Raw genomic sequence first — 144,179 nt, 5'->3', positions numbered from 1 at the left:
ATAGTCGACGTGGCACTTTGTTGACTGGTTAAATTGTCACCTGGTTTCTGGGTCCCACCTATCAGTTGGTAGAGCAAAGAAATCAGTTAAACAAAACTTTACACAGGCGCGACACGAGTCCAACCCTTGCGCGCGAACCGCCCTGGCTGTGTATGTGAGTGCATGCACGTGTCCTCCCTCGGTCTTCCAACAAAGAGTGTACATCGGCTATAAAACAAAGAGTGTAGTACATGATGTACATCTACACTTCCAATGCATTTAGCCTTTAATCTAAATCGATATTGATTGACTAATGCACCAACTTGTGTTGTAGGTATAGGCTACATGTCTATCCTTAATTACAGCATGCAACGGCCTTCATTTAATCTTCTTATCTCAATGGTCGCATGCACACATAAGTCTGCTACTTTTGGGCGTTAATTATGCCCTGGTCAATGTGTAAATCTCTAAATGTACAGTCTTTCACGGACGTAGGGAGTAGGTTGAGCACTTGAGCATGAGCGTGTGTGTTGCGTCGTGTGCTGTGTGCCGCATGGGTGCATGAGTGTTGTGTGCGTCCATGTGTGCGTGTGAGTTATGCATGTTGCATGCATGCATGGGGCTTACTCCCTCCCATTGACATGTTCATATTTGAAGCTTCCTCTGTTCCCTCCATATGGTGATACTCCCTCTGTTCCCAAATAGTACGGAGTACAAGCCTCCCTCTGTTCCCGAATACGGAGTATTTGTCTTTCTACAGATTTCAACAAGTGACTAGGTACGGAGCAAAATGAGTGAAGTGAGCGTAGAGGCATAGGGATACTGTAGAAAGGAAGTCCTCGCGATCCATTATTCCCCATCTCGGTGAGAGAGAACTATTCAACTAGTCTTCGCAGTGAAGTGACAATACACGCTACAGCAGATGGGACACGTAATTAATAAGTTGAACCAGCGTGTTGGTGTTACTAAATCAGCCTTACCCAGTACTGCCATCTCTTCTTCTTCATCCTCTCTTCTTCTTCCTCCTCTCTTCCCCATCGTCGGCCGCACACCATTTACTCCCACTCACTGCTTGCCCGCCCGCGCCATCTTCCTTGGTAGCTGCTCGCGTATCATATCCCCCCGCTCAATGCTCGGCCACACGAGGAGAAGCTTCTTCGCTCGCTTGCCCTAATCCAGTTCCCCGCTGGCTCGCAGACACCAAAAACCCCAATGGCAGAACCGACTGACACGCAGAGCCGCGGTTGGAATTCCCTCCCCGATGTTCTCTTGGAGCAGATCTGTAGTCGTATGGACCTACTTAGCACCGTCCGTCTGGCCGCATGCTCGGTGTCTTTGTACCATCTACTCGTCTGCAACCGGCTGGCTCTTTTCAAGACACCCTGCTTGCTGATGCCCGATCCTCGCAGGTGGCCCAGACACCGACTTGACGATCCTACGGAGGTTGTCGTGGTGCCCCTCGACGTGCTACCACTACCCGCCCACCTGTCCTTCATGCGCGGCCACTACTGGGCGGGCATGAGGGCCAACTAGATCGTCCTCATCCACCACACCGGTAGTCCGTGGCGTCTCGTGGATATCTACACCCATCGAGAGATCACCCTTCCATCATTGGATACCGCCGCCATTGAGCCCCGCGGCCCGCCGGACACTCCTGCCTACTACGCACGAGACGCGTCAAGCTTTTGGCTCGACCTCTGTTTGCAGAAAGTTGTAATCTGCGAATTGCCCACACCATCAGAAGACTACATGGATTACAAGCTCATTGCCTTGTTCAACATGGGATTAGTCTATCTGGAATCCGGTCGCCATACATGGTTATGGCTCACCATCAATCCTGTTGAGGCAACATTTCTGTCTGATGCTATAGTGCATGATGGCATCATTTACGCGGTCGACGCACGGATTGGCTACCTATACTGGTGGAATCTATCATCGTGTAATTGTTCTATCTCATCTCATCTTTACCTTATGAATACGACTGCCTGTTCATTTGTTACAAATTTAGAATGCATAGCATGTCTATAACCACATCATTGCTATATGTTCCTCTCATTTCCTAGATTTTTATGACCACACACGTTATTGTTAGAGTTGATATGAAAACAATTGGCATCTAATGATTGTTAGAATACATATTATGAGCATAACATCATGATTGCTATATGTTACTCTCGTTTACAAGATTTTTATAACAACGCACGTTATTGCTTAGAGTTGATATGAGAACAGTAGTAGTAAGCGCTATGGTAGAATATGAGTAGGCGCTGTCATAGTTGTTTTCCTCTCATTGTTACATGATGTTTAAACCATGACATATTGCTAGAATATGAAAGCCATTGGCTTGTTTTTTTAACTTGGGGTATGATTATGACCACGGCATTGCAATTCTCTGTCTATGATATGTGTCACTGTTATAATAATCTTAATTCCACACATACTCTGAACATGATTGTTTATTTTTGTCCTTTTGGTCTCCAATTTGAATTGTTGCAGCAGGCGCAAATGCGCTGGCCTTCATGATTCTAGGACCTGGAATCATACCAGCCGATGGCTGGTGGTTTATCGCTCGTTCAGCTGACGGCGGTCATTTGATGCTCATTTGCACGTACCAAATTGACCAAACCATTACATCAAACCACATGCAGTACAATGCGTGGGGCGTTCGTGACATTGATGGCTATGGCTGCTTCGTATTCGAGAAAGATCCCAGCTCCGTTGGGCCAGGCGTATTCAACTGGAGGCGGGTTTACAGCCTCGGCAACCACTCCTTGTTCCTCGGGCTCAATTATCCGATCATCCAACCAATCATCGATCATATCACCGGCGATGATTACTGTGCTATGCAACTTCCAATCGCGAGGGGGGCTGTGTTTACACATCATACCATGGGTTTCATGAATCACCATATCCAGAGATTCGTCGACACAGCTTGTTGCCAGATAATCTTCAGTGTGTGAAAGGCATCAAGCTTCCATGCGATGGATGGCTTTTGCAAACCCGACATGCGGCGATGTGGTTCATGCCAACAGCAAATATGCACAACTTGATTCGTGCTGATATCTAGACTGAGCCATGTATTCTGCTGCTGTAGCACGACCCTCTTTTGTTGGATATTATGTACTGTTGTTAGTTTGAAGCACTCCTCTGGTTTGAAGGATAGATACCTTCCTGGGATCAAGTGCATCCTAACTCACCTGCGTATGATGTACTGATAATGATGATAGAGATGCTGTGCAGAAGCCATATATATCAGTTAGGCTTCAAGTGCATACTTGTTAGTTAAACCTATGTATAAATTGTGACACTAAATACGACTAGTAAGTACTCCAGTATAGTAGCAGTACTAGTATACGTCGGTCAAATTATTCATCATGTACACACATTAAATTAACATGACAACACGCTACGCGTGAGGTGACACAAGAATCCCGGCGGCGTGTTCGGGTATTCTGGACTTCAGATTTGGAGTACCACTTATCTGTCGAAATCTTTCATCATTCACTTAAAACAGTCGATTGATCATACATTGAGTACCATATAACTAGAATTACTGATGCAAGTCGAAGAAGGATTTGCCAGTGCTGCCGGCTGGCGTCAAATTTGATCCCATGGATCAGGAGCTGATCGAGCACCTTGAGGCCAAAGTGAGTGCTGACAGCGCGAGATTTCAGTCTCTCATTGATTTGTTCATACCAACCATCGACAGCGAGCATGGCATATGCTACACCCAACCTGAGAAACTTCCAGGTAAGACACCGATCAGCCGTCTACTTGCACAAACATATTCCTTTGTTTATAGCTCTATTTTTCTTTTTAGACGCAGACCTGGTGAAGCAATTACAATTTGACAGTTAATAAAAAGTGAAACAAGTGACTGCAACATGCCAAAGATGTTATGAAAATGCCAACTAGGTACACTAAAACCTGTATTCCACAATACTGCAGGTATCACACTGAGTGGCCTAAGTAAGCATTTCTTCCAGCGCAATTTCAGGGCGTTCAAAAGGGGCACGTGGACGCGTCGCAAGATACAGTCGGAGTGCGGCATGCACGCGATGTGGTACAAGACCGACAATACCTTGCCGGTGATGGTCAACGGCCGGCAGACGGGCAGCAAAAAGGTTCTGATGCTGCACACCAACAAGAACTTCGACTAGCAGAGGACCAACTGGGTGATGCACCAGTACCACCTCGGGGACCTGGAGCAAGAGAAGGAGCGGGAGCTAGTCCTCTGCAAGATTTTCTACCAGACGAACACTAGGGCCAGGAGTAAAAAGATTATAAGTTAGTTTGGTATTGGTAGTTGTACTACCTTGTCATCCGCAAGTTGGTATTGTTGTTAACGATCTTTTGGTATGAACTTGCATTTGCTTCCAACCATCATGCCGAGGGTCGACGTGGATATAAAGCTGAATCATTTGTTTCGAAACGAATTTTCAGGCACCTGATTTTTATTTGATGGGTAGCATAAGCATCCGCCGTTCGAATTCCTAGTTCTCCAATTTTTTGAAACAAGTGCATGCACTTATTATCACGATAAAAAAACAATATCCGTGCTGCATCCCAGTTATCAATTTGTACTTGCAGAATTCTCTCATTTATTGAGCACGTATATTGTTTTTTCAGGTCGAGCAAGTTTCAACTGGGCTATAGACTGCCCAGGGTTGGTTTTGTTTTTAACAGGCCCAGCCCATGACGACAACGGGGCACAAAGATCCAGCAGGTATCTACTGGCCTCTGGCCCGCCAGTGTTAGTTATATTTTGCCTTACAACATCCGCAGGCAGTTTTTTTTACTAAATCAAACACATAGCCCAGTTCTATTATCCTCTTGAACCGCATGTCCTACATCCGTTCTCTAATCTCTACCTATAGTTTTACTAGTTCATATACATGTATCATTATATTGAAAACACATAAAATTCCCTTTTCATATTTACATCCTTATTTTTGTTGTTTTTTCCCACCCAGCGCTAAGTTTTTTACCACTGGTTTTCCCTTAAACCAACTCAATTGTGCCACGTCTTATTTGCTTACAAAAACAAAACGATTTTTTTGGCAAATCAATAAGTTCTTAAAAAATGTTTATCATTTCGGGATTACAACAGTTCGGACTCCACTGAAATATGCAAAATAAGATTGAAATTTTTGACTGTGGTCCTGGGCAGAAAATGGGTTGTAATAAATTACTTAAGAATTAGCAAATGGGCTGCAAATTATGAAAAATAGCAAATGGGCTTTATGTTGTCTGCCACAGATTTGGAGGCTGACTTGTGGGCCTACTAAGTTCATGCGTACACAAGGTTTCTCAAAAGAGAAACTTAGTCAACAATCGACTCTACCAGCGTCAGACTGTTAGATGTCAATCTAACGGCAATCGTGCTTCTTCAGTCTTTGATCTTCCTGCCCTAGCCGCCCAAACCAGCGCCGTCGGAACCGCCTGCTCCGGCCTCCCGTGGCCGGCAGTGCTACCGGGCAGGCCTCACGGCCCCATCATACTCGCATCCCTGGCCTGTCTATCCCTCTACTTACCCACACCTCCTGTTATTTTCCGGCGACAGCAGCCGAACCAGTCAACCCTCGTACTCTCCACCGCGTGGGCAGCCACTGCTGTGTCTTCCCCGGCTCCGTGTAGTTCCCTTCGTAGGCCTCGCCATCGTCCACCGCCCTGGTGCTCTCAGCGCGGCGTGGTCAACAATGTCCATCCAACGGCCGTAGTGCTTCTTCTGTTGGAAATATGCCCTAGAGGCAATAATAAAATGGTTATTATTATATTTCTTTGTTCATGATAATTGTCTATTGTTCATGCTATAATTGTGTTATCCGGAAATCGTAATACATGTGTGAATACATAGACCACAACACGTCCCTAGTGAGCCTCTAGTTGACTAGCTCGTTGATCAAAAGATAGTCATGGTTTCCTGACTATGGACATTGGATGTCATTGATACCGGGATCACATCATTAGGAGAGTGATGTGATGGACAAGACCCAATCCTAAGCATACCTCAAAGATCGTGTAGTTCGTTTGTTGTAGCTTTTCTGAATGTCAAGTATCATTTCCTTAGACCATGAGATTGTGCAACTCCCGGATACCGTAGGAGTGCTTTGGGTGTGCCAAACGTCACAACGTAACTGGGTGACTATAAAGGTACACTACAGGTATCTCCGAAAGTGTCTGTTGGGTTGGCACGAATCGAGACTGGGATTTGTCACTCCGTATGACGGAGAGGTATCTCTGGGCCCACTCGGTAATGCATCATCATAATGAGCTCAATGTGACCAAGTGGTTGATCACGGGATCATGCATTACGGTATGAGTAAAGTGACTTGCCGGTAACGAGATTGAACGAGGTATTGGGATACCGACGATCGAGTCTCGGGCAAGTAACGTACCGATTGACAAAGGGAATTGTATACGGATTGATTGAATCCTTGACATCGTGGTTCATCCGATGAGATCATTGAGGAGCATGTGGGAGCCAACATGGGTATCCAGATCCCACTGTTGGTTATTGACTAGAGAGTCGTCTCGGTCATGTCTGCGTGTCTCCCGAACCCGTAGGGTCTACACACTTAAGGTTCGGTGACGCTAGGGTTTTTGAGATATTAGTATACGGTAACCCAAAAGTTGTTCGGAGTCCCGAATGAGATCCTGGACGTCACGAGGAGTTCTGGAATGGTCCGGAGGTGAAGATTTATATATAGGAAGTCAAGTTTCGTCCATCGGGAAGTTTTTCGGGGTAATCGGTAATACCGGGACCACCGGAAGGGTCCCGGGGGTCCACCGGGTGGGGCCACCTATCCCGGAGGGCCCCATGGGCTGAAGTGGGAGGGGAACCAGCCCCTAGTGGGCTGGTGCACCCCCCCATGGGCCTCCCCCTGCGCCTAGGGTTGGAAACCCTAGGGGTGGGGGCGCCCCACTTGCCTTGGGGGGCAAGCCAACCCCTTGCCCCCCCCTTGGAGATGGCATCTCCTAGGGCCGGCGCCCCCCTAGGGGTCCTATAAATAGTGGGGGGAGGGAGGGCAGCCGCACCCTAGCCCCTGGCCTCTCCCTCTCCCTCCCGTGACACTCCTCCATCTCCCTGTGCTTGGCGAAGCCCTGCCGAGATCACCGTTGCTTCCACCACCACGCCGTCGTGCTGCTGGATCTTCATCAACCTCTCCTTTCCCTTGCTGGATCAAGTTGGAGGATACGTCTTCCCAACTGTACGTGTGTTGAACGCGGAGGTCCCGTCCGTTCGGTGCTAGGTCATCGGTGATTTGGATCACGACGAGTACGACTCCATCAACCCCGTTCTCTTGAACGCTTCCGCGCGCGATCTACAAGGGTATGTAGATGCACTCCTTTCTCCCTCGTTGCTAGATGAATCCATAGATTGATCTTGGTGATGCGTAGAAAATTTTAAAATTCTGCTACGTTCCCCAACAGTGGCATCATGAGCTAGGTCTATGCGTAGTTTCTATGCACGAGTATAACACAAAGCAGTTGTGGGCGTGGATATTGTCAATTTGCTTGCCGTTACTAGTCTTATCTTGATTCGGCGGCATCGTGGGATGAAGCGGCCCGGACCGACCTTACACGTACGCTTACGTGAGACTGGTTCCACCGATTGACATGCACTAGTTGCATAAGGTGGCTGGAGGGTGTCTGTCTCTCCCACTTTAGTCGGATCGGATTCGATGAAAAGGGTCCTTAGGAAGGGTAAATAGAAATTGGCATATCACGTTGTGGTTTTGGCGTAGGTAAGAAACGTTCTTGCTAGAAACCTATAGCAGCCACGTAAAAACTTGCAACAACAATTAGAGGACGTCTAACTTGTTTTTGCAACATGTGCCGTGTGATGTGATATGGCCAAGAGGATGTGATGAATGATATATGTGATGTATGAGATTGATCATGTTCTTGTAATAGGAATCACGACTTGCATGTCGATGAGTATGACAACCGGCAGGAGCCATAGGAGTTGTCTTTATTTATTTATGACCTGCGTGTCAACATAAACGTCATGTAATTACTTTACTTTATTGCTAAAGTGTTAGCCATAGTAGTAGAAGTAATAGATGACGAGACAACTTCAAGAAGACACGATGATGGAGATCATGATGATGGAGATCATGGTGTCATGCCGGTGACAACGATGATCATGAAGCCCCGAAGATGGGGATCAAAAGGAGCAAATGATATTGGCCGTATCATGTCACTATTTGATTGCATGTGCTATTTATCATGTTTTATATCTTATTTGCTTAGAATGATGGTAGCTCAAATAAGATGATCCCTCGTAATAATTTCAAGAAAGTGTTCCCCCTAACTGTGCACCATTGCGAAGGTTCGTTGTTTTGAAGCACCACGTGATGATCGGGTGTGATAGATTCTAACGTTCGAATACAACGGGTGTAAGCCAGATTTACACACGCAATACACTAGGTTGACTTGACAAGCCTAGCATGTAGAGACATGGCCTCGGAACACGGAAGACCGAAAGGTCGAGCATGAGTCGTATAGAAGATACGATCAACATGAAGATGTTCACTGATGTTGGCTAGTCCGCCTCACGTGATGATTGGACACGGCCTAGTTAACTCGGATCATGTTTCACTTAGATAACTAGAGGGATGTCTATCTGAGTGGGAGTTCATTGAATAATTTGATTAGATGAACTTAATTATCATGAAATTAGTCTAAAAATCTTTACACTATGTCTTATAGATCAAATGGCCCACATTGTCCTCAACTTCAACACGTTCCTAGAGAAAACCAAGCTGAAAGACGATGGCAGCAACTATATGGACTGGGTCCGGAACCTGAGGATCATCCTCATAGCTGCCAAGAAAGATTATGTCCTAGAAGCACCGCTAGGTGACGCACCCATCCCAGAGAACCAAGATGTTATGAACGCTTGGCAGTCACGTGCTGATGATTACTCCCTCGTTCAGTGCGGCATGCTTTACAGCTTAGAACTGGGGCTCGAAAAGCGTTTTGAAAGACACGGAGCATATGAGATGTTCGAAGAGCTGAAAATGGTTTTCCAAGCTCATGCCCGGGTCGAGAGATATGAAGTCTCCGACAAGTTCTTCAGCTGTAAGATGGAGGAAAATAGTTCTGTCAGTGAGCACATACTCAAAATGTCTGGGTTGCATAACCGCTTGACTCAGCTGGGAGTTAATCTCCTGGATGACGCAGTCATTGACAGAATCCTTCAGTCACTTCCACCGAGCTACAAGAGCTTTGTGATGAACTTCAATATGCAGGGGATGGAAGAGACCATTCCTGAGGTATATTCAATGCTAAAATCAGCAGAGGTGGAAATCAAAAAGGAACATCAAGTGTTGATGGTGAATAAAACCACTAAGTTCAAGAAAGGCAAGGGTAAGAAGAACTTCAAGAAGGATAGCAAGGGAGTTGCCGTGCCCGGTAAGCAAGCTGTCGGGAAGAAGACAAAGAATGGACCCAAGCCCGAGACTGGGTGTTTTTATTGCAAGGGAAGTGGTCACTGGAAGCGGAACTGCCCCAAATACTTAGCGGACAAGAAGGCCGGCAACACTAAAGGTATATGTGATATACATGTAATTGATGTGTACCTTACCAGTACTCGTAGTAGCTCCTGGGTATTTGATACCGGTGCGGTTTCTCACATTTGTAACTCAAAGCAGGAGCTGCGGAATAAGCGAATACTGGCGAAGGACGAGGTGACGATGCACGTCGGGAATGGTTCCAAGGTCGATGTGATCGCCGTCAGCACGCTGCTCTACATTTACCTACGGGGTTAGTTTTAAACCTCAATAATTGTTATTTAGTGCCAGCTTTGAGCATGAACATTGTATCAGGATCTCGTTTAATTCGAGATGGCTACTCATTTAAATCCGAGAATAATGGTTGTTCTATTTATATGAGAGATATGTTTTATGGTCATGCTCCGTTGGTGAATGGTTTATTCTTAATGAATCTCGAGCGTAATGTAACACATATTCATAGTGTGAATACCAAAAGATGTAAGGTTGATAATGATAGTCCCACATACTTGTGGCACTGCCGCCTTGGTCACATAGGTGTCAAACGCATGAAGAAGCTCCATGCAGATGGACTTTTGGAGTCTCTTGATTACGAATCATTTGACACGTGCGAACCATGCCTCATGGGTAAAATGACCAAGACTCCGTTCTTAGGAACAATGGAGCGAGCAACCAACTTATTGGAAATCATACATACTGATGTGTGCGGTCCAATGAGTGTTGAGGCTCACGGTGGCTATCATTATGTTCTCACCCTCACTGATGACTTGAGTAGATATGGGTATGTCTACTTAATGAAACACAAGTCTGAGACCTTTGAAAAGTTCAAGGAATTTCAGAGCGAGGTTGAGAATCAACGTGACACGAAAATCAAGTTCCTGCGATCAGATCGTGGGGGAGAATACTTGAGTCACGAATTTGGCACACACTTAAGAAAATGTGGAATAGTTTCACAACTCACGCCGCCTGGAACACCTCAGCGTAATGGTGTGTCCGAACGTCGTAATCGCACTCTATTGGATATGGTGTGATCTATGATGTCTCTTACCGATCTACCGCTGTCATTTTGGGGCTATGCTTTAGAGACTGCCGCATTCACTTTAAATAGGGCTCCGTCGAAATCCGTTGAGACGACACCGTATGAATTATGGTTTGGGAAGAAACCTAAGCTGTCGTTTCCAAAAGTTTGGGGATGCGATGCTTATGTCAAGAAACTTCAACCTGAAAAGCTCGAACCCAAATCGGAAAAATGCGTCTTCATAGGATACCCTAAAGAAACTATTGGGTATACCTTCTACCTCAGATCCGAAGGCAAGATCTTTGTTGCCAAGAATGGGTCCTTTCTAGAGAAAGAGTTTCTCTCGAAAGAAATAAGTGGGAGGAAAGTAGAACTTGATGAAGTATTACCTCTTGAACCGGTAAGTGGTGCAGCTCAAGAAAATGTTCCTGAGGTGCCTGCACGGACTAGAGAGGAAGTTAATGATGATGATCATGAAACTTCAGATCAAGTTGCTACTGAACTTCGTAGGTCCACGAGGACACGTTCCGCACCAGAGTGGTACGGCAACCCTGTCTTGGAAATCATGTTGTTAGACAACGGTGAACCTTCAAACTATGAAGAAGCGATGGCGGGCCCGGATTCCGACAAATGGTTGGAAGCCATGAAATCCGAGATAGGGTCCATGTATGAAAACGAAGTATGGACTTTGACTGACTTGCTTGATGATCGGCGAGCCATAGAAAATAAATGGATCTTTAAGAAGAAGACAGACGCGGATGGTAACGTAACCATCTATAAAGCTTGGCTTGTCGCTAAGGGTTATCGACAAGTTCAAGGGGTTGACTACGATGAGACTTTCTCACCCGTAGCGAAGCTGAAGTCCGTCTGAATCATGTTAGCAATTGCCACATTCTATGATTATGAGATATGGCAAATGGAAGTCAAAACGGCATTCCTTAATGGTTTCCTTAAGGAAGAATTGTATATGATGCAGCCAGAAGGTTTTGTCGATCCTAAGAATGCTAACAAGGTGTGCAAGCTCCAACGCTCGATTTATGGGCTGGTGCAAGCATCTCGGAGTTGGAACATTCGTTTTGATGAGATGATCAAAGCGTTTGGGTTTACGCAGACTTATGGAGAAGCCTGCATTTACAAGAAAGTGAGTGGGAGCTCTGTAGCATTTCTCATATTGTATGTGGATGACATACTGTTGATGGGAAATGATATAGAATTCTTGGAAAGCATAAAGGCCTACTTGAACAAGTGTTTTTCAATGAAGGATCTTGGAGAAGCTGCTTATATATTAGGCATCAAGATCTATAGAGATAGATCGAGACGCCTCATTGGTCTTTCACAGAGTACGTACCTTGACAAGATATTGAAGAAGTTCAAAATGGATCAGTCAAAGAAGGGGTTCTTGCCTGTATTGCAAGGTACGAGATTGAGCATGGCTCAATGCTCGACCACGGCAGAAGATAGAGAAAAGATGAGTGTCGTCCCCTATGCCTCGGCCATAGGGTCTATCATGTATGCTATGCTGTGTACCAGACCTAATGTAAACCTTGCCGTAAGTTTGGTAGGAAGGTACCAAAGTAATCCCGGCATGGAACACTGGACAGCGGTCAAGAATATCCTGAAGTACCTGAAGAGGACTAAGGATATGTTTCTCGTTTATGGAGGTGACGAAGAGCTCGTCGTAAAGGGTTACGTCGATGCTAGCTTCGACACAGATCTGGATGACTCCAAGTCACAAACCGGATACGTGTATATTTTTAATGGTGAGGCAGTAAGCTGGTGCAGTTGCAAGCAAAGCGTTGTGGCAGGATCTACATGTGAAGCGGAGTACATGGCAGCCTCGAAGGCAGCACAAGAGGCGGTCTGGGTGAAGGAGTTCATTACCGACCTAGGAGTCATACCCAATGCGTCGGGCCCGATGACTCTCTTCTGTCACAACACTGGAGCTATTGCCCTTGCCAAGGAGCCCAGGTTTCACAGGAAGACCAGGCATATCAAGCGTCGCTTCAACTCCATTCGTGAAAGTGTTCAAAATGGAGACATAGAGATTTGTAAAGTACATACGAACCTGAATGTGGCAGATCCGTTGACTAAACCTCTGAAAGTGCGTTATATCGACTAGAGGGGGGTGAATAGGCGATTTTTATGAAATTCTTCACTGAGGAAATTTCCGGTGAGGAAATTCCTTAGCGAAGAACTACTAGCAGCGGAATAAGTACTCAAAAGTAAACACAACAGAATACAAGCCTAGTCATCATGATGAAATGAAGACAGGCACAGAGTACAGGAAGTGTAATCACAGGATAACACAGGACGAAGACAAACAGACTGAAGAAATTGAACTGAGGACGAAGAACACGATGAACTGGAGTGAGGAGATGTGAAGTTCGTCTGTGCAGATCTTCCATTCCCTAACTTGGCGGAGGAAGACGGCTACGGCGGCAGCGGAGTGAAGATGTCCGCGGTCGGCGCGAGTACGTCGGCGACGAGGTCGAGGCAGTGAAGCTCTTCCTCACCGGCGGTGATGAAGTAGCGGCGGCTCTAGGGTTTGAGAAGCTCGAGCTGGAGAGAGAGGTCAAGCGGAGTAAAAGAAGTGAGGAAGGGAAGGAGGGGTATTTATAGCCACGGTGAAAAACTGCTCGCCCGAAGAAATTGTACGAACGTGCCCCTGACCCTTCTCATTCGCATGACATGTGTCACCCACGCAGTGAGAGGTGGAGATCGTGTTAGATCGTGGGTGAGTGGATAAGTGTATCGTGGGATGCGGAACGGTTTGAGCGGCAAAGCCGAAAATTTAGATAAGATAGATTTTAAAGTTCTGTTCGCAATTTTTCAGCTGACAAGGACACAGTGAAGATTTTGAACGAGTTTCAAATAGAACGCACATGAAGAATTTGTGAACAGATTGGGTTGAGTATAGCATAGAGGGGAAGGGTCCGATCACATTCACTTAGCAGGAAACCAACTTGAAGAAATAGCAATAAGTGAATGCTGTAGAGGACATAAACTCATATATATATAGCCAAAGAAGAAAAACGACGGAACTAGTGAAGACTATGCAAAGTTGAAGAATATGAATAATTTGAGGAATTTCAACTTTTGGTGGTGGCGTGACCCACCGTATAAGAATGATGATTTCAGACACCGCGTACAATTATCGTAGGGTTCTGAGAATCAAATTCTTCATTAATTTCTTCACACTAAGAGTGTTCTTCTTCATTGATTGAAGTAAAATGTTTCTTCATGTGTTGCACATCTAAGTCATCAATTTTGCAGAAGTGTTAGGATGAGTGTCCTTTTCAAAGAACATTCGAAGACTCTAAGATATTTAGCTCACACCGCAACTTGCTAAATCTCTTCTCATCCAAGGGCTTTGTGAAGATATCGGCTAGCTGTTCTTCAGTCTTCACATGCTCAATAGAAATGTCGCCCTTCAACACATGATCACGAAGAAAATGATGACGAATCTGAATGTGCTTTGTCTTCGAGTGCTGAACTGGGTTGTCAGCAATCTTGATGGCACTCTCATTGTCACAGAAGAGAGGCACATTCTTCATGTTGACGCTGTAGTCCTTGAGAGTTTGCTTCATCCATAGCAATTGGGCACAGCAAGAACCAGCGGCAATGTACTCAGCTTCAACAGTAGATAGTGATACGCAGTTCTGTTTCTTCGAGGACCAACAGACCAAAGATCGTCCGAGGAAATGACATGTACCAGATGTTGACTTGTGATCCACACGATCACCAGCATAGTCAGAGTCAGAATATCCAACAAGATCAAAAGCCGAGCCCTTGGGATACCATAATCCAAGTGTTGGTGTGTGAGCTAGATATCGAAGAATATGCTTCACAACCTTATGGTGTGATTCCTTCGGTGCAGCTTGAAATCGGGCACACATGCAAACACTAAGCATTATATCTGGCCTAGATGCACATAAGTATAATAAGGAACCTATCATGGAGCGGTATACCTTATGATCGAAGTCAATACCATTTTCATCAGTGCACAGATGGCCATTTGGGGGCATAGGAATTTTGACGCCTTTGCAATCTTGCATGCCAAATTTCCTCAGTACATCCTTGAGGTATTTCTCGTGAGATATGAATATGCCATTGTGTTGTTGACGAATTTGAAGACCTAAGAAGAATTTCAACTCTCCCATACTAGACATTTGATATTCTTCACTCATCATATAGGCAAATTCATCACTATAACGTTGGTCAGTACAGCCAAAGATAATATCATCAACATATACTTGGCACACAAATAATTCACCATCATAAGATTTAGCGAAAAGAGTAGGGTCGAGTGAACCGGGTTTGAAGCCTTTCTTCATGAAGAGTTCCTTCAAAGTATCATACCAAGCCCATGGAGCCTGCTTGAGGCCATAGAGGGCCTTGTTGAGTCTGAAGACTTTGTTAGGATTCTTTGGATCTTCAAAACCTGGGGGTTGAGCAACATATACTTCTTCCTAAAGCTTACCATTGAGGAATGCACTTTTCACATCCATTTGATATAGAGTGATATCATGATGGTTAGCATAAGCAAGTAATATGCGAATAGCCTCAATCTAGCAACAGGTGCAAAAGTTTCATCGAAATCAATTCCTTCAACCTGTGTGTAGCCTTGAGCTACAAGCCGTGCCTTATTCCTCACCACAAGGCCATTTTCATCCTGCTTGTTGCGGTAGATCCACTTTGTGCCGATGATATTGTGCTTGCGAGGATCTGGACGTTTGACCAGTTCCCAGACATTGTTGAGCTCGAACTGATGTAATTCTTCTTGCATGGCCTGAATCCACTCAGGCTCCAGAAATGCTTCATCTACCTTAGTGGGCTCTGTAATAGAGACAAAAGCATACTGCCCACAAAAGATAGACAAATGTGAAGCCTTTGAGCATGTGAGAGGACTTGGCGCTTTGATGTCATTGATGATCTTTTCAACTTGCACTTCTTTTGCAATGCGAGGATGAGTTGGTTGTCGTTGAAGAGTTTGATCAGTGTTTTCTTCAGCACCATTTTCTTCAGCATTTTCTTCATGTGCATTAGCTCGACGTTCTTCATGTTCTGGAATGAATTCTTCATCAGATTCTTCAGTAGGAATGACATCCTCAGTAGCCTTGAACTTGATAGTTTCCTCAGGTGCTGGTTCATCTATCACAGTAGGTAGGTGCTCTCTTTGCGAGCCATTAGTTTCATCGAACCGCACATCTACAGTTTCAACAACTTTGTGAAGATCGTTGTTGAAGACTCTGTAGGTGTGCGAGTCCTTTCCGTAACCAAGCATAAAACCATCATGTGCTTTCGGTGCAAATTTTGAGTTGTGATGAGGATCTCTAATCCAACATTTAGCACCGAAGACTTTGAAATAACTTACATTGGGTTTCTTATCAGTGAGGAGTTCATAGGCAGTCTTTTTGAAGAATTTGTGAAGATATACTCTGTTGATGATGTGGCATGCAGTATCAATTGCCTCAGGCCAGAAACGACGAGGCGTTTTGTATTCGTCAAGCATAGTGCGAGCCATCTCAACAAGGGTCCTGTTCTTGCGCTCCACGACGCCATTCTGCTGAGGAGTGTAAGGAGCAGATAACTCATGAGTAATACCAAGTTCATCAAGATAGTCATCGAGACCAGAATTCTTGAACTCAGTGCCATTGTCACTTCTGATGTGCTTGATCTTCACACCAAAGTTGGTTGAAGCCCTCGAGGAAAATCGTTTGAAGACTTCCTGCACTTCATGTTTGTAAGTAACAAGGTGTACCCATGTGTAACGAGAATAATCATCAACAATAATGAAGCCATATTGAGATGCTTCGTTTGAGATAGCAGAACAATGATTAGGACCAAAGAGATCCATGTGAAGCAATTCAAACGGGTGAGTGGTGGTCATGATAGTCTTTGCTGGATGCTTGGCCTTCCTCATCTTCCCAGCTTCACAGGCTCCGCATAGGTTATCCTTGAGGAATTTGACATTCTCGATGCCAATGACATGCTTCTTCTTCGTAAGCGTGTGCAAATTCCTCATGCCTGCATGACCAAGTCGTCGATGCCAGAGCCAGCCTTCTGAAGCTTTTGCAAGTAAGCACACGGCTGGTTGTGGTCCTGTAGAGAAATCAACAATATATAGGTCTCCTCTCCTAAAGCCTTCGAAGACTTTGGAATTGTCAGCTTCCATAACCACAACACAATGGTACTTGCCAAAGACAACAACCATATCAAGATCACAAAGCATTGAGACAGACATAAGGTTGTATCCTAAGGACTCAACAAGCATGACTTTGTCCATGTGTCGATCCTTTGTAATCGCAACCTTACCTAGATCCAATACCTGACTTTTGCCTTTGTCAGCAAAGATGATATGCTTCAGATGCGACGGAGATAATGGAGCATCCATCAATAGATTTTTGTCACCAGTCATGTGGTTTGTACATCCACTATCGAGAACCCACTCAGTGGCTTTGGGTTGATCATCCTGCAGATGAATTAGTGTAGCTTACAAACTCATATACTTCATCAGTGAAGAATATGACATCAATTCATCAGATCAATTTCATCAAGTAAAAGAACTAATAATGCAATATGAGGACGTGAGAAATGAAAGTTCATTTCTTCATGATTAGCCTGCGTCCTATCAGGCATGCTCAGGTCTCCAGCAAATTCTTCAGACGATTACGTGCGTCTGGAGACCTGACCCTGCAGAAGAGATTAGTTCTTTTTCTTCACCACCCACATCTGAAGGGGTGGCAAAGAGTTCATCATTCTGCGAGCTCCATACGAGAAGGATGGCATAGAAGCCAGTCCATTTCGTTTCACATAAGATGGGTTAGAGTAAGCATATGAGTAAGCAGAGAAATTCTTCGAGGACTTATGGACATAATGATTTGAAGAATAATGCACATATCCATAATCCTTAGATCTTCCCTGCGAAACAGACGGGTTAGCATGATGATGTTCATATGAGGACTTTGATCCATATCAGGAATTTGATCTGGGGTTCCTATTCTTCACAGGTGGTGTCATGATGACATTCACCTGAAGATTTTCAAGACATCTTTTGGGAACCCAGATTTTCTTCATCGGGGAGCCGTTCCTGCAGTTAGTGCCAACATATCTAGCAATTACTTCACCATTCTGATTTTTGAATAGCTTATAGTTGGAGTCAATTGACTCATCATCAGAATGAGGAGATTCACATGCAAATCCAGATAAGTTAGATGGATCAACTGGAGGTCCCTTTGCAGCAACCCATGTAGTTTTGGGGTACTGCTCAGGCTTCCAATATGTACCATCAGCATTGAGTTTCCTCTCAAAGGCGATACCCTCTTTCCTAGGGTTCCTGTTGAGGATCTGCTTTTTAAGCACATCACAAAGAGCCCGATGCCCTTTGAGGCTTTTGTACATGCCTGCCGTGTACAATTCCTTCAGCCCTGCATCGTCAGTGATACTAGCAATGTCCTCAGATGAGGAATTAGTGATAACGGAGGCATGTGAAGAATTTGAAACATTAGCAGCATTTGAACATTCAAGTGAAGAATTAGCAGATTCACGTTCAATGCACTTCAAGCATGGAGGAACAAATTCTTCCTGAGATGCGCTGATTTGTTGAGCAAGTAATGAATTGCGCTCCTTCTGAAGATCTTCATAACTCACTCTTAACTTCTCAAGGTCTTGCTTTCTTCGAAGAAATTCATAAGAAAGCTTCTCATGATCCGATAAGAGAGTGTTATGATGACTTTGAAGTTTGTCAAGCTTGGACTGAAGTCTATGAAGATTTTTAGTCAAAGTTTCAGTGCGATCCATTTCTTCACCCAACATATCATCACTTTTATTTAGCATGTTTTGAACCTTTTCTAAAGCCCTTTGTTGTTTTATAGCAATCTTAGCAAGTTTAGAATAGTTGGGCTTAAGGTTTTCATCAGATTCATTCTCACTTGATTCAGAGGAGGTATATTTCAGTACCTTGGCACCCTTTGCCATGAAGCAATAGGTGGGAGCGTAGTCATCATCGCCTTCATCAGCCTTGTTGGTGAGGTCATTTTCTTCAGTGTTGAAGATAGACTTGCTGACGAATGCAGTAGTGAGAGCTAGGCTCGCCACTCCGGATTTGGACTCCTCAGATGACTCATCTTCCTCATTTTCTTCAGATTCAGCCTCAGAGTCCATTTCCTTGCCAATGAATGCCCTAGCCTTCTTGGAGCTGCTCTTCTTGTGATATGAAGACTTTGAGGATTTTGATGATGAAGATTTTGTGGATTTCTTCTTTTTCTTCGCATCATCAGAACTTTAATCCTTGTATTTCTTCTTCTTTGATTCCTTTTCCCACTGAGGACAATCTTGAATGAAATGTCCAGGTTTCCTGCACTTGTGACAGAGCCTCTTCTTGTAGTCACTGGATGAGGAATCATTCCTCCTTGAGGATCTTCCAAGGCGACCACATCTTGAGAACTTTTGGAACTTCTTCACGAGCAGAGCCAGATCATGGCTCAGTTCTTCAGGATCACCAAGGCTGCTACCAGAGTCTTCATCTTCGGACTCAGATACTGCCTTGGCCTTCAGTGCACGTGTTCTGCCATAGCTTGAACCATAGAGATCTCTCTTTTCAGCAAGTTGGAACTCATGAGTATTTAGCCTCTCGAGAATACCAGCGGGATCAAGTGACTTGTAGTCAGCACGTTCTTGTATCATCAATGCCAGAGTGTCAAATGAGGAATCAAGCGATCTCAGCAATTTCTTCACCACCACATGGTCGGTGATGTCAGTGGCACCAAGTGCTTGAAGCTCATTTGAGATGTCAGTGAGGCGATCGAAGGTTTGTTGAAAATTTTCATTATCGAGTCTTTTGAAGCGGTTGAAGAGATTGTGAAGAACATCAACTCGAGAGTCATGCTGAGTTGAGACTCCTTCATTCACTTTGGACAACCTGTCCCAGATAAGCTTCGCTGTTTCCAAAGCACTCACTCTGCCATACTGTCCTTTGCTCAGATGGCCACATATGATATTCTTTGCTTGAGAGTCGGGTTGCTTGAATCTCTTCACATCGGTAGCATTCAGAGAAGGTGTGACTGAGGGAACACCATTTTCCACAACATACCAGAGATCGTTATCAATTGCTTCAAGATGCATTCGCATTTTATTCGTCCAATAGGGGTAGTCCGTCCCATCGAAGGTAGGACACCCAGCAGAGACCTTGATCATACCTACGGTCGACATAACTAAAACTCCAGGCGGTTAAACCAAAATCACACAGAACAAGGGAGTACCTTGCTCTGATACCAATTGAAAGTGCGTTATATCGACTAGAGGGGGGTGAATAGGCGATTTTTATGAAATTCTTCACTGCGGTGCGTTATATCGACTAGAGGGGGGTGGAGGAATTCCTTAGCGAAGAACTACTAGCAGCGGAATAAGTACTCAAAAGTAAACACAACAGAATACAAGCCTAGTCATCATGATGAAATGAAGACAGGCACAGAGTACAGGAAGCGTAATCACAGGATAACACAGGACGAAGACAAACAGACTGAAGAAATTGAACTGAGGAAATTGAGAAAGTCTTCAGTCAAAGTCTTCGAACACAGATATGAACAAACATACAGCACAGTTATGAGGAAATGAAAGAGTTGATGAAATAGAACCAGTAAGCTCGGTGAAGACAATGATTTGGTAGACCAGTTCCAACTATTGTCTCAGTTGTACGTCTGGTTGGAGCGGCTGAGTATTTAAACTCGAGGACACACAGTCCCGGACACCCAGTCAAGGACACTTAGTCCAAGACACCCAGTCCTCACCATATTCTCCTTGAACTAAGGTCACACAGACCTCGTCCAATCACTCATGGTAAGTCTTCAGGCGACTTCCAAACGTTCACAAACTTGGTCACCCGGCGATCCACAATTCCTCTTGGATGCTCTAGACCATGACGCCTAACCGTTTGGAAGAAGCACAGTCTTCAAAGGTAACAAGCGTCGGATCCACTCAGGATCAATCTCTTCAGTGATGCTCAATCACTTGGGGTTTGTAGGTGTTTGGGTTTTGGGTTTTTGATTTTTCCTCACTTGATGATTTTCGCTCAAAGTCCTCGGAGGATGGGTTGCTCTCAAATGACAAGTGTCAGTTTCTCTCGGAGCAGCCAACCAGCTAGTGTTTGTAGGGGGCGGCTATTTATAGCCTAGGGAGCATCCCGACATGATAAGACATAAATGCCCTTCAATGATATGACCGTTAGGTGGATAGATATTTTGGAACAGCTGGCGCATAGCACAGCAATGGTCGGAATTTTGAGTAGCAAAATTCTCAGGGCTGTCATGTTCCTCACTGTGTAGGCAATCCGCACTGGCAAATTCCTAACTCCTCAGTCAGGACAAATTTCTCAGAGACCAGAAGAACTTCGTCTCTGTCACTGAACAAATTGACTAAACTGTATGAGATTTCCAATGGCTTCACTCGAAGGGATTGGTAGGTGTAGGATTTTGAGTTGAGCATCACATGGAAATTTTTCCTTAGTATTTCCTCGACCCCCTTTAACAGTACGGTGTTTCCTATGACTCAAGAAAGAGAAAAACAAAACTATGAAAACGAAAGTCTTCAAGCTTCATATTCCTCGCATGAATATCAAGTCTTCACGGACACACCAATTTCTTCACTTTCAAAGTCTTCATGAAAGTCTTCAGAAATACCAAATCTTCAGTCAAAGATATTCATTTTTAGGGGTCGACTTTTCCTGTAAATATCAAACTCCTCATAGACTTATAGACCTGTGTACACTCACACACGCATTAGTACCTTAACCTATAAGTCTTCAATACACAAAAATCACTAAGGGGCACTAGATGCACTTACAATCTTCCCCTTTTTGGTGATTGATGACAATATAGGTTAAGTTTTCAACGGGGATAAACATATGCAGTGTAAATACCGATATTGAGGAATTTGATTGTAAGATATAGAAGAACTCCCCCTGAAGATGTGCATAGTGAGGAATTTGCTTTTGAAGCAATGCACACTTGAAGAGTTGAATCATGGAGATCTCCCCCTATATCTTGTAATTCATACACGCATTTAACATATAATATGAAGAATTTGAAATGCAAGATGAAATATGGTGCCTGATGAAATTCAGCATGCGCGCAATAAAATTAACAAGGAATAAGCATGCAGAATAGAGTATCAGAGCATAGTGCATCAAAAGTATCAGAGAACCATCGGGTTTAAGATTACAACTCGATCCAATAAAGTTTCAGAAGAATGAGAGTTGTAACTTAGCAAAGAAAAATGCCCATATAGTAGACCCGCTTGAAGACTAACTCATATTTCTCCCCCTTTGTCATCAAATGACCAAAAGGATCGAAAATGAGGACTAACGCCCCTGAAGGTAATCATGTTGATGAAGGAGCGCCAGCGTTGTTGGGGTCGTTGGTTGATGTAGGGCCTACCACAGTGTCGTCCAAATCTTCATGTTCATCAGTGTCTCGCGATGAAGAATAGGAGCTGGCCACCAAAGAAGGAACCTTGACCTTCTTGAATTTCTTCGGTGGAGGTGCAGACTAGTCACAATCTTCTTTGAAACCCATGTTCTTCAGATCTTCTTCACCATACATATGTGACAGGATTGCCCAGGTGCGACCGAAGACTTGATGGAGGTAGTAGTGGTTTTTCTTCACCGCATTGTGTGTGGCAGTCATGTTGTGAAGAAGTGAACCAAACTGATGCTTAACCCATTTGTGATTTCAATCCACCTTCTGGTGAAGACTAAGCAGAAGTTCACGGTCAGTCATCACGCGCGGAGCAGTGGCTTGAGGAGTGGACTTGGGAGCATTGGCAGAGTCATGTGTGGCAGAGTCATCATTGGTGGAATAAGATGCAGCTTTGCGAAACTGACCATCCAATGGACGAATGCCTTCATCAATTACAGCTGGTGCCTTGCCCTTTCCATCAAGTGAGGAATATGTCTGCTTGAGGACTTCAATTGGGGGCAAGTAGCTGAGATGATTCTGGAAATCAGCTTTGTAGTTGAGTGAAGACCTTGTCCCGAGGAATCTCATGATCCAAGGTGCATAAGGCTTCAGCTCATACGGAGACAGTGCAACATTGGCCATAGTCCTCATGAAGAAATCGTGATAATTGACAGGAATGCCATGAACGATGTTGAATACCAGATTCTTCATGATGCCAACAATTTCCTCATCAGATGAGTCGTGGCCTTTGATGGGACTGATTGTCCTCGTAAGAATACGATAGACAATTCTGGGCACGTAGAGCAATTCCTTCACGAGGAATTTGGTTCGTGGTGCCTGACCTGGTTTCAAAGGCTTCATCAGCACCTGCATGTAATGATGTGTGAGCTCAGGTTCACTGTAGATGCAGCGAGCTTCTTCAAGGGGAGGACTGAGTGGTAGAGCACGAAGCAATTCAGAGGCTGGGGCAGTGTAGTGAGTGTTTTCAGACATCCAGTCCAGCACCCATGAATTCACATCTTCAGCATCTCCGGTGATGTGCAGCGTTGCATAAAATTGAAGAATCGGTTCTTCATTCCAATCGCAGATGTCAGAGCAAAAGTTGAGAAGCCCAGCATCGTGAAGAACACTGAGGACTGGTGCGAAGCACGGCAGAAATTCCATATCCACGTGAGGAATATGCTCATGGTAGAAAATCTTCTCCTTGTTGAACAGCACTGAGGAATAGAAATTGGCTTGACTAGCAGTCCAGAAACACCTCTTCCTAATGCGAGCAGAGTCATACGGGGTGTAATCTTTGAAGAATACGTGCTCACCGAAGAAATCATCAGCCTTGAACTTTTGCTTGCATGAGAATGGATCCTTTGGCTTTGGCAGAGGAGTGTCAGTGAGTTGCATCACGACCTCAGGAATCTCAATCGCAGGTTCTTCAGGCTGAGGAATTTTTGGTTCCTCCTCAGTGGCAGTCTGTGTCGTTGGTTGTTCAGCAGCAGTTTCTTCAGCGCTAGTGGCTGGAATTTCCTCATGGACAGATGCAGTGGGATGAGTTTCTTCAGAGCCCATGTGAACAGTTTGTGTGGGGGACTGAGGAATTTGCTGTAGAGGGGTGAACATTGGAGAGTTTGGATGCTGACTGTCCCAGAATTCATCACTGATTACGGGTGTGGAGCAGCCAATGTCCACATCTTCATCTTCCATTTCTTCAATACCAGCCTCTTCAGCTCTGAACTGAGGTATAGGCGAGGAGATGATAGGTGTTGAAGGGATCGCATCCACTTCAATTTCTTCATCCAACGGTTTAGACGAAGCAGAAGAAGGAGTTTCTTCATCAGATCCGCTGGGGATCACATATTCTTCATCAAAAGAAACAAGGTCCTTTGATGGCCTGGTTGAGATGGGAACAACATCAATCGGATGTGCAAATGAGCTTGTCATAGGCTTCATTTTCTTTGGAGCTGAAGAATCTGAAGCAGTTGATGCTTTCCTTTTCTTTCCTACAGCACGCTCTGCGGCCTTGGTCTTCTTCACATCTAATGCAGATGGAAGGATTGAAGTTGTAGTTGGTGCAGGAGCAGCTGAGGAATCTGGTTGATTTTCTTTAGGCACAACTGATGCAATTGCCCTGATTTCTTCAGTTTCTTCAGGCGCACCACTAGTGGATGCCCTGGCAATTTCTTCAGCGGCTGGAATGCAGTCATCAGCCCTGGAACTCACATTTTCTTCAGAAGCCTGATTGTCATCAGCGGTGCTGGCATTTTCTTCAGTCGGCTGAGCAGATGCTTCAGCCTGAGGAATTTCTTGTTGTGTTGGGGCAGCAACATTTGAAGTGAACTGTTCAGTTATCTTTACAAATCTAACTTTGGCTCCTTGCCAATCAGCATAGTAGGCTTGGAAGTCATCGCTGAGGGTTTTGATTTCAGATTGGATTTTTACAAGTTCATCAGTTGTCATAGTGACAACGTTGTTCTTCAGATATTTCTCCTTCCTGTACTGCGCTTTCTTGATCTGCCTGGCCTTCTCAAATTTCCACTTTTCTTCTTGAATGAAGTGGGTCAGCATGTGACTTTGGCCAGGAGTCAGCTTGAAGTCAGGAAATGGAGTGTTGGGGTCCTTGTGCCAATCATCAATGTAGTTGAGGATCAACTTGGGATCCAAAAGCAATGGCACCTCAGATCCTTTGGCTCTAGCGGCCCTGACTTGCGTGTCTCTGATGATTTCTGCAAGTTCATCATCATCAGCTTCGTCTTCTTCAGACGGCACTTGGAAAGCGACTTGCTTCTTTTGAGGACTTGGGCGTGGACCTCATCCAGCAGTGGCCTTTGTCTTCAGCAGTGAGGGGGCAGCTAAGGAACTTGGTGCAGCTGAGGAACTAGCTAAGACACCTGAGGCAATGGAGATGCCGGTAGTCCTTTGGCACGAAGCGAGATGCACAGGTGCTGAGGATTTGGTCGGAACAGCTGAAGGCTTAGGCGGAGGAGCTGAGGACTTTGGAGGAATAGGAGCAGCATGAGGAATTGGCCGTGAGGGCTTTGAGGATTCTGGCCGTGAGGGCATTGCTGAGGAAGCACTTGGCTTGTGCGCAGGCTTCTTTGACATAGCCTTCTTTGGCTTGAAAGCAAGGACCTCAGTAGAGGCAGCAGCAGCAGAGTCTTCATTAAATTTCCTCACTGCTTCTCTGGCTTGCTTAGCCAACTTGCCTTGGCGCTTGGCCCGTTCATCAGGATAGTCCTCACCGCGCTTGAGGCTGGTGGGATCTGCTATTTGGCCAGGTGCCAGTGGTGCTCTTGGGCATGGAGGATTCAGTGCGAATTTCTTCATGTACTTAGGAGTGACATATCTGTACTCCCTCCATTCTCTTGCCCATCTCCTCTCTATCTTCTGAATGCGCACTTTGCTCTCATTCTTGGTTTCCTCAGGAGGTGTGCAGTACCCAGCATATATGTCATCAGGGATTTCAAACGTTTTATTTACCTCAGGCCTCTTTCCTCCCTTCTGTGGCCTTTTACCATCAGCCATTTTCTTCAGTTGAGGAATTTGAACAATCGAATTCTCTGAAGAAGTATGCAACTTTTCTTCGAGGAACGCTGCAAATGAGTTAAGTTGATGAGAACCTAGTGATTCAGCAGCAGACATGTGTACCTGTGAACAGAGTATAGTTGCGAGGAATTTGGAGAGGTCATATGCGTTCTCAGAAGGTTTTTCAAAAAGAACAAGTTTGAGGAATTTGACCAGATGAGTCTTGAAGATTTTCACTAAGCGTTCTTTATCTTAGGTTCCAGAGTTGTATAGATAAAAGATCCTCACAACTGAGGAATCTTGAAGAAAAATGATGCTTAGAGAAACGAATCAAGAACAGATGACTTTGTGAGGTGTTCAATGTGTGAAGATATGAAGAAAAACACTTTTGAAGATTTTGTAGATAATCATTCGAATCAGCGAGGGCAGTAAAAGTAACTTTTATTTACCCTGGACGAAGAACACGATGAACTGGAGTGAGGAGATGTGAAGTTCGTCTGTGCAGATCTTCCATTCCCTAACTTGGCGGAGGAAGACGGCTACGGCGGCAGCGGAGTGAAGATGTCCGCGGTCGGCGCGAGTACGTCGGCGACGAGGTCGAGGCAGTGAAGCTCTTCCTCACCGGCGGTGATGAAGTAGCGGCGGCTCTAGGGTTTGAGAAGCTCGAGCTGGAGAGAGAGGTCAAGCGGAGTAAAAGAAGTGAGGAAGGGAAGGAGGGGTATTTATAGCCACGGTGAAAAACTGCTCGCCCGAAGAAATTGTACGAACGTGCCCCTGACCCTTCTCATTCGCATGACATGTGTCACCCACGCAGTGAGAGGTGGAGATCGTGTTAGATCGTGGGTGAGTGGATAAGTGTATCGTGGGATGCGGAACGGTTTGAGCGGCAAAGCCGAAAATTTAGATAAGATAGATTTTAAAGTTCTGTTCGCAATTTTTCAGCTGACAAGGACACAGTGAAGATTTTGAACGAGTTTCAAATAGAACGCACATGAAGAATTTGTGAACAGATTGGGTTGAGTATAGCATAGAGGGGAAGGGTCCGATCACATTCACTTAGCAGGAAACCAACTTGAAGAAATAGCAATAAGTGAATGCTGTAGAGGACATAAACTCATATATATATAGCCAAAGAAGAAAAACGACGGAACTAGTGAAGACTATGCAAAGTTGAAGAATATGAATAATTTGAGGAATTTCAACTTTTGGTGGTGGCGTGACCCACCGTATAAGAATGATGATTTCAGACACCGCGTACAATTATCGTAGGGTTCTGAGAATCAAATTCTTCATTAATTTCTTCACACTAAGAGTGTTCTTCTTCATTGATTGAAGTAAAATGTTTCTTCATGTGTTGCACATCTAAGTCATCAATTTTGCAGAAGTGTTAGGATGAGTGTCCTTTTCAAAGAACATTCGAAGACTCTAAGATATTTAGCTCACACCGCAACTTGCTAAATCTCTTCTCATCCAAGGGCTTTGTGAAGATATCGGCTAGCTGTTCTTCAGTCTTCACATGCTCAATAGAAATGTCGCCCTTCAACACATGATCACGAAGAAAATGATGACGAATCTGAATGTGCTTTGTCTTCGAGTGCTGAACTGGGTTGTCAGCAATCTTGATGGCACTCTCATTGTCACAGAAGAGAGGCACATTCTTCATGTTGACGCTGTAGTCCTTGAGAGTTTGCTTCATCCATAGCAATTGGGCACAGCAAGAACCAGCGGCAATGTACTCAGCTTCAACAGTAGATAGTGATACGCAGTTCTGTTTCTTCGAGGACCAACAGACCAAAGATCGTCCGAGGAAATGACATGTACCAGATGTTGACTTGTGATCCACACGATCACCAGCATAGTCAGAGTCAGAATATCCAACAAGATCAAAAGCCGAGCCCTTGGGATACCACAATCCAAGTGTTGGTGTGTGAGCTAGATATCGAAGAATATGCTTCACAACCTTATGGTGTGATTCCTTCGGTGCAGCTTGAAATCGGGCACACATGCAAACACTAAGCATTATATCTGGCCTAGATGCACATAAGTATAATAAGGAACCTATCATGGAGCGGTATACCTTATGATCGAAGTCAATACCATTTTCATCAGTGCACAGATGGCCATTTGGGGGCATAGGAATTTTGACGCCTTTGCAATCTTGCATGCCAAATTTCCTCAGTACATCCTTGAGGTATTTCTCGTGAGATATGAATATGCCATTGTGTTGTTGACGAATTTGAAGACCTAAGAAGAATTTCAACTCTCCCATACTAGACATTTGATATTCTTCACTCATCATATAGGCAAATTCATCACTATAACGTTGGTCAGTACAGCCAAAGATAATATCATCAACATATACTTGGCACACAAATAATTCACCATCATAAGATTTAGCGAAAAGAGTAGGGTCGAGTGAACCGGGTTTGAAGCCTTTCTTCATGAAGAGTTCCTTCAAAGTATCATACCAAGCCCATGGAGCCTGCTTGAGGCCATAGAGGGCCTTGTTGAGTCTGAAGACTTTGTTAGGATTCTTTGGATCTTCAAAACCTGGGGGTTGAGCAACATATACTTCTTCCTAAAGCTTACCATTGAGGAATGCACTTTTCACATCCATTTGATATAGAGTGATATCATGATGGTTAGCATAAGCAAGTAATATGCGAATAGCCTCAATCTAGCAACAGGTGCAAAAGTTTCATCGAAATCAATTCCTTCAACCTGTGTGTAGCCTTGAGCTACAAGCCGTGCCTTATTCCTCACCACAAGGCCATTTTCATCCTGCTTGTTGCGGTAGATCCACTTTGTGCCGATGATATTGTGCTTGCGAGGATCTGGACGTTTGACCAGTTCCCAGACATTGTTGAGCTCGAACTGATGTAATTCTTCTTGCATGGCCTGAATCCACTCAGGCTCCAGAAATGCTTCATCTACCTTAGTGGGCTCTGTAATAGAGACAAAAGCATACTGCCCACAAAAGATAGACAAATGTGAAGCCTTTGAGCATGTGAGAGGACTTGGCGCTTTGATGTCATTGATGATCTTTTCAACTTGCACTTCTTTTGCAATGCGAGGATGAGTTGGTTGTCGTTGAAGAGTTTGATCAGTGTTTTCTTCAGCACCATTTTCTTCAGCATTTTCTTCATGTGCATTAGCTCGACGTTCTTCATGTTCTGGAATGAATTCTTCATCAGATTCTTCAGTAGGAATGACATCCTCAGTAGCCTTGAACTTGATAGTTTCCTCAGGTGCTGGTTCATCTATCACAGTAGGTAGGTGCTCTCTTTGCGAGCCATTAGTTTCATCGAACCGCACATCTACAGTTTCAACAACTTTGTGAAGATCGTTGTTGAAGACTCTGTAGGTGTGCGAGTCCTTTCCGTAACCAAGCATAAAACCATCATGTGCTTTCGGTGCAAATTTTGAGTTGTGATGAGGATCTCTAATCCAACATTTAGCACCGAAGACTTTGAAATAACTTACATTGGGTTTCTTATCAGTGAGGAGTTCATAGGCAGTCTTTTTGAAGAATTTGTGAAGATATACTCTGTTGATGATGTGGCATGCAGTATCAATTGCCTCAGGCCAGAAACGACGAGGCGTTTTGTATTCGTCAAGCATAGTGCGAGCCATCTCAACAAGGGTCCTGTTCTTGCGCTCCACGACGCCATTCTGCTGAGGAGTGTAAGGAGCAGATAACTCATGAGTAATACCAAGTTCATCAAGATAGTCATCGAGACCAGAATTCTTGAACTCAGTGCCATTGTCACTTCTGATGTGCTTGATCTTCACACCAAAGTTGGTTGAAGCCCTCGAGGAAAATCGTTTGAAGACTTCCTGCACTTCATGTTTGTAAGTAACAAGGTGTACCCATGTGTAACGAGAATAATCATCAACAATAATGAAGCCATATTGAGATGCTTCGTTTGAGATAGCAGAACAATGATTAGGACCAAAGAGATCCATGTGAAGCAATTCAAACGGGTGAGTGGTGGTCATGATAGTCTTTGCTGGATGCTTGGCCTTCCTCATCTTCCCAGCTTCACAGGCTCCGCATAGGTTATCCTTGAGGAATTTGACATTCTCGATGCCAATGACATGCTTCTTCTTCGTAAGCGTGTGCAAATTCCTCATGCCTGCATGACCAAGTCGTCGATGCCAGAGCCAGCCTTCTGAAGCTTTTGCAAGTAAGCACACGGCTGGTTGTGGTCCTGTAGAGAAATCAACAATATATAGGTCTCCTCTCCTAAAGCCTTCGAAGACTTTGGAATTGTCAGCTTCCATAACCACAACACAATGGTACTTGCCAAAGACAACAACCATATCAAGATCACAAAGCATTGAGACAGACATAAGGTTGTATCCTAAGGACTCAACAAGCATGACTTTGTCCATGTGTCGATCCTTTGTAATCGCAACCTTACCTAGATCCAATACCTGACTTTTGCCTTTGTCAGCAAAGATGATATGCTTCAGATGCGACGGAGATAATGGAGCATCCATCAATAGATTTTTGTCACCAGTCATGTGGTTTGTACATCCACTATCGAGAACCCACTCAGTGGCTTTGGGTTGATCATCCTGCAGATGAATTAGTGTAGCTTACAAACTCATATACTTCATCAGTGAAGAATATGACATCAATTCATCAGATCAATTTCATCAAGTAAAAGAACTAATAATGCAATATGAGGACGTGAGAAATGAAAGTTCATTTCTTCATGATTAGCCTGCGTCCTATCAGGCATGCTCAGGTCTCCAGCAAATTCTTCAGACGATTACGTGCGTCTGGAGACCTGACCCTGCAGAAGAGATTAGTTCTTTTTCTTCACCACCCACATCTGAAGGGGTGGCAAAGAGTTCATCATTCTGCGAGCTCCATACGAGAAGGATGGCATAGAAGCCAGTCCATTTCGTTTCACATAAGATGGGTTAGAGTAAGCATATGAGTAAGCAGAGAAATTCTTCGAGGACTTATGGACATAATGATTTGAAGAATAATGCACATATCCATAATCCTTAGATCTTCCCTGCGAAACAGACGGGTTAGCATGATGATGTTCATATGAGGACTTTGATCCATATCAGGAATTTGATCTGGGGTTCCTATTCTTCACAGGTGGTGTCATGATGACATTCACCTGAAGATTTTCAAGACATCTTTTGGGAACCCAGATTTTCTTCATCGGGGAGCCGTTCCTGCAGTTAGTGCCAACATATCTAGCAATTACTTCACCATTCTGATTTTTGAATAGCTTATAGTTGGAGTCAATTGACTCATCATCAGAATGAGGAGATTCACATGCAAATCCAGATAAGTTAGATGGATCAACTGGAGGTCCCTTTGCAGCAACCCATGTAGTTTTGGGGTACTGCTCAGGCTTCCAATATGTACCATCAGCATTGAGTTTCCTCTCAAAGGCGATACCCTCTTTCCTAGGGTTCCTGTTGAGGATCTGCTTTTTAAGCACATCACAAAGAGCCCGATGCCCTTTGAGGCTTTTGTACATGCCTGCCGTGTACAATTCCTTCAGCCCTGCATCGTCAGTGATACTAGCAATGTCCTCAGATGAGGAATTAGTGATAACGGAGGCATGTGAAGAATTTGAAACATTAGCAGCATTTGAACATTCAAGTGAAGAATTAGCAGATTCACGTTCAATGCACTTCAAGCATGGAGGAACAAATTCTTCCTGAGATGCGCTGATTTGTTGAGCAAGTAATGAATTGCGCTCCTTCTGAAGATCTTCATAACTCACTCTTAACTTCTCAAGGTCTTGCTTTCTTCGAAGAAATTCATAAGAAAGCTTCTCATGATCCGATAAGAGAGTGTTATGATGACTTTGAAGTTTGTCAAGCTTGGACTGAAGTCTATGAAGATTTTTAGTCAAAGTTTCAGTGCGATCCATTTCTTCACCCAACATATCATCACTTTTATTTAGCATGTTTTGAACCTTTTCTAAAGCCCTTTGTTGTTTTATAGCAATCTTAGCAAGTTTAGAATAGTTGGGCTTAAGGTTTTCATCAGATTCATTCTCACTTGATTCAGAGGAGGTATATTTCAGTACCTTGGCACCCTTTGCCATGAAGCAATAGGTGGGAGCGTAGTCATCATCGCCTTCATCAGCCTTGTTGGTGAGGTCATTTTCTTCAGTGTTGAAGATAGACATGCTGACGAATGCAGTAGTGAGAGCTAGGCTCGCCACTCCGGATTTGGACTCCTCAGATGACTCATCTTCCTCATTTTCTTCAGATTCAGCCTCAGAGTCCATTTCCTTGCCAATGAATGCCCTAGCCTTCTTGGAGCTGCTCTTCTTGTGATATGAAGACTTTGAGGATTTTGATGATGAAGATTTTGTGGATTTCTTCTTTTTCTTCGCATCATCAGAACTTTAATCCTTGTATTTCTTCTTCTTTGATTCCTTTTCCCACTGAGGACAATCTTGAATGAAATGTCCAGGTTTCTTGCACTTGTGACAGAGCCTCTTCTTGTAGTCACTGGATGAGGAATCATTCCTCCTTGAGGATCTTCCAAGGCGACCACATCTTGAGAACTTTTGGAACTTCTTCACGAGCAGAGCCAGATCATGGCTCAGTTCTTCAGGATCACCAAGGCTGCTACCAGAGTCTTCATCTTCGGACTCAGATACTGCCTTGGCCTTCAGTGCACGTGTTCTGCCATAGCTTGAACCATAGAGATCTCTCTTTTCAGCAAGTTGGAACTCATGAGTATTTAGCCTCTCGAGAATACCAGCGGGATCAAGTGACTTGTAGTCAGCACGTTCTTGTATCATCAATGCCAGAGTGTCAAATGAGGAATCAAGCGATCTCAGCAATTTCTTCACCACCACATGGTCGGTGATGTCAGTGGCACCAAGTGCTTGAAGCTCATTTGAGATGTCAGTGAGGCGATCGAAGGTTTGTTGAAAATTTTCATTATCGAGTCTTTTGAAGCGGTTGAAGAGATTGTGAAGAACATCAACTCGAGAGTCATGCTGAGTTGAGACTCCTTCATTCACTTTGGACAACCTGTCCCAGATAAGCTTCGCTGTTTCCAAAGCACTCACTCTGCCATACTGTCCTTTGCTCAGATGGCCACATATGATATTCTTTGCTTGAGAGTCGGGTTGCTTGAATCTCTTCACATCGGTAGCATTCAGAGAAGGTGTGACTGAGGGAACACCATTTTCCACAACATACCAGAGATCGTTATCAATTGCTTCAAGATGCATTCGCATTTTATTCGTCCAATAGGGGTAGTCCGTCCCATCGAAGGTAGGACACCCAGCAGAGACCTTGATCATACCTACGGTCGACATAACTAAAACTCCAGGCGGTTAAACCAAAATCACACAGAACAAGGGAGTACCTTGCTCTGATACCAATTGAAAGTGCGTTATATCGACTAGAGGGGGGTGAATAGGCGATTTTTATGAAATTCTTCACTGCGGTGCGTTATATCGACTAGAGGGGGGTGGAGGAATTCCTTAGCGAAGAACTACTAGCAGCGGAATAAGTACTCAAAAGTAAACACAACAGAATACAAGCCTAGTCATCATGATGAAATGAAGACAGGCACAGAGTACAGGAAGCGTAATCACAGGATAACACAGGACGAAGACAAACAGACTGAAGAAATTGAACTGAGGAAATTGAGAAAGTCTTCAGTCAAAGTCTTCGAACACAGATATGAACAAACATACAGCACAGTTATGAGGAAATGAAAGAGTTGATGAAATAGAACCAGTAAGCTCGGTGAAGACAATGATTTGGTAGACCAGTTCCAACTATTGTCTCAGTTGTACGTCTGGTTGGAGCGGCTGAGTATTTAAACTCGAGGACACACAGTCCCGGACACCCAGTCAAGGACACTTAGTCCAAGACACCCAGTCCTCACCATATTCTCCTTGAACTAAGGTCACACAGACCTCGTCCAATCACTCATGGTAAGTCTTCAGGCGACTTCCAAACGTTCACAAACTTGGTCACCCGGCGATCCACAATTCCTCTTGGATGCTCTAGACCATGACGCCTAACCGTTTGGAAGAAGCACAGTCTTCAAAGGTAACAAGCGTCGGATCCACTCAGGATCAATCTCTTCAGTGATGCTCAATCACTTGGGGTTTGTAGGTGTTTGGGTTTTGGGTTTTTGATTTTTCCTCACTTGATGATTTTCGCTCAAAGTCCTCGGAGGATGGGTTGCTCTCAAATGACAAGTGTCAGTTTCTCTCGGAGCAGCCAACCAGCTAGTGGTTGTAGGGGGCGGCTATTTATAGCCTAGGGAGCAGCCCGACATGATAAGACATAAATGCCCTTCAATGATATGACCGTTAGGTGGATAGATATTTTGGAACAGCTGGCGCATAGCACAGCAACGGTCGGAATTTTGAGTAGCAAAATTCTCAGGGCTATCATGTTCCTCACTGTGTAGGCAATCCGCACTGGCGAATTCCTAACTCCACAGTCAGGAAAAATTCCTCAGAGACCAGAAGAACTTCGTCTCTGTCATTGAAGAAATTGACTGAACTGTATGAGATTTCCAATGGCTTCACTCGAAGGGATTGGTAGGTGTAGGATTTTGAGTTGAGCATCACATGGAAATTTTTCCTTAGTATTTCCTCGACCCCCTTTAACAGTATGGTGTTTCCTATGACTCAAGAAAGAGAAAAACAAAACTATGAAAACGAAAGTCTTCAAGCTTCATATTCCTCGCATGAATATCAAGTCTTCACGGACACACCAATTTCTTCACTTTCAAAGTTTCATGAAAGTCTTCAGAAATACCAAAATCTTCAGTCGAAGATATTCATTTTTAGGGGTCGACTTTTCCTGTAAATATCAAACTACTCATAGACTTATAGACCTGTGTACACTCACACACGCATTAGTCCCTTAACCTATAAGTCTTCAATACACCAAAATCACTAAGGGGCACTAGATGCACTTACAACCTCTCCCTAGAGCAAAACATGATCAACACCAGAACTGCATGGGTGTTCGATTCATCACAATGTAACTACACTATTGACTCTAGTGCAAGTGGGAGACTGTTGGAAATATGCCCTAGAGGCAATAATAAAATGGTTATTATTATATTTCTTTGTTCATGATAATTGTCTATTGTTCATGCTATAATTGTGTTATCCGGAAATCATAATACATGTGTGAATACATAGACCACAACACGTCCCTAGTGAGCCTCTAGTTGACTAGCTCGTTGATCAAAAGATAGTCATGGTTTCCTGACTATGGACATTGGATGTCATTGATAACGGGATCACATCATTAGGAGAATGATGTGATGGACAAGACCCAATCCTAAGCATAGCTCAAAGATCGTGTAGTTCGTTTGTTGTAGCTTTTCCGAATGTCAAGTATCATTTCCTTAGACCATGAGATTGTGCAACTCCCAGATACCGTAGGAGTGCTTTCTGTGTGCCAAACGTCACAACGTAACTGGGTGACTATAAAGGTACACTACAGGTATCTCCAAAAGTGTCTGTTGGGTTGGCACGAATCGAGACTGGGATTTGTCACTCTGTATGACGGAGGTATCTCTGGGCCCACTCGGTAATGCATCATCATAATGAGCTCAATGTGACCAAGTGGTTGATCACGGGATCATGCATTACGGTACGAGTAAAGTGACTTGCCGGTAACGAGATTGAACGAGGTATTGGGATACCGATGATCGAGTCTCGGGCAAGTAACGTACCGATTGACAAAGGGAATTGAATACGGATTGATTGAATCCTCGACATCGTGGTTCATCCGATGAGATCATCGTGGAGCATGTGGGAGCCAACATGGATATCCAGATCCCGCTGTTGGTTATTGACCGGAGGGGCGTCTCGGTCATGTCTGCATGTCTCCCGAACCCGTAGGGTCTACACACTTAAGGTTCGGTGACGCTAGGGTTGTAGAGATATTAGTATGCAGTAACCCGAAAGTTGTTCGGAGTCCTGGATGAGATCCCGGACGTCACGAGGAGTTCCGGAATGGTCCGGAGGTAAATATTTATATATAGGAAGTCCAGTTTCGGCCATCAGGAAGGTTTCGGGGGTCGCCGGTATTGTACCGGGACCACCGGAACGGTCCCGGGGGCCACCGGGTGGGGCCACCCATCCCGGAGGGCCCCATGGGCTGAAGTGGGAGGGGAACCAGCCCCTGGTGGGCTGGTGTGCCCCCCCTTGGGCCTCCCCTGCGCCTAGGGCTCCTGTTCATCCAACCTCCACCGCGCGCTACTCCACCGGCTACTGTTCAACCACCCCTCCACGGGTACCCCTCCACCGTCTACTGTTCATCCGGCCCTCCACCACACCACGGGGTCCTGTTCATCCAGAGGCAACGCCACCGCTCACTGTTCATCCAAACCCTCCCCCCGCAACGCTCACTATTCATCCCAGAGGCAGCATCGATCGGTTTCAGTTAGCAGCAGTAGCGAAGGAATCGCTCGATCGGGTTCAGTAACATCCATCGATCGATCGCTCGGGTTCAGTAACGTGTAGCCTGTAGTGCAATCACTCGGGTTCAGTTAGAGCCCAACGCCTCGCTCGGGTTCAGTTAGAGCCAACGCCTCGCACACACGCGCATACGTGTATGAGAGAAACGCGCATTGCTCGGCCCCCGACCTCCCACCATAACCAGGAACTCCCTGAAATTTTCCTCCCCCTCGCTTCTACCACGGTTTTTTCCGTCATGTACGGCCCAAAGAATGTCATGCAGCTGCGTCTCCGGCCCGCCCAGGACGAAAAGCCCATTTTCTGTCATGATTTTTTGTCATAGAAGTAGGAGCCCACCACATCTATGATGATACCGGGTTTTGTCACAATTATCGTCATAGAAGTGTCATATGTATGACAGGAAAAAAAATTCGTTCGGCCCAAAATGTCACGGATGTGTCTTTTTTTTGTAGTGTTGGGCGAGGTCTGTGTGATCTTAGCTCAAGGGGAATACGGTGAGGACTAAGTGTCCTGAGCTGCGTGTTCAGGACTGGGTGTCCGGGGCTGTGTGTCCTCAGGTTTAAATACCTAGCCGCCCTAACCAGACGTACAACTGTCACAGCAGTTGGAACTGATCTACCAAATCATTATCTTCACCGAGCTAACTGGTTCCATTTCCTCAACCCTTCCATTTCCTCATTTCTGTGTTGTGTGCTTGTTCATATCTGTTTGAAGACTTTCTCTATTTCCTCAGCTCAATTTCTTCAGTCTGTTTGTCTTCATTCTGTTTATCCTGTGTTTACGCTTTCTGTACTCTGTGCTTGTTTTCATTTCATCATGAAGACCATGCTCATGTTCTGTTATGTTTACTTCTGAGTACTTATTCCGTTGCAAGTAGTTCTTCTCTTAGGAATTTCCTCACCCTGAAATTCCCGAGTGAAGAATTCATAAAAATCGCCTATTCACCCCCCTCTAGTCGACTTAAAGCACTTTCATAAAGGTAAATTCTCTCTATAGATTTGATTAATGTGAAATCCCGTCTACTAAAATTGCTAGCCAATGCTTGGATGAGTTTGATGACTTTGTGGTTAAACAAGAAGACTTCAATGCTTATGTTGGTAGACAATTGAAACGAAATGCTTATATGATTGAACACTTGAGTGATTATATGTCTAGAGTTAAAGGTGAACTTAAACTTATTAGTAAACATGTTTCTATGGTTATCACTCAAGTAGAACAAGTACTTAAAGCTCAGAATGATTTGCTCAATGAATTAAATAATAAGAAAAATGATAATGATGTTAGAGTTGTGACTAGAGGGGGTAAAATGACTCAGGAACCTTTGTATCCTGAGGGCCACCCTAAGAGAATTGAACAAGGTTCTTACAGAACTAATGTTGATGCACCTAGTTCTTCTAAGAAGAAGAAAAATGAAAATGATAGGACGTTGCATGCTTCTAGTGAACCTATTGTTGACACGCCTGAGAATCCCAATGATATTTCTATTTCCGATGCTGAAACACAATCTGGTAATGAACATGAACCTAATGATAATATTAATGATGATGTTCATGTTGATGCTCAACCTAGTAATAACAATGATGTAGAGATTGAACCTGCTATTGATCTTGATAACCCACAATCAAAGAATCACCGTTATGATAAGAGAGACTTTGTTGCTAGGAAGCACGGTAAAGAAAGAGAACCATGGGTTCAGAAACCCATACCTTTTCCTCCAAAACCATCCAAGAAAAAGGATGATGAGGATTTTGAGCGCTTTGCTGAAATGATTAGACCTATCTTTTTGCGTGTGCGTTTGACTGATATGCTTAAAATGAATCCTGATGCTAAGTACATGAAAGATATCGTTACAAATAAAAGAAAGATACCGGAAGCTAAAATTTCCACCATGCTTGCTAATTATACTTGTCGGTGTTCTGGGAACGGGGGTCCCCAAACTTGCCTGCCTGCGGCCTGCGGCGCGGCTCAAAGGGGGGGCCCAGCACGGCCCATCTTCACCAACACAAACCCAAGACCCTCGCGAGGGGCCAAGCCTCGTGGGGCGGACGACACGGAGCTTCCTCGGGCACGGCCTCATCAGGCTGGCTCACGAGGAGGCGGAGAGATCAAGGCAGGGTACCTCACGAGGTGCCCGTGACGCAAGCCATGACGACTCAGGGCGCCAGGCGGGTGCCAGCTAGCGCAGCGTCCTCCTTTCCTCTTTGGTGCAAAGGGGGCAAGCGCGGCCGCAGAGTACCGAGGCATCAGGCAAAGGTTGCCATTTTGGTGCAACGAGACCAAGACCAGGAGGACTACGAGATGGAGGTCATCATGGAGCCCAAGACGGCGTCATCACCAGAGCTTTGCGCAGACGAAGACTACTTTTGTCAGGATAGCTGATACTTGCTGTCCCCCTTCAAATTAGCCCGCCATTGTTGGCTCCCTTCCCGCTTGATATTTGGGAAGAGGACCAGGGCCTCTATAAATAGGACCAGCCACCCACATAGCAAGGGGGTCTCTTGGATCGGTTGGAAGCAGAGAGAGAGAGAGAGAGAGAGAGAAAGGTGACTGAACTCCTCCCAGCAGTTCATCGCCTCAGCCAAGAACAGACCCTCGCGAGGCTGTTCTTCCTTGTATTTTTCATCATCATCAGCCCAAGAGGCAATCCACCAAACCACACACTGGAGTAGGGTATTACACCACAACGGTGGCCCGAACCAGTATAAACCCTGTGTCTCTTGTGTTGTTCTTTCTGTAGTTTAGAACCTAGCATGGCGGAGGGGTGCAGGTAGGTAGGAGGCCAAATCTCCACGCGCACCCCAGTGTTCGAACCTGAAGGGTCTGCCGGAACCCAAAATCCGACATTTGGCGCGCCAGGTAGGGGTGCGCTGGAATTCGTCTTCCACCTCCCCGTTCTCCGCCGACCATCACGCCCATATCTGACGCTCGTCGGGCCCGCGCGGAGCGCTGGGCCGTCCTCGCTTCCCGCGTCACCCAGACGGCCCCTGTCGGCGGGCATCCTCGCCGTTCCCCATCACCTGCCATCAACGCCGCCACCGTCCCGGCGGGGGACGAGCAGCAAGCATCGTCCTAGCATCCGTCCGTGCGGCAAGACGGCCGCACCGCAACTCCCTCGCTCGCCCCAGCTGGATCTTCGTCCCGGGCGCTCCGCGCGCCCATGGAGGCTCGGGCTGCACTCATCGCGGCAAACGAGCTCCTGCGCTACCGTCTCGTCGACGACGTCTATGAAGAATGGCTCGACCGCGTCGCCGAGCTCGTCCGCGCCGCAGGGGGCTCTCCTGCGCCGTCCGTTCCGCTGCACCGCACCCCGCCCCGCGTGGGCGACGAGGCTCCGGCGGTGCCCCGGCCGCCTCCTCCTCAAGAAGACGCCATGGCTCCAAGGCGCGTGGCCCCTGGGCGGAACCCGCTCCGTCAGGTGCCAGCACGGCAAGAACAAAGCTGCCAAGAAGTCCCTCGCCCGCAAGAAGCCACCCGGGCGCTCCCTGCTCCAGCACGTCGCGACCATGCTCCTGCTCCCGCGCGTCAAGACCCCGCGCTGCTCTCAGCTGCAGCGCGTGGGGACATGCAAGACCATACTCTCCGTCACCCAAGGCCTCCCGTGGCCACAGCAGGCTGCCGCGCCTTCACCATCGAACTACGCAGCGTCGCGTGGCCCGACAAGTTCAAGCCAGACCTGCCTCCTCGCTACGACGGCACGGCCGACCCTGCGGAGTTCCTCCAGCTCTACGAGCTGGGCATCGAAGCTGCCAACGGAGACGAGAAGGTCATGGCGAACTGGTTTCCCATGGCGCTCAAGGACGGGGCCCGCACCTGGCTCCTGAACCTGGCTTCAGGCACAATCTCCTCCTGGGAAGAGATGCGCACCCGCTTCATCGCCAACTTCCAAGGTACTCGCGACCGGCCACCCGCCATGAGCGACATGCGCCGCATCAAGCAACATCCCGGGGAGACCCTGCAGAAGTACATCCAGCGCTTCAACAACGCACGCCTCAAGATTCCCAAGGTGACTGAGGAGGCCATCATCTCAGCCTTCTCCGACGGCATGCGCGACGTCAAGATGAAGGAGGAGCTGGCGATGCATGAAGACCTGTGCACTTCCTTGGAGCTGTTCAACTTGGCAAACAAGTGCGCCGGGGCTGAGGAAGGGCGTCTCTCCCTCCTCGAGCTGCCTGCCGCAGACCCAGAAGAGAAGAAGCCCAAGGCCAAGGACGTGAAGCGCAAGGGGGTTGTCGTGCTCGCGGCAGAACCAGACACCAAGCGGGGCAGAGATCAGCCCGAACCTCCCAAGGGCAGCCGGTACTGTGTGTACCACGACCTCCACACCCACAACACCAACGAATGTCAAGAACTCCAAGCTGTGCGTGAAGGAAGGATCGGCCGTCGCCCTGACCGCGGTGACCGGGGCTACGGCCGAGGAGGAGGAAGGAACGCAGGACGCTGGGAAGATCGTGGCCCGCGCCAGGGGTGGCACGATCAACCTCGCGAGGATCGCTGGCAAGATCCGCCTAGCGATGGAGGCTGGAGGGATCAGCCTCGCGAGGACCGCCCGCAAGGCAACACGGGCCTCCCACCGCTACCGCCGCAGCCAAGGAGAAACGAGGACCGCCACCAGGACGAGGAGGCTGGGGGCTTCCAGGAGCCGCGCGCGATCGCCTGCATCCTGGGCGGAGCACAAGCCCCAGCCTCTCAACGCATCTTCAAGCAGTTCGCCCGCGAAGTGAACGCAGTCCTCCCCAGGCTCGAAGCCACGCGCCCTCTCAGGTGGTCGGCGTGCGCCATCACGTTCAGCTCAGCAAATCAGCTCAAGTGTGCGGCTACAGCCGGAGTCCTCCCGATGCTTTGTTCCCCAATTATCAGCAACGTGGTGGTCACCAAGACCCTCATCGATGGCGGGGCAGGGCTCAACATCCTGTCCGTGGAGACATTCAATAACCTCCAAGTGCCCTACAGCCAGCTTCAGCCAACCAAGCCTTTCTCTGGTATCACCGACGGCTCCACGGTCCCGATTGGGCAAGTCTGCCTCCCTGTCACCTTCGGGGAACGCGACAACTACCGCACCGAGCTCATCGACTTCGACATCACTCACATTCTCCTGCCGTACAAGGCCATCCTTGGGTACCCAGCGCTGGCCAAGTTCATGTCCGTAACTCACCACGGCTACAACGTCCTCAAGATGCCAGGAAGCGGTGGAGTCATCACAGTGCCCTGTGAAGAGAAGGACGCGGTGTGTTCCCTGGAATGAGCCTTTCAGGCCGCATCACTGGAAGACCCGGATCGCGGAAGCAGGAGGCTTCCCGAGACCGCCCCCAAAAAGAAGAAGACATAGTCCGGCCCGGCCCCTCAGGAGGCAGGCCCCTCTGGGCCCGTGCCTGCCCAGGGGGAACCTCCTTCCATCGCATAGGAAAGCGCGCCCGGCGCCCTCCTCGGGCAGGGCTCGGGGGCTCTCCCCTGGAGGGCCACCGACCTAGCTAGGGTCACGAGGGAGGCGCTTGGGCACCACATGGAGGCGTGTTTCGAAGCACGTTTCCCTCAAGAAGGAGCAAGGCAAGGAGATCCAGACCCTCAGGAGTTCGTCAGCAAGGCCATTCAGGAGCTACAGGAGTCAAGAGTCATGAAAGGCGGCCGCTGCCTACCAGCAGTGGCTCCCCATCCAGGCGAGGATGGTGGGCTACGCGTTTGCATCGACGTACCAGGGCTCAACCGAGTCGCCTCCCTGGAGCGCCTCTTGCCCTCGCGAGTGGGGCGCTGCGGAGGTCCACCCCACAGCTATGTTCGCATGCCTTACGGCTTGCCGAGCGCGGCTGACACGTACCAGCGCCTCATGAGGGGCACCACGGAGGCACAAGAGGCCAGGCGCCCCGCAGCCCTGGCGGAGATGGAGATGGTCCGCGAGGAGCCGCCAGTGCCTCCGGAGCCTCCCGAGGCCCCAGGGCCTGGGGGCTCATGAGGATCGGCTTCCGCAGCCCACCGAGTCTGCTACACCAAGACCCCTTCGTCCTCAACGTCATCAGGTGACATCTTTCAAGTTTCACTTCCGGCTGGGAGCGCCCCCAGGGCTGCATTATTCCCAGGCCGCGTGGGTCCGTCCCTGCGGCGTGTATCCCTTTTTATTCCATGTTGTTAGCTTACCTTGTTGGGGGCGCCCCTCGGGCTGCATGATCCCCAAGTCGCTTGGGCCTGACCCAGTGATGTCCGCATTCCCAGCATCTATTTGAACGAATCCACTCCTTCGCGGCTAATGTGTTTTACCTAGTTGCCTGCTCAGCTGACGCCAACTAACGGAGCTGCTCCCAAATGGCATGACGCTTGCGAATGGGTCCATCCCTGCAACGCCGACAAACCTGGATGGCTGAGCTCTGGCCGCGGCAGCCCCGCATAGCGTCACCTCGTCAAGCCTTCAGTGCCTCACTACCCCTCGGAAGCAACCAACGGCTGACTGTCAATCATCATGGCAACCCCTTGTTTTTTCTATGCTGGACCTGCAGGACCTCCTGAAGGAGCTGCGTCAGGCGAGGCTCTTGTGGTGTCTCCTTCACTCTCGTCCGCGCGAACCGCTTGCACGTTAAAGGGGGGGTGCCTGAGCATCACGACTCAGGGCTCCTACTGGCTCTCCAGCCCTCACCCTCTAGCCTTGACCACGGCATCGCGACCTGGCATACCAGCGACGGCTGAGACCCGCTCGAGGGCCGGGACCCGAGGACGTAGAGCAGAAAGGGGAGCAAAGGCGAGGGGGAGAGACACACGAGGACCTCGCCGAGCAACCTCGCGCCTGCCGATGCACGGACCCGGCGGCACACCAGAGAGCGGCCCCTGATCCTCGAGATAAGTCATCGCCCGGAAGCACCAGCTACCGTGGCACCATCCCCGCACCTAATGCTATCCCTTGTTAGCGACGCCGCTCCTCTTTCTCACCAAACGACGACTGCTTGGGCGCCAAAGGGGACCTCCTGAGCATCGCGACTCAGGGGCTCTTACCGGACTCCGGGTCGCTCACCTCCTGGCCTTGACCACGGCATCGCGACCTGGCATACCAGCGACGGCTGAAGCCGCCTTGGGTCTGGGACCTGTCGGCGCAGAGCACCAAGCCCTCGTGGGGTTCGAAAGGGAGGACTGAGCTAAGACGGAATGAGCAACTCGCGCAATTCTACGACAAGGGTCATATTAACAAAACAAGATCACAGGCATCTTACAAGCCCCCACGGGGCGCGTCTTTGATTCCTCGCAGGGAACAGGTCCTAAAAGGACGCAAACTACGCGCATCCCTACAAAGGACGCCATCATCAACAGTGGGCCGTCAAGCATCGACGCCAACCCCATCCAGATCAGAGTCGGCGGCGGCCTGACGAGCCCGCCCTGCTCCAGGAGAGGCGCCGGCTCGGGGGCTCGTAGCTATTGTTGCTCGCCTCCGGAGTCGCGAAGGGCTCGCCGGAGTCGCTGGAACCTCCGACGTCTCCACCGCCTGAGGAGCATCCGAGGGAGCGGTTGGCGAGCCCAGTCCTCGTCGCAGCAGGGCCCTGGCCACCTTCCCCGGGGCAGCACTCCAGCCGGCGCCCGCTCACATCGAAGACCTTGAAGAGCATCACCAAAGCACCATCGTAGTCCAAGTGGATCGCGAAGACGCCCCTTGTCCTGCAAACCCGGGCGATCTCTCTCCAGCCTCGAGTCATGTAGACCTCGCCCGGGGCGACGACCGCGACCTCTGCCTCGGTCGCGAGGGTGCTGCAGCCGGCGTGCTGCAGCCAGAGCTCCAAGGGCTCCCCCTGCGGGATGATGGAGGCGAAGAAGGGAGGCAGGCGGATCCAAGACTGAAGAGGAATGGCGACGTGGAGCACGAACTCTTGGGAGGAGCCCTCGGTGTGGACCCCAGGGGGGACGACCCACACCTTCGTGACCCGACGGCGGCGCCGCCCGTGGCGGTCAGCATCAGCTCCTTCGGGGCCCTCGACGTGGGCGTACAATGGAAGCGGGAACCCCGGCGGCGCCCGCTCGCCCCAAGGCCTCGACACCACCTGGAGGGCCCCCTCATCCGGGCCATGGAGGATGAGCCGTTTCTTCGGCGGGAGTGGGTCTGGTCCCTCTCGGGGAGCCTTTCCCTTCTCTGTCGTCGAGAACCGGCGGATCGGAGCCATCGCGGCAAGATGGAGCAAGAATCGGGAAGAAGGAGGAGCAAGGAGGGATGGACTGGAAGGGCGCGCGCCGTTCCGTACTTATAGCCGGCGAAGGCCAACCGCCGACCTCCACGATCACAGGTAATCATGACCCGTTTTGCATGCAGGGACTTGTCCAATCCGTGCAGTTGCCGAGGCTCCATGGGGAAGTGGAGACGCCCACGTCCAATCAACTGACACGCGGCGTATAAGGCCGCAGGCTGTTAGGGCCCGCGGCGCTTCGCTCTTGCCCTTCTGCCTCCCTGCACGGCCAAGTCTGGGCGCGCCTTGGGCCCGGGGGCTACTGTCGGCGTTCTGGGAAAGGGGGTCCCCGGACTTGCCTGCCTGCGGCCTGCGGCGTGGCTCAAAGGGGGGCCCAGCATGGCCCATCTTCACCAACACAAACCCAAGACCCTCGCGAGGGGCCAAGCTTCGCGGGGCGGACGACGCGGAGCTTCCTCAGGCACGGCCTCATCAGGCTGGCTCACGAGAAGGCGGAGAGATCAAGGCGGGGTACCTCACGAGGTGCCCGTGACGCAAGCCATGACGACTCAGGGTGCCAGGCGGGTGCCAGCCAGCGCAGCGTCCTCCTTTCCTCTTTGGTGCAAAGGGGGCAAGCGCAGCCGCGGAGTACCGAGGCATCAGGCAAAGGTTGCCATTTCGGTGCAACGAGACCAAGACCAGGAGGACTACGAGATGGAGGTCATCGTGGAGCCCAAGATGGCGTCATCACCAGAGCTTTGCACAGACGAAGACTACTTTTGTCAGGATAGCTGATACTTGCTGTCCCCCTTCAAATTAGCCCGCCATTGTTGGCTCCCTTCTCGCTTGATATTTGGGAAGAAGACCAGGGCCTTTATAAATAGGACCAGCCACCCACATAGCAAGGGGGTCTCTTGGATCGGTTGGAAGCAGAGAGAGAGAGAGAGAGAGAGAAAGGTGACTGAACTCCCCCCAGCAGTTCATCGCCTCAGCCAAGAACAGACCCTCGCGAGGATGTTCTTCCTTGTATTGTTCATCATCATCAGCCCAAGAGGCAATCCACCACACCACACACTGGAGTAGGGTATTACACCACAACGGTGGCCCAAACCAGTATAAACCCTGTGTCTCTTGTGTTGTTCTTTCCGTAGTTTAGAACTTAGCATGGCGGAGGGGTGCAGGTAGGTAGGAGGCAAAATCTCCGCGCGCACCCCAGTGTTCGAACCTCAAGGGTCTGCCGGAACCCGAAATCCAACAATACTTTTAAAGGTGGAATACCAAAGAAACTAGGAGATCCCGGAGTACCAACTATACCATGCTCCATTAAAAGAAACTATGTTAAAACTGCTTTATGTGATCTTGGAGCCGGTGTTAGTGTTATGCCTCTCTCTTTATATCGTAGACCTTATTTGAATAAGTTGACACCTACTGAAATATCTTTGCAAATGGCTAATAAATCAACTGCTATACCTGTCGGTATTTGTGAGGATATGCCTGTTGTGGTTGCAAACGTTACTATTTTAACGGACTTTGTTATTCTTGATATTCCCGAGGACGATAGTATGTCTATTATTCTTGGTAGACCCTTTTTGAATACTGGAGGGGCAATTATTGATTGCAACAAAGGCAATGTCACTTTTCATGTTAATGGTAATGAGCATACGGTACACTTTCCGAGGAAACAACCTCAAGTCCACAGTATTAATTCTATTGGAAAAACTTCAACAATTACTATTGGAGGTTTTGAATTTTCTCTTCCTACTGTCAAGAAGAAATATGATATTCTTATTGTTGGGGATGTGCATATCCCCGTTGAGGTAACCTAGTGTTATTTGAAAATTCTCCGGTTTCATGTTACTTGAAATGAGTTTGTTAACAAGACTTGATCAACCTTGTTAGTGGATTCCTTTTGACGAGCATGAGATGGATGAAGTTAGAAAGGATAACTTTCTGTACCCTCCTTTTACTTTCTATTATTTAGTTTAAATAAAGTAAAAATAGTATTTTTTGTCTGTTTTCTGAATTATCCTTGCTATAAAAAATACCCCGAAAATAAAAGTTCTCCAAATGTCCTGAAAATTTAATATGATTTTTTCTGGAATATTTAAGAATTATTGGCGTTGAGAACACACCAGGGGGCCTCACCATGTGCCCACGAGGGTGGAGGGCGTGGCCTACCCCCTGGGTGTGTCCCCCTGCCTCGTGGACCCCACGTGGGCCCCCTCCACTTATTCTTGCACCCACACACTTCATCTTCCTCCAGAAAAAATTATCCACCAGCTCAAACCCGAGTTCTAGCTCATCTTGCTGCCATTTTCGATCTCCTTGCTCAAAGCTCCATTCACAAAACTGCTTTGGGGGATTGTTCTTTGGTATGTGACTCCTCCAATGGTCCAATTAGTTTTTGTTCTAGTGCTTTATTTATTGCAAATTGTTGCTGCTTAGGTGACCCTGTTCTTGAGCCTGCATGACAAATTTATGTGGTCAAAAGTAGTTTTAATTCATGATATAGCCTCTAGGCACTTGTAGGAGTAGTTGCTATCAATTTTGTTGAGTTTGGTTCACTTTTATTTTGAGTCACTAAAAATTTCAGAAATTTTTCAGAGAAAGAAATATTTTTAGGAAAATGTACCAAGGTGGTTCCTCAAGGAAGCAAGGCCCAAGGCCCGCGATATGTGAACCGGACAATGAACTACCAAGAGAAGCTCAAGTGCGGCCTTGTGAATGGCCGTCAGAAGATTTTATGGTCCAAGCAGGAATTAAGGAGGAATTAGACGCATATGTGCGTAATGCTGAACTTGAGGGCTTCGTGTCAGATAAGTGCCCCCAATACCGCTACCTAACTGATTCATTTGTGAGAAGGTTTAAATTTACATCATCATGCAATTCTCACATTGTCCTATTTGATCTCTATGATAAATTTTATACCATGGACTCAGAAGATTTCAATACTGCTTGTAAACTCCCGCAGTGGGGTAGTGTTGGTGAACCTCGCAAATCTAAATTTAAAGAATTTCTTGCTAGTATCACTATGGGGGAATCTAGAGAAATAACACAAGCTACCATAGGGAGCATTCATTTTCCTGCCATACATTATTTTGCTCTCTTTATAGGTAGAAGCATTAATGGTAAGGATGAGGCATGTCACATGTGCGTTCCAGATCTTAGTGTCCTCAAGAGTGCGGTATTGGGTGATAAACAATACAACTTGGGGGCTATTGTTGGACGTAGGTTGCATCTTAATAGTTTAACTGGAGACTTGTTTGGTGGAATTTATGCAACTACTGTAGCTAATTTTCTTGAGATGCTCATACATGAGAAAAGATATTGAATTGCCTCCTGCTTATCTAGATTATAATGCTATGGTTCGTCATCAGTTTGTTGAGAGGAACGATCAGTTCCTCCAGTACCGACTAATCTTTGACAGACGGCACACTGTCCTGTTGCTCTCCCTGCTCCTGCTTTCTTTGACTTTCAGACAAAAGGGAGATATGTTATAACCAGGGAGGAGGCGAACGAGTACGAGAGGAGGACGGTGGCAGCTCGCCTCCAAGCTGCAGCTCTTGTGTAGCTGCTACATCTCAGTACGACCCCAGCTTCAACTTCGGATATCCACCAGGCCAGCTATGGCCATAGGCCAACTTAGGACAAAAGCTTAAGCTTGGGGAGTACGTATTTCTCACCGACATTACATTCATGTTCACACAATCAGGCCAGTTGTCGGTGCTCATACTTTTTCATTGTAATATCCATGCTAGTTTATTTGCTTTTTAAGCTTTATTCTTGTGTGTTTGGAAAACCTTAAGAAAAACAAAAAAAAATAGTTGTAGCTTTTAGCTAATTTACTTTCCATGCCTGTAGTAGTAGTAATTAAAAATAAAACCCCAAAATATTTCTCGTTCTTATTTTGTTTGTTGGGAGCTTTCCCGTGTAAATAGTTTTGTTTCTTTTATTTTCTTTGGGGGTCGAGAGGAGAAGACCATGGTGAAAATGTTGAGTGGCTCCCTTATGCATTATTGTTGATTTAACAAAGAGCCCATATTATCTTGTCTTCTCCCTTGAATTGAATGCTTGCAGATTCCAGCTTAATCCAATGCACATGCACTATTATTATTATCCACACTATTCAGTTGTGCAAGTGAAAGGCAATAATGACGATATATGATGGACTGATTGAGATGAGAAAAGGCTGGTATGAACTCGACCTCTCTTGTTTTTGTAAATATGATTAGTTCATCGTTCCTGACTCAACCTATTATGAATGAAACATGTTTGCAATGACAATTAGAGATTATAGTTGCTCATGTCATGCTTAAGTAGCTAGGAGTTTATAATGGTTTACCTTTCGTGCCAACATGCTATTAAAATGGTTGTGATGTGGTATGATAGGGTGGTATCCTCCTTTGAACGAATCGAGTGACTTGACTTGGCACATGTTCACGCATGTAGTTGAAACAAAATCAACATAACCTCCACGATATTTATGTTCATGGTGAATTATATCCTACTCATGCTTGCATTCAGTGTTGATTAATTTTAATGCATGTTCACGACTGTTGTCACTTTCTAGCTGGTCGCTTCCCAGTCTCTTTCTAGCCTTCACTTGTACTAAGCAGGAATACTGCTTGTGCACCCAACTCCATAAACCCCAAAAGTTATTCCATATGAGTCCACCATACCTTCCTATATGCGGTATCTACCTACCGTTCCAAGTAAATTTGTATGTGCCAAACTCTAAACCTTCAAATGAATTTCTCTTTTGTATGCTCGAATAGCTCATGTATCAACTAGGGATGTCTGTATCTTTCATGCTAGGCGGGTTATTCTCAAGAGGAGTGGACTCCGCTCCTCACTCACGAGAAAATGGCTGGTCACCGGAATGCCCAGTCCCATACTCAAATCAAATCAAAAGAATTGCAAACAAAACTCCCCCAGGATTGTTGTTAGTTGGAGGCACCCGTTGTTTCGGGCAAGCCATGGATTAATGCTTGTTGGTGGTGGGGGAGTATAAACTTTTGTTGGAAATATGCCCTAGAGGCAATAATAAATTGGTTATTATTATATTTCCTTGTTCATGATAATCGTTTATTATCCATGCTAGAATTGTATTGATAGGAAACTCAGATACATGTGTGGATACATAGACAACACCATGTCCCTAGTAAGCCTCTAGTTGACTAGCTTGTTGATCAATAGATGGTTAAGGTTTCTTGACCATGGACATTGGATGTCGTTGATAACGGGATCACATCATTAGGAGAATGATGTGATGGACAAGACCCAATCCTAAGCCTAGCACAAGATCGTGTAGTTCGTATGCTAAAGCTTTTCTAATGTCAAGTATCATTTCCTTAGACCATGAGATTGTGCAACTCCCGGATACCGTAGGAGTGCTTTGGGTGTGCCAAACGTCACAACGTAACTGGGTGGCTATAAAGGTACACTACAGGTATCTCCGAAAGTGTCTGTTGGGTTGGCACGAATCGAGACTGGGATTTGTCACTCCGTGTAAACGGAGAGGTATCTCTGGGCCCACTCGGTAGGACATCATCATAATGTGCACAATGTGATCAAGGAGTTGATCACGGGATGATGTGTTATGGAACGAGTAAAAGAGACTTGCCGGTAACGAGATTGAACCAGGTATCGGGATACCGACGATCGAATCTCGGGCAAGTATCGTACCGCTAGACGAAGGGAATTGTATACGGGATTGATTAAGTCCTTGACATCGTGGTTCATCCGATGAGATCATCGTGGAGCATGTGGGAGCCAACATGGGTATCCAGATCCCGCTGTTGGTTATTGACCGGAGAGTTGTCTCGGCCATGTCTGCATGACTCCCGAACCCGTAGAGTCTACACACTTAAGGTTCGATGACGCTAGGGTTATAGGGAAAGTATGTACGCGGTTACCGAATGTTGTTCGGAGTCCCGGATGATATCCCTGACGTCACGAGGAGTTCCGGAATGGTCCGGAGGTAAAGATTGATATATAGGAAGTATGGTTTTGGCCACCGGAAGTGTTCCGGGCATCACCGGTAGTGTACCGGGACCACCGGAGTGGTCCGGGGGTCCACCGGGAGGGGCCACCAGCCCCAGAGGCTTGCGTGGGCCATAAGTGGGAAGGGACCAGCCCCTATGTGGGCTGGGGCGCCTCCCACCAAGGCCCAAGGCGTCCTCAAGAGGAGAGGGGCAAACCCTAGGCGCAGATGGGCCCTAAGGCCCACCCTAGGTGCGCCCCCCTCTCTCTCCCCCTTGGCCGCCTCCCAGATGGGATCTGGGGGCTGCCGCCACCCCTAGGGAGGGAACCCTAGGTGGGGGCGCAGCCCCTCCCTCCCCCTATATATACTTGAGGTTTGGGGCTGCCCAACACATGTGATTTGCTCTCCCTGTTGGCGCAGCCCTACCCCTCTCCCTCCTCGTCTCTCGTAGTGCTTGGCGAAGCCCTGCTGGAGTCCCGCGCTCCTCCACCACCACCACGCCGTCGTGCTGCTGCTGGATGGAGTCTTCCCCAACCTCTCCTTCTCCCCTTGCTGGATCAAGGCGTAGGAGAAGTCACCGGGCTGTATGTGTGTTGAACACGGAGGTGCCGTCCGTTCGGCACTAGGATCATCGGTGATTTGGATCACGACGAGTATGACTCCATCAACCCCATTCACTTGAACGCTTCCACTTAGCGATCTACAAGGGTATGTAGATGCACTCTCCTTCCCCTCGTTGCTAGATTACTCCATAGATTGATCTTGGTGATGCGTAGAAAATTTTGAATTTCTGCTACGTTCCCCAACAACTTTACCATTCTGCTTGGGAACCGCCTATCATGTGTGTAGCATGGAAGATATCGAGATCTCTTGGTTGTTATGTTGACAATGAAAGTATACCGCTCAAAATATTATTCATCTCTATTTCAAAACCGAGCTCTGGTACCTCTACAAAATCTCTGCTTCCCTCTACGAAGGGCCTATCTATTTATTTTTATGTTGAGTCATCATCCTCTTATTAAAAAGCACCAGTTGGAGAGCACCGATGTGACGCCCCCGATTTAATTGTACACTAATCATACACGCAAATGTGTACGATTAAGATCAGGGACTCACGGGAAGATATCACAACACAACTATACAAATAAAATAAGTTATACAAGCATCATATTACATGCCAGGGGCCTCGAGGGCTCGAATACAAGAGCTCGATCATAGACGAGTCAGCGGAAGCAACAATATCTGAGTACAGACATAGGTTAAACAAGTTTGCCTTAAGAAGGCTAGCACAAACCGGGATACAGATCGAAAGAGGCGCAGGCCTCCTGCCTGGGATCCTCCTAAACTACTCCTGGTCGTCGTCAGCGGCCTGCACGTAGTAGTAGGCACCTCCGGTGTAGTAGGAGTCGTCGTCGACGGTGGCGTCTGGCTCCTGGACTCCAGCATCTGGTTGCGACAACCAAAAAGAAAGGAAAAGGGGGAAAAGGGGGAGAAAGCAACCGTGAGTACTCATCCAAAGTACTCACAAGCAAGGAGCTACACTACATATGCATGGGTATCAAATGGAATAAGGGTATCATATGTGGACTGAACTGCAGAATGCCAGAATAAGAGGTGGATAACTAATCCTGTCGAAGACTACGCTTCTGGCAGCCTCCATCTTGCAGCATGTAGAAGAGAGTAGACTGAAGTCCTCCAAGTAGCATCGTGTAGCATAATCCTAACCGATGATCCTCCCCTCGTCGCCCTGTGAGAGAGCGATCACCGGTTGTATCTGGCACTTGGAAGGGTGTGTTTTATTAAGTATCCGGTTCTAGTTGTCATAAGGTCAAGGTACAACTCCAAGTCGTCCTGTTACCGAAGATCACGGCTATTCGAATAGATTAACTTCCCTGTAGGGGTGCACCACATAACCCAACACCCTCGATCCCATTTGGCCAGACACACTTTCCTGGGTCATGCCCGGCCTCAGAAATCAACACGTCGCAGCCCTACCTAGGCACAACAGAGAGGTCAGCACGCCGGTCTAAATCCTATGGCGCAGGGGTCTGGGCCCATCGCCCATTGCACACCTGCACGTTGCGTACGCGGCCGGAAGCAGAACTAGCCCCCTTAATACAAAAGCAGGCTTACGGTCCAATCCGGCACACACCACTCAGTCGCTGACGTAACGAAGGCTTCGGCTGATACCACGACGTCGAGTGCCCATAACTGTCCCCGCGTAGATGGTTAGTGCGTATAGGCCAGTAGCCAGACTCAGATCAAATACCAAGATCTCTTTAAACGTGTTAAGTATCCGCGAACACCGACCAGGGCCAGGCCCACCTCTCTCCTAGGTGGTCTTAACCTGCCCTGTCGCTCCGCCTCAAAGTAACAGTCGGGGGCCGTCGGGAACTCAGGCCCATCACTACCTAGATGGAGCCACCTGCCCCTTCAGCCCCCATCTTCGAACAGTATCATAAGTAATGTAACAGTATAAGTATATATCATATGCCCGTGATCACCTCCCGAAGTGATCACAGCCCAGTAGTATAGCATGGCAGACGGACAAGAGTGTAGGGACACTGATGGAACACTAGCATCCTATACTAAGCATTTAGGATTGCAGGTAAAGGTAACAACAGTAGTAGCAAGGACAGGCTATGCATCAGGATAGGATAACAAAAAGAAGTAACATGCTACACTACTCTAATGCAAGCAGTAGAGATAAGAATAGGTGATATCTGGTGATCAAAGGGGGGGCTTGCCTGGTTGCTCTGGCAAGAGAGAGTGGTCGTCAACACCGTAGTCGAACTGGGTAGCAGCGGCGTCGGTCTCGGTGTCTAGCGAGAGAAGAGGGGGAAGAAACAATAAATATAATGCAAACAAATGCAAGATGATGCATGACATGACAAAGCGTGATGCTAGGTGTACCCTAACGCGGTACGAGGTGGTACCGGTGAAGGGGGAAACATCCGGGAAAGTATTCCCGGTGTTTCGCGTTTTTGGACAGATGGGTCGAAGGGGGAAAGTTGCGTGTTCTCTATGCTAGGGATGCGTCGCGGACGAACGGGTTGCGTATCCGGATTCGTCTCGCCGTTCTGAGCAACTTTCATGTACAAAGTTTTTCCATCCGAGCAACGGTTTATTTTATATTAATTTTAAAAGATTTAAATCAATTTTAGGATTTATTTAATTATTTAAATCAACATTATCCAGAACAGTGTTTGCTGACGTCATCATGATGTCAGCATGACGTCAGCAGTTGACCTGGTCAACCTGACATGTGGGTCCCGTTCGTCATTGACTCTTTAGTCTAATTAGGGTTTAACTAATCTAATTACTGTTTAATTAAACTAACTAGTTAATTAGATTAGTTAATTAGGATTAATTAATTTTTTATTAGCTAATTTTTTATCTTTTTTTTAAAATTCGTTCTGGGGTCGTGGGCCCCATGTGTCATACAGCAAGGGGCCCTAGCGGGCGTGGGGTTTATGGGCACGGGTGCGGGCGTCACCCGAGCGGGCGCACGCCCAGGGGCGTGCGGGGCGGCGGACCCAGCAGGGCACCGGAGCAGGGGAAGGCCGGTGGTCTGGGGCCGGCGGTGAGGGGCGAAGCGGCGGCGGGGGGGTGGCGCAACCATTGCGGGGTCGGGACAGCAGCAGGGAAGCGGTAGCGAGCAGCGATGGGATGGCAAAGCGGCGCGGCAGCAGGGACGCGGCCAGAAAGCAACCGCGGCGAGCGCGGCGGCCAAGGCAAGCCGCGCGGCGTCGGACGGTGATGACTGGCGGCGTAGGCGGACAGGGGAGGCCGAAGGAGGTCACGGCGGGCGTGGGCCTCGGTGGCCAGAGCGGGGAAGCCGCGCGGGGCGCCGTGGTGCATGCCGGCGCACGCGATGCAGCGGCCGCGTGGGGCGAGCGAGGCATGGCCAGCGCGAGGGAGCGCGCAGGCGAGGGGCGATGTCGCGTGAGCGGGAGCATCGAGCAGGGCATGTGCGTGGTGCGCGGGGAAGGGCAGAGGAAGGTGGGGCCTCACCGCAGGGCGTAGGGCACGGGGCAATGGTGCTCGAGGTGCGGGACGGGGACGGGGGTGTCGGAGACGAGGAGGCAGTCCGGTGGAGAGGCGTGGTCGAGGCGGCAGGGTGACTTCTGGGCGAGGCGGCGCCGGCGATCCGGCGACGATGACGACGCACAGCGGCGGGGAGGCGACGGTGGGCAACGGCAAGCGGCGTCGGGCAGCACCGGGTGGCGGGGCGCGGCCGTCGAGGCGGCGCCGGGGGCAGCGGTCTCGGGCGCTGGGGGGAGGTTCGATCCCCCTCCTGATCGGATCGAGAGAAGAGGAGAGGAGCGACCAGGAGAGGGAATCGTGGGGAGCGAGTGGGGTGGATAGGGGTTAGGGTTCGATCGTAGTGGGTGGTTAAGGGAGTGGGGCTGGGCCGGTTGGTTGGGTGTTCGCCCACTTGGGCTGGCCAGCTGGGCCATGGTTGGCCCAGTGGGGGAGGTTGCTTTATTTTTTTATTTTGTTAGTTTTGTTTTTTTGTATTTTCTTTCATTTATCTATTTTCTTTTCTATTTTCTTTTAACTTCCAATTTATTTTAACTCTATTAAGATAAATAATTAGTGCCTAGATTAGTGATGTAAATTAAGCCTCTGCCATAAAAGCTTGACTTCCAAATAAATTAGTTTAGGATTTTATAAAATACAAAAGTCATTTATTTAATTGTTTTAGCCACTGGGTTAATTACTTTTGAGCATTTAAACATGTTTTAAAGGTTTGGTTTCTCCACCATTATTTATTATGAACTACCTGCTACATTTAGAACATTTTAGTTTTGACTTTTGTAAACTCTTCTAGTTTGACTTTATTTCAAATTTGAATTTGAATGAGTTTTGAATCATCGCGAGATTATCAACAATAATCGTGGTGACGTGGCAACATTAGTAGAGGGTTACTGTAGCTTAATTATCCGGGCGTCACAATTCTCCTCCACTACAAGAAATCTCGTCCCGAGATTTAGGAGGGGAGCATTTGGGGAGGGATTGGGTTACAAAAAAAATCTAACGGATCTTGTCGGTCTTGGTTGCTCTTCTCGAAGAGGTCGACCCATTATGTTGATGTCTTCATTTCTCTGCTTCAGGTCATCATTATGAAGTCTTCATCCTTTCTTCGGGGGTTCCATCGTCCTTACAAATAGGTAACGGGGCAGATCGGCAATGACAGAATGCTATAAGGGTAATAATCTGGGATTAACCCATGACTGAGCATACAAGTACCTATCAAGTTGAACAAATAAAACACATCGAGGGTAAAGTTCGAAGGTACCATAAGAAGTTTCAATCAGCCAGACAATCGTTCAATGCCTAGACAAAAGATGAAAGGGTTTCAGGGCAACGCGAATAAGTATTGCGTCTGATACTAGAATGGGTCATCTCTAGGAAGGTGACATGTGGATGCATACGGAGTCAAGCGCGAGGAATAACCTTGGAAACCGGGGTTACAGGAGAGTCAGGTTTCGATCCTGTGGAACTATGGGTTATGGGCCCACCATGTGGTTCAAAAGTAGGAAGGGCGCCGACATATTGCACGGTCATGGTAGCCAGGCATGGCAGAGGATAGCCTGTCAGTTATGTTGGCAGCAATGTCGATACCAAGTGCGAGGGACGAAGAGAACCATCTTCCTGCTCGTTGAACGAGGCGGACCAATAGGCAAAGTTCTCGTCCATCGGTGGTTACCGGAATGTCAACAACAATAGTAAAAGGGTCTTGCTAACAGAATTGTACACCGAGGTGTTTACACAAGCGGGAGAATATTACTGCTTAGATCATATGGATCACAAGAAACTTTAAACCAACCAATGGAAAGGAAAATATGGTTATCAGATTAAACAGAACAATGGAAAGGAAAATGTGTTTAAACACTTATTTCAAGGGTATAACCTTCCCAAGGGCAAGCAGAGCATGATATCCATGATAGGACAGCAAGTTTAAAAGCATTTAGATAAAGGGACGAGGGGAGAATCATGATAATAGCCATACAACGGAGTTTGGATAATTGATCAAGAATCATGTAGCATTGCGCTTCCACTATTCGCAATGATATTCAGAATACCCTAGTCATGCTCCGAGGTAGTGATAACATGGTGTTTTAAGTAATGGTTGGATCGAAAGATCACAAGAGATACAAAGGAACACTTCCAAGATTGTCTCGGAACGTAAGGATTAACCAAACACAACTAGGTCTGTGTTGGCAGAAAGCCAAGGATGTCATCGATGATATCACAAATCATCGAGGGGCAGGGATGGTTACTTGTCATCATCCATTTGGTTGATATTCTGGAAGGAATCAAAATGTTGTTTGACGACCACGACAAATTTTGTCGAGAGGCTCCACGAAGATGTAATCGATCGGCGATGACATCAAGTCAAAGGAATGATGAAGCGAAAGGTTATTGGAACCATGGGTATGACACAAACTCGAAATCAAGTTTGCTGTTCAGGGAGAAATGATATGCGAGGAAGACCGGCGTAAGATTAGCTCATTGTCGAAAATTGTGCGGTGACAAGGACCAGGTAGCACAATTAAAATTTATCACAATGATGATATAGCCGATCAGGCTAGGAATGACTTAAGTGATTATTAACTCATAAGCAACAACAATTATTTAAGAGTTATTGAACCAGAGTGCGGAATCGATTCACTTATTGGTGTCCTCGGTTGACGACAACCCAGATCCCGGGAAAATTGGAATCGGTGAGAAATGATAGTTGATGAAGAACCCATAAGAAGTTATGCAGTTCTATGATATTCTTGAGATACCAGAGTGTAATACACGATGATAGATCAAAGTAAAGGTTGGACGGGTGCAATGATCTGTAGAAGACAATTACTTCAACTTGTCCAAGAAATGGTATTTAAAGGAGAACATGGTCGGAAACACTATTGCAAAAGGCCAGATCCCGGATATAAGATGAACTTATACCAAAGGAATAATTTAATTTAAGAGAAGCTTTAATGATAAGATCTACATCGTTTCCATGGGCATGAACACAAGTTCAAGGTCGACTCCCACTTCTTCAATGTATAACCTTCCATTCACCTCTCGTATTTCGAAAATGACATTAGTTTTTGAGAGTTTTACCTGGTGCAATACCAGATAAGTATGAGTCGTGAAATCTTTCGGGTTCACATAGATTAGGGAAGGCGTTGGTTCAACCCATCGGGGCATCTTAGGAACATATACCACAAAACTACTTAGTAAACATGACCAACTCGAGAGCAGAGCATGGTTGGCCAAAACAGAGGATACAATTTACCAAAGGCATTACGTATCAGGGAAGAAACTTCTCGAGGTTTTTGTATACGAAGGACACTTTCGGATGATATTGCAACAAAGGATCCGACAGTCCATAGCGGAGTTGATGTGAGCATCGGCACACAATCAGTTGAAGAAAGGATGCAAGGGCATCAGATTATAGAACACCTGAATGATTCGATGCTTAGTTAGCAAAGGAATTATGATTTCCAAATAGAAGGATCAGAAGCAGATGCTCTGATCAAGGGTGGATAAGTTCAATAGACCTAAGGGTACAATTGACGGCAAACAGATTGGTCGAGAACAAGCTCATGTTCAAAAATGACGTCTGAGCCAGAAAGACAATTTGAAGGATCAACTGATGATTGCGTGCATTCGCACTCATGTTGAATCAATAGGATCAAAATGACGGTTTCTAAGGATACTGACGAATATTGTCAGACATATGGAAAGCATCCATAATGCAAGCAGACAAGTATTGCAGAGCAATAAGCTACTAAGGATTTTTGGAGGATCGAATAGTATTTCGAAGACCATTGTGAAACACATGAACAACTGGGGAATGAGCGGATACTCGATAAGTGCGAGAATTACCCATAGGGGTATTCAGGTGACAAAGAACAGCAAGGCAGTAAGCTTAAAGGATTATCGAAACAACGACGAGTATTTCGGGGTATCTTGTAATAACAAGACCAACTGGGGATGGATGTAAGAATAACAACTGCAAGTAGTTATCCATAAGGGTTGACGGTGGAAGGGGAAATGCAAACGCGATGAACACAAGTTCTCGGGTTAACAGCGGAGAGTATCTTCAGGGTCTTCACGTGCAGCAGACGATCATCAGTAATAAGGGGTTCTCCGGGTGAAAGTGAAATCGAGATCCTAATGTTAGATTTAGCAAAATTCATTTAAGCCGAATAGAAGAGAGTTCAGAGTCCCAGAGTAAGGATCGAGGAGTAAAAGATCCTAATACCACCCAGATGGTGACGTGGGCCCGTAAGCCGCACAACCATGTTAGTAAAAGTTTTTCAATGACTAGACTCGACTTCGGCCAAGGAGTTGGAAAGGGGGATTCCTACAGGCAGTCGGCTCTGATACCAACTTGTGACGCCCTCGATTTAATCGTACACTAATCATACACGCAAACGTGTACGATTAAGATTAGGGACTCATGGGAAGATATCACAACACAACTCTACAAATAAAATAAGTTATACAAGCATCATATTACAAGCCAGGGGCCTCGAGGGCTCGAATACAAGAGCTCGATCATAGACGAGTCAGCGGAAGCAACAATATCTGAGTACAGACATAGGTTAAACAAGTTTGCCTTAAGAAGGCTAGCACAAACCAGGATACAGATCGAAAGAGGCGCAGGCCTCCTGCCTGGGATCCTCCTAAACTACTCCTGGTCGTCGTCAGCGGCCTGCACGTAGTAGTAGGCACCTCCGGTGTAGTAGGAGTCATCGTCGACGGTGGCGTCTGGCTCCTGGACTCCAGCATTTGGTTGCGACAACCAGAAAGAAAGGAAAAGGGGGAAAAGGGGGAGAAAGCAACCGTGAGTACTCATCCAAAGTACTCGCAAGCAAGGAGCTACACTACATATGCATGGGTATCAAATGGAATAAGGGTATCATATGTGGACTGAACTGCAGAATGCCAGAATAAGAGGGGGATAACTAATCCTGTCGAAGACTACGCTTCTGGCAGCCTCCATCTTGCAGCATGTAGAAGAGAGTAGACTGAAGTCCTCCAAGTAGCATCGTGTAGCATAATCCTAACCGATGATCCTCCCCTCGTCGCCCTGTGAGAGAGCGATCACCGGTTGTATCTGGCACTTGGAAGGGTGTGTTTTATTAAGTATCCGGTTCTAGTTGTCATAAGGTCAAGGTACAACTCCAAGTCGTCCTGTTACCGAAGATCACGGCTATTCGAATAGATTAACTTCCCTGTAGGGGTGCACCACATAACCCAACACGCTCGATCCCATTTGGCCAGACACACTTTCCTGGGTCATGCCCGGCCTCAGAAATCAACACGTCGCAGCCCTACCTAGGCACAACAGAGAGGTCAGCACGCCGGTCTAAATCCTATGGCGCAGGGGTCTGGGCCCATCGCCCATTGCACACCTGCACGTTGTGTATGCGGCCGGAAGCAGAACCAACCCCCTTAATACAAAAGCAGGCTTACGGTCCAATCCGGCGTGCACCACTCAGTCGCTGACGTCACGAAGGCTTCGGCTGATACCACGACGTCGAGTGCCCATAACTGTCCCCGCGTAGATGGTTAGTGCGTATAGGCCAGTAGCCAGACTCAGATCAAATACCAAGATCTCTTTAAACGTGTTAAGTATCCGCGAACACCGACCAGGGCCAGGCCCACCTCTCTCCTAGGTGGTCTCAACCTGCCCTGTCGCTCCGCCTCAAAGTAACAGTCGGGGGTCGTCGGGAACTCAGGCCCATCACTACCTGGATGGAGCCACCTGCCCCTTCAGCCCCCATCTCCGAACAGTATCATAAGTAATGTAACAGTATAAGTATATATCATATGCCCGTGATCACCTCCCGAAGTGATCACGGCCCAGTAGTATAGCATGGCAGACAGACAAGAGTGTAGGGCCACTGATGGAACACTAGCATCCTAAACTAAGCATTTAGGATTGCAGGTAAAGGTAACAACAGTAGTAGCAAGGACAGGCTATGCATCAGGATAGGATAACGAAAAGAAGTAACATGCTACACTACTCTAATGCAAGCAGTAGAGATAAGAATAGGCGATATCTGGTGATCAAAGGGGGGGCTTGCCTGGTTGCTCTGGCAAGAGAGAGTGGTCGTCAACACCGTAGTCGAACTGGGTAGCAGCGGCGTCGGTCTCGGTGTCTAGCGAGAGAAGAGGGGGAAGAAACAATAAATATAATGCAAACAAATGCAAGATGATGCATGACATGACAAAGCGTGATGCTAGGTGTACCCTAACGCGGTACGAGGTGGTACCGGTGAAGGGGGAAACATCCGGGAAAGTTCCCGGTGTTTCGCGTTTTTGGACAGATGGGTCGGAGGGGGAAAGTTGCGTGTTCGCTATGCTAGAGATGCGTGGCGGACGAACGGGTTGCGTATCCGGATTCGTCTCGCCGTTCTGAGCAACTTTCATGTACAAAGTTTTTCCATCCGAGCTACGGTTTATTTTATATTAATTTTAAAAGATTTAAATCAATTTTAGGATTTATTTAATTATTTAAATCAACATTATCCAGAACAGTGTTTGCTGACGTCAGCATGACGTCAGCAGTTGACCTGGTCAACCTGACATGTGGGTCCCGTTCGTCATTGACTCTTTAGTCTAATTAGGGTTTAACTAATCTAATTATTATTTAATTAAACTAACTAGTTAATTAGATTAGTTAATTAGGATTAATTAATTAATTAATTAATTTTTTATTTTTTTATTAGCTAATTTTTTATCTTTTTTTAAAATTCGTTCTAGGGTCGTGGGCCCCATGGGTCATAGAGCAAGGGGCCCTAGCGGGCGTGGGGTTTACGGGCACGGGTGCGGGCGTCACCCGAGCGGGCGCACGACGAGGGGCGTGCGGGGCGGCGGACCCGGCAGGGCACCGGAGCAGGGGAAGGCCGGTGGTCTGGGGCCGGCGGTGAGGGGCGAAGCGGCGACGGGGGGGTGGCGCAACCATTGCGGGGTCGGGACAGCAGCAGGGAAGCGGCAGCGAGTAGCGATGGGATGGCAAAGCGGCGCGGCAGCAGGGAGGCGGCCAGAAAGCAACCGCGGCGAGCGCGGCGGCCAAGGCAAGCCGCGCAGCGTGGGACGGTGATGACTGGCGGCGTAGGCGGACAGGGGAGGCCGAAGGAGGTCACGGCGGGCGCGGGCCTCGGTGGCCAGAGCGGGGAAGCCGCGCGGGGCGCCGTGGTGCATGCCGGCGCACGCGATGCAGCGGTCGCGTGGGGCGAGCGAGGCACGGGCAGCGCGAGGGAGCGGCAGGCGAGGGGCGATGTCGCGTGAGCGGGAGCAGCGAGCGGGGCATGTGCGTGGTGCGCGGGGAAGGGCAGAGGAAGGTGGGGCCTCACCGCAGGGCGTAGGGCATGGGGCAATGGTGCTCGAGGTGGGGGACGGGGACGGGGGCGTCGTAGACGAGGAGGCAGTCCGGTGGAGAGGCGTGGTCGAGGCGGCGGGGTGACTTCGGGGCAAGGCGGCGCCGGCGATCCGGCGACGATGACGGCGCACAGCGGCGGGGAGGCGACAGCGGGCAACGGCAAGTGGCGTCGGGCAGCACCGGGTGGCGGGGCGCGGCCGTCAAGGCGGCGCCGGGGGCAGCGATCTCGGGCGCTGGGGGAAGGTTCGATCCCCCTCCCGATCGGATCGAGAGAAGAGAAGAGGAGCGACCAGGAGAGGGAATCGTGGGGAGCGAGTGGGGTGGATAGGGGTTAGGGTTCGGTCGTAGTGGGTGGTTAAAGGAGTGGGGCTGGGCCGGTTGGTTGGGTCTTCGCCCACTTGGGCTGGCTAGCTGGGCCACGGTTGGCCCAGTGGGGGGGAGGTTGCTTTTTTTTTATTTTGTTAGTTTTGTTTTTTGTATTTTCTTTCATTTATCTATTTTTTTTCTTTTCTATTTTCTTTTAACTTCCAATTTATTTTAACTCTATTAAGATAAATAATTAGTGCCTAGATTAGTGATATAAATTAAGCCTCTGCCATAAAAGCTTGACTTCCAAATAAATTAGTTTAGGATTTTATAAAATACAAAAGTCATTTATTTAATTGTTTTAGCCACTGGGTTAATTACTTTTGAGCATTTAAACATGTTTTAAAGGTTTGGTTTCTCCACCATTATTTTTTATGAACTACCTGCTACATTTAGAACATTTTAGTTTTGACTTTTGTAAACTCTTCTAGTTTGACTTTATTTCAAATTTGAATTTGAACGAGTTTTGAATCATCGCGAGATTATCAACAATAAGCATGGTGACGTGGCAACATTAGTAGAGGGTTACTGTAGCTTAATTATCCGGGCGTCACAACCAATGTCATTTATATGCATTACTGTTAGTTTACATTGAGTATGACTGTGACGGGACCTCTTTTACCATGAATTACAATTTCTAGTCAGCCCTTTATCTTCACGGGTGCTCTGCATTTATGTTTTGCGGTCTCGGAAAGGGCTAGCGAGATACCATCTTATTATATCATATTATAATTGTTTTGAGAAAGTGTTGTCATCCGAGATTTATTATTATTGCTCGCTAGTTGATTATGCCATTGATATGAGTAAACATGAGACCTAAATGTTATTGTGAATATGGTTAGTTCATAATCTTTGCTGGAAACTTAAATGCTTGCTTTACATATTTACAACAACAAGAGCAAACAGAGTTTGTAAAAGTTTTTCTTTATCACTTTCAGTTTATCAACTGAATTGCTTAAGGACAAGGAAATGTTTAAGCTTGGGGGAGTTGATACGTATCCATCATATCTACTTTTTCAAACACTTTTGCCCTTGTTTTGGATTCTAACTTGCATGATTTGAATGGAGCTAACCCGGACTGACGTTGTTTTCAGCAGAATTGCCATGGTGTTATTTTCGTGCAGAAATAAAAGTTTTCGGAATGACCTGAAAATCAACGAAGAATATTTTTGAAATATATAAAAAATACCGGTGAAAGAATCAAGGCCAAGGGGCCCACACCCTGTCCATGAGGGTGGGGGCGCGCCCCCTGCCTCGTGGGCCCCCTGGCGCTCCACCGACCTCAACTCCAACTCTATATATTCACGTTCAAGAAGAAAAAAAGTCAGAGAGAAGGATTCATCGCGTTTTACGATACAGAGCCGCCGCCAAGCCCTAATATCTCTCGGGAGGGCTGATCTGGAGTCCGTTCGGGGCTCCGGAGAGGGGAATCCGTCGTCATCGTCATCATCAACCTTCCTCCACCACCAATTTCATGATGCTCACCGCCGTGCGTGAGTAATTCCATCGTATGCTTGCTGGACGGTGATGGGTTGGATGAGATTTATCATGTAATCTAGTTAGTTTTGTTAAGGTTTGATCCCTAGTATCTATTATGTTCTGAGATTGATGTTGCTATGACTTTGGTATGCTTAATGCTTGTCATTAGGGCCCGAGTGCCATGATTTCAGATCTGAACCTATTATGTTTTCATGAATATATGTGAGTTCTTGATCCTATCTTGCAAGTCTATAGTCACCTATTATGTGTTGTGATCCGTTAACCCCGAAGTGATAATAATCGGGATATTTGTCGGTGATGACCGTAGTTTAAGGAGTTCATGTATTCACTAAGTGCTAATGCTTTGGTCCGGTACTCCATTAAAAAGAGGCCTTAATATACCTTAGTTTCCAATAGGACCCCGCTGCCACGGGAGGGTAGGACAAAAGATGTCATGCAAGTTCTTTTCCATAAGCACGTATGACTATATTCGGAATACATGCCTACATTATATTGATGAACTGGAGCTAGTTCTGTGTCACCCTATGTTATAACTATTGCATGAGGAATCGCATCCGACATAATTATCCATCATTGATCCATTGCCTACGAGTTTTTCATATATTGATCTTTGCTTATTTACTTTTTCCGTTGCTACTGTTACAATCACTATAAAACCAAAACTATTACTTTTGCTACCATTACCGCTACTATCATACTACTTTTCTACTAAATACTTTGCTGCAGATATTAAGTCTTTCAGTTGCGGTTGAATTGACAACTCAACTGTTAATACTTGAGAATATTCTTTGGCTCCCCTTATGTCGAATCAATAAATTTGGGTTGAATACTCTATCCTTGAAAATTGTTGCGACCCCCTATACTTGTGGGTTATCACATGACAGCGGAGGAGGAGGCCCGGCTCATCCAACATATCATGGAGGACTCCATGAACACGCACGATGAGCGCAAAATGGCCAGGCCTCGAGGAGACGATGGCCCTCTCTACGGCCGGCAACGTCGCCATCCCCGAACTGGAGATGGTGAGGGTGGAGGAGGTGATGGAGGAGCCGGTGGCCGCGTTCCATCTGGGTCTGGTGGGCCAGCAGTGGAGCTGGTCGTGCACGGCTCCGGAGATGGCCGACACCGTGGGGGCGTGAATTGGTGCCCCACGCCGCCGCGGTCAGCGGAGCGGGAGGCGTCGTCACGGGAGGTGGTGGTGCAGGCACCTCCCGCCTTCTAGTCCGCCCCATGTACCATGGACCGCCGTCCCACCTCTAGACGCCGCCGGACTACGTCGACCTCGTCAGCGACGACGACGACATCGGTGGCCACTGAAACGGCGACGACCACGGGATTGACGGGCACAGCAGGAGCACGCGGGTGGCTTTTTTATGTTAATTTTGGCAATGTGAATCGTGGAACTGGGCCGTTTTGTGGCCGTGATTGTTAATTTATGTTTTATGTTTTTATATTTGCGTTTATTTACTTTTTTCGGCATTTTATTTTATTTTTTCTGTTTTTTTATCACGTCCACCGGACATAATTTGGGATACGGTCACACGTTAGGCGCACCCAGGCTTAACGGACAGAAGCGGACATGGGCAAATCCATTGCCGTTCCAAAGAGGCGAAATCCGGCTAAACTGGACATCCGTTTGAGGTCGTGCAATGGAATTGGCCTTAACACTAGACATGGACATGAATGATACTAGTGCAACACCCAACCCGAGCATAGTACCAGACCGGACCGGACCCCCACCCACTGACCCAACCGAACCAAACCAAACCTTGCGGCGGGGAGCAAAAGCGGCTCCCCTCCGCGCGGGCCGGGCGGGGGCGTGTTTGTTACCATGACGCCGGGCTCATGACTCGGAGGCTCTAGCCAGGCTAGCTACTCCCCGGCCGGACCCGCACAGGCGCACCCCATGCATCATGCATGCGAGCTGAGGTTGTGCGCGTTGCATCATGCCAACCGTGCCGGCCGGCCAAAAGCACGGCACCACCACCACCACCACAACCACGCTGCGCCACCACTCCATGCAGGCAGATGCAGATGCAGGCATGCATCCTCTGCTATGCTAGTGCTAGCTAGCTCAACCCCATCGATTAATAACTTCTTCCATTGTTTTCTCTTGAATGAATGAATAGGTAAGAGAACGCTACGGCTTCAGCTGCATCATTCCTTTTCCGTACCTCACGCTTGCTTCTCGCCTCACATTGGAGAGTTGTTGGAGCTTGTACAGGTAGGTGCACACTTGCCGGAACAGTTTTCCGGAAGGACGGGTGCTTTGAGGAAAAAATAATGAAAGGGTGGCAGTGGCAGGCACTGACTTCGGATTTTGGACTGTTGGTGAAGAAACAAGAGGCATGTAAAGACGCCCGTCTTTCTAGTCTAGTAGTCCCAAGTGCCCAAGAGGCAACGGACGGCGCAAGTTCATTTGCTGTACGCGCGCGAGTGGTGTGCTAATTAAGAAGGATCGTGATGCGCCATGGATAGACCTACAGAAGGATTTGATTATATTGTATGTATAGAAGCTTTCGGACGTGTGCGATTTAACTATTTTTCTCAGAAGGACAAGCTATGTGACGATAAGGTAGTAGTATGTGTAATGGAAGGTTAGGTACACACCCCTCTCCTCAAATACTAGCATACTGGCTGACATGACAGTGTGATGAAATGGTCCTATACTGTCCATGTCACAATACTGCCCTACCATATGGTATTCAAACGGTCTTTAACATGACAAACTTTGATTTGGTCAAGAAAACACGCCGCAAATAATAAATATCAGCTCAATGATGTCAGTGAAGGGACTACTTGTTCTTGTTTCCTATGACCGATCTCTAGTTTAGATGGATTTGTCTGGATTCGATCGGTGTTCATGGTATTTAAAGTATCTACATGCTCTTTTCGATGTCTTCTTCTAAGGGGCAGCGATTTTCTACAAAGATCGCGGCTGCCGCTGTCTTTTGGTCTACATCAACGACTTTCCAACCGCTTCTTTTACAAACTCGGGACATGATTTGGGGCACGCGTGTCCTTGGTGTCCACTTTTTATTTTGACTTCTGATTTTCAAAGTTTTATATTTTTAAATGAAAATTTTAAATTAAGTTATGTTTTCATATTTGTGTTTCTTGTGACCATCGCTTTCAAATAAGTCCCATTTTGAATATATTGACTTTAAAAAAATGTTAAGTTTCAATGTTGAAACTTAGTACGAGCCACCGATAAAAATCAACTATTTTGTGTCTACGATCGACAGAAAAAAATGCTTCAAGTTATATCTCTGAAATTGGTTGAAGCCTGACAGTTTTAGATACAAAAACAGTAAGTTTCATAATTGAAACTTTAGATTTTTAAGGAATTTTCCTTTTTTTACTGTGCCCTCGTGCGAGATTGAACTAATGTGCGAATCGCAAGGCAAAACAAGCCGGTGGCAGGACTTGAGGGTGAGTGCCCCACAATTATACTTTGCTCACCTCACGCCGCAAGTGGATGTGGGAGGAAGAAGATTTTGGCACTCCTAAGGAATTGATGTAATTTTCTTTGTTGCAATGGTGTATTTGCAAAACATGTAATACTTAATATATGGCCTTAGGCCTTTTCACAAAAAATATGTGAGAAGAGAGCATAATGTAACTGCTCACTTGTTTTTCCGAAAAAAACTTACTCATTTGTTACCTCAGATGAACATTTACGGTTACTGGATCATGGTGCACATACCTGAATTGAAAAATAAAATAAAAAACAGCAAGAAAGTCAAACATTTTAGAAACTTTTTTGTGACAAATACTCTCTCTGTTTTCATTCCCTTTGCATATTAGCTTTGACTAAGTCAAACTTTATAAAACTTGACCAAGTTTATAGGAAATAATATAAACTTTCACAATAACAAATATATACAGGGATCCCATATATATAATGCAAAAATATATTCAATATTGATTCGAATGGTATTTTTTACATTGTGGATGTTAATATTTTTTATATAAGCTTGATCAAACTTTACAAAGTTTGACTTGAGACAAAGCTAATATGCTGAATAAATAAAAAACAAAAGCTGTATAGTGTTCTACTCATGTGAAAAGTTTCACGAACGAATGACTTCCATGGTATTTTGAACGAAACAGCCAAATTGAGACAAACTATAGAAAATTTTAATATTCACTTTTTTTTCTAGTTGTAATTTTATTTTGGGACATTTACATTTGTGCCCCTAACTTGAACCCGCTACTAGGATTTATTCCTAATTTCAAAGCATACTCAAATTTGCCCCTCTGCCGTGAATTCCCTTTATAGAAATGCCCTTCCATGTTATTTCCGCCCGATCAAAGGGTTTTGACATTTTCTGGGCATTTGCTGGACATTTTTGCCCCTGAAAAAAATATTAAACAGAAATTAAAAGAGAAGAGAGAGAGAGCACGCTTACCTTTTGGCCCAAGTGCAGTGTGCACTTCGGCCCAAGTGCACAGGTGTCAGGCTCAGCCCACCCTCGCTGGTGGTCGTCTTCCTCTACGCACGCGCCGGTGCACACCTTCGACAGCCGATGTTCAACAGCCGCGCCACAATCGGTGGCGGAGCCAGAAACTAAATATAAAGGGGGCCAAAACATGTTATATAATGTTAGAGGAGGTCAAATCATCTAAACCTAGCTAATTTTGTCTGATAAATAAAAGATTAAGAGTATATATAGATGTATTTGTGAGAGCATAGGAGGGCCTTGGCCCAGAATAGCTCGAGGAAAGGTACTTAATGACGCCCGCAGCCCCCTGGACAACCCTAGATTGCTTTCCCTCTTTTCCCTCGCTCGACCAGGAGCACCACAACGCAACCAGATCGACCGTCTTCCTTGTCTACGACCACCAGAGCGCCATCGTCCATTCATCGCCTCTGCACTGCTAAGCCACAGAAAATACCTCAGTCGTGCTCATGGTCCCCCTACAATGTCGTCCAGTCCCGTAAACCACTGGATTTTGCGCCCGCCTGCTCGAATCCACCGAGCACCGCCGTCGGCCGCCTCCCAGCTCGTCTCTGTAGGAGATCCTTCCTTCCTTCCTTCCTAGGCGCAGCCGGCCGTATCTTTCACTCAGCCGGTCTCGGCAGACCCATCTTTCTCTTCGGGTCCAATTAACGACGGCGGTGGCAACGCAGCGGAGCAGAGCGGCTTTATGGCGCCACATGCGATGCACGGGCATGGCTGCTGCACCCGCACGCCTCGATCCGAACATGGCGTACCACCTTGCTACGTACGTACGGCTCCAACGGCCGGCACATCAAACGACGTGTACCGGTATACGTACGTACATGTGTCTGTCGGTGCCGGCCGACCGGCGATGCATGCAGATGCACTTCCTTCAAAACTGGAGTACAACCAAACATGACCCATCCCATCCGTAGGATAGCCAAACCACGCACACATTCCTCCTCCTTTCGGGGAGGGAGTTCGGTTGGGCACCACGCAGCAGAGCAGAGCAGATGCAGAGCACGAAGCAGAAACAGGGGAGACCGGCACCGGCACCACCGGCACGGACGCACACAACACGGGGGCGGCTCCACACGGACGTAACTTGAGCAGCACAGCATCTCATGTGACCTCCCACGTTTAACGTTGCACTGCCCACGCTTGCTTCTCTCTTAAAAACAAACGAGCAAGGGGATCCAAGGCGTACCACCTCACGTGACCCACGTCTCTTCCCGGCCAGCCACTCGAAGCAGGGGACCTTCTCTTTTGTTAAACAAACAACGTTGTCAGACAGTGTGAGATCTTTCCCTGGAGAAGAAGAATTCTCACTCACACGGTCACACCGTATCGGCCGACTGTGCGGGCGGACAGTCGAATGATTGGGCTGCCTCCCTCTCTCCCCTTTGCATGCACACGCTATGGGGACTTTGGAGCAGAGCAGAGCACAAAACCAGGCCCAGGGGCACATGGACGGCTGATTCATCTGCGTCCCTTTGTGTGACTATTTGGCCTTTGGTTTGCGCTTGTGCTAGGCTAGTTGCTGGTCAAACCTCAGAGGCTCAAATGGTGCACTTCACATGGCAGGGTGCCACCGGGTGTGATGAATGATGATCTCCATCTCTTGTCCCTTTTCCAAGGGAAGGGTGGACTTTTCTTGGCGTTATAAAAAACAATTAAACATGAAAAGGCCAACAAGGTGTGTATCTGCCTTGCATTGGTGTCACACGGCCATGGCCTCGCATTTCAACATCCAGGATCTCTTGGCTCCTATTGGTCAGCCGGGGTTAACAATATTTTTGTGCCTGACATTTGGGCGGGCGTTGCCAATATTGTATCTTTCATCTAAACTTTCTTTTCTTGCACCTAAAGAAGGTTCGGTGTGACTAACAGTATTGCTTATCATGCGTGTCTCTTTTGTATAGTGTATATCTTTGGTTCAAAAAAGGTGAAAAGAAAGAAAGAATAACAAGGGTTAGTTGCACCTGCACATCTCATATTATACCTTCCCTCTCCCAAAGGATTTGTAAAAGCTATACCGACTTCTTCTAGAACTGGTTACGGGCACTCAAGCCAATGTGCGTTTCCCAAGTTAATACTAGTAATAAACAACGTTATCTCACTATATAAATATTGCCTTGATCAAATCTGATTGTGACTGCATTTTTTGGCTTTTGTTTTCGCTGGGCCGTAATATATGCCTTTCTTAGTTTTTCTTATCAAGTTAAGATTTGTCCACTCATAATTCTATTCCTGATGGTCACCTTGTACACCATATTAATATCTAAAACTACTCGAATTGAGGGAGCAATACTTTGTTTTACGATTGCCGTATCATGTGACCAAGCAAATTAGATAAATAAAACACACAGTTGTGCTATTAACATAGGTTCTACGGCAACCAAAATTAGGTTTCTATCCAGATTAGTTAATTGGAGTGAATTTACCAGCATCATGACAAATATTTGAGAAGGGTGAAAATCGAAAGAAGTTTATAGGTAATTGCTTCGTGAAGGGCAAGAACTTTGCCATTTCAAATTGGGCAAAAAGAGTTATGTACATGAGCCTTCGTAAGATAGAATAAGCAAAGAACCAAGCGGCTTCTCCAAAGGTGAAATTACACCTACCCATTGACGATCTTCCTACGATACATTCAATTGGTTTGATTGGCATGACAATAATAGGCGGATGAATCATGTATTTTCTATCAATGTCATTTTTTATCCATTGTTATTTCTTATTTTTTTAATAGATAAAAACACTACTACTTTCTAAATAAAAATGAATATGTGCATCACTTGATGGTTTGTTTTCCTTTAAATAAAAAGTCTTCCGCCAATGAACGTCCCTACGCACTTTGTTCACAAGAATGCGTCTAGAGTTTTTTCTTTGACTTTCTGAAAGACATAAATAGCAGTTTCTTCCCTATCCGAAAGATAAAAGATTGCGCACTAGCCACTAGATAAAGAAATCATCACTGTCTGGAAGCATTCCAGCCTCTGATTTTTTTTTTCAAGGAGACGAACCGTACCACAAAGTCTAGGGTGAATTGGTGCCGACTGGTGGAAACTGAGGTGTGCCGGCTGGCTGGTGAGGTCTTGGATATCAACTTAAGTTTTGCTCACTCATAATTCTGTTTACCATCTTAACTGATATTATTAGATTTGCCATTAAACAAAATTTCATGATGCCACCCGGTACACCATATCAATATGTAAAACTACCCTAACTCGGAGGGAGCAATAGGTTGCTTTACCTAACATGGTCATCCTCACTAACTTATTTATCTCAAATGGAAACATGTCACCTCATCATACAATTATGAATAGGATAAGGATCACCTCAACATGCAATCATGCATGGGAAAAACCCAACCACAACATTCAACCATGCATGGTAAAATATTTTCCATCCAATATTCTACTTACATTCAATAAATATTTTAGATTTATATATAATCAAATATAATAAGTCATTTGTAATTTTAACTTTTGGCTTTCATGTTATTAACTTGTCGTGGCTTTTTCTCTAACAACGAGTATAGGGGCGTATTTCAATGCTAGATATATTCATTTGAGCGACAAGTAATTCCAGACGAATGGGGTATCTTTTTAAATAAAAATGAATATGTGCATTGTAGATGACGGGGTTATTTTCCTTTGAGAAAAAGGTCTTCCTATAATGAACGTCCCTACGCACTACGTACAAAAGAATGCGTCAAGGGTTTTCTTGTTTGACTTTCTGAAAGACATAGATAGCAGTTTCTTTCCAATTCGAAAGACAAAAGATTGCGCACTAGCTACTAGATAAAGAAATCATCACTGTCTAGAAGCATTTCAGCCTCCGATTTTTCTTTCAAAGAGACGAACCGTACCACAAAGTCCAGGATGACCTGTAATTGGCGCCGGGCGGTGAAAACTGAGGTGTGGCGGCCGGCCGGTGAGGTCGTGGATATCCCTTCCTCAACGAGTGAAAAGGGTATCGGGATGGGTCACGTTCTCTCCATGGACCCCGGAACCAGCAACAACCAGCATGGGCACGCAAAGGTCGGTACGAGTATTGCCGAATTGGAAGGTTTGGAACCGAAGAAGGTGCATCGGATCGGGCTGCCAACATACATACTTACATACACGTCCGAGAAGATCCGATGACGACTCTGTGCTGTGATGTCTCCAGGGGCGGCGCCACAACAACGTACGGGCTTGGAGTGCAGAGGCAGCAACATGTCAACCGTGTGTGTCTCTCTCACTTGATACCCATAACGATCAAGCGTATCAAGTTAATCATGTTTCGTAGTGAGGCGGACACCAGAATTTGGATGCTGCATGCGTCGCCAGAGAATCTGTCAGCCTATCGTCGTGAGGAAATGTGCTACTCCACTATTACTACTAGTAGTATCTTGAGCGTGGAGTCAGGTTCACGTTGGGTCCAGGGCACGGTTGCTTTTGTACATGGACAGAGGTGATCCATGTCCATGCTGTATGTTGTTCCGATGCTGACTTTCGCACAGTCCGAGGTACTCTCTTCATCCGGAAATACTTGTCATTAAAATAAGTGAAAATAGATATATTTAGAACTAAAATACGTCTAAATACATCCATTTCAATGACAAGTATTTTCGAACAGAGGGAGTAGTACAGTAGTTCACATCATGGATCAGCCGGCCCCTCAAATTCCCTTCCGTCCGCCCGTCCGTGTGTACGTCGTGTCGGTGTGTGTTAACACTTGACATGGACGTGAATGATACTAGTGCAACACCCAACCCGAGCATACTACCGGACCCCCTTCCCTCAAAAAAAAAGAGCATAGTACCGGACCCCCACCCACTGACCCAACCGAACCAAACCAAACCAAACCCTGAGGCGGCGAGCAAAAGCGCCCCCCCTCCGCGCGGGCGGGTTTGTTACCGTCACGGTGGGCTCATGACTCATGAGGATGCTCTAGCCAGGCTAGCTACTCCCCGGCCGGACCCGCACAGGCGCACCCCATGCATGCGAGATGAGGTTGTGCGCGTTGCATCATGCCAACCGTGCCGGCCGGCCAAAGGCACGGCACCACCACCACCACCACAACCACGCTGCGCCACCACTCCATGCAGATCAGCAGATGCAGGCATGCATCCGCTGCTAGTGCTAGTGCTAGCTAGCTCAACTCGATTAGTAACTTCTTCCACTGCTCTCTTCTCTTGTCTTCCATAAATAAACTCAGGGCCTCTTTGATTCGCAGGATTGTCAAAATGAAAGAATAAAAAAAAATACAAGAATAGGATGACATGTCCAATAGTATTTTACAAGATTTGAAAGAATGTTTGATAGCGCAGGAAAAACAAAGGAATTCTACAAAGAGATTTGAGTGGATGGAAATTTTCCTCCTTCAAAGTGTAGTACAAATGGATCTTACGAAAAAATTCCTAAAGATGCCAATTCTACGAATTAAACGAGCATCACAGAAAAAATTCCTAAGGGTTTAAATTCTCCAAAAATTCTATGCAATTTCTTTGAATCAAAGGAGCCCTTTAATGGCTCCATCGCATCCATCCCCACACCGGTTTCAGCTGCATCATTCCTTTTCCGTACCTTACGCTTGCTTCTTGCCTCACATTACAGAGTTGTTGGAGCTTGTACAGGTAGGCGCACACTTGCCGGAATAGTTTTCCGGAAGGACGAGTGCTTTGAGGGAAAATATAATGAACGGGTGGCAGTGTCAGGCACTGACTTTGGATTTTGGATTGTTGGCGAAGAAACAAGAGGCACGTAAAGACGCCCGTCTTTCTTTCCAGTCCCAAGCGGCCAAGAGGCAAACGGTCGGCGCAAGTGCACGTACGATACAACAACACATGTACGCGCGCCGGTGGTGTGCTAGTTAACAAAGGATCAATGGATCATGATGCGCCATGGATAGATAGACCTACAAAAGGATTTGATTATTTTTGTTTATAGATGCTTTCGGACGTACGTGTGCAATCTAACTACTTTTGTCAAAAGGACAAGCTATGTGACGATAAGGTAGTAGTATGTGTAATGGAAGGTTAGGTACACAGCCTTCTCCTCAAATACTAGCATAGTGCACCCGCAAAAAAAAATAATTAAAAAAATGCTGGCTGATATGAGAGTGTAATGAAATGGTCCTATACTGTCGATGTCACAGGAGCGATGCTACACACGGAGTTTTACGGGCTGATTACGGGGCTGGTGCTGACATGGCAAATGGTTATTGGTTTAAGGGGGATACGCGGCCCCACCCACCTGAAATCAGGGGGGGGGGGGATGAAAAGTATTAAAGAGAAGGCCCGTAATCAGCCCGTAATGGGTCCGTGCGTTTAGCATTGTCCTATATGGTATTCAAACGGTCTTCAACATAACAAACTTCGATTTGACCAAGAAAATACGTCGCAAATAATAAATATCAGCTCCATGATGTCAATGAAGGGACTACCTCCCCGCAAAAAATAGAATAAAATGAAGGGACTACCTGTTCTTGTTTCGGATGACCGGTCTCTAGTTTAGGAATAATGTCCCCGTCATATCCTTGTTCCGTCGATGCGCTTAGCATCTGTGGAGTGATTGTGAAGGTGTATCTTCGATGAATCTTCATTTTTTTTTAGCCGAGACCGTAGAACAATCGTTCTATGGTACAAGGTACAACATAGCCCAAGAGCATCAACCTACACCAGTTTTGGGAAACATGGAAGAAACTAAAGGTGCTGAACTATCCAACTGATAATCCCCTCGGCTTTCTTCTGTTTTGCTCTAAGGCTAGAAGCTTCAAGTCCTTCTCTGTGATTATGCTTCCAAGTTTCATAGTGAATCGGTGCTTGTCTGAAAATTTTGTCATTCCTGGTCATCCAGATGCTTCAACACCCCATAATCACCACTTCCATAGCAATATCCTTTGGAATCTCACGAAGAATGAACATGACCTCATCATAGGTGGATCTTCGTGGATCCGTCGATTCTGGTCTTTGATGGATCTGTCTAGATTCGGTCGGCGTTCATGGTATTTGGAGTATCTACATGCTCTTTTTGATGTCTTCTTATAAGGGGCAACGATTTTCTACAAAGATCACGGCCGCCGCCATCTACTAGTCTACATTGACGGCTTCCCAATGGCTACTTTTACAAACTCGAGACATGATTTGGGGCACGCATGTCCCTGGTGCCCACTTTTTATTTTGACTTCCGATTTTCAAAGTTTTATATCTTTTAAATGAAAATTCCAAATTGAGTTATATTTTCATATTTGTGTTTCTTGTGACCATTGCTTTCAAATAAGACCCATTTTGAATATATTTTGATGACTTAAAAAAAATAAGTATCAATATTGAAACTTAGTACGAGCGACCGATAAAAATCAATTGTTTTGTGTCTACGATAGACAAAAAAATTGCTTGAAATTATATCTCTGAAACTGGTTGAAATTTAGCAGTTTTAGATAAAAAATGGTAAATTTCATAATTGAAACTTTAAACGTTTTGAGGGATTTTCCTTTTTACTGTGTCCTCGTGCGGGATTGAACTACTATATGCGAATCGTGAGGCAAAACAATCCGGCGACAGGACTTGGTAGGTGAGTGCCCCCCACACTTACGTGCCCCTGCGCATTTCCGTTACAAATTTCTGGGTTTAAAAAAGTTTGCTTCGTCAACGCGGAGGCCTAGAGGCGACATCGAACTGTGCTCACATAGCACATCACGCCGCAAGTGGACGTGGGAGGAAGAAGATTTTGGCACACCTAAGGAATTGATGTAATTTTCTTTGTTGCGATGGTGTATTTACAAAAACATGTAATACTTAATATATGGCCTTAGGCCTTTTCACAAAAAATGTGAGAAGAGAGTGTAATGCAACTGCTCATTTGTTTTTTCGATAAAAAGTTACTGATTTGTTACCTCAGATGAACATTTACAGAAATATTACTAGATCATGGTGCACATGTACCTGAATTGAAAAATAACATAAAAATAGCAAGAAAGTCAAACATTTAGAAACTTTTTTTTGTGGCAAATACTCCCTCTGTTTTTTATTCCCTTTGCATATTAGCTTTGACTAATACAGACTTTATAAAACTTGACCAAATTTATAGGAAATAATATAAATTTTCACAATAATGAATATATATAATGCAAAAATATACTCAATATTGGTTCTAATGGTATTTATTTGATATTCTGTATGTTAATATTTTTTATATAAGCTTGATCAAACTTTTCAAAGTTGACTTGAGACAAAGCTAACATGCTGAATAAATAAAAACGGAAGTTGTATAGTGTTCTACTCATGTGAAAAGTTTCACGAAGGAATGACTTCCGCGGTATTTTGAACGAAAAAACCAAATTGAGACAGACTATAGAAAAGTTAAATATTCAATTTTTTCTAGTTGTAATTTTGTTTTGGGACATTTACATTTGTGCCCCTAACTCGAACCCACTACACGGATTTATCCCTAATTTCAAAGTATGCTCAAATTTGCCCCTCTGCCGTCAATACCCTTTATAGAAATGTCCTTTCATGTCATTTCCGCCCGCTCAAAGGGCTTTGACCGTTTTATGGGCATTTGTTGGACATTTTTGCCCCTGGAAAAAATAAAACAAAAATTAAAAAAGAAGAGAGAGAGCACACTTACCTTTTGCCCAAGTGCCATGTGCTCTTCAGTCGAAGCGCACAGTGTCAGGCTCAGCCCACCATCGCCGTTCGTCGCCGTCCTCTCCGCACGCGCCGGTGCGCGCCTTTGACAGCCGACGTTTGATAGTCGCGTGAAAGAACATGCGGTGCCCCCATGTTTGGTTTTGGTAATTGATGACAATCTCTATGGACTAATGGTTGCCTTGAGTTATATTTGAAGGTTTTGTCCATAGGCTTTTTTTGGAGTACATGTGTTGGTTTCAAGGAGAGTTTGTGTTGACCAAGGTGCTATTCAAGGAATTATCCAAAGATTGGTCATTTGAGAGTTGAGCTTATTGCAAGCATGTCTTGAAGAAGAAGATTGTGTGATCATTCATGTTTACCTTCAAGACATCATCCAAACGAAGAGAGTTGGAAAGATTCAAGGTTGATCAAGACTAAGTCAAGAGTGAATCAAGTTGATCAACTCACAAAGCGTAGAAGATATACCGAGAGGGATCAAGTGATCCCATGGTGTGGTAAGCATTGTCCATTGTGCTTTGTGTACTAACCCATGGTCTATGTGAGAGTTCTACGTGGGTTAGGTACGTGTTTATGGGCTTGTGTCAAGATAAAGATATCACTCAACCCATGGAGAGGATGACATCAAGTGGTGATCGTCATCAAGATTGCCGTGTGCAAGTTCAAGTGGATCATCGCGAAGAGATCAAGTGCTTGAAGCTTGCCGGCCATTGTGGTGACAATGGACTTGTGAAGATGTGCCGAAGAGTGGCTCACCCATAGTGGACTATGGGGGAGCAATCATCTAGTCTTCATCGTGCCAACGCAATCAAGTAAGGTGGTCCAACTTGAGGGAGTCAAGATCGCCATCATCTAGCTCAAGTGGACCATGTGCAAGGCAAAGGTTTGCTCTTGATAGGTTTTCTATTTTACCGGTCTCATGGTGGTAGTTTGGAGACCGGGTTATAGGATCGTTTGTCGTACTATCAAGGGGGCTCTCAAGTTGGTAGCTTGATCGTATCGTTAGTAGAGAGCTCAAACCATTGCATCTTTGCATCATCTTTCTTGGTTCTTGTTTGGTTCTCTTTGTGGGTCTTAGAGCTTATGGTCATCTTGTTGACAAGCTTGAGTTCATCGAAAACGGAGTTCGCTTGCATCTTTTATGATGTTTTCGATGTTGGAGGTTTTGCCGGTTCTTCTCGGTTGGAGGTTTCACTCCTCTTTTTGTTAGGCATACCTCCCCTGCCTCTTCTTACTATAACCAGTCGCTGTTTTGATGCTACTCGTCGTCTTGTTTCCAACAAGCTTGAGTTTGCTCAATTCGAAGCTCATATGCAGAAGTTATGGCAGTTCTGGTTTTCTTGAGTGTGGTTTTTGTCACGGTCCCAGCGGTAGTACCGTGGTACCCAGCGGTAGTACCGCTGAGGAGTCACAAGCGGCAGTACCGCTCCGCAGCGGTAGTACCGGCGATGACTCCGCAGCAGTACTACCGCTGGCTTACCATGTCCCTACCGCGTCGATTTGAGGAGTCTTTTTTGTGTCGGATTGTGCAGTACCTCGCTGCGGCAGTAGTGCGGCAGTACCGCTCCTTAGCGGCAGTATCGCTCCTTAGCGGCAGTACCGCCCTTCCTCCGCGGTAGTACCGCCCGGTTCCCTCTTTCCCTTTCCCCTTCGTTTTGCGCGGCAGTACCGCCGAAGGGAGCGGTAGTACCGCTTAACCCAACGGTAGTACCGCTGTCTCCTGCGGTACTACCGCCCCAAGGTTCATGTTTTGTTGCTCCTTTTCCCTGTTTCTTCTGCCTGAGCGGTAGTACCGCTCGTATGCGGGCTGAGCACATAACGGTTGGATTTTCCCCCTCCTATAAAAGGGGGTCTTATTTCCTAATGAATCTTATCCTTTGAGCTCGTGTTCTTCCCCCATTGTTGACCTTCTTCGAGCTTGCTAACTCTCAATCCCTCCATGGATTCTTACTAGTTTTTGAGGGAAAAGAGAGAGGAGATCTAGATCCACATTTCCACCAATCACTTTCTCCTCTATGTGAGGGGAACCCCTTGGATCTAGATCTTGGAGTTCTTGGTGTTCTCTTTCTTGTTCTTCCTCTCATTTTCCTCCCTAGCATTAGTTGCTTCAGTGGGATTTGAGAGAGAAGGACTTGGGCACTCCGTGTGCCCTTGCCATTGCATTTGGTGCATCGGTTTGAGTTCTCCACGTGATACGTGGAAGTTACAAGTTGAGAAGCTTATTACTCTTGGGTGCTTGGTACCCTTGAGCTTGTTCCTCTTGGGTGTTTGGGCGCCCTAGACGGTTGTTGGTGTTCGGAGCTCAATCATTGTGGTGCAAAGCTCCGGGCAAGCGTCGGGGTCTCCAATTAGGTTATGGAGATCGCCCCGAGCAATTTGACGGGTACCGGTGACCGCCCCCAAGGGTTGCCAAAGTGTACGGGTTTGGTGACCGCCCCCAAGGGTTGCCAAAGTGTACGGGTTCGGTGACCGCCCCCAAGGGTTGCCATTTGTACGGGTTCGGTGACCGCCCCCAAGGGTTGCCATTTGTACGGGTTCGGTGACCGCCCTCAAGGGTCCCTTAGTGGAATCACGGCATCTTGCATTGTGCGAGAGCGTGAGGAGATTACGGTGGCCCTAGTGGCTTTTTGGGGAGCATTGTGCCTCCACACCGCTCCAAACGGAGATTAGCATCCGCAAGGGTGTGAACTTCGGGATACATCGTCGTCTCCTCGTGCCTCGGTTATCTCTTACCCGAGCCCTTTACTTATGCACTTTACTTGGTGATAGCCATATTGTTTCTTGTCATATATCTTGCTATCTCATAGTTGCTTATCTTTCTTAGCATAAGTTGTTGGTGCACATAGGTGAGCCTAGTTGTTTTAGGTTTTGTGCTTGGCAAATTAACCGCTAGGTTTATTCCGCATTTGTTCAAGCCTAAACCGTAATTATTTTAAAATGCCTATTCACCCCCCTCTAGGCGACATCCACGATCTTTCATCGCGCCACAGTAGCTCGAGGAAGGATACCTAGTGATGCCCGCAACCCGTTGGATAACCCTAGATTGTTTTCCCTCTCTTTCCCCGCCCGCTCTCCTCCCCACAGCCGCACCCGAGAGCTGCCACCGCCATGACCTTCGCCGTCGCTACGACCATCATCCTCCCAGCCGACTGAAACGCTGTCCAAGAGACACGCACGCCTCGACTACATTACCTCCTCAAAGCAACTCGAGCAGGACCACCACAACGTGACCAGATGGACCGTCTTCCTTGTCTGCGGCCACCGGAGCGCCATCGTCGATTCATCGCCCCTTCATTGCTAAGCCACAAAAATATTGCAGTCGTGCTCATGGTGCCCCTACGATGTCGTCCAGTCCCCTAAACCACTGGATTTGTGCCCACCTGCTTGAATCCGTTGAGCACCGCCGTCGGCCGACGCCCAACTCGTCTCCGCAGTTGATTCCGACCACGCCCGCATGTGCTGCTGGCGCCAGCAAACACGCCTCATCGCACTCATTCGAACAAGACTCTTCGCCAACCAAATGGTCACCGAAGATGCGATTCCGGCCATCACCACCATGGTTTTGGTCACCATAGCGCTCGCCGCTGTATAAAACGCCACCTGGGTCACTGACGTGTGGGGTCCAGGTTGTGACACTGATAATGGGACCCACTATCTCATGGGGCTGTTAAATTAGGTATTTTTTTTGTTTTTGACTTAGATTAGGTATAGTTAATATAAAATAAAGAGCCTATGACAAGTGGGCCTAATCCCTGTTGGTACACTGGTCATACACTATGGATATTTTTTACTTTACTTTTTCTTTTTTATTGACGAGAGGGCCCACCGGTAAGTGAAAGTGAGAGGAGAGAGAGTTGTTTCTTTCAAAAAATCATATGGATAACGGGGCCCACCCATAAGTGACACATGGAGACAGAGGCAAAATGTCCAACAAACGTCTGGTAGAGGGTCAAAGCCCTTTGACTGGATGGTAACGACACAGAAGAGCATTTCTACAAGGGCACTTAATGGCAGATGGACAAATTTCGGTATGCTTTGAAATTAGTGATAAATCCGAGTAGTGAGTTCGAGTTAGGGGCACAAATATAGTGGGTTCGAGTTAGGGACACAAATTAGGGGTAAATTTGAGTAGTGGGTTTGAGTTAGGGTCACAAAACAGAGGGAATCCCGACGTCTACATTGATGCGATTAGTGCATGTAGCCTTGCATTATTGTGGTTTATGTATGAAACTATTATTTAAGAGTTTTAAGCTCTAAATATCACACACGGGTACAAATGGCCAAAATGCTTAAACAGCCGAAAGGTAACAAAATTGCACGACGCCTCGTGCTGCACTAAGCTACGATGAACATGCATTTTAGCACTTTTGTGGCTTGCATGTCTACCTACTAAGGTAATCAAAGATTCAAAGTTATCTCTTAATAGAGCAAAAAATATGTACATAACTTTTCCTCTACTGATAGTATCGGAAAAGGTTCTCATCCCTCTTTATAGATAAAACAAACCACCACACAAACAACCATAATTCAACTCATATACGAAGTATCAACACACACGACACCACAACATAAAAGGGAGGTTTACTGGAGGCATCTAGCATGCAAAGCCCTAAAAAAAATCTAGCATGCAAGTTGATCCGGCTCAGGGGACGGCAATGATGGTGGCGGCGACAAGTGGTGCGCCAAAGAACAGGAAACCTGAAGAACCTCGTCGATGCCGTCGCGCTTTTGCCGCTTGTTAAAAGCATCTATAGCCGGACATGGCAAATCCGGCCTCTCAAACATCCGTGGACGCGACTGGGTGCTTCCGTGGACAATGACCCGTCTCAAAATTTTGATTTTACAATCGAATCGAACACCTCAAATTAGAAATCTCAAATCTATATTATTACATGCAACGTGAAACCTAATCTAAGCGGAGCTCGCCCGGTTTCGCTGTGTCCATGTCCGGCGGCCGGCTTCACTCCCCAGAGTGTTGGTCCGGTCGCCGACAAGGTAGAGTAGGGCATGGGACACGAGCCGGCTCACGGGACTCCAGGCGCGCCATCTCCGATGCTCTACTCTTCCTCATCGGAGCACGGGACCCGAACGATGCCGGTGGACGTCGGATTGATGATGGATCCGTCCTGTGACGAGCTGGCGACATCCACACTACGCGGTTGTGGCGTCCGGACTTGTGCACCATATGGGGCGCCGAAGAATGCGACTCCGCCTCGCCGACTTCCATCGCCGCGAAGGCTGCCACCACCTCCCGCGCCCGCTGCCTCGCACGGCGGGCACGCCGCGCCATGTTTGCGTCGGACGACGCCCATGGCCTTAGTGTGCCAATGGAGGGGTTGCGCGTTCGCCACCGTGTTCGGACGCCATACGAACAACATCGCCTCAGGTAAGGAAGCGACGACACACCTAGCGCGGATCCATGCGCCATTTGGGCGGACGCTTCCCGACAGAAGGAGTCTAAGCGCTGCCTCGCGCGGGCCTCCACCCGGGAGCGGCAGAGCGCAAGCCGGACGTGCATTTCCTCCTCGGGGCCGCATGCGATGAGCTCGGGGTCGACGGATTTGGAGGTGAAGGACTCGGATCTGCTGTCGGCCATGTCGGAGAAGACCGGAGATCGCCGGAGGTGAGCTCGAGTGGCGGAGTGGAGTGGGGTGAAATGACTAGGGTTTGGTCCGGCGAGCGGATGGGGAGGAATATATGTGGGGTCGGTTGGGCCAGGGTGGGCTGGATCCGACGTGCCGAACGCCCCCATATATCCACATCAAATTTGGACTAAATATGAGGGGTGCCGGTCAGTCCGGATGTTTGAGGTCCGTTTGAGGCGCCCGTCTGGGTCACATTTCGTGACTCGAAGTGACCGAGCCGTCCGTCCGAACGTTTCAAGCGGGTTTTAGGTGTCCGGGTGTAGATGTTCTAAGGGCATGTACAATAGTGGCATATTGATACATATGCCTCATGACAAAAAGTAATTTGAGGCACTTATATTTATTTTTTCTTTACAATACAAGCTACCACTAGTGGGCCTAATTAAGAAATAGAAAATAAAGACTCTAGTACACATGCATCTCTACTTTTTACTTCAACTTTTTCAGCTTTTGTCACCGGACCACACTTTTTTTCTTCAAGCACCCGCCTCCTGGAGAGGATCCCGCTTCTCTATCCGAACCTACTTTATGTCATATCCGATCCTACATGGCATATGATGCATCACCTTGAGGCTATGCATTGTACATACCCTAAGCGCTTCAACATACTCACAAGGTTTGCCGGCACAAATTCCATTAATTTAATTGGCATATATTTTTTCCAAGCCTTGATTTGCCCTACTTCTCCTACCAAGTGTGTCAAACTAAAAAGTTAAGTTTGTCGAAGAAATCGACCATCATGGTTATGGCAAAATTTAGCACAAGTGTGATATGTGAGCAAAATAAACAACAGGCACAGACAGTCATCACACTTGTTGCAACTTTGACAATGTATGGATACATACATACCTACTCGCATTGTTTTCCCATGAAGCTCTCTTCTCCATGGCCACAGCCCACAGGATATGCCCTCCTGTCCTTGCTAGGCAGCTAGGCATCCATGCTCGCACTTGTGATCGCTTGGCCCACGGCCACATCGACCCTGCATGCTTGCCAATTTCTGCCTTTTGAGGTGTTGCCTGTCCCGCCAATCATCTCCCCTTCAACTTGCTGCAGGCCTTACCTCATCTGTCCCCGCAAAAGGGCAAAGGGCCATACTGTTATGGAGTAGCGCCCTGCTCTGCCATGTTGCTCTCAATAGGATTATTCCTTGGTGGCTTGCTATGCCATGTAGCTCTCAATAGGGTTAATCCTATATTCAGAAGCACAGTGTCGTAATGGGATCCGTTGGTCTCAACGATTGCTCCAATTTTATAATTTCGCTATGAATATGATTCTTGGATGCCCCGCACCTACTTAACTGAGTATCGCTCTTGCTGGTGAATCTCAAAGCACACCGGATATTACATTTGAGAGTGACCGTTTTAATAAACAAGAAAAAGAACGACACGGGTTATCTGCGCTCGAGCTCATATGAGTTCGGGGAACAGTAAAACCCAAAAAGTCAAAAAAATCTGAACTATTTTTTAGCAAACGTTGACAAATGTTTTATTGTTTGCAAAGTCTCATTATGGAATAACATTCGTGGAAGACGTGTCAAAAAAAATTCGATGATCCAAAACATTATTTTCGAAAGCATTTTGGAGTTCTGATTTTTTTTGCCTTGACTTCCACAAATGTCATTTCATACTGAAACTTTGCAAACATTCAAAATATTTTTCAAAGTTTGCCAAAAAGATCACTTTTTTTTTGGATTTTACTGTTATACGGAGCTGAGAAGGACACTTTAGTAAGTTTAAAGCAACTCAAGCAGAGTAGTCAGAATCGCAGCCTCCAAAACATATGGCGGGTGCTTCGTAATTTTTTGAAGGTCGCGGCTCTTCATGCAAACTCAGATTCTCCTTGATTGCTTGAAAATATAGAATTTTTTCTTGTGTATTCCTGCAGGCAATGAACTGATTTCTGCAATTACTCTAATATTATATTCCCTCTAGAACATCTATACAGAGTGATCATCCAGCCCTAATAATTAAGAGGGCACCGAGGGAGCTGCCGTGTAGGCTGGAGCACACACGAAAAGGAACTCGAATTAGCATGATAGCCTGCATCATGGCGAAGCGTGTGAGGTCAAACAGACGAGTCCAGAGAAAGCGCAACGCCATCTCGGTCTCGGCCATCGTATCGCACCCCATGCTCACTCCCGTAGTGGCCTCTGGCAACCAATCATCCAGGTTTACCACGACCCTCTGTGCCTTGAGGCGCACAAGTCAATGGCATCATTTCATTTCCCCCTCGCCTCTTTTCCTTGGGGGCACCGCAAAATGATGACAGTTTTCTGAGGATCTCCGGAAGGTCGCTGTATTTTTTTTTCTATCATGGTTGTCTCCGCTGCGTCTGGTTATGTGATCCTTTCGTTGATGATACTAAAAGAAAATAAGACTGGAGGTTTGCTGGGTAAAGGTGGTAACCGAGGGGTACTTAGGCCACTTTTAGCATACCGCCTATTCTAAAAGTGCAAAAGCTTCCTTATATACCATTTTTCTAAAAAATAATAATCGATTGAACACAATTTTTCCATACAAATTCATTCGAAACACATATTTAGACTACTTCGTTTCATAATTAAACAACACTATTATATATAGGGGTTGGTACATGTTTCGTCCTACTTTCTTCGATAGAAACTTTGGGACACTCTTTGAAGTTCTTTGTGTTGGATTGAATATTATGAATTCGAAGTTGTTTGATGCATATCGAATAATCAACTCACGGATACTTGTGGTGACATTAGAGTTGGTTGATGCGTATCATATGATGTTAATTTAGTACGAACTCTAGGGCTGTTTGTAACACTTATGGGGATGACTCAACAAATTGATTGAATAAGATAACTTTGAGGTGGTTTCGTGCCCCACAACAATTTCATCTTATGTTCTCCGCTAGATAAGAACTTTGGAGTGATTCTTTGTCACACGTTGAAGGATTGTTATATGATTCAATTATGTTAGCACTTTTGATAGATTGCACTAGTGAAAGTATGAACCCTAGGTCTTATTTTCAAGCATTGCAATACCGTTTGTGCTCACTTTTGTTACTTGCTACCTTGCTGTTTTTTATATTTCCATATTACAAAAACCTATATCTACTATCCATACTACACTTGTATCACCATCTCTTCGTCGAATTAATGCACCTATACATTTTTTCATTGTATTGGGTGTCGTGGGAATGAGTCTGACAATAAGAGTAGGGGGTACGTAGGAGGAGGCAGTGCCCTAGCTACGGCGAGGTTGTACACACAAGTTTACGAGTTCAGGTCCCTCTCGGAGGAGGTAATAGCCCTACGTCTCGGTGCCGCGGAGGCTAGTCAACTGGATAAGTGTTAAAGTTACAGGGGGTGTGAACCCTTGTGCCAGAGAAGGAGGTGGCTTATATAGAGTGCGTCAGGACCCTCGCAGCCCTCGGTTACATAGGGTTCAATGTGAGTTAAGACTGGGGCGTTACTGGTAACGCACACTATTAATGATCTTTATGATGATGGAGTGAATACTTCACCGTTGCCATCCTGGGGCGAATCTAGGCCTTCTGCACTCCGAGTGGTTCTTTGTATGGTCGAGTGTTGTTATCGTGGTCGAGTGAAATTGAGATATCCGAGTGGAATCTTCTGTCGAGTGGATTGCAATTCAGGGTGATTTCATTCGGTATCTTCTGTTGTACTTTATATGTCTCTGACTTTAGGGCAGTGTCCTTGGGTAGGGTGTCTAGGTCAGGCCTAAGACCCTACCCTAGGTACATGTCATCATCATTAGCTCCCGAATGGATTGAGGTCCGAGTGAAGAAGGGCTGAACTTGGTTCCGGCTCGATTCAATGCTTCAAAGGCTTTCCTTCAAGGTCCTTGAAGTATACTGGTACTTCAACCCTGCATCAGTCGCCTTGATCGATTCTGGCTTCTGAGCTAACTGAGTGAATTATGTTGCATATCTTCGAGTATATTGGAGCGTGATATTTTTGGCGCGATTTATTGTTCTGCGGTTCCCGGATCTTGTGGGATTCAAAATTTGGAGAAGCGCGCGGGACGGAGCATGGCGCAGTAAGCGAAGCGAACAAATAGGGACTCCTCGATCCTCGACGCTTTTTCTGCCATGTACCGAGCCCGCGTCTGTTACGGTATGCGATTGGATCGCATGGGCCCACGGGTCAGCCACTCAGAAGTGGGACTATACAGGGGGTCGTTGCCGATGCGAGGCACTGTTCCCTTCATTCGCCCCCTTTCTCTCTGCCTCTGATATGTCTCCAACATATCTATTTTTCCTAACGCTTTTCCTCTTGTTTTGGACTCTAATTTGCATGATTTGAATGAAATTAACCCCGGACTGACGTTGTTTTCAGTAGAACTACCATGGTGTTGTTTTTGTGCAGAAATAAAAGTTCTCGGAATGGAACGAAACTTTGCAAGGATTTTTTATACCAATAATAAGAATTTCTGAAGCCAAGACCCACCAGAGTGGGGCACCTGGGTGAGCACAACCCACCAGGGCATGCCCCCTCTCCTGGCGCGCCCAAGTGGGTTGTGCCCACCTGATGGCCTGCAGACCCTGAAACCGACGCTATAAAATCTTATTTTTCCAGAAAAAATCAGTGAGAAAGAATTATCGCGATCCACGAGATGGAGCCGCCGCCAAGCCCTATTCTTCCTCGGGATGGCAGATCTGGAGTCCGTTTGGGGCTCCGGAGAGGGGGTCTTCATTCTTCGCCATCACCAACCCATCTCCATCGCCAATTCCATGATGCTCCCCATCGGGAGTGAGTAATTCCTTCGTAGGCTTGCTGGTCGGTGAGGAGTTGGATGAGATTCATCATGTAATCGAGTTAGTTTTGTTAGGGCTTGATCCCTAGTATCCATTATGTTCTTAGATTGATGTTGCTATGACTTTGCCATGCTTAATGCTTGTCACTTTGGGCCTGGGTGCCATGATTTCAGATCTAAACCGTTTATGTTATGATCATTATATCCATGTTCTAGATCCGATCTTGCAAGTTATAGTCACCTACTACGTGTTATGATCCGGCAACCCCAGAGTGACATCAACCGGGCCCACTCCCGGTGATGACCGTAGTTTGAGGAGTTCATGTATTCACTACGTGTTAATTCTTTGTTCCGGTTCTCTATTAAAAGGAGGCCTTAATATCCCTTAGTTTCCAATATGAACCCCGCTGCCATGAGAGAGTAGGAAAAAAGATGTCTTGCAAGTTCTTTTAATAAAGCACGTATGACTATTTACGGAATACATGCCTACATTATATCGATGAACTGGAGCTAGTGCCGTATCGCCCTAGGTTATAACTGTCACATGATGAATATCATCCAACAAGTCACCGATCCAATGCCTATGAAATTTTCCATATTGTTCCTGCTAAGTTACTACTGCTATCATCACTGTTACGCTTGCTACAAAAATACTGCTATCACTCTTACTGTTACTATTGCTGCCGTCACTACTATCAAAACTATCATATTATTGTGCTACTGATTACTTGCTGTAGATAATTAATCTCTAGGTGTGGTTGAATTGACAACTCAGCTGCTAATACCCTCAAATATTCTTTGGCTCCCCTTGTGTCAAATCTATAAATTTGTGTTGAACACTCTACCCTCGAAAACTGTTGCGATCCCCTATACTTGTGGGTTATCAAGACCTTTTTCTGGCGCCATTGCCGGGGAGCATAGCTATATTTGTTGAGTCACTTGCGATTATTATCATATTATCACTATGAAGAATCTGAAGGATGCTAATACTAAGATATTTCCCTCAAAGACGAGGGGAGGTAAGGAACTACCATCCAGTTCTGCTTTAGATTCACCTTCTGTTGTAAGTAAACTTGCAACACCGCTACATGCTATTAATTTTGATATGTCACAAGTTATTGATGATGCTACTTCTGCTATGGATAATGCTTATGATGATGCTAGTACCTTGCTTAATGATGATGTGCCACTTGGTGACTTTCTTGATAAACAAATTACTAGAGTTATACAACATGATGTTGTTGAATCTGATGATGAGCTTGAAACTGAAACTCCTAAAACACCTGCTTGAACTAGCCCTCCTAGATATGAATTTCCTAAGGTACCGGAAGGTTATGTTATGAGTGAAGAAACAACTAGAGATATTCTTCCTTGCAGAGATAGAGATGATCTAGAGAAATTATTATGCAAGTATAAAGAAAAATCTCTGAATGCTAGAATGAAATGCGATCCTAAGTTTGCTACTTCACCTATCTTTATTGATGATAAGGATTATGAATTCTCTATCGACCCAGAGTTAATTACTTTGGTTGAATCCGATCCTTTCCATGGTTATGAAACTGAAACTGTTGTGGCACATCTTACTAAGTTGAATGACATAGCCACCCTTTTTACTCATGATGAGATGACTCGCTACTACTTTATTCTCAAATTATTTCCTTTCTCATTAAAGGGTGATGCTAAAGCTTGGTACAATACTTTTGCTCCTAGTTGTGTGCGTAGTCCCCAGGATATGATTTATTACTTCTCTGAAAAATATTTTCCTGCTCATAAGAAACAAGCTGTCTTTCAGGAAATATTTAACTTTGTTCAAATTAAAGAAGAGAGTCTCCCACAAGCTTGGGGGAGGCTTTGCCGATTACTTAATGCTTTGCCTGATCATTCCTCTTAAGAAAAATGAAATACTTGATATCTTCTATAATGGACTAACCGATGCTTCTAGGGACTTCCTAGATAGTTGTGCTGGTTGTGTTTTCAGGGAACGAACTGTTGGACAAGCTCAAGAATTATTGAATAATATATTGAAAAATTATGATGATTGGACTCTTCCTGAACCACCGCCTAAACCCACTCCGAAGAAGAGGGGTATATTATATCTCAGTCTTGAAGATATGCAAGAGGCAAAGAAATCTATGAAGGAAAAAGGTATTAAAGCCGAGGATGTTAAAAATTTACCTCCTATTGAAGAAATACATGGACTTAATACACCACCACCACCACCTAAGGTGGTAGAGGTAAATTCTCTTATGAAGTTCAATGATAATGATAATCCTCATAATATGCATCCTAGCCAATGCCTTTATGAGTTTGAAAATTATATTAGAAAACAAGATCACTTCAATGCAAATGTTATGAAACAATTGAAATACAATTCTGATATGATTGCCCGCTTGAGTGACTTGTTATTTAGAATATCAAATGATGTTAGAGGTGTTGGGAAGCATACTTCTATGGTTCAAACTCAGTTAGAACAAGTTGCTAAATCTCAAAGAGAGTTTCTTAATCAAATGAATAATAATATGCATGACTTTGCTGTTAGAGTTGCAACTAGAGGAGGCAGAATGACTCAAGAACCACTTTATCCTCAGGGACACCCAAAAAGAATTGAACAAGATTCACAAAGAGCTAACACTAGTGCACCTAGTTCTTCTAAAAAGGAAAAGAAAATGAAGAATGATAGGACTTCACATGCTCCTAGTGAACCTGAAATAGAGAAACCTCCTGACGTAGATAATGAAGTTTCTATCTCTGTTGCTGAAACTCAGTCTGGTAATGAACACTCACCTAGTGATAATGAAAAAGATAATGTTGATGTTTATTAACGGATCATTTTTGAACGGTATGAAGTTGATGAATTTAGTAAGCACTACCTCCTGTCCCTACTTTTTATTCTCTGTTTTTATTAGTTAAATAAAATAAAATGCCATGTTTTGTCTGTTTTCTGAATTTCCCGTGCAATAAAAAATGACCCCAAAAAAATTCTCAGAATGCCTTGAAAATTTTACATGATTTTCTTCTGAATATTTGAGAATTTATGGTGTAAATAACATCAGAGGGAGGTGCACCAGGTGGGCACAACCCACCTGGGCGCGCTAGGACCCCCCAAGCGCGCCTTGGTGGGTTGTGGTCCCCATGTGGCCCCCTCACTTATCTCTTCATACGACATCATCACCTACATCCGGAAAAAATCTCCATTGCTCTCTCTCCCATGTTCTTGCTCTCAAACCCGTAGATTTCGATCTCTTTGCTCGAAGCTCCGTTTTCGAAACTGTTTTGGGGGGTTGTTGCTTGGTATGTGACTCCACCGTTTGTCCAATTAGTTTTTGTTTTAGTGGTTTATATTTTGAATAATTAGCTACGCTGCTGTAGATGATCTTGCACGTTGAATTCTTAGTGTTCTAAGTAGTTTGAATGCTTGCTTTGGCCTCTATGTATCCCTATGAGTAGTTGGTATCATTTTTGTGAAGTTTTGTTGAGAAAATTTTCTGGGCTAATAAATTTCAGAATTTTTTTCATAGGAAAACCATGAATATCTTCAGGAAGTTTGCCTCCAAGAAGAACTCCAAGGGTGTTATTGGGGAGTCATCTGATAGTGATCTCCATCTTCGGAGGTTGGCGGAAGTACGACCGTGTGAATGGCCGCACACCCCTTTTCTGGAAGAGGCTGGAATCCTTCAGGAGTTCATGCAATATGCTGCTAATGCCGGCCTCACCGACTTCATCGCAGATGAGTGTGAACAACACCAAATCCTCACAAACATCTTTGTTCATAGTTTTACTTTTATGCCTAGGAATAATCCTCTGGAAGTGAGCTTTGATTTATACGCTGAAAACCATCAGATACCACTTACTGAGTTTTGTAACATATGCATGATCCCTTCTGATGGGAGCCTGGCCGAGCCCAGGCCGACTGAGTTTGAGACCTTTTATCGCACTTTGACAGTGGAAGATGAGAGAGGGGTGTCAGCTATCACTAGTGCTGGCTTGCATTTTCCTGCTATCACTACTGGAATCAGCTTCTTTGCCGTCCGCCATGGCAGACGGCAAAGGCATAGATCCCGGACGGCAAAGTTCTTTGTCGTCAGCCAGCTGACAGCAACAGGTCCGGCTGAATAGGCTACGACAAAGGCTTCTTTGCCGTCAACTGGCTGATGGCAAAGATGAAATGGTATTTGCCGTCAGCCAGCTGACGGCAAAGGTCCTGGACGGCACATGTGACATCGTCTGGCCGTTAGGGGGCTAACGGTGAGCTTTGCCGTCAGCTGGCAGACGACAAAGACCATTGCACCTTTGCTGTCAACCAACGGACAACAAAGTAACCAAATAGGACAGCCCCCAGGCTGTACAGGGAGCTGCCACGTGGCATCTTGGCCGTTCGCCAGCGGACGGCAAAGATCCTGTATAGCCCCTGTTTTTTCGTGTTTTTTATTAAATTCATTCAATTTGAACACACAAGTTTTAACGCACAAATTTCAACACACAAATTGCACAAAAGACATATCCAACACACAAGTTTCATCATATATACATACATAACCAACACATAGTTCCATCCATACATATTACAAAAGTTTCACATTGTTCATCCAACACCATTATCCATCCATATAACAAGTTCCATCTGTGCAAGTTCATCGATACAAAATAAAAGTAGAAAGGGAAAAGAAGCACTCCATCCATGCAAGCTTCTGTGAATTAAATGAGATCTACAAAATGTTAAACAAGAAAGTTAGAAGAAGAAGAAAATGAATAAGAAGAAGAAGACTGGAATAAGAAGTAAGCATACTTAGGTAAAATGAGCTAACCTAGCTAATTATGCCATCTTTGAGTGAACTAAGCATATTATGCCATCTTGGTCATTTTGGAGCTAACCTAGGTAAACTAGGTCATTTTGGAGCTAACCTAGGTAAACTTGGTCATTTTGGAGCTAACCTAGGTAAACTTGGTCATTTTGGACCTAACCTAGGCAAACTAGGTCATTCTGGAGCTAACCTAGCTAAAATGGATCATATTGGAGCTAACCTAGGCAAACTTGGTCATTTTGGAGCTAACATAGCTAAAATGGATCATATTGGAGCTAACCTAGGTAAACTTGGTCATTTTGGAGCTAACCTAGGTAAAATGGATCATATTGGAGCTAACCTAGGTTAAATGGGTCATTTTGGAGCTAACTTAACTAATTATGCCATTTTTGAGTTAACTAAGCATAATTATGCCATTTTTTAACACAAGTAAGCCAAGTGTATGTCATTATTGAGCAAACCTAGGAAACTAAGCATATTAGAGCTAACTTATGTCATTTTAGAGGAAACAAAGCTAAGTATATATAGATCATTCTGGAGATCTGACATACCTGACATAGTTCAATCCTCATTCTTCTTCTCCTTCTCCTTCCTCATCCTGATGCGCCAAGAGTGGCGAGGCGGTGGAGGCAGTGGGATGTAATCTTCTAACACAATTGGCATGGTCATGTCGCCCGGCTGTGGGATCACCGGCGCCACCACCATCGCGAGGTCATTGTCAGGCACCACCACCATCGCGAGGCCATCTTCAGGCAGCACCATCGCTAGGTCATCCTCAGCCACCACCATCTCTTGCCCATCGTCATCCACCACCATCGCTACGTCATCCTCAGCCACCACCATCTGTTGCCCATCGTCAGCCTGGACCTCCTCATCCCCACTCTGCTCCTCTTCTTCCCCACTCCATTCTGGATCATCCTCGCTGCTGCTTTTGCTGCAGCCGGAGTCGCTGCTGCTGCTCCCATTGCCTGACCAAATGCAACAATGACCGTTAACAATCGATGTGAGAAAAAGAAAAATGTAGAGGAAGAAGAGGCAGAACGTACTGGCATTATCGTCGTCCTGGTAGCGCAACCGACACATAGTCGTGTTGAACACCTTCACGGTGAGCATGGCGTCGCCGTCATACCTGAAGAGAAGGAAGTACCCGTGCCGCAGGTCGTAGGCATGGTAGAACCGCTCCCAGCCACGACACAGGTACATGTGGCCGTACCTGATCACCAACTCCACGTCCCAAAGCCTGCGAAGCCCCCTGCCGGCCCGTCGCAGCTTCACATTCTTTAGCCGATGGCCGTCCAGCATCGTCATAAAAGTGTCAGGCAGCCTCTGTAGTTTGGGACAAAGAGTGATGTAGCAAACAACAGAGTTATCATAATGAGATGGGTGAAGGGGAGATCTCTCCTTTTATATACCTGCCTCTTGGAGGAAGTCCCAAGTATGACACTGAAGAACTCGAAAGCATCCAACTCGTACTCTGGTGTGGCAGAGCGGAGCCTATGGTGACGGCCTCCCCCAGCTCTAATAATCATCAGAAGAGACCAATTAGTATCTAGCTAGAAGCATATATATAAACATAGAGTCAAGTTTCTAGACATGAAAGAAAACTGAGAAAAAAAGCAATGCACTTGTGCTCAACAACATCAACAACACTTAATTAATTTGCTAGGTTAGTTGGCAATGGCAATTGGCACCCTTCAAAACTAGGAATTTCTTTAGACGTGAAAGAAAACTGAAAATTTTGAAAAAAGAGCATAGTAATCTAAAAATAGGAAAAATACACTTGTTCTTCCTCCTCTTTATCTTCTTCTTCTTCTTATTTTTTTTCATCTTTCTTCTTTCTTCTTAACCAAAACTAAACCTAAAGTTCCTTGTGGTGTGATCACATTGGAATACTTGTGGCAACAATCATAGTTACATTATAACCATATTCGAGGCACGGGGGCGGGGTGGCGCGAGGCGGCGACGGCTCGGGCGCGGGCGGAGAGAGAGAGAGAGGGGACGGGGAGATGGAGCGCGGGAGGGCGGGCGTCGATGGTGTCGGGGTGTCGGCGGTCGGGGTCTCTTTTTCCTTTTCTTCTTCTTCTTCTTCTCTTCTTCTTCTTCTTACTACTGCTACTGCTACTGCTACTGCTACTGCTACTGCTACTGCTACTGCTACTGCTACTGCTACTGCTACTGCTACTGCTACTGCTACTGCTACTGCTACTGCTACTGCTACTGCTACTGCTACTGCTACTGCTATCAGCCAGCGGACGGCAAAGAGTTGGCAGACAACAAGTAAGCTAATTCCAGTAGTGTATTCATTACTTTGCTCTTTTCATTTCAAAATGCTTGCTTGCTAGGGAGAAGGTGGGTGCATTCAGCTCAACAGACCTTGCTATTTTGTGTCGTGCATTAGAGGGTGACAACACTTATAGCTTGGGAGCTATTGTGGCTCGTCGCCTCCACCTTAATAAATCTAAGGGTAAATTTCATGGTGGGATTTATGCTACTCGTTTGGCGGCTCACTTCGAGGTTGAGATATGCCCTCATGATTACCCTCTGACCAAGGTTTACCTAGATCGTGCTGCCATGGATCACCACCATTTTATTGATGATAAATCCCCTGATATTCCTATTCCTTATAACCTAGTTTTTAGCATTGAAACTCGTGATATTATTCTGTTGCCTCCTCCGGCTTTGTTTGATTCTGTTGCCGGGGGCGGATAGAGATCATGCCTGCGGACATCATCGCCTATCGGAACGCTCAGGCTGCTGCAGAGGCAAAGGAGGAGCCTCCGCAGTGGGATCAGTAGATGCCCGCTCCTCAGTACCCCTACTACCATCCAGACTTCTGATCGACTATCAAGTTAGGCCAAAAGCCTAAGCTTGGGGGAGTACGTGTTTCCCACTGACATTACATTCATGTTCACTCATCTTGTCGTTGTTCACACTTTTTCATTGTATCATCCATGTTTAAATTTTATTTTTCTTGCTTTCTTCTCATGTGCCTGAAAAACTTTAGAAAAATCAAAAAAATTAGTTGTAACTAGTTTACTTTCCATGCATGCTTAGTAGTAATGTTAAAAATAAAATCCAAAAAGATTTCCTTGTTCTTCTTTTGCTTGTTGGGAGCTTTCCCGTGTAAATAGTTTTTCTCGTTTTTGCTTTTCCCTTTTATTTGCTTGTTCAAGAAAACCAAAAACTCCAAAAATATTTCAGTGTGTTTCTCTGAATTTCTTTTCCTTTTATTTGAGTTGTGCCAAGGAGAAGACCATGATGAAAATGTTGAATGGCTCTCATATGAATAACTGTTGTACTAATAAAGAGCCCATTTTACCTTGTCTTCTCCTGTTGAATAAAATGCTTTGCAGATTCCAGCTTAGTCCATGGCACTCTTGCACTATTATTATTTTCATATCGTTCGGTCGTGCAAGTGAAAGGCAATAATGACGACGATGAACTGGCCGATGGCAGAGAGAAACTGGTATGAACTCGACTTGTTCTGTTTGTGTAAATATGTTTAACCTAGTATCCATGATTCAACCCTTTATGATTAAACATGTTTGCAATGACAATTAGAAATTATAGTTTCTCATGCCATGCATAAGTAGCTGGGAGTGGATAATGATTTATCTTGGATATCAACATTGCGTTAAAATGATTGTGATGTAGTATGATGATATGGTATCCTCCTCTGAATGTTCGAGTGGCTTGACTTGGCACATGTTCATGCATGTAGTTGAATCAAAACCAACATAGCCTCCATGATATTTATGTTCATGGTGTTCATATCCTACTCATGCTAGTGTCCGATGTTACTTATGCATAATGCATGATCATGATCGTTGTTGCTCTCTAGCTGGCCGCTCCTCAATCTAATTGCTAGCCTTCGCCTGTACTAAGTGGGGATTCTGCTTGTACATCAAAACCCTGAACCCATAGTTATTCCAGATGAGTCCACCATATCTACCTATATGCGGTATTACCCTGCCGTCCTAAGTAAATTTGCATGTGCCACCTCTAAAAACTTCTAAAAAAATATCCGTTTTGTGTGCCTCGATCGTTCATAAAACGATAGGAGGTAGTCGGTATCTTTCATGCTAAGCGGGTTACTCTCAGGTCGAGTATTTATTCACTCACCATCGCACGAGAAAAGGGCGGTAATAGGGATGCCCAGTCCCAAACTACAAAATACAAAAATATTTAATCTCTTAAATAATCAAACAAAAACTCTCAATGGAATCAAAACCTTTACTTTTTATCGCTTGGGAACCGCCACTAGCTTGTTTAGCATGGGAGATATTGATAACTGATAGTCGTGAAGTAAATGAGAAGGGTGCATGTCTCAAAATATCATTTATCTCTGTTTTAAAAACTTGAGCTCCGGCACCTTTGCAAATCACTGCTTCCCTCTGCGAAGGGACTATCCATTTACTTTTATGTTGTGTCATCACCTTCTAAAACAAGCGCGAGAACCTAAGAGCACAGCTGTCATGACTTATGCATTGTGTGTAGCTAATGTTGGGTGCATCATGACTGGATTTTTTCTACCATGAATTACAACATTTAGTCGCTGCTTGGACTTTGGAGGTGCTCTGCATTTATGTTTTGCGGTCTCAGAAAGGGCTAGCGAGATACCACTATTGTCATATTATATCATGGTTGTTTTAACAACGTGTTCGCGTTTGAGATGTCTTATTATTGCTCGCTAGCTGATTATGTCATTGATATGAGTTAATATAATCTTTAAGAGTTATTGTTGGCATGGTTAGTTATAATGTTGGCTGAAAACCTGGGTGCTGTTTAAGCTTATTTATCCAAACAAGAGCAAAAGAGTCTGTAAAAGTTTTTCTTTTTCACTTTCAGTTTCTCAACTGAATTGCTTGAGGACAAGCAAAGGTTTAAGCTTGGGGGAGTTGATACGTCTCCAGCGCATCTACTTTTCCTAACACTTTTCCTCTTGTTTTGGACTCTAATTTGCATGATTTGAATGAAACTAACCCCGGACTGACGCTGTTTTCAGCAGAACTACCATGGTGTTGTTTTTGTGCAGAAATAAAAGTTCTCGGAATGGAACAAAACTTTGCGAGGATTTTTTATATCAATAATAAGAATTTCTGGATCCAAGACCCACCAGAGGGGGGCACCTGGGTGAGCACAACCCACCAGGGCGCGCCCCCTCTCCTGGCGCGCCCAGGTGGGTTGTGCCCACCTGGTGGCCCTGCAGACCCTGAAACCGACGCTATAAAATCCTATTATTCTAGAAAAAATCAGGGAGAAATAATTATAACGATCCACGAGACAGAGCCGCCACCAAGCCCTGTTCTTCCTCGGGAGGGCAGATTTGGAGTCCGTTTGAGGCTCCGGAGAGGGGAATCTTCGTTCTTCGTCATCACCAACCCATCTCCATCGCCAATTCCATGATGCTCCCCACCGGGAGTGAGTAATTCCTTCGTAGGCTCACTGGTCGGTGAGGAGTTGGATGAGATTCATCATGTAATCGAGTTAGTTTTGTGAGGGCTTGATCCATGTATCCACTATGTTCTTAGATTGATGTTGCTATGACTTTGCCATGCTTAATGCTTGTCACTTTGGGCCCGGGTGCCATGATTTCAGACTTGAACCGTTTATGTTATCATCATTATATCCATGTTCTAGATCCGATCTTACAAGTTATAGTCACCTACTACGTGTTATGATCCGGCAACCCCGGAGTGACAAAAACCGGGCCCACTCCCGGTGATGACCGTAGTTTGAGGAGTTCACGTATTCACTATGTGTTGATGCTTTGTTCCGGTTCTCTATCAAAAGGAGGCCTTAATATCCCTTAGTTTCCAATATGGACCCCGCTGCCACGGGAGGGTAGGACAAAAGATGTCATGCAAGTTCTTTTAAGAAAGCACGTATGACTATTTACGGAATACATGCCTACATTATATCGTTGAACTAGAGCTAGTGCCATATCGCCCTAGGTTATAACTGTCACATGATGAATATCATCCAACAAGTCATCGATCCAATGCCTACGAACTTTTCCATATTGTTTCTGCTAAGTTACTACTGCTATCATCACTGTTACGCTTGCTACAAAAATACTATTATCACTATTACTGTTACTATTGCTGCTGTGACTACTATCAAAACTATCATATTACTGTGCTACTGATTACTTGCTGCAGATAATTAATCTCCAGGTGTGGTTGAATTGACAACTCAGCTGCTAATACCTTCAAATATTCTTTGGCTCTCCTTGTGTCTAATCTATAAATTTGGGTTGAATACTCTACCCTCGAAAACTATTGTGATCCCCTATACTTGTGGGTTATCAGCCTCCGCCTTGCTTCTTGATGCTCCCCACGCCTCCGCCCATCCCTCTTGATCTCTGCCGCCATGGTGAAGGACAAGACTGCGGCTCTAGAGCGCGCGAAGAAGGAGACGACGAAGTGCAAGAAGATGGCGAGGGGGTCGTCGTCGCAGTCCGGTCTGCCGCCTGGTTGGATCCAGGGTGTAAGTGCATCTAGTGCCCCTTAGTGATTTTGGTGTATTGAATACTTATAGGTTAAGTGTCTAATGCGTTTGTGAGTGTGCACATGACTATAAGTCTATGCGGAGTTTGATATTTACAGAGAAAGTCGACCCCTGAAAATGAATGTCTTCAACTGAAGACCTTGGATTTCTGAAGACTTTCTAAAGACTTTGAAAGTGAAGAAATTGGTGTGACCTAAAGACTTGATATTCATGCAAGGAACAGGAAGCATGAATACTTTTGTTTTCGTAGTTTCATTTTATATTTCTTGAGTCATAGAAAACTATTGGGGAACGTAGTAATTTCAAAAAAAAAAATCCTATGCACACGCAAGATCTATCATGGTGATGCATAGCAACGAGAGGGGAAGAGTGTTGCCCACATACCCTCGTAGACCGTAAGGGGAAGCATGATGACAACCTGGTTGATGTAGTCGTGCGTCTTCATTATCCGACCGATCCTAGTACCGAAAATACGGCACCTCCGCGATCTGCACACGTTCGGCTCGGTGACGTCCCACGAACTCTCGATCCAGCTGAGTGTCGAGGGAGAGCTTCGTTAGCACAACGGCGTGATGACGGTGATGATGAAGCTACCAGAGCAGGGTTTCGCCTAAGCACTACGACGATATGACCGAGGTGGATTATGGTGGAGGGGGGCACCGCACACGGCTCAGGGATCAATGATCAACTTGTGTGTCCTAGGGTGCCCCCTGCCCCCGTATATAAAGGAGCAAGGGGGAGGCCGGACGACCCTTATGGCGCGCCTGGAGAGGAGGAGTCCTCCTCCTAGTAGGAGTAGGACTCCCCTTTCCTAGTCCTACTAGGAGGGGAAAGGAAGGAGGAGAAGGGAGAAGGAAAGGGGGGCGCTGCCCCACCTTCCCAAGTCCAATTCAGACTAGAGGGGGAGGGGCGCGCGGCCCTGCCTTGGCTGGCCCTCTCTCTCTCCACTAAGGCCCATGTGACCCATTAGTTCCGGGGGGGGGGGGGGGGTTCCGGTAACCCTCCACCACTGTGGTTTTCTCCGAAATCACCCGGAACACTTCCGGTCTTCAAATATAGCTGTCCAATATATCAATCTTTATGTCTCGACCATTTCGAGACTCCTCGTCATGTCCGCGATTACATTCGGGACTCCAAACTATCTTTGGTACATCAAAACACATAAACTCATAATACCAATCGTCACTGAACGTTAAGCGTGCGAACCCTATGGGTTTGAGAACTATGTAGACATGACCGGGACACATCTCCGGTCAATAACCAATAGCGGAACCTGGATGTTCATATTGGCTCCCACATATTCTATGAAGATTTTTATCGGTCAAACCACATAACGATATACATTGTTCCCTTTGTCATCGGTATGTTACTTGCCCGAGATTCGATCATCGGTATCTCAATACCTAGTTCAATCTCGTTATTGGCAAGTCTCTTTACTCGTTCCGTAATGCATCATCCTGTAACTAAATCATTAGTCACATTGCTTGCAAAGCTTATAGTGATGTGCATTACCGCGAGGGCCTAGAGAGACCTCTCCGATACTCGTAGTGACAAATCCTAATCTCGATCTATGCCAACTCAACAAACACCATCGAAGACACCTGTAGAGCATCTTTATAGTCACCCAGTTATGTTGTGACGTTCGATAGCACACTAAGTGTTCCTCCGGTATTCGGGAGTTGCATGATCTCATAGTCATAGGAACATGTAAAAGTTATGGAGAATGCAATAGCAACAAACTAAACGATCATCGTGCTAAGCTAACAGATGGGTCAAGTCAATCACATCATTCTCCAATGATGTGATCTCGTTAATCAAATGACAACTCATGTCTATGGTTAGGAAACATAACCATCATTGATTCAACGAGCTAGTCAAGTAGAGGCATACTAGTGACATTCTGTTTGTCTATGTATTCACACATGTACTAATTTTCGATTAATACAATTCTAGCATGAATAATAAACATTTATCATGATATAAGGAAATATAAATAACAACTTTATTATTGCCTCCAGGGCATATTTCCTTCAGAAATACTGTACTGTTAAAGGGGGTCGAGGTAAAACTAAGGAAAGGTTTCCAGGCGATGCTCAACTCAATATCCTACACCTACCAATCCCTTCGAGTGAAGCCATTGGAAATCTCATACAGTTCAGTCAACTTCTTCAGTGACAGAGACGGAGTTCTTCTAGTCTCTAATGAATTTCTTCTGACTGAGGAGTTAGGAATTCGCCAGTGCGAATGCCTACAAGTGAGGAACATGATAGCCGTGAGGAATTTGAACCTCAGATTTCCGATCATTGCTGTGCTATGCGCCAACTGTCCCAAAATATCTACTCACCTAACGGTCATATCATTGAAGGGCATTTATGTCTTATCATGTCGGGCTGATCCCTAGGCTTTAAATAGCCGCCCCTACAACCACTAGCTGGTTGGCTGCTCCGCGAGAAACTTACACTTGTCATTGAGAGCATCCCATCCTCTGAGGACTTTGAGCGAAATCAAGTGAGGAAAAACCCAAAACCTAACCCAAACACCTACAAATCCAAAGCGATTGAGCATCACTGAAGAGATTGTTCCTGTATGGAACTGACGCTTGTTACCTTTGAGGACTGTGCATCCTCCAGACGCATAGGCGTCATGGTCTCGAGCATCTAAGAGGAAATTGTGGATCGCCGAGTGACCGAGTTTGTGAAGGTTTGGAAGTCACCTAAGAATTACCACGAGTGATTGGACGAGGTCTGTGTGACCTTAGTTCAAGGATAATACGGTGAGGACTGTGCGTCCGGGACTGTGTGTCCTTAGATTTAAATACCTAGCCGCTCTAACCAGACGTACAACTATCACAGCAGTTGGAACTGGTCTACCAAATCATTGTCTTCACCGAGCTAACTGGTTCTATTTCCTCAACCCTTTCATTTCTTCATTACTGTGTTGTGTACCTGTTCATATCTGTTTGAAGACTTTGACTGAAGACATTATCAATTTCCTCAGTTCAATTTCTTTAGTCTACTTGTCTTCATTCTGTTTTATCCTGTGCTTACGCTTCCTGTACTCAGTGTTTGTTTCCAATTCATTATGATGTCCATGCTCGTGTTATGTCATGTCTGCATCTGAGTACTTATTCCGCTGCAAGTAGTTCTTCGCTTAGGAATTTCCTCACCTGGAAATTCCTCAATGAAGAATTATAAAAATTGCCTATTCACCCCCCTCTAGTCAACATAACGCACTTTCAATTGGTATCAGAGCAGGGTACTCCCTTGTTCTGTGTGATTTTGGTTTAACCACCTAGAGTTTTAGTTATGTCGACCGCAGGAATGAAGACAGTGACACGCGCCATCTTTGACGGTCATGATTATCCCAAGTGGAAGGCCATGATGAAGAAGCGCCTAATGGAGATGAACAGCGAACTTTGGACCGTCACTGAGATTGGTCTTACTGACCTATGCAAGATGGCGGAGGCTGATGATATTCGCAAGTACACTCTACTTAACCTCACGGCGAAAGACATCATCTGCTCCGGCTTGTCGCAAAAGCAGATCAGGAATGTTATGCATCTCTGCCATGCGAAGCTCATCTAGGACCGTCTATCTGAGGTCTATGAAGGTCATCGAACTCATCATGGTCCCTGGTTTGGGGAATTCATGGAATCGCGAAAGGCTATGACCTTCAATCCGGAATCATCATCCTCTTCACCATGCCTTATGGAAAAAGGTGCCAAGGTAACTGAATGCTATCTATCTGAGTCCAGTGATGATGAATCTAGTGATGAATTTGGACCCGGCTATACCAAACTTGCTTCCCTTGCCACTAAACAACAAAGAATTTTGGAGAAAGTTCAAAACATGCTGGATGAGAGTGATAATATGTTGGGTGAAGAAATGAATCAGTCAAAAGCTTTGGCTGAAAGTCTTCAAAGACTTCAGACTAAGTTTTATAATCTTCAGATTCATCATAACACTCTCTTATCTGATCATGAGAAGCTTTCTTATGAATTTCTTCAAAGAAAGCAATATCTTTAGATGTTAAGAGTGAGTTATGAAGATCTTCAGAAGGAGCGTGATTCATTACTTTCTCAACAAATCATCGCTACTCAGGAAGAATTTATTCCTCCATGTTTGAAGTGAATTGAACGTGAATCTGCTAATTCTTCACCTAAAAGTTTAAATGCTTCTATTGCTGCAAATTCTTCACCTGACTATGTTGTCACTAATTCCTCATTTGAGGATGGTAATAGTATCACTGACCATGCAAGGCTGAAGGAATTGTATGTGACAGGCATGTACAAAAGCCTCAAAGGGCATCAGGCTCTTTCTGATGTGCTTAAAAAGCATATCCTCAATAGGAACCCTAGAAAAGAGGGTATTGCCTTTGAGAGGAAACTCAATGCTGATGGGACCTACTGGAAACCTGAGCAGTATCCCAAAACCTCATGGGTTGCTGCAAAGGGACCTTCAGTGGATCCATCTACTTTATCTGGCTTTACATGTGAATCTTCATATTCTTCTGATGAGTCATTTGACTCCAATTATAAACTGTTCAAAAATCAGAATGGTGAAGTATTTGCTAGATATGTTGGCACTAACTGCAGGAACGGTCCTCCTATGAAGAAAATCTGGGTTCCCAAAAGGTGCCTTGAAAGTCTTCAGGTGAATGTCATCATGACACCACCTGTGAAGAATAGGAACCCCAGATCAAATTCTTCATATGGACCAAAGTCTTCATATAGACCAAAGTCTTCATATGGACCAAATTCCTCACATGGATCAAAGTCCTCATATGAACATCATCGTGCTAACACCTCTGTTCCGCAGGGAAAGGCTAAGGGTTATGGATATGTGCATTATTCTTCAAATCATTATGTTCAAATCCTCAAAGAATTTCTCTGCTTACTCATATGCTTACCCTAACCCCTCTTATGTGAAACGAAGTGGATTGGCATCTATGCCACATTTATCTTATGGAGCTCACAGAATGATGAACTCTTTGCCACCCCTTCAGATGTGGGTGGTGAAGAAAAAGAACTAACTTCTTATGCAGGGTCAGGTCTCCAGACGAACCTAAAATGTCTGAAGAACTTGCTGGAGACCTGAATATGCTTGAAAAGACGCAAGCTAATGATGAAGAAATGAATTTTCATTTCTCACGTCCTCATACTACTTTACCTGCTCTGTCATATTCTTCATTGATGAAGTATATGAGTTTGTAAGCTGCACTAATTCATCTGTAGGATGATCAACCCAAAACCACTTAGTGGGTCCTCGATAGTGGATGTACAAATCACACGACTGGTGACAGGAGCTAATTGATGGACACTGCTTTATCTCCATCGCATATGAAGCATATCACATACGCCGACAAAGGCAAAAGCAAGGTATTGGGTCTAAGTAAGGTTGCAATCTCAAAGGATCGACACATGGACAAAGTCATGCTTTTCGAGTCCTTAGGGTTCAACCTCATGTCTGTCTCAATGCTTTGTGATCTTCGTATGGTTGTTGTCTTTGGCAAGTATCGTTGTGTTGTGATCATGGAAGCTAACAATTCCAAAGTATTCGAAGGCTTTAGGAGAGGATATTTGTATATTGTTGATTTCTCTACAGGACCACAACCTGCTACATGTCTACTTGCAAAAGCTTCAGAAGGCTAGCTATGGCATCGATGACTTGGTCATGCTGGCATGAGGAACTTGCACATGCTCGCGAAGAAGAAGCATGTCATTGGCATCGAGGGTGTCAAATTCCTCAATGACCATTTGTGTGGAGCTTGTGAAGCTAGAAAGATGACCAAGGCCAAGCATCCCTCAAAGACCATCATGACTACCACTCGTCCATTTGAATTGCTTCACATGGATCTCTTTGGCCCTACTCATTATGCCACATTTACAAATGCTGCATCTCTATATGGCTTTGTCATTATTGATGATTATTCTCGTTATACATGGGTGCATATCATCACTTACAAAACTGAAGTGTAGGAAATATTCAACCGATTTTCCTCAAGGGCTTCAAGCAACTTTGGTGTGAAGATCAAGCACATCAGAAGTGACAATGGAACTGAGTTCAAGAACACTGGACTTGATGACTATGTTGATGAACTTGGTATTACTCATGAGTTATCTGCTCCTTATACTCCTCAGCAGAATGGCGTCGTGGAGTGCAAGAACATGACTCTTGTTGAGATGGCCTGCACTATGCTTGATGAGTACAAGACGCCTCCTTGCTTCTGGCCTGAGGCAATTGATACAATGTGCCACATCATCAACAGCGTATATCTTCACAAATTCTTCAGAAAGACCTCATATGAACTCATGGACAAGAAACCCAATGTGAGTTATTTCAAAGTCTGTGGTGCTAAATGTTGGATTAGAGATCCTCATCACAATTCTAAATTTGCACCGAAAGCACATGAAGGTTTTATGCTTGGTTATGGTAAGGACTCACACACCTACAGAGTCTTCAACACCTATCACCACAAGGTTGTTGAAACTGTAGATGTGTAGTTCGATGATGAAGGAAATATGCCCTAGAGGCAATATTAAAGTTGTTATTTATATTTCCTTATATCATGATTGTAAGTGCATCTAGTGCCCCTTAGTGATTTTGGTGTATTGAACACTTATAGGTTAAGGGACTAATGTGTTTATGAGTGTACACAGGTCCATAAGTCTATGAGAAGTTTGATATTTACAGAGAAAGTCAACCCCTAAAAATGAAGTTCTTCGACTGAAGACTTTGGATTTCTGAAGACTTTCCGAAGACTTTGAAAGTGAAGAAATTGGTGTGACCTTGAAGACTTGGTATTCATTCGAGGAACGTGAAGCGTGAAGACTTTTGTTTTCGTAGTTTCATTTTATCTTTCTTGAGTCATAGGAAACACTGTACTGTTAAAGGGGGTCGAGGAAATACTAAGGAAAAAATTCCATGTGATGCCCAACTCAAATCGTACACCTACCAATCCCTTCGAGTAAAGACATTGGAAATCTCATACAGTTCGGTCATATTCTTCAGTGACAGAGACGAAGTTCTTCTGGTCTCTGAGGAATTTGTTTTGACTGAGGAGTTAGGAATTCGCCAGTGCGGATTGCCTACACAGTGAGGAACATGATAGCCCTGAGGATTTTTCTACCCAAAATTCCGACCGTTGTTGTGCTATGCGCCAGCTGTCCCAAAATATCTACCCACCTAACGGTCATATCATTGAAGGGAATTTATGTCTTATCATGTCGGGCTGTTCCCTAGGCTATAAATAGCCGCCCCCCTACAACCACTAGCTGGTTGGCTGCTCCGAGAGAAACCGACACTTGTCATTTGAGAGCATCCCATCCTCCGAGGACTTTGAGTGAAAATCATCAAGTGAGGAAAACCCAAACCCAAACACCTACAAAACCCAAGTGATTGAGCATCACTGAAGAGATTGATCCCGCGTGGATCCGATGCTTGTTACCTTTGAAGACTGTGCTTCTTCCAGACGGTTAGGTGTCATGGTCTAGAGCATCCAAGAGAAATTGTGGATCGTCGAGTGACCAAGTCTGTGATGGTTTGGAAGTCACCTGAAGACTTACCACGAGTGACTGGGAGAGGTCTGTGTGACCTTAGCTCAAGGGGAATACGGTGAGGACTGAGTGTCCTGAGCTGCATGTTCAGGACCGGGTGTCCGGGACTGTGTGTCCTCAGGTTTAAATACCTAGCCGCCCTAACCAGACGTACAACTGTCACAACAATTGGAACTGGTCTACCAAATCATTGTCTTCACCAAGCTACCTGGTTCCATTTCCTCAACCCTTCCATTTCCTCATTTATGTGTTGTGTGCTTGTTCATATCTGTTTGAAGACTTTGACTGAAGACCTTCTCAATTTCCTCAGCTCAATTTCTTCAGTCTATTTGTCTTTATCCTGTGTTATCCTGTGTTTACGCTTTCTGTACTCTGTGCTTGTTTTCATTTCATCATGAAGACCATGATCATGCACTGTTATGTTTAATTATGAGTACTTATTCCGCTGCAAGTAGTTCTTCACTCAGGAATTTCCTCACCCTGAAATTCCTCAGTGAAGAATTCATAAAAATCGCCTATTCACCCCCTCTAGTCGATATAACACACTTTCAATGATAAATGTTTATTATTCATGCTAGAATTGTATTAACCGGAAACTTAATACATGTGTGAATATATAGACATATAGAAGTGTCACTAGTTTGCCTCTACTTGACTAGCTCGTTGAATCAATGATGGTTATGTTTCCTAACCATAGACATGAGTTGTCAATTGATTAACGGGATCACATCATTAGAGAATGATGTGATTGACCTGACCCATCCATTAGCTTAGCACGATGATCGTTTAGTTTGTTGCTATTGCTTTGTCCATAACTTATACATGTTCTTACGACTATGAGATCATGCAACTCCCGAATACCGGAGGAACACTTTGTGTGCTACCAAACGTCACAACGTAACTGGGTGATTATAAAGGTGCTCTACAGGTGTCTCCGATGGTGTTCATTGAGTTGGCATAGATCGAGAATAGGATTTGTCACTCCGATTGTCGGAGAGGTATCTCTGGGCCCTCTCGGTAATGCACATCACTATAAGCCTTGCAAGCAATGTGACTAATGAGTTAGTTACGGGATGTAGCATTACGGAACGAGTAAAGAGACTTGCCGGTAATGAGATTGAACTAGGTATTGAGATACCGACGATCGAATCTCAGGCAAGTAACATACCGATGACAAAGGGAACAACGTATATCGTTATGCGGTTTGACCGATAAAGATCTTCATAGAATATGTGGGAGCCAATATGAACATCCAGGTTCCGCTATTGGTTATTGACCGGAGAGATGTATCGGTCATGTCTACATAGTTCTCGAACCTGTAGGGTCTGCACGCTTAACGTTCCGTGACAATCCGTATTATGAGTTTATGTGTTTTGATGAACCGAAGGTTGTTCGGAGTCCTGGATGTGATCATGGGCATGATGAGGAGTCTCGAAATGGTCGAGACATAAAGATTGATATATTGGATGACTATGTTTGGACATGGGAATGGTTCCGGGTGAGTTCAGACATTAACTGGAGTACCGGGGGGTTACTAGAACCCTCGGGGAGTATATGGGCCCTAATGGGCTTTAGGGGAGAGAGGGAGGGGCTGCCTAGGGTAGGCCGCGCCCCCCCAAGGCCTAGTCCGAGTTGGACTTGGGGGAGGGGCGGCGCCCCCTCCTTCCTTCTCTTCTCTCTTCCCTTTCCTACTCTCCTACTCCTACTACATGGAAACGGGGGGGGGGGGGGGGGAATCCTACACCGAGTGGGAGTTGGACTCCCTAGGGCGCGCCATAGTAGAGGGCCGGCCCCCCATCCTCCACTCCTTTATATACGGGGAGGGGGAGCACCCCATAGACACACACGTTGATCATTGATCTTTTAGCCGTGTGCGGTGCCCCCCTCCACCATAATCCACCTTGGTCATATTATAGCAGTGCTTAGGTGAAGCCCTATTTCGGTAGCATCATCATCATCGTCATCACCCCATCGTGTTGACAAAGCTCTCCCTCGACACTCTATTGGATCGTGAGTTCGTGGGACATCGCCGGGCAAACGTGTGCAGATCGCGGAGGTGCCATACCTTCGGTACTAGGATCGGTCGATCGTGAAGATGTACGACTACATCAACCACGTTGTCATAACGCTTCCGCTTACAGTCTACGAGGGTACATAGACAACACTCTCCCCTCTCATTGCTATACATCACCATGATCTTTCATGTGCATAGGAATTTTTTTGAAATTACCGCGTTCCCCAACAACTAATGGCTCGCAAAGAGAGCACGTACCTCTTGTACTAGATGAAATGCCACCTGAGGAATCCATTAAGTTCAAGGCTACTGAGGATGTCATTCCTACTGAAGAATCTGCTGAAGAAGTCATTCCAGAACATGAAGAACATCATGCTGGTGCACCTGAAGAAAATGGCTCTAAAGAAAATGCTGAGCAAGTTCCTCATCATCAACTACCTCATCCTCGCGTTGCTAATGAAGTGCAGATTGAGAGAATCATCAATGACATCAAAGCACCAGGTCCTCTCACATGCTCAAAAGCTTCACATTTGTCTAACTTTTGTGGGCACTTTCCTTTCGTCTCTATCACAGAGCCCACTAAGGTAGATGAAGCATTTCTGGAGCCTGAGTGGAGTCAAGTGATGCAAGAGGAATTACATCAGTTCAAGCTCAACAATGTGTGGGAACTTGTCAAGCGACCAGACCCTGGCAAGCACAATATCATTGGCACAAAATGGATCTACCGCAACAAGCAAGATGAAAATGGCCTTGTGGTAAGGAATAAGGCACGACTTGTAGCTCAAGGCTACACACAGGTTGAAGGAATTGATTTCGATGAAAATTTTGCACCTGTTGCTAGACTTGAGGCTATTCGCATAGTACTTGCTTATGCTAACCATCACAATATCATCTTATATCAAATGGATGTGAAAAGTGCATTCATTAATGGTAAGCTTGAGGAAGAAGTATATGTTGCTCAACCCCCAGGTTTTGAGGATCCAAAGCATCCCGACAAAGTCTTCAGACTCAATAAGGCCCTATATGGCCTCAAGCAGGCCCCTCGGGCGTGGTATGACACTTTGAAGGAATTCCTCATGAAGAAAGGCTTCAAACCCGGTTCACTTGACCCAACTCTTTTTACCAAAGCTTATGATGATGAATTATTTGTGTGTCAAATATATGTTGTTGATATCATTTTTGGCTGTACTGACCAACGTTACAGTGATGAATTTGCCTACATGATGAGTGAAGAATATCAAATGTCTATGATGGGAGAATTGAAATTCTTCTTAGGTCTTCAGATTCGTCAACAATGAAATGGCATCTTCATATCTCAGGAGAAATACCTCAAGGATGTGTTGAGGAAATTCGGCATGCAAGATTGCAAATGTGTCAAAATCCCTATGCCCACAATGACCATCTATGCACTGATGAAAATGGCATTGACTTCGATCAAAAGTTATACCACTCCATGATTGGCTCTTTATTGTATTTATGTGCATCTAGGCCAGATATTATGTTTAGTGTTTGCATGTGTGCCCATTTTCAAGCTACACCAAAGGAATCACACTATAAGGCTGTGAAGCATATTCTTCGATATCTAGCTCACACTCCAACATTTGGATTATGGTATACCAAAGGCTCGGCTTTTGATCTCATTGGATATTCAGATTCTGACTATGCTTGTGATCATGTGGACCGCAAGTCAACATCAGGCACATGCCATTTGCTTAGATGATCCTTGGTCTGTTGGTCTTCGAAGAAACAGAACTGCGTATCACTTTCTACTGCTGAAGCTGAGTACATTGCTGTTGGTTCATGCTGTGCTCAATTGCTATGGGTGAAGCAAACTCTCAAGGACTATGGCATCAAGATTTCTCATAACCCAGTGAGAGTGCCATCAAGATTGCTCATAACCCAGTTCAGCACTCGAAGACAAAACACATTCAGACCCGTCATCATTTTCTTGATGATCATGTGTTGAAGGGCGACATCTCCATCGAGCACATGAACACTTAAGAACAGCTATCCGATATCTTCACAAAGCCCTTGGATGAGAAGAGATTTAGCAAGTTGCGGTGGGAGCTAAATATCTTATAATCTTCGAATGTCCTTTGAAAAGGACACACATCTTAACATTTATGCAAATTGATGACTTAGATGTGCAACACACGAAGTAACATTTTCCTTCAATCAATGAAGACTAACCCTCTAAGTGTGAAGAACTTGATTCTCATAGCCCTACGACAATTGTACACGGCGTCTGAAATCAACATTCTTATATGGTAGGTCACGCCACCAACAAAAGTTGAAAATCTTCAATTTGAGTTTTCCTCCAGTCTTGAAATTCCTTAGTTGATTTCTTCAACTTTGCAATGTCTTCACTCTCTCTGTCATTTATGTCCTCTACATCATTCACTTATAGCTATTTCTTCAAGTTGATCTTTCTGCTAAGTGAATGTGATCGGACCCTTCCCTCTCTATGCTATACTCAACCCAGTCTGTTCACGAATTCTTCATGTGCATTCTATTTGAAACCCGTTCAAAATCTTCATTGTGTCCTTGTCAGCTGAAGAATCTGCGAACGAAACTTTAAAATATTCTAATCTGAATTTTGGGCTATTGCCGTCTAAACCGTTCCACATCCCACGATAATACTTATCTATTCACCCATGATCACTCACGATCTCCACCTCTCTGTACGTGGGTGACACATGTCACAAGGATGAGAAAGGTCATGTGCACGTTCGTCCATTTTCTTCGGACGAGCAGTTTTTCACCATGGCTATAAATACTCCCTTCCCTTCCTCAGTCTTTTTTACTCCGCTCGACCTCACTCTCTCGCTCGAGCTCTCAAAACCTAGCGCCGCCGATACTTCCATCGTCGCCGGTGAGGAAGAGCTTTGCTGCCTCGACCTCGTTGCCGTCGTACTCGCACCGGCCGCAGATTTCTTCACTCCGCTGCCATCGTAGTTGTCTTCCTCTCCCAAGTTAGGGCGTGGAAGCTCTGGACTGACGAACTTCCAATCTACATTCCTAGTTCATCATGTTCTTTGTCAAGAGTAATTAAAAGCTACTTTTACTGCCCTTATTGATTCCAGTGATTTCTTCAAAATCTTCAAAAGGTGTTTATTCTTCAATCTTCACACTCTGAACACCTCATACAAACATCTGTTCTTGATTTGTTTCGCTAAGCAACATTTTTCTTCAAGATTCCTCAATTTTGTGGATTTTCAATCTATACAACTCTGGAATCTAAGTCAAAGAACGCTTAGTGAAATTCCTCAAGACACATCTGGTCAAATTCCTCAAACTTGCTCTTATTTGCAAAAACTTCTGAGAACGCATATGACCTCTCCAAATTCTTCGCACCTATACTCTATTCACAGGTACTCATGTCCACTGATGAATCACTTGGTTCTCATCAACTTAACTCATTTGCAACGTTCCTCGAAGAAAGACTGCATACCTCTTCAGAGAACTCAATAGTTCAAAATCCTCAGCTGAAGAAAATGGCAGATGACAAGAAACCTGAGAAGGGAGGGAAGAAATTGGAAGTCAACACTACTTTTGAGATTCCTCATGGCATCTATGCAAGATACTGCACTCCTCCTCATGAAACGAAGAATGAGCGCAAAGTGCGTATTCAGAAGATTGAGAGTAGATGGGCCAGAGAATGGAGGGAATATCACTATGTCACTCCCAAGTACATGAAGAAATTTGCTGTACACCCTCCATCCTCAAGACCTCCATTTGCACCAGGCCAAGTTGCTGACCCCTCTAGCATCAGAAGAGGTGAGGAATTTCCTGCTGAATGGGCCAAGCGTCAAGCTAAACTGGCCAAAAAGGCAAAAGAGGCAGTGGGGAAATTCAATGAAGACTGTGCTGCTGCTACTGCCACTACTGAGGCCTCTGCTAGCAAGCCCAAGAAGGCTATGCCAAAGAATCCCGCACATAAGCCCAGTGCGTTCTCTTCAATGCCCTTATGTCCAAGCTCCTCAGCTATGCCCTCACAGCCCAGTTCTGCAAAGCCCTCACGGCCAATTCCTCCAGCTGCCCGAGTTCCTCAAGTTCCAAAACCCTCAGCTCCTCCAGCAAAGTCCTTGGCACCTGTGCATATCGCCTCGTGTCAAAGGACCACAGGCAAATCAATTGCCTTAGGAGCCTCAACAAGTTCTTCAGCTCCTCTGCATTCCTCAACAGGCCCCACGTTGCTGAATATCAAGGCCACTTCTGGACGAGGCACTAGACTAAGTCCTCAAAAGAAGCAGGTCGCCTTCCAAGTACCATCCTCTGATGACGAAGCTGATGATGATGAACTCGCCGAAATCATTAGAGATAGACAACAAAGGGCCGCTAGAGCCAAAGGCACAGATGTGCCTATGCTTTTGGATCCAAAATTGATCCTCGATTTCATTGACCTCTGGCACAAGGATCCCAACACTCCTATGCCTGACTTCAACCTCACTCCTGGCCAAAGTCACATGCTAACCTCCTTCATAGGCGAAGAAAAGTGGAAATTTGAAAAGGCCAGGAAGTTGAAGAAAGCGTAGTACAAGAAGGAGCGCTTTCTAAAGAAGAACATTGTCAAAATGACAATTGATGAACTTGTGGCTGTTCAATCTGAAATAAAAAACCTCAGTGATGAATTTGATGCCTACCATGCAGATTGGAAGGGAGCCAAAGTCAGATTTGTAAAATTGGCAAAGACATTCACCTCCAATGTTGCTACTCAAACGCACATTGAAATTCCTCATGCTGAAGCTTCTGCTCTGCCGACTGAAGAACATGCCAGCATCGCTGATGAAAATCAGGCTGCTGATGAAACTGCTAGTACTAGGGCTGATGACTCCATTCCAGCCTCTGATGAAAATGCCAGGGCAACCACTAGTGTTGCGCCTGAAGAACAAGCCATACCAGCTCAAGCTTCAATTGTTGTGCCTGAAGAAATTGAAAATGCCAGGGCAACTGCATCAGTTGCGCCTGAGGTTACTGAACCAATCTGCTCCGCTCCTCCTGCACCAACGCCAAGTCCAATTTTTCCTTCTGCATCAGAAGTGAAGAAACAAGGCTGTGGAGCGAGCAGCAGTAAAGAAAAGGAAAGCATCTGCTCCATCAGATTCTTCAGCACCGAAGAAGATGAAGAAATTGACAAGCTCTTTTGAGAATCCAATTGATGCTATTCCAGTCTCAAGCATGCCATCAAAGGAACTCGTCCCCTTTGGTGAATATTATGAGATCCCAAACGGATCTGATGAAGATGTTCCTTCTGCTGCTTCTTCTGAGTAGGTGGATGAAGAAATTGAAGTGGATAATATCCCTTCAAACCTAGTCATCTCATCGCCTATGCCTCAGTTCACAGCTGAAGAGGCAGGTGTTGAAGAATTAAATGAAGAAGATGAAGACATGGACATTGGGTGTTCCACTCTAGTGCTGAATGATGATTATTGGGATAGTCAGCACCCCAACTCTCCACTCTTCATGCCTTTGCAACAAATCCCTCAGTCTCTAGTGCACACTGAAGTTCAAATGGGTTCTGCAGATCATCACTCCACTCCTTCCATTCATGAAGAAATTCCAGCCACTAGTGCTGATGTTAATGTTGATGAAGAATTGAAGACCTAGGTTGCTACTAAAGCAGAAACTGAAATTCCTCAGCCCGTGGTTCCAGAGATTGTGATTCCTGAGGCTGTCATGACTTTGACTGACACTCCTTAGCCCAAGCCAAAGAACCCCTTCTCCAAGAAGCAAAAATTCAAGACTGATGACTTCTTTCATGAGCATGTATTCTTCACACATTACAATCCATATGACACTGCTCGTCTGCTAAGAAAGCGCTTCTAGACTGCAAGCCAGGCCAACTTCTATTCTTCACTGCTTTTCAATAAGGAAAAAATATTTGATCATGCACGTATTCCTCATGTGGACATGGAATCACTGCCTTGCTTCACACCAGTCCTCAGTGTTCTTCATGAAGCTGGGCTGCTCAACTTCTGCACCGACATCGTAGACTGAAATGAAGAGCTAATTCTTCAGTTCTACGCGATGCTGCATATCACAGGAAATGCTAAAGATGTGAATTCTTGGGTGTTGGACTGGATGACCGATAACACTCACTTCAAAGCACCAGCCTCTGAATTGCTTCATGCCCTGCCTGTCAGTCCTCCCCTTGAAGGTGCGCAGCTGATCTATCATGAACCTGAGCTTTCAACTCACTACATGCAAGTGCTGATGAAACCACTGAAGCCTGGTCAAGCCCCAAGGACCAAATTCCTCGTGAAGGAATTTTTGTATGTGCCATAGACTGTCTATCACATTCTAACCAAGATGTTGAGTCCAATCAAAGGTCACGACTCGAATGAAGAAGAGGTCGTTGGCATCATGAAGAATCTTCTTTTTAATATCATCCATGGAGTTCCAATCAACTACCATGATTTCTTCATGAGGACTCTCGCAAATGTTGCATTATCGCCTTTTGAGTTGAAGCCTTACACTCCTTGGATTATGAGATTCCTCAGATCAAGGTCTTCAATCAATTACAAGGCTGATTTGCAGAATCACGTCAGCTATTTGCCCCCAATTGAAGTCTTCAAGTGACCTATTTCCTCATCTAATGAGAAGGGCAAGGCACCTGCTATTATTGATGAAGGCATTCGTCCATTGGATGGTCAGTTTCACAAAGATGCATCTTACTCCAGCAATGATGACTCTGCCACTCATGATTCTGCCACCAATGCTTCAAAGCAACATCCTCAAGCCGCAGCTCCAAGGGTATTGACTGATCCTGAGCTTCTCCTCAGTCTTCACCAGAAGGTCGATCACAACCACAAATGGGTCAAGCATCAGTTTGGTTCAATTCTTCAGAACATGATCATCACTCAGAATTCAGTGAAAAGAACCATTACTACCTCCATGAAGTATTTGATTGCACCTGGGCTATTCTGTCTCATCTCTATAGTGAAGATGATCTCAACAAGATGGGCTTGAAGCAGGACTTTGACTGGTCTCAGCCACCTTCGAAGAAATTCAAGAAGGTCAAAGTTCCTCACTTGGTGGCCAACTCTTATTCTTCGTCACACGAGACGGATGAGCATGAAGATTTGGACGACACTGCATGCCCTACTTCAATAACCGACCCCGACAATGCTGGCACTCCTCCATCGACTCAGTGATGATATTCTTCAGGGGCGTTAGTCCTTACTTTTCATCCCTTTTGGTCATTTGATGACAAAGGGGGAGACATTTTGAGTTAGTCTTCAAGTAGGTCTATTTATATGGGCGTTTTTTTGCTGAGTTACAACTCTCTTTCTTCTGAAGATTTATTGGATCGAGTTGTAAACTTAAGCTCGATGGTGGTCTGATACTTTTGCTGTGCTATGCGCCAGCTGTCCCAAAATATCTACTCACCTAACGGTCATATCATTAAAGGGCATTTATGTCTTATCATGTCGGGCTGCTCCCTAGGCTATAAACAGCCGCCATCTACAACCACTAGCTGGTTGGCTGCTCCACGAGAAACTGACACTTGTCATTGAGAGCATCCTATCCTCCGAGGACTTTGAGCGAAAATCATCAAGTGAGGAAAAAACCCAAACCCAAACACCTACAAACCCAAAGTGATTGAGCATCACTGAAGAGATTGTTCGTGTGTGGAACCGACGATTGTTACCTTTGAGGACTATGCATCCTCCAGATGGTTAGGCGTCATGGTCTAGAGCATCCAAGAGGAAATTGTGGATCTCCGAGTGACCGAGTTTGTGAAGGTTTGGAAGTCACCTAAAGGCTTACCACGAGTGATTGGACGAGGTATGCGTGACCTTAGTTCAAGGATAATACGGTGAGGACTGTGTGTCCGGGACTGTGTGTCCTCAGGTTTAAATACCTAGCCGTTCTAACCAGACGTACAACTATCACACCAGTTGGAACTGGTCTACCAAATCATTGTCTTCACCGAGCTAACTGGTTCTATTTCCTCAACCCTTTCATTTCTTCATTACTGTGTTGTGTACCTGTTCATATCTGTTTGAAGACTTTGACTGAAGACATTCTCAATTTCCTCATTTCAATTTCTTCAGTCTGCTTATCTTCATTCTGTTTTATCCTGTGCTTACGCTTCATGTACTCAGTGTTTGTTTCCAATTCATTCTAATGTCCATGCTCGTGTTATGTCATGTCTACATCTGAGTACTTATTCCACTTCAAGTAGTTCTTCTCTTAGGAATTTCCTCACCCTGAAATTCCTCAGTGAAGAATTTATAAAAATCACCTATTCACCCCCTCTAGTCGACATAACGCACTTTCATAGGGGGACTGGATCCGCTCCATCGTTGTGAAGGAAGATCTAGAGAACCTCGCCGCCGATGACCTGATTGCCCATGGGTCCTGGAGGTTGTCAGAGGGAGAATCTGAGCCCCAGTCGCACGAGGGTGAGTGCGTCCTTCTCACCACCCATGTAAAGCGAGATTTCTCTCTGCCCCCACATCCATTCTTCTGGGTTTTGTTTTTTGAATTTCTTCAGCGCTCAGATCCACCACTTTCCTGCCAACATAATCTCGTACCTTGCCACATTCATTTTGATGTGCAAAAATGTTGGGGAATGTAGTATTTCAGAAAAATTACCTACGATCACGCAAGATCTATCTAGGAGATGCATAGAAACGAGCGGGGAGAGTGTGTCCACGTACCCTCATAGACCGAAAGCAGAAGCGTTTAGTAACACGGTTGATATAGTCGAACGTCTTCTCGATCCAACCGATCCAAGTACCGAACGTACGTCACCTCCGCGGACAGCACACATTCATCTCGGTGACGTTCCTCGAACCCTTGATCCAGTTGAGGCCGAGGGAAAGTTTCGTCAGCACGATAGCGTGGCGACGGTGATGATGAAGTTTACCGGCGCAGTGCTTCGCCTAAGCTCTACGACGATATGACTGAGGTGTGTAACTATGGAGGGGGCACCGTTCATGGCTGAGAGAGACTTTGGTGTGTCTTTAGGGTGTCCCCCTCCCACGTATATAAAGGAGGGGGGAGTGATTGCTCCCTGACTATAGCGCCAGAAAGCTCCTATCTGCTAGGACTACGTCGGTATTTCCCCCAAGAGGAAGGGATGATGTAGCATAGCGAAGGTAGGTATTTCCCTCAGTGATGAAACCAAGGTTATCGAACCAGTAGGAGAACCGAGCAACACAACGTAAACAACACCTGCACACAAATAACAACACCTCGCAACCTGACGTGTTAAAGGGGTTGTGAATCCCTTTTGGGTAACGATGCTAGAAATTTGTAGTAGATTGAGATAATAGATCGTAAATAAAATAAAGTGCAGCAAAGTAATTTTGGTTTAATAGATCTAAATAAAAATGCAAAGGAAAAGTAGATCACAAGCAAATATATGAGAAAGAAGATCCGGGGGCTGTAGGTTTCACTAGTGGCTTCTCTCGCGAGAAAGATAGCAAACGGTGGGTAAACAAATTACTGTTGGGCAATTGATAGAACCTCAAATAATTATGATGGTATCCAGGAAATGATCATTACATATGCATCACGTCCAAGATTAGTAGACCGGCTCCTTCCTGCATCTACTACTATTACTCCACACATCGACCGCTATCCAGCATGCATCTAGTGTATTAAGTTCATGGAAAAACGGAGTAATGCAAGAAGATTGATGACATGATGTAGACAAGATCCGTTTATCTATTGCGTGGATATAGATCCCATATTTTTATCCTTAGTACCAATGATACATACGTGTCGGTTCCCTTTCTGTCACTAGGATCAAGCACCATAAGATCGAACCCACTACCGGGCACCTCCTCCCATTGCAAGATAAATAGATAAAGTTGGCCAAACAACACCCAAATATCAGAGAATACGAGGCTATTGATACGTCTCCAACGTATCTATAATTTTTGATTGCTCCATGCTATTATATTATCTGTTTTGGATATTAATGGGCTTTATTTTGCACTTTTATATCATTTTTTGGACTAACCTATTAACCGGAGGCCCAGCCCAAATTGTTTTTGCCTATTTCAGGATTTCGCAGAAAAGGAATATCAAACGGAGTCCAAACGGAATGAAACCTTCGGGAACGTTATTTTCTCAACAAACGTGGCCCAAGAGACTTGGAGTGGGTGTGAAGAAACAATCAAGGAGGCCACGAGGCAGGGGGCGCGCCTAACCCCCTGGGCGCGCCCTCCACCCTCGTGGGCCCCTCGTTGCTCCACCGACCTACTTCTTCCTCCTATATAAGTCCACGTACCCCGCAAACATCCAGGAGCACCACGAAAACCTAATTCCACCGCCGCAACCTTCTGTACCCGAGAGATTCCATCTTGGGGCCTTTTCCGGAGCTCCGCCGGAGGGGGCATTGATCACGGAGGGCCTCTACATCAACTCCATGGCCTCTCCGGTGATGTGTAAGTAGTTTACTTTAGACCTTCGGGTCCATAGCTAGTAGCTAGATGGCTTCTTCTCTCTATTTGGATCTCAATACAAAGTTCTCCTCGATTCTCTTGGAGATCTATTCGATGTAATCTTCTTTTGCGGTTTGTTTGTCGAGATCCGATGAATTGTGGGTTTATGATGCAGATTATCTATGAACAATATTTGATTCTTCTCTGAATTCTTTTATGTATGATTGGTTTATCTTTGCAAGTCTATTCGAATTACCAGTTTGGTTTGGCCTACTAGATTGATCTTTCTTGCAATGGGAGAAGTGCTTAGCTTTGGGTTCAATCTTGCGGTGCTCGATCCTAGTGACAGTAGGGGAAATGACACATATTGTATTGTTGCCATCGAGGATAAAAAGATGGGGTTTATATCATATTGCATGAGTTTATCCCTCTACATCATGTCATCTTGCTTAAGGTGTTACTCTGTTCTTATGAACTTAATACTCTAGATGCATGCTGGATAGCGGTTGATGTGTGGAGTAATAGTAGTAGATGCAGAATCGTTTCGGTCTACTTGTCGTGGACGTGATGCCTATATACATGATCATGCCTAGATATTCTCATAATTATTCGCTTTTCTATCAATTGCTCGATAGTAATTTGTTTAGCCACCGTAATACTTATGCTATCTTGAGAGAAACCACTAGTGAAACCTATGGCCCCCGGGTCTATTTTCCATCATACAAGTTTCCAATCTATTTTATTTTGCAATCTTTACTTTCAATCTATATAATAAAAATACCAAAAATATTTATCTTATTATTATTATCTCTATCAGATCTCACTCTTGCAAGTGGTTGTGAAGGGATTGACAACCCCTTTATCACGTTGGTTGAGAGGTTCTTATTTGTTTGTGTAGGTACGAGGTGACTCGCGTGTGGTCTCCTACTGGATTGATACCTTGGTTATCAAAAACTGAGGGAAATACTTATGCTGATTTTGTGCATCACCCTTTCCTCTTCAAGGGAAAACCAACGCAGTTCTCAAGAGGTAGCAAGAAGGATTTCTGGCGCCGTTGCCGGGGAGATCTACGCCAAGTCAAGACATACCAAGTACCCATCACAACTCTTATCCTTCGCATTACATTATTTGCCATTTGCCTCGCGTTTTCCTCTCCCCCACTTCACCCTTGCCATTTTATTCGTCTCTTTCCCATTTGTTTTCTTGTACCATGGCCAATTCAAAAGGGGCTAAGGGTTCTCTCCCGGGTTTTACCGTGGATAGTCCCTTTGTCCTCTCTAACCTCATAAATAATGATGCTATGGAGAGACCTACTAGGGTTGTCAATGAGAGTTTGAATAATTTTGATGACGTTGAACCCGGAATTTTTCGTTATTTATTTGATGAATCTTTGAAAGACGCTTGGGATAGGCTATTAAGGATCCGAGCTAGCTATGTGCCACAATATCAAATTGAGGTTTACCCGAAAAGCTTTTATATTGGTCTACCCTCCTCGTTCAAGCAAGTTCTAGATTCTATCTTTGAAGAAGGCTTTCTTGAGGGGGATCCCATTGATACTTATGAAAAGATGAAAACTATATTTGGGCACCCCATGAGTGAGAAGGTTGAATCTACCTCTCTTTTGTGCTTTTATCAAAATGAAATTATCAAAGAAATGAAGGCTAGCTTAGATGCCAATTTTCGTAACGTGCTTAATCTTTCTTCCACCATTAATGGCCATGTGCTATCTCAAAATAGAAAGATAAATGCTATAGAAAAGAATTTTTCTCTTTTCTTTCCTAATACCAAAGATGGCAATACCTAGATCTATCCTTGTTTTTATGCCTAACTAGGGGCGTTAAACGATAGCGCTTGTTGGGAGGCAACCCAATTTTATTTTTATTACGCTTTTTGCTCCTTTTTAGTAATAAATAATTTATCTAGCCTCTGTTTTGGTTGTGTTTTTTGTGTTTAATTAGTGTTTGTGCTAAGTAGAACTGTTGGGAAGACTTGGGGAAAGTCTTTTTGATCTTGCTGTGAAAAACAGAAACTTTAGCGCTCACGAGAATTGCTGCCATTTTATTTGGAAAGTGCTATTTAGTTAATTCTTTTTGAAGATGATTAATAGATAAATTCCTCAATTCCAGCAATTTATTTTAGAATTTTTGGGGTTCCAGAAGTTTGCGTTAGCTACAGATTACTACAGATTGTTCTGTTTTTGACAGATTCTGTATTTCCTGTGTTGTTTGCTAATTTTGATGAATCTATGGCTAGTAAAAGAGTTTATAAACCGTAGAGAAGTTGGAATACAGTAGGTTTAACACCAATATAAATCAAGAATGAGTTCATTACAGTACCTTGAAGTGGTGTTTGTTTTCTTTCGCTAACGGAGCTCACGAGATTTTCTATTTTGAGTTTTGTGTTGTGAAGTTTTCAAGTTTTGGGTAAAGATTTGATGGATTATGGAAAAAGGAGCGGCAAGAGCCTAAGATTGGGGATTCCCATGGAACCCTAAGGAAAAATTCAAGGACACCAAAATGCCTAAGCTTGGGGGTGCCTCGGAAGGCATCCCCTCTTTTGTCTTCGTCTATCGGTAACTTTACTTGGAGCTATATTTTTATTCACCACATGATATGTGTTTTGCTTGGAGCGTCTTGTATGATTTGAGTCTTTGCTTTTTGGTTTACCACAATCATCCTTGCTGTACACACCTTTTGAGAGAGACTCACATGATTTGAAATTTATTAGAATACTCAACGTGCTTCACTTATATCTTTTGAGTTATATAGCTTTTGCTCTAGTGCTTCACTTATATCTTTCAGAGCACGGCGGTGGTTTTATTTTATAGAAATAGTTGATATCTCATGCTTCACTTATATTATTTTGAGAGTCCTTTAGAACAACATGGAAATTTGCTTTTAGGAATAATATAAAAACTTTCATAGAAGTGCATTGAATACTATGAGAAGTTTGATACTTGATAATTGTTTTGAGATATGGAGATGGTGTAACGCCTCGAGTCCGTTGTGCCAGGTGTCTTCCAGTTATTCACTATTGTTGTCTTGTCTTTTGTTTGTGTGTCATGCATTTCATATCATGACATCATGTGCATCGCATTTGCATACATGTTCGTCTCATGCATCTGAGCATTTTCCCCGTTGTCCGTTTTGCATTCCGGTACTCCTATGTCCTCCGGCGCCCTCTTTTGTCTCTTTTTGTGTGCGGGTGTTAAACGTTCTCGGATTGGACCAAGACTTGCCAAGCGGCCTTGGTTTCCTACCGGTAGACCGCCTGTCAAATTTCGTGCCATTTGGACTTCGTTAGATACTCCAACGGTTAACCGAGGAACCGTAAAGGCCTCGTGTGTGTTGTAGCCCAACACCCCTCCAAAGTGGCCCAAAAGCCACCTAAACCTCTCCATCCTCTCGGTCGTTCGATTACGATCGCGTGGCGGAAAACCACACCTCATTTGGACTCTCCTAGCTCCTTCTACCTATAAATATGTGCCCCCCCCTCAAAATTTCGCGCAGTACAAACCCTAGATCCACTCCTCTCCACGCCGTCGGACAAATTCCTCACCGGCCGGACATGTCCGCTCGCCCGGCCACCTCACTCCGCCCTATCAGGGGCCGACACCTCACCACCGCTTCTCCGTCCTCCACTCCCTTCGCGCCACGTGGCTGCCCGCTCCTCCCCCACCGCGCCGGCCCGCGGAGCCCATCGCGGACCCGCCCGGCCCGAACCGCCAGCGCCGCCGCCTGGGGATCTCCGCTGCTTGCCTCCCGCGTTGTGCCTTTCGCTCGAGTCCTCATCGCCGGTGAACCCCCCTGCGCTGCCAAGCGCTTCCACCGGAGTCCCTCCTCGGCGTCTGCACCTCCTCAGCCGCCGGAGATCGCCTCATCTCCACGGCGGCCAGATCTGGCCACCCGTGCCCGCTTCCGACCTTCTTCGCGCCGCCTACCTCATCACTGGCGAGCACCGCTCCACCCCGTCCCAGGCCGTCCCGCCGCGACCCCGTCTTCCCCGTCGCCGGTGGCGCCCGCCGCAGCCGCCCCTGTCTCGATCCCGATCGGATCGGGAGAGACGACCGGGTCGCTTCGCGCCCGCGTGGGCCCCGCCTTGCCAACCTCCTCCCCGGCCCATCTCCATGCCAGATCCAGTCCCAGCCGGCCCGATCTGCCTCCTCCTCCTAGCCGGGCCGAAGCCCATGGTGAGCCCGCATCTGTCCTCCGCCCCGTGCGACTGTTACTATTCTACACCGGGGTGTTTTTTCACCAAGTCCCCGAATCCATACATTTTCATGCATACTTCATCATGCCATAACTTCATCATCGTAGCTCCGTTTTCATGTGCATGTTATATCAGATTGTTCGTCTGGATGTGATCATCATTTCATTCCATTGCACCATGTTCATTTGAGTTCATCTTGAGGCCCTAAATGCTGTTGCAAGAGTGCTATGTAATGTTAGTTTCTGTTTCTTAACACATTATGAACATTTGTCATTTTTACCATGTTTAATGTGTGCCTCCTATGAACTTGAGCCTACATGTGTTTTGGGCTATGCCATGCCATCTTTACAGGGGTGTATGCCATGTATTTTTGTGATCATTGTGGTGACTAGCACAAGCATGCAAAGTAGCTCTCGTGATGTTGCTGATTTCAGGGACTTAGAATTCTTCTAAGTCATTTCCCTGATGTTATTTTTATGCCATGTATTCATGTTGCTACAGAGTGATCCATGCCTCTTTTGAGCATGTTCAGTAAGGATGATTTTGAGATATTGTTATGCTCTATCCATCCATGCATTTGTTTGCAATTATGGAGTACGCTAGCATGACTCAATCTTGCTCTACTTTTGCTATAAAATGTTCCTGACAGATTGTTTACATGTTAATCAATTTTGCCGAGGTTGTTGTAGTTGATCCATGCATGCTATGAGAGTGTTCTTGCCATGGTTAGCTTATTGATCATGTCTTCTTGCTGGGTGTATGCTTAGTTTGTCATGCGGTGCCTTGTGGTGAGTGCATCGAGCTCACAAACATGCCTACGTAATTCTGTTTTTGCCATGTCCAGTTTTCTGCTGAGTCTGAATCTGTTAACGAAACTTGCTATGTTTACATGGGTGCCATTGTATCTTCTGATCCCTTTTGGCTTATGGTCAGTAATGGACTTTTGTTATATGCTTTGAGTAGTTTCATGCCATGCCTTGATTTGCCATGATATGTTCCTATAGCATGTTGTTAGCTTGCTCTAAACATTGCTTCCTGATGTTAAATCCTGACATGTTATTTTCACCAAGTCTGTGAACCTGATATCTTTTGCACTTTTGCCATGCTTGTTTGAGCCTGCTATTGTGTGATTTAGCCATAGCTCAGTGTTCATCTTTTGTCAAGCATCTTGAGTGGATCACTGCCATGTGCTTTGTTGCTATGTTAGAGTGCAGTAGCTAAGTTTCTTGTTGCATTCTAGATGGCATCGTGCTGTTAATCGCAGCTTAGTGCCATTATTGTTTTGCTTGCCATTTGCAAACCGTGCATCCGATTCCGGTGATCTTTATATCGATTTCGACCGAAATCAACTCATCTTTCCAGCGGCGCACTTGGTTTGCCAAGTTGAGGCCTGGTCAATCTTTTCCTTCCGGAGCATGCATATGCATTGCATATCACATCCCGCATATCATACCATGTTTTGCATCATGTTGCTTGCGAATTGCACCGTGGTTGATCGTGGTTCCCTTTGCTTGTGTTCTTGCTTTGGGTAGAGCCGGGAGACGATTTCATGTTCGAGGTACCCGTTGAGTACGCTTATGAGGATCAAGCTTTCATCAACTCGAAGAACTTTGCAGGCAAGATGACCATACCCTCGAAATCACTTCTATCTTTGCTTGCTAGTTGCTCGCTCTATTGCTATGCCTATGCTACGATACCTACCACTTGTTTATCATGCCTCCCATATAGCCATGTCAAACCTCTAACCCACCTTGTCCTAGCAAACCGTTGTTTGGCTATGTTACCGCTTTGCTCAGCCCCTCTTATCGCGTTGTTAGTTGCAGGTGAAGATTGGAGTTTGTTCCGTGTTGGAACATGTTTATTGTTGGGATATCACTATTATATCTTGTCTACTTTAATGCATCTATATACTTGGTAAAGGGTGGAAGGCTCGGCCTTATGCCTGGTGTTTTGTTCCATTCTTGCCCCCTAGTTTCCGTCATACCGGTGTTATGTTCTTTGATTTTACGTTCCTTACGCGGTTGGGTTATAATGGGAACCCCTTGACAGTTCGCCTTGAATAAAAATCCTCCAGCAAGGCCCAACCTTGGTTTTACCATTTGCCACCTATCCTTTTTCCCTTGGGTTCTCCAGCTCCACCTCACTACCATTTTCCTTCCCATAAGCTTAAATAGTCTTGATCGCGAGGGTGTGAGATTGCCGAGTCTCCGTGACTCACAGATTACTTCCAAAACCAGATGCAGGTGCGGATGATACCATTCCAGGAGATACGACTGAGCTCAAGTGGGAGTTCGATGAGGACTCAGGACGATACTATGTTTCCTTTCCAGACGATCAGTAGTGGAGCCCAGTTGGGGCGATCAAGGATCTTTTGCATTAGGGGTAGTCTTCTTTTATTTTGGTTCCGTAGTCGGACCTTGATTGTATCTGGATGATGTAATGCTACATTCATGTATTGTGTGAAGTGGCGATTGTAAGCCAACTCTGTACCTCTTTCTTATTCAGTACATGGGATGTGTAAAGATTACCCCTCTTGCGACATTGCCTACAATGCGGTTATGCCTCTAAGTCGTGCTCCGACATGTGGGAGATATAGTCGCATCGTGGGTGTTACAGATGGTGATATTAGAGTCATGCTAGTTGAGTAGTTGTGAATTTGAGAAATACTTGTGTTGAAGTTTGTCATATCTATAGCATGCACGTATGGTGAACCGTTATGTGATGAAGTCGGAGCATGATTTATTTATTGATTGTCTTCCTTATGAGTGGTGGTCGGGGACGAGCGATGGTCTTTTCTTGCCAATCTACCCCCCTAGGAGCATGCGCATAATACTTTGTTTCGATAACTAATAGATTTTTGCAGTAAGTATGTGAGTTCTTAATGACTAATGTTGAGTCCATGGATTATACACACTCTCACCCTTCCACCACTGCTAGCCTCTCTAGTATCGCGCAACTTTCGCCGATACCATAAACCCACCACATACCTTCCTCAAAACAGCCACCATAATTACCTATTATGGCATTTCCATAGCCATTCCGAGATATATTGCCATGCAACTTTCCACCATTCCGTTATTATGACACGCTTCATCATTGTCATATTACTTGCATGATCATGTAGTTGACATCGTATTTGTGGCAAAGCCACCATTCATAATTCTTCATACATGTCACTCATGCATCATTGCACATCTCGGTACACCGCCAGAGGCATTCACATAGAGTCATATTTTGTTCTAACTATTGAGTTGTAATTCTTGAGTTGTAAGTAAATTAAAGAGTGATGATCATCATTATTAGAGCATTGTCCCAATGAGGAAAGGATGATGGCGACTATGATTCCCCCACAAGTCGGGATGAGACTCCGGACGAAAAATAAAAAAAAGAGAGAAAAAAAAGAAAAGAGGCAAAAAAAAGAAGGCCCAAATAAAAAATGATAGAAAAGAGAGAAGGGACAATGTTACTATCCTTTTCCACACTTGTGCTTCAAAGTAGCACCATGAACTTCATGATGGAGAGTCTCCTATGTTATCACTTTTATATACTAGTGGGAATTTTACATTATAGAACTTGGCTTGTATATTCCAATGACGGGCTTCCTCAAATTGCCCTAGGTCTTCATGAGCAAGCAAGTTGGATGCACACCCACTTAGTTCTTTTGTTGAGCTTTCATACACTTATAGCTCTAGTGCATCTGTTGCATGGCAATCCCTACTCACTCACATTGATATCTATTGATGGGCATCTCCATAGCCCGCTGATACGCCTAGTTGATGTGAGACTATCTTCTCCTTTTGTCTTCTCCACAACCACCATTCTATTCCACATATAGTGCTATATCCATGGCTCACGCTCATATATTGCGTGAAGATTGAAAAAGTTTGAGAACATCAAAAGTATGAAACAATTGCTTGGCTTGTCATCGGGGTTGTGCATGATTTAAATATTTTGTGTGGTGAATATAGAGCATAGCCAGACTATATGATTTTGTAGGGATAACTTTCTTTGGCCATGTTATTTTGAGAAGACATGATAGCTTAGTTAGTATACTTGAAGTATTATTATTTTTATGTCAATATTAAACTTTTATCTTGAATCTTTCGGATCTGAACATTCATGCCACAATAAAGAAAAAATACATAGAGAAATATGTTAGAAAGCATTCCACATCAAAAATTCTTTTTTTATCATTTACCTACTCGAGGACGAGCAGGAATTAAGCTTGGGGATGCTTGATACGTCTCCAACGTATCTATAATTTTAGATTGCTCCATGCTATTATATTATCTGTTTTGGATATTAATGGGCTTTATTTTACACTTTTATATCATTTTTGGGACTAACCTATTAACTGGAGGCCCAACCCAAATTGCTGTTTTTTTGCCTATTTCAGTATTTCACAGAAAAGGAATATCAAACGAAGTCCAAACGGAATGAAACCTTTGGGAACGTGATTTTCTCAACAAACGTGATCCAGGAGACTTGGAGTGGGCGTCAAGAAACAATCAAGGAGGCCATGAGGCAGGGGGCGCACCCTCCACCCTCGTGGGCCCCTTGTTGCTCCACCGACCTACTTATTCCTCCTATATAAGTCCACGTACCCCGCAAACATCCAGGAGCACCACGAAAATGTAATTCCACCGCCGCAACCTTCTGTACCCGAGAGATCCCATCTTGGGGCCTTTTCCAGAGCTCCGCCAGAGGGGGCATTGATCACGGAGGGCCTCTACATCAACTCCATGGCCTCTCTGGTGATGTGTGAGTAGTTTACTTTAGACCTTCGGGTCCATAGCTAGTAGCTAGATGGCTTCTTCTCTCTCTTTGGATCTCAATACAAAGTTCTCCTCGATTCTCTTGGAGATCTATTCGATGTAATCTTCTTTTGCGGTGTGTTTGTCGAGATCCGATGAATTGTGGGTTTATGATGCAGATTATCTATGAACAATATTTGATTCTTCTCTGAATTCTTTTATGTATGATTGGTTTATCTTTGCAAGTCTATTCGAATTACCAGTTTGGTTTGGCCTACTAGATTGATCTTTCTTGCAATGGGAGAAGTGCTTAGCTTTGGGTTCAATCTTGCGGTGCTCGATCCTAGTGACAGTAGGGGAAATGACACATATTGTATTGTTGCCATCGAGGATAAAAAGATGGGGTTTATATCATATTGCATGAGTTTATCCCTCTACATCATGTCATCTTGCTTAAGGTGTTACTCTGTTCTTATGAACTTAATACTCTAGATGCATGCTGGATAGCGGTTGATGTGTGGAGTAATAGTAGTAGATGCAGAATCGTTTCGGTCTACTTGTCGCGGACGTGATGCCTATATACATGATCATGCCTAGATATTCTCATAATTATTCGCTTTTCTATCAATTGCTCGATAGTAATTTGTTTAGCCACCGTAATACTTATGCTATCTTGAGAGAAACCACTAGTGAAACCTATGGCCCCCGGGTCTATTTTCCATCATACAAGTTTCCAATCTATTTTATTTTGCAATCTTTACTTTCAATCTATATAATAAAAATACCAAAAATATTTATCTTATTATTATTATCTCTATCAGATCTCACTCTTGCAAGTGGTTGTGAAGGGATTGACAACCCCTTTATCACGTTGGTTGCGAGGTTCTTATTTGTTTGTGTAGGTACGAGGTGACTCGCGCGTGGTCTCCTACTGGATTGATACCTTGGTTATCAAAAACTGAGGGAAATACTTATGCTGATTTTGTGCATCACCCTTTCCTCTTCAAGGGAAAACCAACGCAGTGCTCAAGAGGTAGCAGCTATAAGAGATCAAAGAAACTCAAATAACTTTCATGGATATAAAAAGATATGACTGATCATAAACTCAAAGTTCATCAGATCCCAACAAACACACCGCAAAAAGAGTTACATCATATGGATCTCCCAGAGACCATTGTATTGAAAATCAAGAGAGAGAGAGATGAAGCCATCTAGCTACTAACTACGGCCCCGAAGGTCTACAAAGAACTAGTCACACATCACCGGAGAGGCACCAATGGAGGTGGTGAACCCCATCCGAGATGGTGTCTAGATTGGATCTGGTCGTTCTCGACTCTACGACGGCTAAAATGGATCATATTGGAGCTAGCCTAGGTAAACTTGGTCATTTTGGAGCTAACATAGCTAAAATGGATCATATTGGAGCTAACCTAGGTAAACTTGGTCATTTTGGAGCTAACCTAGGTAAAATGGATCATATTGGAGCTAACATAGGTTAAATGGGTCATTTTGGAGCTAACTTAACTAATTATGCCATTTTTGAGTTAACTAAGCATAATTATGCCATTTTTTACACAAGTAAGCCAAGTGTATGTCATTATTGAGCAAGCCTAGGAAACTAAGCATATTAGAGCTAACTTATGTCATTTCGGAGGAAACAAAGCTAAGTATATATAGATCATTCTGGAGGTCTGACATACCTGACATAGTTCACTCCTCATTCTTCTTCTCCTTCTCCTTCCTCATCCTGATGCGCCAAGAGCGGCGAGGCGGTGGAGGCAGTGGGACGTAATCTTCTACCACAATTGACATGGTCATGTCACCCGGCTGTGGGATCGCCGGCGCCACCACCATCGTGAGGTCATTGTCAGGCACCACCACCATCGCGAGGCCATCTTCAGGCAGCACCATCGCTAGGTCATCCTCAGCCACCACCATCTCTTGCCCATCGTCAGCCACCACCATCTGTTGCCCATCGTCAGCCTGCGCCTCCGCATCCCCACTTTGCTCCTCGTCTTCCGCACTCCATTCTGGATCATCCTCGCTGCTGCTTTTGCTGCAGCCGGAGTCGCTGCTGCTTTTCCTGTAGCCAGAGTCGCTGCTGCTGCTCCCATTGCCTGAACAAATGCAACAATGACCATTAACAATCGATGTGAGACAAAGCAAAATATAGAGGAAGAAGAGGCAGAACATACTGGCATCATCGTCGTCCTGGTAGCGCATGCGACACATAGTCGTGTTGAACACCTTCACGGTGAGCATGGCGTCGCCGTCGTACCTGAAGAGAAGGAAGTACCCCTGCCGCAGGTCATAGGCATGGTAGTACTGCTCCCAGCCACGACACAGGTACATGTGGCCGTACCTGATCACCAACTCCACGTTCCAAAGCCTGCAAAGCCCGCTGCCGGCCTGTCGCAGCTTCACATTCTTTGGCCGATGGCCGTCCAGCATCATCATAAAAGTGTCAGGCAGCATCTACAGTTTGGGACAAGGAGTGATGTAGCAAACAACAGAGTTATCATAATAAGGTGGGTGAAGGGGAGATCTCTCCTTTTATATACCTGCCTCTTGGAGGAAGTCCCAAGTATGATACTAAAGAACTCGAAAGCATCCAACTCGTACTCCGGTGTGGCAGAGCGGAGCCTGTGGTGACGGCCTCCCCCATCTCTAATAAGCATCAGAAGAGACCAATTAGTATCTAACTAGAAGCATATCTATAAACATAGAGCCAAGTTTCTAGACATGAAAGAAAACTGAGAAAAAAAGCAATGCACTTGTGCTCAACAACATCAACAACACTTAATTAATTTGGTAGGTTAGTTGGCAATGGCAATTGGCACCCTTCAAAACTAGGATTTTCTTTAGACGTGAAAGAAAAATAAATTTTTGAAAAAAAGAGCATAGTAATCTAAAAATAGGAAAAAATACACTTCTTCTTCCTCCTGTTTATCTTCTTCTTCTTATTTTTTTCATCTTTCTTCTTTCTTCTTAACCAAAACTAAACCTAAAGTTTCTTGTGGTGTGATCACATTGGAATACTTGTGGCAACAATCATAGTTGCACCATATTTTAGGTGGCTCTAGGTGCCACACACCAAGCAAACAAACATACCTCAAATCAGAAACTAAGGGTAGTGTCCTAAAATCAATTTACTTTGTATGCAAATCAGAACAAGTACCACATCACATTACCATAGGATCCTATTACAGAAAAGGTACGTAAATGCAAGTTGGGGTAAGACATCATAACCATATTCGAGGCACGGGGGCAGGGTGGCGGGAGGCGGCGGCTAGGGCGCGGGCGGAGAGAGAGAGGGGACAGAGAGATGGAGCGCGGGCGGGCGTCGATGGTGTCGGGGTGTCGGCGGTCGGGGGTCGGGGTCTCTTTTTTCCTTTTCTTCTTATCTTCTTCTTCTTCTTCTTCTTCTTCTTCTTCTCCTCCTCCTCCTCCTCCTCCTCCTCCTCCTCCTCCTCTTCTTCTTCTTCTTCTTCTTCTTCTTCTTCTTCTTCTTCTTCTTCTTCTTCTTCTTCTTCTTCTTCTTCTTCTTCTTCTTCTTCTTCTTCTTCTTCTTCTTCTTCTTCTTCTTCTTCTTCTTCTCCTCCTCCTCCTCCTCCTCCTCCTCCTCCTCCTCCTCTCCTTCTTCTTCTTCTCCTCCTCCTCCTCCTCTCCTTCTTCTTCTTCTTCTTCTTCTTCTTCTTCTTCTTCTTCTTCTTCTTCTTCTTCTTCTTCTTCTTCTTCTTCTTCTTCTTCTTCTTCTTCTTCTTCTTCTTCTTCTTCTTCTTCTTCTTCTTCTTCTTCTTCTTCTTCTTCTTCTTCTTCTTCTTCTTCTTCTTCTTCTTCTTCTTCTTCTTCTTCTTCTTCTTCTTCTTCTTTATCCTCCTCCTCCTCCTCCTCCTCCTCCTCTTCTTCTTCTTCTTCTTCTTCTTCTTCTTCTTCTTCTTCTTCTTCTTCTTCTTCTTCTTCTTCTTCTTCTTCTTCTTCTTCTTCTTCTTCTTCTTCTTCTTCTTTATCCTCCTCCTCCTCCTCCTCCTCCTCCTCTTCTTCTTCTTCTTCTTCTTCTTCTTCTTCTTCTTCTTCTTCTTCTTCTTCTTCTTCTTCTTCTTCTTCTTCTTCTTCTTCTTCTTCTTCTTCTTCTTCTTCTTCTTCTTCTTCTTCTTCTTCTTCTTCTTCTTTTCTTCTTTCTTCTTCTCCCTCCTCCTGTTCCTCCCTCCTCCTCCTCCTCCTCCTCCTCCTTCTACTTCTTCTTCTAAACTAATACTAAAACTAATCTAAAATAAACTGAACTAAACTAAAACTATAACTATAACTAAAACAGAAACTAAACTAAAAGAAACAAAAAGAAACTAATTAAACAAAAAAAGGGGGAGGAGCTCACCTGGTGGAGGGGGAGGTCGAACGACTGCGGCGGCCGCTGGAGGAGGCGGCGACCCGGTGGAGGGGGAGGCTGGACGGCCGCGGCGGGGACGGCCGCGGCGCGGTTGGTCGACGTGGAAGAGGCGGCGGGGCCGCGGTGGAGGTCGGGGAGGGGTGCGGGGTGGCCGGCTACGCCGGACGGGGTCGGCGGTGGCGGCGCGGGCCGGTGTGGGTGGGGGATGGCGACGGAAGGGAGGGGGCGGGGGTGAGGGCGACGTGGAAGGGGTGGCGGGGGTGCGGTGGAGGTCGGGGCGCCGCATGGAAGGGGTGCGGGGCGGCCGGTTACGGCAGACGGGGTCGGCGGTGGCGGCGCGGGTGTGGGTGGGCAGGGAATGAGAGAGTGGAGAGAAGAGACAGAGGACGGGGGCGGGACGGCCGTTAACGTACCCGCCTCTTTGCCGTCAGCCAATGGTTGGCAAAGATTCTTTGTCGTCCGCTTGCGGACGACAAAGAGGTGGGGCCAGTGGGCTTGAGTTGGTTAAACAATAACTGGGCCCACCCACCTCTTTGATGTGTGCTAGCCGACGGCAAAGATTCGTTGTCGTCAGCTAGCGGACGGCAAAGAATTGGCTGATGGCAAAGACATTGTTTGCCATCAGCCACATCTTTGTCGTCCGTTTTCATTTGGCTGACGGCAAAGACCTTCTTTGCCGTCAGCAAGTGGACGACAAAGAGTTGGCAGACAGCAAATAAGCTAATTCCAGTAGTGTATTCATTACTTTGCTCTTTTCATTGCAAAATGCTTGCTTGCTAGGGAGAAGGTGGGTGCGTTCAGCTCAACAGACCTTGCTGTTTTGCGTCGTGCATTAGAGGGCGACAACACTTATAGCTTGGGAGCTATTGTGGCTCGTCGCCTCCACCTTAATAAATCTAAGGGTAAAGTTCATGGTGGGATTTATGCTACTCGTTTGGCGGCTCACTTCAAGGTTGAGATATGCCCTCATGATTACCCTCTAACCAAGGTTTACCTAGATCGTGCTGCCATGGATCACCACCATTTTATTGATGATAAATCCCCTGATATTCCTATTCCTTATAACCTGGTTTTTAGCATTGAAACTCGTGATATTATTCTGTTGCCTCCTCCGGCTTTGTTTGATTCTGTTGCCGGGGGCGGATATAGGATCATGCCTGCGGACATCATCGCCTATCGGAACGCTCAGGCTGCTGTAGAGGCAGAGGAGGATCCTCCGCAGTGGGATCAGTGGATGCCCGCTCCTTAGTACCCCTACTACCATCCAGACTTCTGGTCGACTATCAAGTCAGGCCAAAAGCCTAAGCTTGGGGGAGTACGTGTTTCCCACCGACATTACATTCATGTTAACTCATCTTGTCGTTGTTCACACTTTTTCATTGTATCATCCAAGTTTAAATTTTATTTATCTTGCTTTCTTCTCGTGTGTCTGAAAAACTTTAGAAAAACCAAAAAAATTAGTTGTAACTAGTTTACTTTCCATGCATGCTTAGTAGTAATATTAAAAATAAAATCCAAAACGATTTCCTTGTTCTTCTTTTGCTTGTTGGGAGCTTTCCCGTGTAAATAGTTTTTCTCGTTTTTGCTTTTCCCTTTTATTTGCTTGTTCAAGAAAACCAAAAAATCCAAAAATATTTCGGTGTGTTTCTCTGAATTTCTTTTCCTTTTATTTGAGTTGTGCCAAGGAGAAGACCACGATGAAAATGTTGAATGGCTCTCATATGAATAACTGTTGTACTAATAAAGAGCCCATTTTACCTTGTCTTCTCCTGTTGAATAAAATGCTTTGCAGATTCCAGCTTAGTCCATGGCACTCTTGCACTATTATTATTTTCATATCGTTCGGTCGTGCAAGTGAAAGGCAATAATGACGACGATGATCTGGCCGTGGCAGAGAGAAACTGGTATGAACTCGACTTGTTCTATTTGTGTAAATATGTTTAACCTAGTATCCATGATTCAACCCTTTATGATTAAACATGTTTGCAATGAAAATTAGAAATTATAGTTTCTCATGCCATGCATAAGTAGCTGGGAGTGGATAATGATTTATCTTGGATATCAACATTGCGTTAAAATGATTGTGATGTAGTATGATGATATGGTATCCTCCTCTGAATGTTCGAGTGGCTTGACTTGGCACATGTTCATGCATGTAGTTGAATCAAAACCAACATAGCCTCCATGATATTTATGTTCATGGTGTTCATATCCTACTCATGCTAGTGTCCGATGTTACTTATGCATAATGCATGATCATGATCGTTGTTGCTCTCTAGCTGGCCGCTTCTCAATCTAATTGCTAGCCTTTGCCTGTACTTAGTGGGGATTCTTCTTGTACATCAAAAACCCTGAACCCATAGTTATTCCAGATGAGTCCACCATATCTACCTATATGCGGTATTACCCTGCCGTCCTAAGTAAATTTGCATGTGCCACCTCTAAAAACTTCTAAAAAAATATCTGTTTTGTGTGCCTCGATCGTTCGTGGAACAATAGGAGGTAGTCGGTATCTTTCATGCTAAGCGGGTTACTCTTAGGTTGAGTATTTATTCACTCGCCATCGCACGACAAAAGGGCGGTAATAGGGATGCGCAGTCCCAAACTGCAAAATACAAAAAGAGTTAATCTCTTAAATAATCAAACAAAAACTCTCAATGGAATCAAAACCTTTACTTTTTATTGCTTGGGAACTGCCACTAGCTTGTTTAGCATGGGAGATATTGATAACTGATAGCCGTGAAGTAAATGAGAAGGGTGCATGTCTCAAAATATCATTTATCTCTGTTTTAAAAACTTGAGCTCCGGCACCTTTGCAAATCGCTGCTTCCCTCTGCGAAGGGACTATCTATTTACTTTTATGTTGTGTCATCACCTTCTGAAACAAGCGCGAGAACGTAAGAGCACAGCTGTCATGACTTATGCATTGCGTGTAGCTAATGTTGGGTGCATCATGACTGGATGTTTTCTACCATGAATTACAACATTTAGTCGCTGCTTGGACTTTGGAGGTGCTCTACATTTATGTTTTTCGGTCTCAGAAAGGGCTAGCGAGATACCACTATTGTCATATTATATCATGGTTGTTTTGACAACATGTTGCCGTTTGAGATGTCTTATTATTGCTCGCTAGCTGATTATGTCATTGTTATGAGTTAATATAATCTTTAAGAGTTATTATCGGCATGGTTAGTTATAATGTTGGCTGAAAACCAGGGTGTTGTTTAAGCTTTTTTATCCAAACCAGAGCAAAAGAGTCTGTAAAAGTTTTTCTTTTTCACTTTCAGTTTCTTAACTGAATTGCTTGAGGACAAGCAAAGGTTTAAGCTTGGGGGAGTTGATACGTCTCCAACACATCTACTTTTCCTAACACTTTTCCTCTTGTTTTGGACTCTAATTTGCATGATTTGAATGAAACTAACCCCCCGACTGACGCTGTTTTCAGCAAAACTACCATGGTGTTGTTTTTGTGCAGAAATAAAAGTTCTCGGAATGGAACGAAACTTTGCGAGGATTTTTTGTATCAATAATAAGAATTTCTGGAGCCAAGACCCACCAGAGGGGGGCACCTGGGTGAGCACGACCCACCAGGGCGTGCCCCCTCTCCTGGCGCGCCCCCTGTCCTGGCGCGCCCCCTCTCCTGGCACGCCCAGGTGGGTTGTGCCCACCTGGTGGCCCTGCAGACCCTGAAACCGACGCTATAAAATCCTATTATTCAAGAAAAAAATCAGGGAGAAAGAATTGTCATGATCCACGAGACAGAGCCACCACCAAGCCCTGTTCTTCCTCGGGAGGGCAGATTTGGAGTCCGTTTGAGGCTCCGGAGAGGGGGATCTTCGTTCTTCGTCATCACCAACCGATCTCCATCACCAATTCCATGATGCTCCCCACCGGGAGTGAGTAATTCCTTCGTAGGCTCGCTGGTCGGTGAGGAGTTGGATGAGATTCATCATGTAATCAAGTTAGTTTTGTTAGGGCTTGATCCATGTATCCACTATGTTCTTAGATTGATGTTGCTATGACTTTGCCATGCTTAATGCTTGTCACTTTGGGCCCGGGTGCCATGATTTCAGACTTGAACCGTTTATGTTATCATCATTATATCCATGTTCTAGATCCGATCTTGCAAGTTATAGTCACCTACTATGTGTTATGATCCGGCAACCCCGGAGTGACAACAACCGTGCCCACTCCCGGTGATGACGTAGTTTGAGGAGTTCACGTATTCACTATGTGTTGATGCTTTGTTCCAGTTCTCTATCAAAAGGAGGCCTTAATGTCCCTTAGTTTCACATATGGACCCCGCTGCCATGGGAGGGTAGGAAAAAAGATGTCATGCAAGTTCTTTTAAGAAAGCATGTATGACTATTTACGGAATACATGCCTACATTATATCGATGAACTGGAGCTAGTGCCGTATCGCCCTAGGTTATAACTGTCACATGATGAATATCATCCAACGAGTCATCGATCCAACACCTACGAACTTTTCCATATTGTTTCTGCTAAGTTATTACTGCTATCATCACTGTTACGCTTGCTACAAAAATACTATTATCATTGTTACTGTTACTATTGCTGCTGTCACTACTATCAAAACTATCATATTACTGTGCTACTGATTACTTGCTGTAGATAATTAATCTCCAGGTGTGGAAAATTGACAACTCAGCTGCTAATACCTTCAAATATTCTTTGGCTCCCCTTGTGTCTAATCTATAAATTTGGGTTGAATACTCTACCCTTGAGAACTGTTGTGATCCCCTATACTTGTGGGTTATCAGCCTCCACCTTGCTTCTTGATGCTCCCCACGCCTCCGCCCATCCCTCTTGAGCTCTGCCGCCATGGTGAAGGACAAGACTGCAGCGCTAGAGCGCGCGAAGATGGCGAGGGGGTCGTCGTCGCAGTCCGGTCTGCCGCCTGGTTGGATCCAGGGTGTAAGTGCATCTAATGCCCCTTAGTGATTTTGGTGTATTGAAGACTTATAGGTTAAGGGTGTAATGCGTTTGTCAGTGTACACAGGACTATAAGTCTATGAGGAGTTTGATATTTATAGAGAAAGTCGACCCCTGAAAATGAATGTCTTCAACTGAAGACCTTGGATTTCTAAAGAATTTCTAAAGACTTTGAAAGTGAAGAAATTGGTATGACCGTAAAGACTTGATATTCATGCAAGGAACATGAAGCATGAAGACTTTTATTTTCTAGTTTCATTTTCTATTTCTTGAGTCATAGGAAACTGTTGGGGAACATAGTAATTTCAAAAAAAATCCTATGCACACGCAAGATCTATCATGGTGATGCATAGCAACGAGAGGGGAAGAGTGTTGCCCACGTACCCTCGTAGACCGTAAGGGGAAGCGTTATGACAACCCGGTTGATGTAGTCGTGCGTCTTCATTATCCAACCGATCCTAGTACCGAAAGTACGTCACCTCCGCGATCTGCACACGTTCGGCTCGGTGACGTCCCACGAACTGTCGATCCAGCTGAGTGTCGAGGGAGAGCTTCGTTAGCACAACGGCGTGATGACGGTGATGATGAAGCTACCGGAGCAGGGATTCGCCTAAGCACTACGACGATATGACCGAGGTGGATTATGGTGGAGGGGGTCACCGCACACGGCTCAGGGATCAATGATCAACTTGTGTGTTCTAGGGTGCCCCCTGCCCCCGTATATAAAGGAGCAAGGGGGAGGCCGGACGACCCTTATGGCGCGCCTGGAGAGGAGGAGTCCTCCTCCTAGTAGGAGTAGGACTCCCCTTTCCTAGTCCTACTAGGAGGGGAAAGGAAGGAGGAGAAGGGAGAAGGAAAGGGAGCCGCTGCCCCCCCTTCCCTAGTCGAATTCAGACTAGAGGGGAGGGGCGCGCGGCCCTGCCTTGGCTGGCCCTCTCTCTCTCTCTCCACTAAGGCCCATGTGGCCCATTAGTTCCGAGGGGGGGGTCCGGTAACCCTCCGGCACTTCGGTTTTCTCCGAAATCACCCGAAACACTTCCAGTGTTCAAATATAGCCGTCCAATATATCAATCTTTATGTCTCGACCATTTCGAGACTCCTCGTCATGTCCATGATTACATCCAGGACTCCAAACTAGCTTCGGTACATCAAAACACATAAACTCATAATACCAATCATCACCGAACGTTAAGCGTGCGGACCCTACGGGTTTGAGAACTATGTAGACATGACCGAGACACGTCTCCCGTCAATAACCAATAGCGGAACCTGGATGTTCATATTGGCTCCCACATATTCTATGAAGATTTTTATCGGTCAAACCACATAACGATATACATTGTTCCCTTTGTCATCGGTATGTTTCTTGCCCGAGATTCGATCGTCGGTATCTCAATACCTAGTTCAATCTCGTTACCGGCAAGTCTCTTTACTCGTTCCGTAATGCATCATCCCGTAACTAAATCATTAGTCACATTGCTTGCAAATCTTATAGTGATGTGCATTACCGAGAGGGCCTAGAGATACCTCTCTCATACTCACAGTGACAAATCCTAATCTCGATCTATGCCAACTCAACAAACACCATCGAAGACACCTGTAGAGCATCTTTATAGTCACCCAGTTATGTTGTGACGTTTGATAGCACACTAAGTGTTCCTCCGGTATTCGGGAGTAGCATGATCTCATAGTCATAGGAACATGTAAACGTTATGGAGAATGCAATAGCAACAAACTAAACGATCATCGTGCTAAGCTAACAGATGGGTCAAGTCAATCACATCATTCTCCAATGATGTGATCCCGTTAATCAAATGACAGCTCATGTCTATGGTTAGGAAATATAACCTTCATTGATTCAACGAGCTAGTCAAGTAGAGGCATACTAGTGACATTCTGTTTGTCTATGTATTCACACATGTACTAATTTTCGATTAATACAATTCTAGCATGAATAATAAACATTTATCATGATATAAGGAAATATAAATAACAACTTTATTATTGCCTCTAGGGCATATTTCCTTCAGAAACACTGTACTGTTAAAGGGGGTCGAGGTAAAACTAAGGAAAGGTTTCCAGGCGATGCTCAACTCAATATCCTATACCTACCAATCCCTTCGAGTGAAGCCATTAGAAATCTCATACAGTTCAGTCAACTTATTCAGTGACAGAGACAGAGTTCTTCTGGTCTCTAATGAATTTCTTCTAACTGAGGAGTTTGGAATTCGCCAGTGCGGATTGCCTAGAAGTGAGGAACATGATAGCCGTGAGGAATTTGAACCTCAAATTTCCGACCATTGCTGTGCTATGCGCCAGCTGTCCCAAAATATCTACTCACCTAACGATCATATCATTGACGGGCATTTATGTCTTATCATGTCGGGTTGATCCCTAAGATTTAAATAGCCGCCCCTACAACCACTAGCTGGTTGGATGCTCCGCGAGAAACTTACACTTGTCATTGAGAGCATCCCATCCTTTGAGGACTTTGAGCGAAATCAAGTGAGGAAAAACCCAAAACCTAACCCAAACACCTACAAATCCAAAGTGATTGAGCATCACTGAAGAGATTGTTCCTGTATGGAACCGACGCTTGTTACCTTTGAGGACTGTGCATCCTCCAGACGCATAGGCGTCATGGTCTGGAGCATCCAAGAGGAAATTGTGGATCACCGAGTGACCAAGTTTGTGAAGGTTTGGAAGTCACCTAAGACTTACCACGAATGATTGGACGAGGTCTGTGTGACCTTAGTTCAAGGAGAATACGGTGAGGATTGTGCGTCCAGGACTGTGTGTCCTCAGGTTTAAATACCTAGCCACTCCAACCAGACGTACAACTGTAACAACAGTTGGAACTGGTCTACCAAATCATTGTCTTCACCGAGCTAACTGGTTCTATTTCCTCACCCCTTTCATTTCTTCATTATTGTGTTGTGTACCTGTTCATATCTGTTTGAAGACTTTGACTGAAGACATTCTCAATTTCCTCAGTTCAATTTCTTTAGTCTGCTTGTCTTCATTTTGTTTTATCCTGTGCTTACGCTTCATGTACTCAGTGTTTGTTTCCAATTCATTATGATGTCCATGCTCGTGTTATGTCATGTCTGCATCTGAGTACTTATTCCGCTGCAAGTAGTTCTTCGCTTAGGAATTTCCTCACCCAAAAATTCCTTAGTGAAGAATTTATAAAAATCGCCTATTCACCCCCTCTAGTCAACATAACGCACTTTCAATTGGTATCAGAGCAGGGTACTCCCTTGTTCTGTGTGATTTTGGTTTAACCACCTGGAGTTTTAGTTATGTCGACCGCAGGAATGAAGACAATGACTCGCCCCATCTTTCACGGTCATGATTATCCCGAGTGGAAGGCCATGATGAAGAAGCACCTCATGGAGATGAACAACGAACTTTGGACCGTCACTGAGATTGGTCTTACTGACCTATGCAACATGGCGGAGGCTGATGATATTCGCAAGTACACTCTACTTAACCTCACGGCGAAAGACATCATTTGCTTCGGCTTGTTGCAAAACCAGATCAGGAATGTTATGCATCTCTGTCATGCGAAGCTCATCTAGGACCGTCTATCTGAGGTCTATGAAGGTCATCGAACTCATCATGGTCCCTGGTTTGGGGAATTCATGGAATGGCGAAAGGCTATGACCTTAAATCCGGAATCATCATCCTCTTCACCATGCCTTATGGAAAAAGGTGCCAAGGTAACTGAATGCTATCTATCTGAGTCCACTGATGATGAATCTGGAGAAGTTCAAAACATGCTGGATGAGAGTGATAATATGTTGGGTGAAGAAATGAATCAGTCAAAAGCTTTGGATGAAAGTCTTCAGAGACTTCAGACTAAGTTTTATAATCTTCAGATTCATCATAACACTCTCTTATCTGATCATGAGAAGCTTTCTTATGGATTTGTTCAAAGAAAGCAATATCTTGAGAAGTTAAGAGTGAGTTATGAAGATCTTCAGAAGGAGCGTGATTCATTACTTTCTCAACAAATCATCGCTACTCAGGAAGAATTTATTCCTCTATGTTTGAAGTGAATTGAACGTGAATCTGCTAATTCTTCACCTAAAAGTTTAAATGCTTCTATTGCTGCAAATTCTTCACCTGACTATGTTGTCACTAATTCCTCATCTGAGGATGCTACTAGTATCACTGACCATGCAGGGCTGAAGGAATTGTATGTGACAGGCATGTACTAAATCCTCAAAGGGCATCAGGATCTTTGTGATGTGCTTAAAAAGCATATCCTCAACAGGAACCCTAGAAAAGCGGGTATTGCCTTTGAGAGGAAACTCAATGCTGATGGGACCTACTGGAAACCTGTGCAGTATCCCAAAACCTCATGGGTTGCTGCAAAGGGACCTTCAGTGGATCCATCTACTTTATCTGGCTTTACATGTGAATCTTCATATTCTTATGATGAGTCATTTGACTCCAATTATAAACTGTTCAAAAATCAGAATGGTGAAGTATTTGCTAGATATGTTGGCACTAACTGCAGGAACGATCCTCCTATGATGAAAATCTGGGTTCCCAAAAGGTGCCTTGAAAGTCTTCAGGTGAATGTCATCATGACACCACCTGTGAAGAATAGGAACCCCAGATCAAATTTTCATATGGACCAAAGTCTTCATATAGACCAAAGTCTTCATATGGACCAGATTCCTCACATGGATGAAAGTCCTCATATGAACATCATCGTGCTAACACCTCTGTTCCACAGGGAAAGGCTAAGGGTTATGGATATGTGCATTATTCTTCAAATCATGATGTTCAGAAATCCTCGAAGAATTTCTCTGCTTACTCATATGCTTACCCTAACCCCTCTTATGTGAAACGAAGTGGATTGGCATCTATGCCACATTTATCTTATGGAGCTCGTAGAATGATGAACTCTTTGCCACCCCTTCAGATGTGGGTGGTGAAGAAAAAGAACTAACTTCTTATGCAGGGTCAGGTCTCCAGACGAACCTAAAACGTCTGAAGAACTTGCTGGAGACCTGAATATGCTTGAAAGAACGCAAGCTAATCATGAAGAAATGAATTTTCATTTCTCACGTCCTCATACTACTTTACCTGCTCTGTCATATTCTTCACTGATGAAGTATATGAGTTCGTAAGCTGTACTAATTCATCTGTAGGATGATCAACCCAAAACCACTTAGTGGGTCCTCGATAGTGGATGTACAAATCACATGACTAGTGACAGGAGCTTATTGATGGACACTGCTTTATCTCCATCACATCTGAAGCATATCACCTACGCCGACAAAGGCAAAAGCAAGGTATTGGGTCTAGGTAAGGTTGCAATCTCAAAGGATCGACACATGGACAAAGTCATGCTTGTCGAGTCCTTAGGGTTCAACCTCATGTCTGTCTCAATGCTTTGTGATCTTCGTATTGTTGTTGTCTTTGGCAAGTATCGTTGTGTTGTGATCATGGAAGCTGACAATTCCAAAGTCTTCGAAGGCATTAGGAGAGGATATTTTTATATTGTTGATTTCTCTACAGGACCACAACCTGCTACATGTCTACTTGCAAAAGCTTCAGAAGGCTGGCTATGGCATCAACGACTTGGTCGTGCTGGCATGAGGAACTTGCACACGCTCGCGAAGAAGAAGCATGTCATTGGCATCGAGGTGTCAAATTCCTCAATGACCATTTGTGTGGAGCTTGTGAAGGTGGAAAGATGACCAAGGCCAAGCATCCCTCAAAGACCATCATGACTACCACTCGTCCATTTGAATTGCTTCATATGGATCTCTTTGGCCCTACTCATTATGCCACATTTACAAATGTTGCATCTCTATATGGCTTTGTCATTATTGATGATTATTCTCGTTATACATGGGTGCATATCATCACTTACAAAACTGAAGTGTAGGAAATCTTCAAACGATTTTCCTCAAGGGCTTCAACCAACTTTGGTGTGAAGATCAAGCACATCAGAAGTGACAATGGAACTGAGTTCAAGAACACTGGTCTTGATGACTATCTTGATGAACTTGGTATTACTCATGAGTTATCTGCTCCTTATACTCCTCAGCAGAATGGCGTCGTGGAGCGCAAGAACATGACTCTTGTTGAGATGGCCCACACTATGCTTGATGAGTACAAGACGCCTCCTTGCTTCTGGCCTAAGGCAATTGATACAGCGTGCCACATCATCAACAGGGTATATCTTCACAAATTCTTCAGAAAGACCTCATATGAACTCCTCACGGACAATAAACCCAATGTGAGTTATTTCAAAGTCTTTGGTGCTAAATGTTGGATTACAGATCCTCATCACAATTCTAAATTTGCACCGAAAGCACATGAAGGTTTTATGCTTGGTTATGGTAAGGACTCGCACACCTACACAGTCTTCAACACCTATCACCACAAGGTTGTTGAAACTGTAGATGTACAGTTCGATGATGAAGGAAATATGCCCTAGAGGCAATATTAAAGTTGTTATTTATATTTCCTTATATCATGATTGTAAGTGCATCTAGTGCCCCTTAGTGATTTTGGTGTATTGAAGACTTATAGGTTAAGGGACTAATGTGTTTATGAGTGTACACAGGTCCATAAGTCTATGAGAAGTTTGATATTTATAGAGAAAGTCGACCCCTAAAAATGAAGTTCTTCGACTGAAGACTTTGGATTTCTGAAGACTTTCTGAAGACTTTGAAAGTGAAGAAATTGGTGTGACCTTGAAGACTTGGTATTCATTCGAGGAACATGAAGCGTGAACACTTTTGTTTTCGTAGTTTAATTTTATCTTTCTTGAGTCATAGGAAACACCGTACTGTTAAAGGGGGTCGAGGAAATACTAAGGAAAAAATTCCATGTGATGCTCAACTCAAATCCTACACCTACCAATCCCTTCGAGTAAAGACATTGGAAATCTCATACAGTTTAGTCATATTCTTCAGTGACAGAGACGAAGTTCTTCTGGTCTCTGAGGAATTTGTTCTGACTGAGGAGTTAGGAATTCGCCAGTGCGGATTGCCTACACAGTGAGGAACATGATAGCCCTGAGGATTTTGCTACCCAAAATTCCGACCGTTGCTGTGCTATGCGCCAGCTGTCCCAAAATATCTACCCACCTAACTGTCATATCATTGAAGGGCATTTATGTCTTATCATGTCGGGCTGCTCCCTAGGCTATAAATAGCCGCCCCCTACAACCACTAGCTGGTTGGCTGCTCCGAGAGAAACCGAAACTTGTCATTTGAGAGCATCCCATCCTTCGAGGACTTTGAGTGAAAATATCAAGTGAGGAAAAACCCAAACCCAAACACCTACAAACCCTAAGTGATTGAGCATCGATGAAGAGATTGATCCTGCGTGGATCCGATGCTTGTTTCCTTTGAAGACTGTGCATCTTCCAGACGGTTAGGCGTCATGGTCTAGAGCATCCAAGAGAAATTGTGGATCGCCGAGTGACCAAATCTGTGAAGGTTTGGAAGTCACCTGAAGACTTACCACGAGTGATTGGGCGAGGTCTGTGTGACCTTAGCTCAAGGGGAATACGGTGAGGACTGAGTGTCCTGAGCTACATGTTCAGGACCGGGTGTCCGGGACTGTGTGTCCTCAGGTTTAAATACCTAGCTGCCCTAACCAGACGTACAACTGTCACAGCAGTTGGAACTGGTCTACCAAATCATTGTCTTCACCAAGCTACCTGGTTCTATTTCCTCAACCCTTCCATTTCCTCATTTCTGTGTTGTGTGCTTGTTCATATCTATTTGAAGACTTTGACTGAAGACTTTCTCTATTTCCCT

This window comes from Triticum urartu, chromosome 2A (assembly GCF_056163025.1).
Source record: "Triticum urartu cultivar PI428250 chromosome 2A, HENAU_Tu73, whole genome shotgun sequence".
Classification (NCBI taxonomy): domain Eukaryota; kingdom Viridiplantae; phylum Streptophyta; class Magnoliopsida; order Poales; family Poaceae; genus Triticum; species Triticum urartu.
The sequence above is the reverse complement of the archived record's forward strand: the minus strand, read 5'-3'. Positions refer to the sequence as shown.